At 45.9% G+C, this 141563-nt stretch overlaps 5 protein-coding genes and 1 pseudogene across 7 annotated transcripts in view; 4 read left to right on the forward strand and 2 right to left on the reverse strand.

The window, feature by feature from the left end:
• Positions 1-11552: 11552 nt before the first annotated feature.
• On the reverse strand, positions 11553-32408 carry GCDH (glutaryl-CoA dehydrogenase). 2 transcript variants are annotated; one of them, XM_055003901.1, is made up of 12 exons: positions 32324-32408; positions 29789-29907; positions 28780-28815; positions 27269-27412; positions 25590-25652; positions 20152-20322; positions 18563-18692; positions 18104-18320; positions 16511-16614; positions 14823-14948; positions 13695-13855; positions 11553-12333 (listed from the first exon to the last, which is right to left on the reverse strand). In XM_055003901.1, exons 2-12 carry the CDS (start codon positions 29892-29894, stop codon positions 12260-12262), a joined length of 1332 nt encoding a protein of 443 aa, XP_054859876.1. In that variant the 5' UTR covers positions 29895-29907; positions 32324-32408; the 3' UTR covers positions 11553-12259. The 2 variants fall into 2 exon arrangements, with proteins under 2 accessions (XP_054859876.1, XP_054859875.1); XM_055003900.1 differs by having other exon boundaries at positions 32225-32392.
• Positions 32409-38857: 6449 nt separating this feature from the next.
• Positions 38858-47756, forward strand: KLF1 (KLF transcription factor 1). Its single transcript, XM_055003182.1, has 5 exons — positions 38858-39050; positions 40920-41083; positions 42950-43060; positions 45243-46005; positions 47016-47756. The coding sequence occupies exons 3-5, from the start codon at positions 42974-42976 to the stop codon at positions 47189-47191; spliced, it is 1026 nt and encodes a 341-aa protein (XP_054859157.1). The 5' UTR covers positions 38858-39050; positions 40920-41083; positions 42950-42973; the 3' UTR covers positions 47192-47756.
• Positions 47757-52173: 4417 nt separating this feature from the next.
• Positions 52174-74889, forward strand: LOC129346527 (uncharacterized). The gene is made up of 9 exons (XM_055003869.1): positions 52174-52250; positions 52749-52883; positions 53521-53638; positions 62884-62961; positions 67540-67599; positions 68702-68766; positions 71397-71469; positions 73157-73215; positions 74709-74889. Exons 1-9 carry the CDS (start codon positions 52174-52176, stop codon positions 74887-74889), a joined length of 846 nt encoding a protein of 281 aa, XP_054859844.1.
• A 4109-nt stretch (positions 74890-78998) lies between these two features.
• DNASE2 (deoxyribonuclease 2, lysosomal) lies at positions 78999-92512 on the forward strand. Of its 2 annotated transcripts, none has more exons than XM_055003696.1 (7): positions 78999-79251; positions 79608-79733; positions 83979-84156; positions 85175-85253; positions 88420-88578; positions 89175-89372; positions 89497-92512. In XM_055003696.1, the coding sequence occupies exons 1-7, from the start codon at positions 79232-79234 to the stop codon at positions 89862-89864; spliced, it is 1128 nt and encodes a 375-aa protein (XP_054859671.1). In that variant the 5' UTR covers positions 78999-79231; the 3' UTR covers positions 89865-92512. The 2 variants fall into 2 exon arrangements, with proteins under 2 accessions (XP_054859671.1, XP_054859672.1); XM_055003697.1 differs by having other exon boundaries at positions 78999-79207.
• A 3027-nt stretch (positions 92513-95539) lies between these two features.
• SMARCA4 (SWI/SNF related, matrix associated, actin dependent regulator of chromatin, subfamily a, member 4) overlaps positions 95540-141563 on the reverse strand; it is a 92663-nt gene continuing 46639 nt past the window's right edge. The window contains exons 18-36 of the mRNA XM_055003183.1: positions 141196-141262; positions 139975-140085; positions 132953-133195; positions 131188-131301; positions 127675-127782; positions 123367-123453; positions 120823-120869; positions 120209-120375; positions 116271-116434; positions 113094-113321; positions 112777-112875; positions 112404-112481; positions 109588-109815; positions 101655-101908; positions 100824-100932; positions 98871-98972; positions 98002-98134; positions 97334-97473; positions 95540-96977 (exon numbers count right to left, since the gene is read on the reverse strand). Of these exons, the coding sequence (XP_054859158.1) occupies positions 96945-96977; positions 97334-97473; positions 98002-98134; positions 98871-98972; positions 100824-100932; positions 101655-101908; positions 109588-109815; positions 112404-112481; positions 112777-112875; positions 113094-113321; positions 116271-116434; positions 120209-120375; positions 120823-120869; positions 123367-123453; positions 127675-127782; positions 131188-131301; positions 132953-133195; positions 139975-140085; positions 141196-141262 (2512 nt within the window). The 3' untranslated portion in view covers positions 95540-96944. The remainder of the gene's footprint in view (positions 96978-97333; positions 97474-98001; positions 98135-98870; positions 98973-100823; positions 100933-101654; positions 101909-109587; positions 109816-112403; positions 112482-112776; positions 112876-113093; positions 113322-116270; positions 116435-120208; positions 120376-120822; positions 120870-123366; positions 123454-127674; positions 127783-131187; positions 131302-132952; positions 133196-139974; positions 140086-141195; positions 141263-141563) is intronic.
• LOC129346649 (U6 spliceosomal RNA) lies at positions 130755-130816 on the forward strand (annotated as a pseudogene).

Consider the following 141563-nt stretch of genomic DNA (forward strand, 5'->3'; position numbering starts at 1 on the left):
GTAAGTAATTCAAAAAGGGCAACCATTGCGTAAAGAATGATGACTGATACTGTGGTTTATCGGTAGAATGAAGGTGGTCTGCTATTTTTTCCATAGTAAAAATATCCCATACTTTCCGAACCCACTGTTGTAGCTTCGGAAGCTTGTCTGATTTCCAGTGTGCTGCTAGAAGCATTTTTGCAGCAGCAAGTAACATAAATATTAAATTTTTCCGCACCGTTGGTATCACAGGGTCTTCCCAAAGACCCAGCAAAATTGATTCTGGAGTCATGAGCAGTTCATAATCTGTAATCTCCTTAATTTTCCTTGAAATTAAGTCCCAGAATGATTAGATCTTGGGGCAAGACCACCACAAATGGATATAGTCACCAATTTGACCGCACTTTTTCCAACAGAGCGGTGTTAAATTGGGATTAATTTGGTGTAGCAATTGAGGAGTCATGTACCATCTCGACAACAATTTAAAAAAAGACATTTTGATGTTGATTGCGTTCGAATTTAGGGGCTTGCCAGACCATATTGTGGACCATTGCTCCTCTGTTAAGGGGGTACTGCAGTCCCTATTCCATTTCAATTGGTACCTTAATGAGGATTGATCATTCTGTGAGTTTAAATTAGCATAGATGCTAGCTATGAGGCCTTTACGAAGAGGTTGAATTTTTTTAATAAATGTTCAAAATCTGTTAACTTTCATTTCAAGGAGTCAACAAATAGTTGGCTGCCTATAAGGTGAGATAATTGTAAGTATTGATACCAAGGGACCACAACCTCTGTATCCCCTTCTATTTGCTAAGAGTCAGGAGGTTTTAAAGGAATTTTTAAATTTTAAAATGATCTTGTTTGTATAAACATAACATAATCGAAAAGTTTAACAAATGTGAAAGAACTGGATATGGATTTTGAAGCTGGAACCATTCGTAATGGCTTCCACTTGTCATGGTAATATACTTTCAGTTAGTACCAGGGCTTTTTTTCTGGGGAAAGAGGTGGTGGAACTCAGTGGGTTGCCCTCGGAGAAAATGGTCACATGGCTGGTGGCCCCGCCCCCTGATCTCCAGACAGAGGGGAGTTTAGATTGCCCTCCGCACCGAGGGCAATCTAAACTCCCCTCTGTCTGGAGATCAGGGGGCGGGGCCACCAACCATGTGACCATTTTCAAGAGGTTCCGGAGCTCCGTTTCACCCCGTTCCTGCTGAAAAAAAGCCCTGGTTAGTACAAATGGACAGGATACTTGGAGATGCAAGATTATCCACTTCACTTTTTTCACTTTTAAATTGAAACAGTTAAAGATGCCAGAGGACAATTTGGTCAGTGGGTATGGCAGATAATCAGTATTTTCTTAACAAAAGGATCTATGTCTGTTGCCTTAGAAAAGCTATTGTACAGCCACTGCTTAAAGACAGAACCATCTCTATACCCCAAAGATTTAAGCTACCACCAGCAAATCTCAGATTTGCCTTTCCTAGACACAGTGCTCAACAAAGTGGTGGAATCCCAGCTCCATGCATTTCTTTCATAGAATCATAGAGTTGGAAGGGGCCATACAGACCATCTAGTCCAACCCCCTGCCCAGTGCAGGATCAGCCTAAAGCATCCCTGGCAAAGATTCATCCAGCCTCTTCTTGAAAACTGCCAGGGAAGGGAGCTCACCACCTCCCTAGGCAGCTGATTCCACTTTTGAACTACTCTGACCGTGAAAACGTTCTTCCTAATACCTTTGTGCATGTAGTTTTAGCCCATTGCTTCGGGTCCTACCCTCTGCTGCCAACTGGAACAGCTCCCTGCCCTCCTCCAAATGACAGCCTTTCAAATATTTAAAGAGAGCGATCATGTCCCCCCTCAATCTCCTCTTCTCCAAAGTAAACATTCCCAAGGCCCTCAGCCTTTCCTCGTAGGGCTCAGTCTCCAGACCCCTGATCATCCTCGTTGCTCTCCTCTGCACCCTTTATATCACAGCTCACCTGCAACCTTTTTCAAACTGGTTTCTGACATGAGTATAGGAAAGAAACCGTCTTGTCACTTAAAAGATGATTTCTGCCAGTAACAGGATCGGAGGCTATTGTTCAGCATGCCAGTAACTGGTTGGAGGCTATTGTTCATCATAGCCCCAAACAGTGGGATTTTTTGTATTATCTTATTATGTAATGTTGTGAATTGTGTGCTTTTCTACAGACGTCTGTATTGTTTTCATTGAGTTTACTTTGTTGTACAGATTGTAATATCACTAGTGTACATTTGTGTTTATTTATAATTAATACTTAGCGGATTCATTCACAGATATCTTAATGCAGTGTTACTTTTGTTTCTGCTATTTTTTACACTGCCTTTCCCTCTTTTTTCCCCTAGTAGCTGGATCAGACAGGGCTTTTGTGGTGGTTCTCCTGGATTTCTCAGTTGCTTTCAGTATCATTGATCATGGTACTGAAGGATGAGATTTGGAGGCACAGTTTTACAGTGGTTCAATCCTTCTTGGAAGGAAGCTTTCAGAAGGTGATGGTGGGAGACAATTATTCCACTCCTTACTGCATACTGCAAAGCTCTATCTTGTCTTCCATGCCACTTAACATTTACATGAAACCATTTACTCCAGACAAGATGGAAATGCCATCCATCAGGAGAGGAAAGCAATAAGAACTGAAGGACAGCAAAAAGAATGCTTAAAATATTGCTCCCAATTATTTATTTAATTATTTTTCTATACAATCCTTCTTTTATTGCTTTTTACAATTACCTAAAGTATTTAAAAGTTCTCTCTGGTAAGAATTTAGTAAAAATCCAAGCTCTATCTCTATTCCATGATGATCAGATTTGTTTTTAATTTGTGGACTCACACCATTGTGCCTGTGAACTCATTCACCTGGACAATCTTTTAAAGCTAAATTTATTTGCTATTTGTGCATGAGTAAACATGGTTAAATCAAGATAGAAAGATGTTTTTGTCCCTGGAAATGAGCAGTCTGGTATCTGTTCTGTTCTGCTTTAAGTTCATATTCAGAAATGAGGAAATTTAAAACAATGTTTTTAAATTTTGTTTGTATTCTAGGAAAGAACATCCAAATGCACATGTGCTTAATTCAAATGCAAATACAGCTGGGCCAAAAAGCAAACCCTCAAATTATTTTATAGCTGTGGATTCAAGTATTGAAAGTCTGCAAGAAAGAACCCAGCAATTAATTGACAAGATTAATGAGAACCGGAAGAAGGACCATATGCTGATGAACAGTTTCAGAGAAAACCTTTTGATGAAGGTACAATTATCTGAGGGATTCTAGAATGTAGGAAACAGAATTATTTAGCTCAACCTTACATGTGTTCATTAGTCTACAAAAACCTACTAGCATTTCTGCTGCATTTAACCAAGTACCACAAATTATTAACATCCAATATCCTGGGGGAGGGGGGGAATGCAAGTTAAATAATTGAGCTTATCCCTGTATATCACATCTTCTGTGTGAAGTTTTCTGCTTCCTGTTTTCCACTCTGAAAACCTCCTTCTCTAATCCTATAAGCCGTTTGTTCCCTTCCCTTCCAGTCCTTTCTCTCAGGGCCAAACTACAAGTGACGCCTGACACAGGTTGGACACTTGCCAGCTTCCCTCCAGTTTTGATGGGAAATGTAGGCAGCTTGGCGGAATGTTGGACAAGTGACAGTTGAAAAGTCCATTGGACAGCAGTCGGAGAGCCAAGCTGCAAGACCAGGATGCCTACATTTCCCATCAAAACTTGAGGGAAGCTGACAAGTGTCCAACCTGTGTCAGGTGTCACTTGTAGCTTGGCTCTCACTCACTATGACAAATGACACTTGAACGGCAAGTGATCACTACGTGATCAAGTGGAGCGCAAGTGAACAGGGAGGAATACATGTGAGTCTGTTCACTTGCCGTTCAAGTGTCATTTGTCACTTGTAGCTTGGCTCTATGTCACCCCATTCCCCAAAACTCTCATCATACCTCCACTAAAACTGCTCCAGTACAAGCTGTTATACCCTTTGAAACGCATTGCCTTCAATGGTATGACTCTGCTTACAATTCTACTATGGAGTCAATGGACTTAGAAGGGTGTTATTCTGCTTAAGATTGTGTTGTTCATTTTCTCAAGCCATCAGTATGAACAATATTCCTATGTTTCCCCATCTCTCTAACCCTATGTTTGTGTCTCATTGCACTAGCTCACAACCACCTTGATCTGAATAGGGGTGTGCAATTCGGTATTCTGATTAGGTTAAAAATACCGAATCAGGGCCGTTTCTGGTTTTTTCAGTATTACTGAAACTTTTTCTGAATACCGAAAAATTTCGGTAATACTGAAACAGAGATTGCCGAAACGATTCGGCCATTGTTTTCAATGAGAAAACCTTCTCCCGGCTTTCCGGGAGTCTGGGGGGGGCATTTTCTGTCCAAATCACACCAAACTTGGTGGAGACCTTCTCCTAACTCTCCTCTAACTACCATCCAAGTTTCAGAAAGATTGGACTTTGGAGGGCCATGTTATGCCCTCCCAAACACGGTGCCCCCATCCTCCTACACTCTCCATGGTTCTCTATGGGGAAAAACAAGTCATCTTTCTAGGTGGCTTGGGGTGGCATTTTGCAAGCAAAATGCAACCAACTTTCAGGGGACTTGCTCCCACCTGTCCTCCCACCCTCCACCAAGTTTCAGGCAGATTCCACTTTTGGGGGGGCATTTTATGGCCTCCCAAAGAAGGTGCCACTATCCACCTCCACTCCACTATTCCCTATAGGGGAAATAAGAGAGGCTTGTGTGGCTAGGGGTGTGTGGCTTGGCTAGGGGTGGCATTTTGCATGCAAAATGCCCCCAAACTCAGAGGACCTCCTCCTACCTGTCCTCCCTCCCTCCATCAAGGCTCAAGCAGATCTCACTTTGGGGGGCTATTTCATGCCCCCCCAAAGGTGGTTTTCCTGCCACACCACTTTGTCTTTCTACTGTGAGGAAGACTTCCACAGCGCAGAAACACATGGGATTGGGGCTGCCAACAGCCACAGCCACAGTCCACCTGCACCCAAACTGCCAAATACCACACACACCCTCCCCAAAACCTAACCTCCCCTGTCCTGTGGCCAGCCACTTTCTATTTTATGGCCTCCCAAAGAAGGTGCACCTATCCACCTCTACTCCACTATTCCCTATAGGGGAAATAAGAGAGGCTTGTGTGGCTAGGGGTGGCATTTTGCATGCAAAATGCCCCCAACCTTCAGGAGCTCATCTCCCACCTGTCTTCCCTCCCTCCACCAAGGCCCAAGCTGATCCCACTTTAGGGGGCCATTTTATGGCCTCCCAAAGATGCTGCTCTTAGCCCCCCTTTCTCCATTATTTCCTATAGGGGAAATAAGAGAGGCTTGTCTGGCTAGGGGTGGCATTTTGCATGCAAAATGCCCCCAACCTTTAGGGGCCCATCTACCATTTTATGCCCCCCCAAAGGTGGTTCTCCTGCCACACCACTTTGTCTTTCTACTGTGGGGAAGACTTCCACACCACAGAAACACACAAGATTGGGACTGCCAACGGCCACAGCCACAGTCCACCTGCACCCAAACTGCCAAATACCACACACACCCTCCCCAAAACCTAACCTCCCCTGTCCTGTGGCCAGCCACTTTCTATTGATTCCTGTTATGGGAAAATCTCCCACAGCAGGAACCCACGGAATGTGGCATCTGTGGCCACAGGTACAGCCCCCCTTTTAAATCCACCCCCCCGACAGCCCCACACTGACCCAAAGACACCCTCCCCAACATTCCCACACCGGCCACTACCCCAGGAGCAGGCTGGCCAGCCGTCCCCCATTGTTCCCTGTGATGGGAACTTTTAAAATCTCTTTCTCAGGGCAATTATGCACAGCCCAGGGGTGCCACAATGGTGGGCACACTCCTGAGTGCGAGCTTGTCCCTGTGAAAGAGCACCTGAACCACAGACACCCTCCCCAAAATTCCCCCACCACCTACAGAGATGGCTGGCCGGCCGGACCCATTGTTCCCTATGATGGGAACCAACTGCACAACAAAGAATAAAACACACACACTGAATAAAGTTTTTAAAAAAATATTTTCTCACTTTCAAAGTACAAGTAGGCAAAGCATTGTGACACATTACACCAGCAGTCCCCCACACAGAAAAATAACACAACTCACTTAACATCAGAGAATCACAAAAAACAATTCCTGTCAAAAACACTTTATTTCTTTAACAGCTATAGGTTACACAGCAGGGGGGCACACCAAAGGGCATTCCAGCATTCCCCCCCACAAAAATAACACATTTCACTTCACATTAAAGAATCACAAAGACACAATTCCTGTCAAAAACACTTTATTTCTTTAACTGCTTTAGATTACACAGTAGGAGGGCACAACAGGGCATAAAAGCAGTCTACTACACAAAAATAACACAACTCACTTCACATCAGAGAATCACCCAAACACAATTGCTGAGTTATGTTATTTTTCTGTGTGGGGGACTGCTGGTGTAATGTGTCACAATGCTTTGCCTACTTGTACTTTGAAAGTGAGAAAATATTTTTTAAAAAACTTTATTCAGTGTGTGTTTTATTCTTTGTTGTGCAGTTGGTTCCCATCATAGGGAACAATGGAGCTGGCCGGCCAGCCTTCTCTGTAGGTGGTGGTGGGATTTGGGGGAGGGTGTCTGTGGTTCAGGTGCTCTTTCACAGGGACAAGCACGCACTCAGGAGTGTGCCCACCATTGTAGCACCCCTGAGCTATGCATAATTGCCCTGGGAAAGAGAGTTTAAAAGTTCCCATCACAGGGAACAATGGGGGACGGCTGGCCAGCCTGCTCCTGGGGTAGTGGCCGGTGTGGGAATGTTGGGGAGGGTTTCTTCGGGTCAGTGTGGGGCTGTGGGGGGGGGGAGATTTAAAAAGGGGACTGTTCCTGTGGCCACAGATGCCACATTTCGTGGGTTCCTGTTGTGGGAGATTTTCCCATAACAGGAATCAATAGAAAGTGGCTGGCCACAGGACAGGGGAGGTTAGGTTTTGGGGAGGGTGCGTGTGGTATTTGGCAGTTTGGGTGCAGGTGGACTGTGGCTGTGGCTGTTGGCAGCCCCAATCCCATGTGTTTCTGCGCTGTGGAAGTCTTCCTCACAGTAGAAAGACAAAGTGGTGTGGCAGGAAAACCACCTTGGGGGGGGGCATAAAATAGCCCCCCAAAGTGAGATCTGCTTGAGCCTTGATGGAGGGAGGGAGGACAGGTAGGAGGAGGTCCTCTGAGTTTGGGGGCATTTTGCATGCAAAATGCCACCCCTAGCCACACAAGCCTCTCTTATTTCCCCTATAGGGAATAGTGGAGTGGAGGTGGATAGTGGCACCTTCTTTGGGAGGCCATAAAATGCCCCCCCCCCAAGTGGAATCTGCCTGAAACTTGGTGGAGGGTGGGAGGACAGGTGGGAGCAAGTCCCCTGAAAGTTGGTTGCATATTGCTTGCAAAATGCCACCCCAAGCCACCTAGAAAGATGACTTGTTTTTCCCCATAGAGAACCATGGAGAGTGTAGGAGGATGGGGGCACCGTGTTTGGGAGGGCATAACATGGCCCTCCAAAGTCCAATCTTTCTGAAACTTGGAGGGTAGTTAGAGGAGAGTTAGGAGAAGGTCTCCACCAAGTTTGGTGTGATTTGGACAGAAAATGCCCCCCCTCAGACTCCCGGAAAGCCGGGAGGTTTTCTCATTGAAAACAATGGCCGAATCAAGCCGAAACGCGAATACCGAATAGGCTTGCTGTTTCGGTATTCCCTGAATACCGAAATGGTTTCCTGATTCAGTTAAAACCGAATCAGGTTTAAGGAAACAGGCAGGCCTTGTACACCCCTAGATCTGAACCCATTGTCTTCTCTATCCCTTTTACAGCTCCTTTGTGACTTTTGTCCCTTTTTATCCTGACACTATTGTATTTTACACCACTGTTGCCTTCAACCAGATTGATTCTCTATGCTGCATGTTTCTTACATTTTTCTCCCCTGGACAGTCATTATGGATGTCAACAAGTATGTGTGCTATTTATTTTTAAGGCTTTTAAAAACTGCCTCTCTCCTTGCAGTGTGAGTTTTGCTCTCAACACACACACACTGAATTGCAGTGTTCCATAATTTTTAAAAGATTACTTAACCTTTCCCAAATGAACGACTAGCTCAAATGCTAATGTTGTACCACGGTTGCTCCAGCCATCTTGCTGCCTAATCTTTTCCCATATCACTTCTGAAGCTCCACATTCTGAGAGCTACCTATATCACAAATATAAATTGTGTGACTACCAGAAAAGATTCTTTAGATGGTTTCTTCCTTTTATCCTTACCTTTTAACAGAATTTTCCCCATGACAAACGGCAGTGGTTCTTTATTGGAGGAGTCTTGTGTGTCTTGAGTTATGGCTAATTCAATGATTCAGTTAAACTGTAAGTCTGCTTGCCCTAGTGCCAGCTAGTTTAATATCCTGTACAGAGGGGCAGCAGTAGTAGCAGCACACCAATACAATAGTCAAAAGAGCAGTAAATGCAACACGTTCAACTTCTCTGGCACGCAGTAGCTGTCATTTCTGTTTGCTATATTGAGGCTCGACTACTGTAACTACCTTTCCCTATACACAGCAATGCACCTACCATTTAAACACAGCCAATTAAAGGACAGGGTTGTTTCCACATTGACAGTTTGCTCTTCCTTAGACTCTTCACATCAGCACTGTTTTGGGGGGCAGCCGATGTCTTCACCCTCTATTCATCTTGCTTTGGTGTGATTGGTTTGGTACAATCTTCTTGGAAAGACTTCAGTCAAAGTGGGTTTTTTTTGTGCCAAGTATAGGTGCACATTTTTGCAGGCCCTGCCCATATCTGTACCCCCTGCCTGAAGGGCTTTTCCCAGGCATTTTCCAACAAATCAGTAACTGACAGATTGCTACAGCACAATAACATTATAACACTCTATTACAACAGTGTGCTAGTTCCCAGCTTTCGTGGTTTTTTTCCTAATTTTTGTTGCAGAATTATTAGGGGAAAGGTGCAGGCTACACATTTCTTATAAATCAACAACAAAAGGGCTATGTGCTTAAAAAAATAAAACCTGGGGCAATATATTATTATAGTTATAAAATGGTGATCTAGCAGTTCCCGATTTTTTTCTTAAAGCCATCTGGTGGATGGGAGAGGAATGGTGGCCACAGAGGGATGAGGCAAGGGGAAAACTGCTGTGTAGATGCTCTTTTGCCACTGTGAATGCCTCTGTATTCACAGAAGCAACAAGAGCTACTTGGAGAAATTTTTTCCGCGAGGAAGCAGCCTGTCATTTAATCATTAGCTGTTCGTTGCTAAACAAGCTTGGCACTGTTAGGAAACAAAAGCAGTCTGGGACTTTTGCCTCAGAGCAAACTCACTGGGAAGGAGCTTGTAGGAATCTCGTATCCATTTTAATTCCTGAAGGGTTTCTTTTTCTCCCCCAAAGGTTTCAACTCTGGCAGAGAAATTGGAAGAAAGGGTGTTTCTTGTTTATGATCACAACAACAAGCTCATTCAGGATAAGATTCAAGAGTTTTCTGACATCATGGGAAGGATCAAACAAATCGAAACAGAGCTCAGGCAGATATGTCACACCGTGGAGATGCTGTATAAAGACCTGTGTGTTTAATCTGAATTCTGATCGCATAGAGAGAAAAAATAAAGCAGATGTGAAGGATTTATTGAAGGAGAAAAACCGAATCTGTATTTTGGTAAGCAAATAGAGACATACTTAAAGCAATTTGGGGGGAAATGAAGCTTTACCAGACTGCCCAAGTCTTCTATTGAAACGTAGCCTCTAATAGTATTTTGAAGATGTTGTTCACTGTCTTTTGCTTGTAAATGTCTGAGTTAACTTGTTAAATAAATTTCAATTGTATCTGTGTGAGACTGCATACTTTAGTTTCTATACAGGAGAGCTGCTGCCACTGGTGTAAGTGCCATGACTCCACACAAGCAGCTCAAATATACAAATGATTGGAAAATATATTTACTGGGACTCAGCTAGGTAACTGTCAAAACCTACTTTGTCCCTGGTGTGGGAGTCCAGAGTAAAACACTCAAAATTTGGGTCAGGGCTCTCCCCCTAATAAATAGAGGTTAAACAGGTGGCATATTGTGACTGCCCTAATGGCCTGCGAAGCTGAAACCTGTATAGAGAGGTTTATGGTGGATGGCAGTGTGTAAGCGGGTCACATAAAGTGTTGGATCTGTGGTGGGATACAAACCCCAAAGCAAAGGTGTTCCTGAAGTAAAAGTCTAGGTGAAGTGGAGAACACCTGTAGCTGTGTGTGTCAAGAAATTCAGTGTATGGTTGTTGTGGGTTTTCCGGGCTGTATTGCCGTGGTCTTGGCATTGTAGTTCCTGACGTTTCGCCAGCAGCTGTGGCTGGCATCTTCAGAGGTGTAGCACCAAAAGTCTTTTGGTGCTACACCTCTGAAGATGCCAGCCACAGCTGCTGGCGAAACGTCAGGAACTACAATGCCACGACCACGGCAATACAGCCCGGAAAACCCACAACAACCATCGTTCTCCGGCCGTGAAAGCCTTCGACAATACAAATTCAGTGTATGACTTCTGAGGTAAAAGAATGTATTAAGAGAAAGGAGTGAGTTAAAAAGGGGTTGCCTTCCTGAGGTAAACAGTATGAGGTAACATAAGGACGGTGGTGGTGGTACAGAGTGCCTTCAAGTCATTAGTTGACTTATAGCGACCCCTGGTGAGGATTTCATGGCGAGACTAACAGAGGTGGTTTGTCATTGCCTGGCTCTGCAGCCCTGGTCTTCATTGGAGGTCTCCCATCCAATTACTAACCAAGGCTGCTCCAGCTTAGCTCCTGAGATCTGACGCGATCAGGCTCACCTGGGCTATTCAGGTTAGGGCAATGTAAGGATGAACCCAGAGCACTGAAAAGAAATAGAACAAGTGTGGCAAAAGATTTGATACTCCTGAGGCAAAATCATAAATGTCAAGTGTAGGCAGTTGTCACTAATATGCCACCTAAGAAAATAAAGCCAGCTGCAGAGAAAAAGGGAGGTGCTGAAGCCATGAGCCCTGATGATGAATTAAAGAGAGAATGAGGCACTAAGGAAATGTGCAGAATTAAAGAGAGAATTGAATTAGCCAGACTAGCAGCTCAAAAAGAAGAATTAGAAGAAAGACAAAGAGAATTTGAATTAGCTAAAATGACACCTCAAAGAGAAACGGAGGTACACACAAGGCAACAAGAATTGGAAAAGATTAGACTAGAGAAAGCAGCAGCAATAGAAACGGGGAGCCTAAAACAGAGAGAAATGGAACTGCAGGCAGCATGCAGGGGGTGATAGTGGTGGTAATCCAACCCCTAGGGTTCGAGAAGACAAGTACCTGAGGGTAGACATGAAAATAATTCCCCAATTCCAAAAAGGGGATAACTTAGAGGCTTATTTTGAGAGGTTTGAGACAGCCTGCAAGGATTTTAGCGTCCCTGATGCCCTCTAGTCTGTATGCCGTGATTTTCAACTGGTGTCTCTATAACATAAATACACCTACTATGGAAAATGTCTCAAATTCAATTTATTCTTTTACAAACAAAAGAGGACATGAGATATTCATAAGTGCAAATCGGCCCTCACTGGGACAGTTTAGCACTCTATCAAATGTAGAGATAATTAAACAGCTTCATAAACAAAAAAAGATAATGAGGCACTATTAGAATGGCTTATCCAACGTCCCAAGACGATTGCAGAGCTAGGCAGTGAGTTTTGATCTTCAGCTGCCAGTGTTCAGCAGTGCTTCTGTCTGACCGTGCATACAAGACTCAAAAACCTTTACACAGTAGATGATCCTTATGGAATCTTGCAATGGCTGTGCCATTTGGGAACATTTAATTGCAAAGCATTAAATGGCACCAGTTACTTACCACAAAAATGTGCCTCACAGCGAGTTTTCCAGTTTGGGAACTGGGCGTTCCCTTATCCTGTATGCTGCTTGGCTTGCTATTCATTTCCCCATATTCTTTGACCTCAGTGCAAGGTCTTGCAATTTGCTCTCTGCACCTTTTGGCATGGAACTGAGAATTCTCGGGTGCCTGCCTTGGGCATCAAATTTCAAGTTAATTATCCACACACAAAAATGAGCTGAAGAAATGCTGGTCAGAGGCTGGTCAGCAGCAGCAGCCATACTCAGGTTTAATAAAACACTCTGACATCACAATCTCCACCGATGTTTCCATGTCCGGGCCACAAAGATGCATTAGACAAATGCTTTCATTTTCCAGCAGTGAAAGCCTGAAGTCCTGTGATGGCTCTGCCTAAGATGAGTGCATGGATATCATGGGTACCTGAGAACAAAAAGCAAGAGGAGATTAATTCTTTATTACAAATATATTTCTTTCCTATCTCAGCTGTAGTGAATGGAGCTATAGAAGGAAGTAGCTTGCAAGGGACAGGAGGGCAGGCAGTGAAATTTTCTAAACACAGTCGACATCAAATTCTCCAGTAGTTAAGCAAACAATGCAATCAGATGGTTGTTGTGGGTTTTCCGGGCTGTATTGCCGTGGTCTTGGCATTGTAGTTCCTGACGTTTCGCCAGCAGCTGTGGCTGGCATCTTCAGAGGTGTAGCACCAAAAGACAGAGATCTCTCAGCGTCACAGTGTGGAAAAGATGTTGGCAGGTCATTTATATCTACTCAGGAGGGGTGGGGTTGAGCTGAGTCATCCTGTAAGAGTTTCCCAGGGTGTGGAATGCTAATGGCGGGAGGCTTCACTGTATCCTGAGGAGGTTCTTTTGCATATGGATTGGTGCTTGATGTGCTAATCTTCTCTGCAGGGCTATTGTCGGGTATAGAGTGTTTTGTTAGCCTGGTGTTTTTCAGAACTGGAAACCATGCTCTGTTCATTCTTAAGGTTTCTTCTTTCCTTTCCTATGCTTGTGAATTTCAATGGCTTCCCTGTGCAGTCTGACAAAGTAGTTGGAAGTGTTGTCCAGTATTTTGGTGTCCTGGAATAAGATACTGTGCCCTGTCAGGAACTACAATGCCAAGACCATGGCAATACAGCCTGGAAAACCCACAACAACCATCGTTTTCCGGCCGTGAAAGCCTTCGACAATACAATGTAATCAGGACTCATTTAGAACTGAAGAGAAACTATGTTCAAAACTGGAAAATGGAGGGAAAACTTATCCACAAAGGTAAACAGCCCAAGTTGAAAAAGAAAGAGATGCTTCCTCAAGAGTTTTATCTATAAACTCAAAATCCTAAAGGCTGATAGAGGGCTTCATACTTCCTAATGCAATAGTTATTTTGGGTAACTGACTACGAATACCTTGCCAGCAGATTACAAAGGAAATGAGTATAAAACCTTTAGAAGAAAATAAGATATTCCAAAGTAACTTTCCCTGGAATAGTAAAAGGAACTTTTTGCGCCTTCCAGTGTTACGGATCCTTAGTATATCCAATTATTATCTGTACTGCTAGCCCAACCCTGCCTTTCACACTCCAAACACACCAACTCAAAAACAGGAATTAAACAACAGAGCCGGGAAATTCTGGAAAGGTATAAAAAGAGGTGGGGATGGACTAAATTAATTAGAAATGGTATTATAGTAAAAAAGCAGCACGCCAAGATCTTTTAGACCAGATTTGAAACTTCAGCCACCGAAACAAAACCACTGCCGGAGGAATCCACAAAAGGCTTCTACCTTCGTATGTGTTGACAGCCTCCAGGTTCATAACATGCCTGATGACGTGGTACTCATCAGCGATGCCGTTGCCCCCCAGCATGTCCCGTGCTTGCCGAGCAATCTCCAGCGCCTTCCCACAAGAATTGCGCTTCAGCATGGAAATCATCTCAGGGGTTGCCCTGGGAGCAGAGAACAGACAACAGAGCATAGCTGGATACAGAAAGGGGCACACTGTGAGCACTAATTACAGACAGGATATGTGCCATTTTCTTGTGGCTTGATCTACCCATGTGTGATGACACCACTGCGTGATGATGTCATCACGCAGCAAGCCGGCCCCATTGGCTGGCGGGTGGCTGGGATGGCACGCGGAGGCTTCCCGCGCTCCCAGTCGGGTGTGGCAGGTGGCTGAGGAGGTTCCGCACGCTGTCCCGGATGCCTGCTGTGCCTGGCCCGCAGCTGCTACGCCCGGCAGGGGGCGTGTGTTGGTGGCGGCGGTGGCACGGGGCTGGCCGGCTGTAGCAGCTGCGGGCCAGGCATGCCAACTCCGTGGTGCGCGCCTCCGCCTCTGCCCCCAGCACCCCCTTCGGCGCCTCAGTGCCCGCCTCACTGCCTCAATGGTGGTGCCGGCCCTGCCCATGCAGGAAAATGGGTGGCAGAGAGTGGACTATACAACATCAGGCTGCAAATAGGAAAAGCTTTTGAATGCTTTTCCCTATTAAAAAACACAAACACTTCTCTGCAGCTGAAGAACTAAAGCATGAGACAGGTTCCAGTGAAGTCCGTTCCCTGCAGTGTTTGCTTTAAAACAAAAACTAAGCAGCATTCAAAAATATGATTCCCACTGTAAAGCAATAAATTTAATTCTCCCTCTGCTTCCACTCCCATTTTATTCCCTGTGGAATTACACAGGGAAGGGATTTTGTGCATTCAACACAGGCTTTGAAAGGGAAACCATGAACTAATTACTAGTTCAACAGCCGTTCTCTTTCTCCTCCTCCTCCTCCTCCCAGCTAGGTAGATAACTGATCTAGGATCACAGGTATGCTTAGAAGGACAAAGTTATTTGCTGAGAGTGAAATTCAAAGACTCTGGACTAATACTGCAGCAAGAAGCACTCTTCTACTTTTCCACACACATACATACTTGTCTTCATCTTTCAGACGGCCCAGCTGTAGGCAAGCTTGTAAACCAATGGTGATCTCTGTAAGCATGTCAGCCAATTTCTTCTGGATCAGTTGGTTTCTAGCCAGGGGAGCATTAAACTGGATCCTGGAAGATAGCACTGGTTGGTAAGAAAAGACCACTTTGTCCCTTGTATAATAAAACTGAATTCTATCATGAAATTTGAGTGTGCATGTGAGTTTCTAGACTTGAATTCAGCGGCAACATGAGAGGGGACTGCAGGGCTTTTTTTCAGCAGGAACGCGGTGGAACGGAGTTCTGGAACCTCTTAAAAATGGTCACATGGCTGGTGGCCCCGCCCCCTGATCTCCAGACAGAGGGGAGTTGAGATTGCCCTCCGCGCCGCTCAACAGCACGGAGGGCAATCTACACTCCCCTCTGTCTGGAGATCAGGGGGCGGGGCCACCAGCCATGTGACCATTTTCTCCGAGGGCAACCCACTGAGTTCCACCACCTCTTTTCCCAGAAAAAAAGCCCTGGGGGACTGTCTACTTTTGCAACTGAACCTCAGCCTTTCACTACAGCTGGAGGATCTACACCAGGGGTCAGCAACCTTTTATCATTAAAGAACCAAGCTAGGTCAGAATTCAAAGCGAAAAATTGACAAAGCGTCAGTACAAGAAAGCCCATTGACATCTGGCAACTCGACACTATTAATAATTGACATGTTGAGGAATAATTCATGTTTCTGCAATCTGAAGACAGGTTGTGGTGAGTCCTTTATTAGGAATGGTGCACACCAGGTCTCACAATAACAAAGAAACACAAGCGCACTGTGTGTGATTTAGTGTACTGGCATAAATCTTTGCATGGTTTGCATTTGGCATTTCCCTTTCTATAAAACACCTCGAAGAAGCCCTTTAGACCCCCCAAGTCTTTTCCTGCCTTTTCCTTCACATGCTGATTAGTCTAGCATCCCATTTGCCCCTCCAATATACCTTAACTTGAAAACTTCATTTTCCTTTTAAAGCATTTATATTTGGTTCCATATTGAGCCACAATTGGCTCTAAAGCCACGAACAGCAGAGCCTTGATCTATACAATGCTTTGCCTGTTCCTGACATCTGTGCAGCAAAGCGTAAGGGGGATGCCCTCTTTTCTAGACTTACAGGGAAATCCTAAACAGAGTTACTCCAGTCAAAGCCCATTGAGATTGGTGTAACTCTGTTTAGGATTTCACTGTCAGCAAAAATACCAGACTAAATAAGGGGGCCGTGCTGTCATCCACCTCCCATGTCCTATGGGACGCAGAAGTTTGCTTTGGGCAAGAGCAGAAGAGAAGTCTAGACTCTGCTCTTGGGGATCTAAATGGGACAAGCCCCAGAAGACGCAGGACAAGTCCACTTCAAGCAAGACAGGGCTCCTCTTCATCCTCCTTTTTAACATGTCATGTTTAAGTTTTGCTTCAGAATTGTTTTAGCTCTGTATTAGATGTCTACTTGTTCTCAAAATCTAAACCCTGTAAGATCAATAGCTGGGATGTCCCTGCTATTGATCTTACTGACTTACGCTGTGTAAGTCAGTGAGAAAAGCACACTATAAGTTATGGTATACAGAGAACCAGTATATATAATTATTGTATCCTTGCCCCAACCTCTTTTAAGTAGTTGCCCAGAAACCCGATTTCCCCTCACTTCTCGGGCCATTACCTGTCCAGGGTATACTGCCTGGCTGTCTGCATACAGAACTCAGCAGCCCCCAGCGCTCCCCATGCGATCCCATAGCGAGCGTTGTTCAGGCACCCAAAGGGACCCTGCAGGAAGAAGACGACACCCAAGCTTCAGGAACAAAGTGCACTGTATTGCTCTGCTCCCCTGCCTGAAAACGGGCCCCCTACAACTCACTGTGAAGGTTTCTTCCCAAAGGGCGCTGCTGTCACGTTGGTTTGCTTTTATAATGGAACGCAAGCACGCTCATCCAACCAGAGCAAGTTGCACAGCAGACAACTGACTTGCTTGGTTGCAATCCAGAGGCCGGGAACTGTGTGGTACCCTCCAACAGAAAGGTCCAAATTGGAGGCTGCCTATACAATTTGGTGCACATTTCAAATCCCATCTAAAAACAACAGCATTCACTCCTTAAGTGGGGGAAGAACCACCACCACAGTGAAAAAAACCACGTCACACATTATTATGCCCCAGAAGGTATGTTAATGCCTGTAATATGCAACTCTGTTTTTTTACAGGTAAAGAAGTGTCCGTTATTGACAAATACAGGCCTGAAGATGAGATGCAGGAATATTCTTGTAATATCTAAAACTATTATCACCTAATTATATCCTACAACTCAGTGGGGAGTGTGTGCATGTCTTATCAACCGACACCCTCTTTCCTTCTCTCAGCAGCCCCCTTCCTTCTCTCCAACTCACGCACATATCTTGTCCCCCCCCAAGAGAACAAGATCCTTCTTTCTGCCCCCAATTTTTTCTTATCCCATCCACCATCTTCAGCTTTTTCATTCCCCCTTTTTGCTCCTCCCCCTCCAGCTTTACTAGCCTTCCTCCTCTTTTTTACCTTTTTTTAGCACCCCTCCCACCAATGTTGGTTGGAAGCTGCCCCCAGAAGGCTCCTGAGATCTTACAAGATCTCAGTGGCATTATTTTCTCACAGAAGTAAACATTGCTTCTATGACCTTGTTTTTTAAGCCCTACAATATTTCGGGATTTTTTTACATTTTGTATTTTCTGCAAAGCTGCTATTTCCCCTTGTCTTGTAGAAAAATTTCCCTAGTTTATCCCTGGCTCTAGGGTTGCTAGGTCTAGATTGGAAAATTCCTGGAGATTTGGGGGGGTGGAGCCTGGAAAGAGTGTTTGGGGAGGGGCCTCAATGTGGTATAATGCCATAGAGTCTACCCTCCAAAGCAGTCATTTTCTCTAGGGGAAGTGATCTCTGTGGCCTGGAGATCAGTTGTAAAGCAGGGAGATCTCCAGCCACCACCTGGAGGCTGGCAACCCTACCTGGCTCCATCATATGGATTTTTGACCCACACTCTAGGGCCCAGATCAAAATTAGGTATATAGACTGATGTAAACTTTGTGGGCTAGTCACCCAAGCTCATTTAACACTTGAATTGTTAAGAATAAAGTATAAATTTATCTCTGGGATGCAATTTTTATACTTGACCTCTGGTGAAACAGCAGCAAATGACCTGAGATTGCTGCTTCCCCCAACCCCAACCCCTGCCAGCATCATGTCTGACATCCCTGGGTGGGATCCAGCCATGAGTCATGGGTAGGATCTTACAGCAAGTCCAGAAACGTGGGGCAGCAAGTTCTCTTCAGGAACCTCAACGTCCTCCATCACAATCATGCCTGTGATAGAAGCTCGCAGAGAAAATTTGCCCTCGATCTTTGGCGTGGAGAGCCCTTTCATGCCACGCTCCAAGAGGAAGCCCCGGATTTTGCCATCCTCGCACACGGCCCACACGACACACAAGTCAGCCATTGGAGAATTTGTGATCCTGTGAGAAAATGAAGCAGATGTCAGGGACCGGGTACACCACCCAAAACAGCCCTCACAGAAATGGACCATTCTGGTAAACTAAACCTCACCTCATCAGGCCAAACGGGACCATTTTGGAAACAAAATCCTGTCCAAAGCCAGATGAGGCGCCTTTCCCAGTATCTGTCTATACCAAGATTAGTCTCTTACTGACACCTATGCTTGGTCTCTTGCCCACCCCCTTCTGTAGAAGGATCTCACCAGGTCTTGGTGCCATTGAGGATGTAGGTCTTGCTGGAAGGGTTGTATCGGGCCCGGGTCTCCATGCCACCAGGATCGCTTCCATGGTTGGGTTCTGTGAGCCCAAAACAGCCCAGCAATTCCCCCTTTGCTGTAGGGAGAAAGACGAGAGAATGAGACACAGGTGCTCTCCAAGGCCTCTTCCTCCCAGCCCAGCATCATCCTTACCACACACTCTCCCTCGCTGTCTCTCTCAGATCTTTCCCCCAAGGGCCTCCAGGAGTTTGAGAGCCACACAGACCCACCCTCAAGCAATGGAACATAAATTACTGACCCGAAGTGTTAGGCTGCTATTCAACAGCAACGTGTGTAATCTTATGGGAGTTAAAGAGCAGAAAAAAGCAATAGGAAAAAAAGAAACTGGGGAATAACTTGAAAGAAGAAATAGACTATTGGTGACCTGGGTTTCATAGCATGACAAAGAAGACTGGAAGAAATGAAAAATCAGCATACTATAAAACAAGATGGCTTGACTCAATAAAGAAAGCCACGTCCTCCAGTATGCAAAATCTAAGCAAGTCTGTTAATGATAGGATGTTTTGGAGGTCTTTCATTCATAGGGTCACCATAGGTCGGAGGCAACTTGAAAGCACATAACACACACACACACACACACACATGCAATTTTTAACAATATTTCAGGTGAGTGGCTGTGTTAGTCTGTAGTGGCAGAACAAAATTTGAGTCCAGTAGCACCTTTGAGACCAGCAAAAATTTTCAAAGCTTACTTTCTCAGATACTTTTAACAATGTCGCTGTGCTAACATGGTAGAGTTAGATTTCAAGCTAGTTCCAGTCATCCCGTTACGTAGTATGAAAGATGGTGCAGAAATAAATTTATCCCCCCCTCTCTTTGCACTTACTTCACTACTGAACTAGGTCATGTGCAAATCTGAAAACTAAGGATGCAAACTGGTGCGCGCTTACTTGGGAGTAAGTTCCATTTAAGGAAGTGGAATCTACTTTTCAATAAATCATGCCACAGACAACTTAATGGGAGCTGCTGCTAAGGTTTTTTCGATAAAGCATTAAATGGTGATCGATACTAGCAATTCAGATGTAGAGGATAAGCCCTTAGCCCGCGCGTACACATAAACACAATCTTTTTCAAGTACAACACAGGATTTTTATCTCTCTGATTTTGCAACATGACAAAGTTAAAGCCAGGACACTTTATGAGCTCTTGAATTCAAGAGGACACCAAAGGAACAATTAACAAAGGAGAGACAGTGATGTCTAGTGGTTAGGCTAGTGTCAGGCTAGGATCTGGGAAAACCAGGATCAATTTCCCACTCTGCCATGGAAGCAAGCATGCCAAGTAACCTTTGGCCAATCACCCTGACCTACCTCAGGCTTTTATTCTCTTTGCTGTAAATTATTCTCTTTCCTTGGCTTCTTGTAGCTCCATTATATAAGACCGATCGACAGAAAACCAGAAGCCATTGGAGCAATCAAAAACAAACACTGAGGGCACTACAGATTCAGACCCCAGCCTAGGAAGCAACTAGACCCCCGTCCCTTTGGCCCAGTCCCCAAAGCTTCTTCACTCACCCAAGCGTGGCAAATACTTCTGCTTCTGTTCTTCCGTTCCATAGGCATAAATCGGGTGCATCACCAAAGATGACTGAACACTCATGACAGAACGATAGCTGCTGTCCACCCGCTCAACCTCCCTTGCCAGGAGACCATATGCCACATAGGTGGTTCCAGCACAGCCGTAACCTATCAAGTGTGGAGGCAGAGATTCAGCAAGTGAACACATAATTCAAACCAGCCAGGTCATCTCCTTATTCAACAGAATCCTGCTCACCGCTCCCCAAAACTGTAAGCGGGCAGGTTAATCACTTTGGTCATTCAACCAAAGAACACCAGTTATGAACACATCTCTTACCAATGCACTTTATCATCAGAAAAAGCTGTGTAGTTACATATTTTAAAAACCATACTAACAGTATCAAGCAATTGTTACAGTTTTAACCAATCTTAGAATTAAACGGAAAAATCATTCCAAATGTGAGCCCTATGCTACAAACCCCACACAATCTTGCTGTTTAATATTTGTTGTCCAATAAAAGCCAAAGCAGCTTATAATTCACCACATTGCACAAAATTATGATTTGAGTTCTTACATTTAATCCTGTGCAGCGTGACCTACTGTACCTTTAGGAGTAGAGATGGGCACGAATCAGAAAAAAAATGAACCATGCAGTTCATGGTTTGGCATGTTTCACGAACCACATACTTTTTTTTTTGAATTTTTTTTATTTTTATTATCTACATTAACTAACAATAGAGGGAAGGAAGGGGGGCAGGGAAAGGAAAGAAAAAAAACAGCAACATATAACAAACTACACTACAAATAATGCTTTCCCTTCATACTGCCATTATTAAAAAATTAAAACTTTGTAAGATATTGATGGAGTGGTTGACCTTGCAAAATACAGATTACAATCCAAATTAAGACTTCCTCCCCCCCCTGGGCCTCGGACGCAGTTCTCTCTGAGCAACTGCAGCCGCAGTGCTCATTCCCTCCCCCCCGTTTCAGACTTCAGATCCTTTTCTTCTTGCTTGGTGTCTTGCTGAAATTCTTGATTTTTGTCCTCAAAATCCCTTAGTTGATCTTCTGATGTTATCTTGTAAGCTTGATCTTTATAACTAAACCAGATACCTTCCGGAAATAGCCATTTATACTTTATTCCACGTTCCCTCAGGAGAGCTGCAAACTTTTTATACTGAAATCTTCGTTTCCGAACTAAAAATGGAATGTCCTTCAGTATCTTAACTTTATTACCCAGAAAGTCCAGATCTGCATTGTATGAGTTGTATAGGATAGTGTCTCGGATCCTCTTAGATGAAAAATCGATGATGATCTTGCGAGGCAGCTGACGCTTCGTTGCATATTTTGAAGAAGCCCGACGGACTTCCAAAATGGCGCTTTTTACCTCTTCTTTAGTTGCCCTCGCGGGTGTCGCCAATAGTTCCGAGGCCAGACCCCATAAATCCTCATTTTCCTCCTCTTTCACATTCTGGAGGCGCAAAATTGTCTGTGTTCGTTCCACTTGTAGCCCGATCAGCTGGTTCTCTACCAGCTTTAGCTCTTTGTTCGTTGCCCTCACGAGTGACGCATTTTCCCAAGCAGACTTCTCTGCCCCCCCCCGCTACTTCCTTAATGGTTTTCACTTCGCTCTCAATTAAGCCCACCCTTTGATCTGTTTCATTCAGCTTGTCAACAAAGGGCTTTATGGCTTCGATAACCGACCTCTTCACCAAGTCCTCGAGCAACTCTCCTTTCCCCTGCAGGGCAGCCGAGATTGACTTGCCCCAAGCGGGACTCTGCTTTTTCGCTGCCATTTGGGGGGGGGGGACCGCCAACCAAATTCTGAAACTCAGCGAAGGGGAAGAACGAGCCTTCTTAGCTTCAGATCCCACCACTCCTTCGCGTGCGCTTGTAATAACAGAAGGGATTTGCTTACTTACAGGCTTCCGCCTAGTTCTGCTCTTTGCCGTTTTCCATGGCCCGGCAGCACTCAAGGTGCTGCGCACGTCTGCCGGCCTCCATAGGAACAAACAGGCAATTTACCCCCTGCATCGATTTCAGGGGGCTCTTCCCGCCGCGTTCCGGACCCAACCTCCCTCACTGGGAGTTCTGGGGGCTAATCTTCGCAGATCAGCCGCCCGGTCAGGCTGCTCGGGCGCTTCCTCCCGGACCTGCGGAGAGGAGCGTCCGACATGGCTGAGAAAACGAAACCGAATCCGTACTTTCACGAACCCACACCGGTTCGCAAACCAGTTCATTTGGTTTGTGAAAATGTCACTTCCAGGCCAGCAAATCACCACTTCCAGGTCAGCAGGAGGTCTGCAGAAAGCTCATCCTTTGTTGCCTAGGAAACTGTTTGATTGGCGCCAAGCTGTCTGCAGTGACGAACTGAAAAATGAACCAAACAACCCACCCTAAAGTTCGTGGCGGTTCATCAGAAATGGGCTCTGACGAACTGCTGGTTTGCGAACCACAAACCGGCCTGGTTTGTGACGAACTTTGGTTTGTATTTCGATTCGTGCCCATCTCTATTAAGAGATTTCTGGTTCGTTGCATATGTGAGAGGCTTGTTAATTACTTGTTAATCTTGTTAATTATTACTAAAGTGTGACACTGAATGTATATAATTGCCCTCTGTGTGGGAGAATTTTACTATCACTTTTTTGAAATTTGCAAATTTGTTGAGGCACTTGGAATTGGAAGGTTAGTGTTTTTTGCTATTATATAAGTTTCATTGATGAGGGATTGTTTTTTGGCAGCATGTTTTATTTGTAGATAAGAGGAACTGACTCAATGAAGATTGACTCAAATGAAGATCGACTCGAAGTGAGAATGGAGCTAGCACCCCATCCTGAACTGGATTTGTTTCTATTGAAAGAAGAGTTGTGAACCGGATTTGTTACTGCCGTAAATTCTCTCCCAATAGAAGAAATAGGTGGAATTTCTACACTTGATATGTTGTTATTATTGAGGAGAGGAAGCTGTGTATTTCGTTGGTTTGAAATACATGTTTCTCATTGTTTGTTATTTCACAACAAGTTACTTATACAGATTATTAAATTATTGTTAATTGTACGGCATTTGTACCTACATCCACATACTTTGTACTTTATTTACAAAATTATCAAAACAAACCAGTTGGGTGTAGTGGTTAAGAGTGGCAGGACTCTAATCTGGAGAGCCGGGTCTGATTCCCCGCTCCTCCACTTGAAGCCAGCTGAGTGACCTTGGGTCAGTCACAGCTTAGAATCATAGAATCATAGAGTTGGAAGGGGCCATACAGACCATCTAGTACAACCCCCTGCCCAGTGCAGGATCAGCCTAAAGCATCTCTGAAAAGTATTCATCCAGCCTCTTCTTGAAACTGCCAGTGAGGGGGAGCTCACCACCTCCCTAGGCAGCTGATTCCACTTTTGAACTACTCTGACCGTGAAAAAGTTCTTCCTAATATCCAGTCGGTACCTTTGTGCATGTAATTTTAAGCCCGTTGCTTCGGGTCGTATCCTCTGCTGCCAACTGGAACAACTCCTTGCCCTCCTCCAAATGACAGCCTTTCAAATATTTAAAGAGAGCAATCATGTCCCCCCTCAACCTCCTCTTCTCCAAACTAAACATTCCCAAGGCCCTTAGCCTTTCATCATAGGGCTCAGTCTCCAGACCCCTGATCATTCTTGTCGCTCTCCTCTGCACCCTCTCGATTTTGTCCACACAATACTCCAGGTGTGGCCTGACCAAGGCAGTATAGAGAGGAGCTATGACCTCCTGCGATTTTGTCGTGGGCTCTGAGTCCTCAGATGATGAAGACCTCAGGGAGGATGACAGGGGAGAGAGTATGCCAAGCCCCTCCAGAGTCAGCCGCTTGGAAGACCAGCAGGGAGGGGAACAGCAGGAACCCTTGCCAGAGCAGGCTGAGGAATCCAGGGCAGACTCAGAGACAGAGGCTGTTCCCCTACCTGCACCAGCAGTTGAGACCAGGGCAACATCCCCACCAAGCTCCCCTGAGCCTGAAAGGCAGTGTAGGGTGCGGCAGCATCTTGCTGCACAGGAAAGGAGGCAAAGTGCAAGGCTTCAGGCACTCAAACAGCAGTGTAGTGACCTTGAGTCTTAGCAGGATGCAGCACTGCCCTGGAGGTGATTGCTCTTAAGCCGGGACGCCCTTCCCCTCATTGCAGACGCACCTGCACACAGACCTGCCCGGTTCTACTGCGACCCAGCTCTGCTCTGATTGCTCTCTTGGCTCTGACCTTTGAATTTGGCTCCCTGGACTACGCTCCCTGCTTGCTCCCTGGTCGGCTTGGTTGTACTCAGGACTCTTAGAGAAGCTTGAGGCAGACTCCCCGCCTGCATTTCAACACAGATTTTGACGCTATGGCTCCTTTGATACAACCCAGGATTGAATTAGCCTTTTTTGCCATCACACTGACTGCTCATATTCAGTTTACAGTCCACTCTTACCCCAAGATCCCTTTTACATATACTACTGCCCAGAAGTGTATCCCCCATCCAGTATTTGTGCTTCCCATTTTTGTGGCCTAGATGTAATACTGTGCACTTGTCTTTGTTGAATTGCATCCTATTCACAGCTGCCCACTTCTCCAGAGTATTCAGGTCTTGTTGAATTTTAATTCTATCTTCTTGGGTGTTTGCTACCCCTCCCAATTTGGTATCATCAGCAAATTTAATGAGCAGCCCTTCCACTCCTTCATCCAGATCATTGATAAAAATATTGAAAAGTACCGGGCCCAAAACCGAGCCCTGCGGCACCCCACTGGACACCTCCCTCCAATCTGATGAAACGCCATTGACCACCACTCTTTGAGTGCGGTCCTCCAACCAGTTCCCTATCCACCGAACTGTCCTATAGTCCACTCCACAGTCTTCCAGTTTGCCCATCAGAATGTCATGGGGGACCTTATCAAAAGCTTTACTGAAATCCAGATAAATCACGTCAACAGAGTTCCCCCGAACTTCTCAGAGCTCTCTCAGTCCCACCCACCTCATAGGGTGTTTGTTGTTGTGGGGATAATAATACACTTTGTAAACCGTTCTGAGTGGGTGTTAAGTTGTCCTGAAGAGCGGTATATAAATTGAATAGTATTATTATTATTATTATTATTGTGGTTGTTGTTGTTGTTGTTGTTATTATTATAAACTCCTGAAGTCACAAAAAGAGCAGAGGGGCAAGCTAACACTAACAAAATAACACAGCTGAGTAATGTAAAAAATATTCGTAATTATTATCTCCATAGCACCGTTAACATATTTAATTAACTTATTTATTAACCATGTATCCAGAAAACTACATAGAAACTCACAGAAAAAACTGTGACCCTTCCACCCCAGAATCACGCAAACTCCCCTGAGGGATGCATCCATTTCTTTCTGCCCACAGACCAGTGACATGGCGGGCTCACTCACTGGCATACAGAGGAAGAAGGAGAGCATTTATTACCTTGGATAGTGGAGCCAAGGACTCCCAGGGCACCCATTTCGGACACAATTTCCCGGTGAAAGACTGCAGAGAAATGGAAAAGGGTGAGGGAATGCAGTTGACAAAACCATAGGCAGCGGCTTGGTACCCAAGGAGATGTTTCGTGGTGTGAAAGTAGGGTTGCTAGCTCCAGGTTGTGAAATTCATGGCTGTTTTGAGGGTAGAGGTGGGGTTAAGGAAGTGAGAGACCTCAGCAAAGTATAATGCCCTAGATTCCACTTCAAAAGGAGTCATTTTCTCCAGCAGAACTGAGCTCTGTAGTCTGGAGATCAGTTGTAATTCCAGATCTCCAGCCACCACCTGGAGGTTGGCAACCCTGTGTGGAAATGACTGAGACAAATGGGGTGGGCAATCGTGCAGGTGGGGCCACAGGGGTGGTTTCTACTGAAGCCACAAAGGCAAAGGTGCAACCATGAGATGTGGCTGCTCTTACACAGGCTTCCCAGGCGAGAGAGTCTGGCCTTTCAAAAAACCAGTTCATGGAGATTTGTAGCTATGCGTGACCAGCCCCAAGGCCAACATTTCTCTCGAAACCTGAATGGTGAATGGCAGAGAAACATAATGCACTCAGAACCCGTGACTGAAAATCCACAAGATGCAGACAAGACTGTGGACTCTTTCTCTGCCCCCCAGCATCAGGTCATTAAAATAGTACCTTAGTGTACAGCGTCTAACCACTCTGGCGCATTGAAGGCCTAATCAGAGATGACATTTTACACACCTCCAGCTCACGTGTACCTGGTTAGAACCATCACCGCCACTGAATGTTAGGAGCCAGGAGGACAAAACGTCATTACCTTTACTGAAGTTGTCCTCCTCTACCACCCCTTCACTCTCTCCCAGTTTGGTGTAGTGGCTAAGAGCAGCAAGACTCTAATCTGGAGAACCGGGTTTGATTCCCCACTCCTCCGCTTGAAGCCAGCTGGGTGACCTTGGGTCAGTCACAGCTCTCTCAGAGCTCTCTCAGCCCCGCCCACCTCGCAAGGTGATTGTCGTGAGGATAATAATAACACACTTTGTAAACTGCTTTGAGTGGGTGTTAAGTGTCAGACTATGGCATCCCATATGGCTCGAGTCTGTGGGTCAGTCACAGCTCTCTCAGAGCTCTCTCAGCCCCACCCACCTCACAGGGTGATTGTCGTGAAGATAATAACAACACACTTTGTAAACCGCTCTGAGCGGGAGTTAAGTTGTCTTGAAGGGCAGTAAATAAATCAAATATTATTATTGTTATTTATTCTATTCATACTATGAGGGGGTCTTGGAGGTCTGAGTTGTTCTCATGCCCAAGAGGCAGCAGTCCCCCCATGCCAGCATTAGAGACTGAGGGGAGAGCTGGCCAGTGGTATATCTGGGATGCTGTCCATGCACTGTGGTGAAGAAAGCAGGCAATGAGAGAAGCACTTCGCTCTCTCAGCTCCATGGTGGCCAGCCTGGATCCAAACAGATGAGCACAACTCTTACAACTGTTGTAAATAAGTGGGCACGTGTGCAACGTCACAGCCAGTTAGGGCTTCGACAAGCCTCAACAGAGAAAACGGGACATCCGCACATCTAAGGAGGTACAAGAATTCTGCAAAAATCTTTATGGCACAACGTACCCTGTTAAAGGTCTTAACAAGTAATTAAAAACAACATACCTTCATTTCGATTGGCCATGAGAATTCTGGGCATCAGCTTTTCCTGACAGTAAGTGCGAAACGAGTCCCGGATCATTATTTCTTCCCGGGTCAGCAGCCTCTCTAGCAGTAGGGCATCTTGCCAATCGAACTTGGCACTTGGTACTGAGAAAAAGTCAAAACCAGTCTGAAGTACGAAGTATTTGGCACAGACTTTCACTAGGGGAGGCTCAAGTAAAACACAAGCCTCCAAGTAACACAGAACTCTTAACCCAGCACAATGGAAAGGTAGCAAACGGTCAATATGTACAAAGAGGAGGATTACGAGCCTCTTAATACTTCATATTACATATAAGGATATGCTGACAAGCAGGGAACTCATTAACCTGTTGTCTATGTACTCTGTTAAATGACAAATTCAATTCCTAGTCACAGCTTTTCAAGGTATGAGAAAACTGCTCATTTTAAGAGGCAGATACGACTTTCAAAGAGGGAACAGACATACCAGGGAAAAATATGTTCTCTCACAGGCGCAATGTTTTGCACAGGATATCAGGCTTGGAGCCTTGTTCAGCAAAAGCTTGGTCCTCCGGGCTGGGACTAGCTACCTCTAACTGTCACCTCTCGAGTATATTTCACCTCAATTGTCACGAAGAATTTATTTATTTGGAATCTTTACATGCTTGTCCTTTCTCCTGAGCATCACAGAAAACTGCCACCCAATTGTCACAACGGTCATACTTGCATTCCACCGGGCCTGCAAGACGGAGATGTTCCGCTAAGCCTTTGTAACGTGCGCTGTGTAATGTGCGCTGCTGAGGGTAAATTTGTAAATTGTATCTGTTTTTACGCTACTGGTTTTATCTGTTTTATTTGATGTCTTTTAAACTGATGTAATCCACTCTGCGCCTGCTTGCAGGGAGAGCGGACTATAAATTTAATAAATAAGTAAGCTCACACCTTTCAAAGCAGCAGACGATCACAGACAGATGCCTGGGATCGACAACAGATTTAAAAAAGGGCTAGCAGCTGTCTGCATTGCTTCCCTCAGCTCCCATGGAGACAAAAAAAGCTATCTGTTCCATCATGTCCCTGTGGAACATGTTACGACCACCGTAGGGGTATCAACTTCAAATATGAAACGAACAAGGTGTTGGTTGTTGTGGGTTTTCCGGGCTGTATTGCCGTGGTCTTGGCATTGTAGTTCCTGACGTTTCGCCAGCAGCTGTGGCTGGCATCTTCAGATGCTGGCGAAACGTCAGGAACTACAATGCCAAGACCACGGCAATACAGCCCGGAAAACCCACAACAACCATCGTTCTCCGGCCGTGAAAGCCTTCGACAATACATCGAACAAGGTGTTGTTTCTTTAGAGGAGACGTGCTCTGCCCAAGGGGGCACACACTGTCTTCTAAATACTTTTTTTAAAAGGGGAAAAAGCACTAACTGCAGGTAAGACAACAGCTGGGAGCACAAATATGGAGTGCTAAGCCAAAGTCATCCCATTATGGTAACCTCAGAAACCTGCCTACCTTTGGCTGTTTTCCCAGAGGTCTTGGCTTCTTTTGCTGTAAAGGAAGTAAGAAAATAACAGTTTGTCAATCTTTTTTTTTAAATAAAAAAGGATTAAATAAAGGGAAGAAAAGTGAGAAAGGGAAAAAGAGATAAAAAAGAAAACAAGCAACGTTGAATCAAACTGTTAATGGAGGACTTTTCAAATTTATCTTGCACAATATAAAACACAGAGAGGAAATTTTGAATGGCATATGGGAGGGGTTTTTCCCCCCAAGCATTTTTGTATATACTATGAATCTAACCTCTTTTCCATAACTCGAGGAAGGGTTTAGATAAGTGTTGGTATTGGGTACTGTTCCAATTAGTATATGAAATGAAGTCTTGTCCTGTTTCATAAAAATATGACATTACCTTTGACAACTCTAAGTTGATGTGTCAATTTTTCTGCCATCGCTCTTTGCCATAACTCAAAGTACAAGTGATGTAATGACTGTAGATTTCCAGCACTTTGCTATTAACTTACGCGCTGCCATCAACAGGTCAATGTTTTTTGATCATTTGGCTGCTCAATCACTCCCATTCTCATAGTGCAAGCCACTAACTTTTGAATATCACATGTCCCCTCGCCCACTTCATGACCCCCCCCCCCGCCAAGAGCAGAGGGTACAGGCCCTGACACAGTGGGAGAACATCTGCTTTGCATACAATGTCCAGGTTCAACCTCCAGTCAAAAAAAGAATAGATGACGTGAAAGTCTTTGGAAAGCGGCTGCCAGCCAGAGCAGACCAACTTGACCGAAGAGTCTTACACTATAGAAGGTAGCTTCATGAGTTCAAAGCAGCTGCAGCCAACAGGGTGTCTCTCTGCACCCCAAAACTCCTTTATCAGTTCTCCTGAGACAGTTTCCAAAAAGTGAGGATATGTTCTCTCTCTTGTTCTGCTCCCCACACACCCCCAGCCCACTCCCTTACAGAGACTATATAACCCTTCGCCCTAGGACACTGATAGCAAAAGTTGTCCACAGACCCTTTGGGGCAGCTGCACTGGAACTCTGTGCTCGGGCATTCTGGGGGGCTGGCGCAAAAGTGCGGCTCAGCAGCAGGAGCCTTCTGGCGGGGGCTCTCAACGCCATCGGAAGGGGAAACCTGCAAGGCAAGAGGTCATAGAGAGAAAGCCATTCACAAGGCCCGTCGGATGTCTGCTGCCCACCAGCTTTGCTTAATAACGAGTGCATCTTTTGGTCTGGGGCAGAACGAGCACTCAAGCGTGTAGGTGAGACTTCTGAACAGTCTGAGACGTTCAAAAAGGAAAAGATCTTTATTTGCTAGAATACACTCAGTGCACTGAAGCACAAAGCACTGGGCAGTGATCTCAAAACACTAGCAGATATTAAAGAACTCAATCGCTGCAGAGAAGAAAGAGCATCTGATACAGAAGCGCAGGATTTGAGTCCAGGGGCACCTTAGAGACCCACAAGATTTTCAGAGTTAGAGCTGCCTTTTTCATATGCCTGAAAATCTCGTGGGTCAGATTTCATTTACTGGATTTTCAACCTGCCCTCTCTGCAAGCGGGCTCAGGGCAGGTCACGACATCAAATCCATACTCAGTAAAAAACATACTGTAAATATACAGTAAAATATAATCGAGTACAATACAGATATGGTTAAAAAACAAAATTATTCCAAGAACTGGCCCTTAATACATTGCTCAATCAATAGACTGGGCAATATATTGATTGAGCAATATATTGCTCAATCAATAGAATAGGATGCAATTCAACAAAGACAAGTGCACAGTATTACATCTGGGCCACAAGAATGGGAAGCACAAATACTGGATGGGGGATACACTTCTGGGCAGTAGTATATGTGAAAGGGATCTTGGGGTAAGAGTGGACTGTAAACTGAATATGAGCAGTCAGTGTGATGCGGTGGCAAAAAAGGCTAATTCAATCCTGGGTTGTATCAAAGGGGCCATAGCATCGAAATCGCAAGAGGTCATAGCCCCTCTCTATACTGCCTTGGTCAGGCCACACCTGGAGTATTGTGTGCAGTTCTGGAGGCCTCACTTCAAAAAGGATGTGGCCAAAATCGAGAGGGTGCAGAGGAGAGCGACAAGAATGATCAGGGGTCTGGAGACTGAGCCCTACGAGGAAAGGCTGAGGGCCTTGGGAATGTTTAGTTTGGGGAAGAGGAGGTTGAGGGGGGACATGATTGCTCTCTTTAAATATTTGAAAGGCTGTCATTTGGAGGAGGGCAAGGAGCTGTTCCAGTTGGCAGCAGGGGGTAGGACGCGAAGCAACGGGCTAAAACTACATGCACAAAGGTACCGACTGGATATTAGGAAAAACTTTTTCACGGTCAGAGTAGTTCAAAAGTGGAATCAGCTGCCTAGCGAGGTGGTGAGCTCCCCCTCACTGGCAGTTTTCAAGAAGAGGCTGGATGAATATTTGTCAGAGATGCTTTAGGCTGATCCTGCACTGGGCAGGGGGTTGGACTAGATGGTCTGTATGGCCCCTTCCAACTCTATGATTCTATGATTCTATGACTCAGGCTGTCTCAAAATCTTGTATACTCTTGAAAAATCTTGGTCTCTAAGGTGCCACTGGACTCCAGTCCTGCTCTTCTACTGCAGACCAACAACTAAAAACATCTGAAAGGGTCAGCCAAGTGGGGTGCATACACCCCTTGCCTAGACTCTCACCCACTCCATGGCAGGGCCTGGCCTTAATTTGATGCCCTGTTCTTAGATGGGGGGGGGAGACCCTCTCAGCTTTAGGGCTGATTAAAGAAGGTTTTGTCAGTTGTCCCCAAGTAAGACTGACACTCATCCCATCTTGGGCCCTGCCAGCCTGGGAGAAAGCCCAGTTCTTTGGACCAGGCTGGTGATGATGTTGGCCTGGGAGCAACCTGAGGGTTGCCAGCCTCCAGGCGGCAGCTGGAGATCTCCCAGAATTACAACTGATTGCCAGGCCACAGAGATCAGTTCCCCTGGAGAGAATGGCTGCTTTGGAGGGTGGACTCTGGCATTATACACCCCTGAGGCCCCTTCCCAAACTCCGCCCCCTCCAGGATCCACCCCCTCCCCCAATATCCAGGAATTTCCCAGCCGGGACCTGGCAACCATTGGGCTGCCCCGGGCAACTCCCCTGGAGAGAACAGCTGCTTTGGAGGGTGAATTTGATGGCATTATACCCCACTGAGGCCCTCCCTCCCCGACCCAAACCTAGCTTGGCCTGCTAGGGTTGCCATCTCCAAGTTGGGAAATTCCTGGAGATTTGGGGGGTGAAGCCAGGAGATGGCAGGATTTGGGGAGGAAAAGGACTTCAGCATGGTATAATTTCATAGAGCCCCCCCCCTCCAAAGCAGCCATTTTCTCCAGGTGAACTGATCTCTGTGGGCTGGAGATCAGTTGTAATTCCGGGAGAACTCCTGCCGCCACCTGGAGGCTGGCAACCCTACCTGCGACCCGGCCCTGCCCGGCTCCTCGTCCAGCTGCAGCAAGCGCGGCGAGGGCTCTGCGCTCCCGGGGGCCCAGCCAAGCGCACACGCGCCGCGTACCCGGGCAGGCAAGCTCAGGTGCTCCAGGCCAGGCTCGCTGGGCCTGCCAAGCTGCTGGGCCCTTCCGGGCCGGGCAGAGGGCGTGCTTTCCCCGCATTGGTCGGCGGAGGAGGCGCGGCGCTGGGCACGGGGAGGGACGGCGAGGCGCGCGTCGCAGGAGGCGCGGCTGGGCGTTTCCAGCGAGGGGCAAGAATCGCGTTGCCAACTGCGGGTCGCAGGCTGGCAAACCCAGCGGAGAGGGGCATCCTCGGGCGCTTGGCCTTGGGTTGAGGCCGGGCAGGCTGAGAAGGGGTTGCATGTCGCGGAGCTGCACAAATTCTCGGCGAACGGGCGACCCTCCGGGACGGTGGCGCAGCGTTAACGCCCAGCGTGGGGCGCCCCTGGAAGCGACGACCCGGAGGGAGTTTGGGTTTTTTCCCCCCTTCTCCCCTGCAACTGGCAAGCTCTCGGCCTTTTAAAAAGTAGCATTTTACAAAGCTAGGAAGGAGAAGAGCATGGCAATGAGTATGGATGCCATCCTCCAGGTGGTGGCTGGAGATCAACCAGAATGACAGCTGATCTCCAAGATGGGTAGCCGTGGTAGGCTGTCGGCAGCAGTAGAAAAGAGCAAGAGTCCAGTAGCACCTATAAGACTAACAAAATTTGGTATCTGGAGAAGTGAGCTGTGACTCAAAAAAGCTTACACCCAACCACCAATTTTGTTAGTCTTATAGGTGCTACTGGACTCTTGCTCTTTTCTACAACTGATCTTCAGGACACAGAGATCGGTTCTACTGGAGAAAAGGGCAGCTTTGGACGGTGGATGCCCAGTTGAAGTCCTGCCTTTCCCCAAACCCTGCTTTCTCTAGGCACCCCACCGCAAATCTCCAGGAATTTCCCAACCTGGAGCTGGCAACCCTAATTGTGAGGTTTTAAAAATATTTTAAATTAAATACAAAATGTAAAAAAACCCCACAAACCAAATGGTTATGCATACAATTTAAGGTAGTTGCTTTGGTCTACAGGATTTGAATCCAGGGGCACCTTAGAGACCAACAAGATTTTCAGCGTATCTGGAAAAAAGAGCTTTGACTCTTGGAAAGTTTATCCACTGAAAATATTGTTGGTCGCTAAGGCGCCACTGGACTCAAAACCTACTGACATACAGTTTAAGTATCAAAAATAGAAATATCGTAGTTTTTGTTTGAGTTATATATATTAATTTAGTGATCAGTATAATTAATATAATCAGTTTTACAAATATTTCATGATATATCTTGCATAATTAGTTTTGGATGTAGGATTAGCTTATACATTTTTGAAATATCCTTAAAATGCATCGCTTGCCTTTTATGATTGTAGTAACTTCAGGATATAGATAGGTAAATTTTTTAAAATTATTCAAGAAGTAATACACTGTTATGTTAACTTCAGATACTCAATATCTGGTCATTAATGCTCAATAATTTTTTTATTTCGAGCCAACTTGCTTCTATCGTTTATTAAATGGCTGCTGATCTAATAGTAAGTTTCATTAGAATTGAGAAAGAAAACATTTTTGAGTATTATGAATATGCTGTATAGCTGAAATTCATATTTTAAATGTTACATGCTTACCACATTTTGGATAGACCTTGGCATTTTAAGTTCTTTTTCTAAATTTTTGCCCCTTTCTCCTTTTTTCCCTTTCTGTATCCTTATTTTGTTTAAAAAATAAAAAATGCAAAAATCAAAGTTAATATCTTAAAACTCAGCATATTGACTCAGCTATCTTTATACACAACGGTCTTTCCAATTTAGTATTCTCTTGGTTTTACCCAGGGCTTTTTTTCTGGGAAAAGAGGTGGTGGAACTCAGCGGGTTGCCCTTGGAGAAAATGGTCACATCTCAACTCCCCTCTGTCTGGAGATCAGGGGGCGGGGCCACCGGCCATGTGACCATTTTCAAGAGGTTCCGGAACTCCGTTCCACCGCGTTCCCGCTGAAAAAAAGCCCTGGTTTTACCCATATACAATAAAAGGTCTTTGAATAAAGGCCATTCGAATGACCATTCTCAACTTGTCTCTTACAATGTAATCTTGTTCTGTCAGGCTATGGATGACAGGATACAGCAGACAGATCCCTGGACCATTGCAGCAAGACACGGGCTCTTGGTTAAATGGTTTTTATTCAGAAATCAGATCATTTCCATGTATATGTCCATAGGACTACTCAGAAGCAAGGTAAGCATCTAAGCAGCAAGAGTAAAAGTTGACGGGAATGACATCATGTGAGAGAGACCTCTCTTTTAACATTCAAGTCTGCTCCTTCCCCGCCCCCCAATCATAAACAAGGTTTTGGCGCTCTCCTTGCGTGAGAACGTTCCACATATTTGTAATATCAAGTTGAGTCACTAAGAAGCAAGACGCAGCAGAATCTGAGAGGGAGTACAAGGTCAAAAACACTGGAAACTGTTACAGTCCATCAGATAAACACCTGTGGAAGCCTGTGAAAGAAATAGTTATGACGCTGGTAAAATGACATTGAGTTACAGCAGAATACATTGGTTCAGCAGAGAAGGATCATTAACATTGGCATGGATGGGGCTCAGACATGACATGTTCAGCAGCGCGATGAACCAGCAATTCTTGACCCAACTTTCAAATAACCATGTTTCATTCTGAAAAAATTTCTATCGGACCAAATATTTTATTTATTTATTTATTTATATTTCTACTTCGCTCGCCCCAGGCTAGAAATTTGTTGTACTCCGCTTAGAGTGGAGTACAACAAATATAAAGCAGCATAACAATTTAGCTTAAAACCATCTAAAAATAGCAATAAAAACAGATTTATAAACAGTGATTTCTAAAAGATAGCAGCAGCGGCACACATATTGCACAATCCAGCAATAACAACAAACCATGGGGCCGGGTGACTAATTGCTAGATGTATGTTAGCAAAACGGGGGCGGTAACGCCCCCCCCCCCAGCAGGAGGCCAGTTCCACAGCCCGCCCACTTCAACCACCGTATGCCTGGTGGAACATCTCCATCTTACAGGTCCAGCAGAAGGATGAGGATGCCTGCTGGGCCTGGGTCTTCATAGACAGTGAATTCTACCAGGTGGGGGCCAGGGCCGAGAAGGCCCTGGTCCTAGTTGAGGCAAGGCGAGCCTTTTTAGGGTCAGGGACCACCAGATGTTTATCCGCTGAACAGAGCGTCCTCCAGGAAACATAGGGTGACGTGAAAATACATGATACCTTATATGTCAAAACTTGGCTAATAGTCCTACATACATCATCATCATCATCATCATCATCATCATCATCATCATCATCACCACATTCGATTTATATACCGCCCTTCAGGACAACTTAATGCCCACTCAGAGTGGTTTACAAAGTATGTCATTATTATACCCACAACAAACACCCTGTGAGGTGGGTGGGGCTGAGAGAGCTCTGAGAGAGCTGTGACTGACCCAAGGTCACCCAGCTGGCTTCAAGTGGAGGAGTGGAGATTCAAACCCAGCTCTCCAGATTAGAGTCCTGCCGCTCTTAACCGCTACAGCAAACTGGCTCTCATGCTAATACTTGTTGCTATGTAGGGGCAGGCAGTGGCAAACAATCTCTGCTCATTTCTTGCCTTGAAAACCCCATGAGGAGTTGTGATAAGTTGGTTGTGACTTGATTACACGCCATCATCGTCATTGTCGTTGCGGGGTAATTCCACCAAATATGCAGGAGTGAACTGTTCCCCTGAAAACAATGCTAACATGAATCTGGGCTGACTTTTAAAAACGGTCTGATGTATCCATTGTAATTTGTAAAGCAGCCTTGAGCCACGAGAAAAGGCAGGGTAATAATAATAACAGTAATAATAATAACAACAACAGCATTCGATTTATATACCGCCCTTCAGGATGACTTAACACCCACTCAGAGCGGTTTACAAAGTATGTCATTATTATCCCCACAACATACACCCTGTGATGTGGGTGGGGCTGAGAGAGCTCTGAGAGAGCTGTGACTGACCCAAGGTCACCCAGCTGGCTTCAAGTGGAGAAGTGGGGAATCAAACCTGGTTCTCCAGATCAGAGCCCTGCGCTCTTAACCACTGCACCAAACTGGGTAGAAAGACTTTAATAAAGAAATTCTAACTGTACAAATTGGAGCGCCCGCACAGATAGTCCAAGGTAGGAAACTAGGCAGAGTTTTGGGCATATGTTTTGGTAACGAAAATGTGACTAGAAAATGCCAAAGACACGCTACTTAGATTTCAGTCTAGAAATGGGCAAGCCACCCAGGGAAGCATGGAGCTTGCCTACTGGAAGTATCTTCCCCCAGGAAAGACTGTTGGGGTAGGGGAAAGAGGATGTCCCAGATTTCTCCAACTGCACAGGCCCGGAACTGCAGCCCAAGAGCTTTGAGAGAGTCGCTGGATGTTGGCTTCTGCAATAAAGCAGCCACCTGCGGCAGAGATGTGTCATGAACCAGCTCTTTTCCTTCTTGCTTGGCCCGTGGAATGGACTGGGGAGATGCCCTCTGCTCCCTCTCTGAACTCCTCCCCACGCCATGTTTGTGATGTGCCCTAAGGAGATAAAACTGCTAAGAGTCTTGTAGCGCCTTGAAGGTTAATGGATCTCTTGTGGCCTGAATTGTGGACTTGCTTGGAATAGGAGCTGTATCTCCAAGGGCTATTACTTACACTGGCCTGCCAACCTCTCTTCACGAAGCTAGAACAAGACCTACAGTTTTCAACCTACATCAAGGAAGAGGCCATGTGAGCTCTGAGAAGGATGGTTTGGGAACTTCTCTGGCTGCCTGGCAAAAGGAAAAAAAGGGCCTGGCTCAGTTGGCAAATAGAAGGTCTCAGGTTAAGAGGACTGGAAAGCAGGTGATGTGAAAGACCTATGCCTGAATCCCTAGAGAACAGTTGGCGGTCCGAGTAGACAACAATGCCAGCCTTGATGGGCAAAGGATCTCATTCAAGGTAAGGCAATTTCATGTGTTCTTAGCACACCCATGGAATGCCAGAGTTACACTTCCTCACTTACTGAAGGAGAAAAGCTTTTAGCAACACAAAGATAGGCCGAAATTCAACAGGTGCTGTTTCTTTCATGGCAGAGCTGCAGCAACAGGGAAAGCCACCACCTACTGAATTTCTGCAGGCTGGAATTTGAATTTCTGCAGCAGAGAGCACCTGTCTCCATCCTTACACTCAAGTTTTTGGCAACGGGCGATTTGGGTTCCATTACATTAACATCGGTGGGATCCTAACAAGATTGCCTTCTCCTGCCAGAGAGAAATGTTTCTCGGGAATGCTGGAAAAGAGAATACCTCCTGCCCTGCCTTACAGTTCCTGCCCTGTCAGCTGAGCTTCAGAAGTTCTCAGTGCAGAAAGTCTGTCATTCGGAGTTTATCTCAGAAGAAAATTATCCCTTCGGTCCATCACAGTATCACATCAGGAACCAGCTGCCAGCCGTCTCTGAGGTTTCTTGATAGAAACCTTGGAGCAAGCTGGTAATCTGCAGCCAGGCCTTTCTCTGAAAACAAGGCAGCCGCGCTCTGAGGAGGAAAAGCTGCGCAGTATCCCTTCCACCACAGGGCGACCATAACGTATCGGGTGCAGACCCTTCCATGGGGAGAAGACAGCAGGGGAAGCCCTTCCTTGGTGCTGCTACAGGAGTCCTGGAGCCCAATTCCTTCTCATTCAACTATTGCATCCAGTTCATTTTCTAAATCCAGCGTGGCCCAACAGTTAGCAGAGACACAAAGTTGAGAAGCGTCTTTGTCTGCCTTCGTGCTTAGTCTCACAGACTCGCTTGTTTGGCTTGCTTGAGGCTATGCACCCCCTTCCCTGTCTGTATAGGAAAGATTACAAACAATCCTCAATCCACCTCCATCCCCCACCCGCCCAGGCTGTTTTTTGGAGCAGGAAAAAAGGCCATCCAAACTCAGTAGAAAATTTCATGTTTCAAGAAAGTGATAAAAGGTTACAAATGTTGTTAAAGTACGGGAAAGAAAAATTATCCGAAGTGCTTGTTGTAAGCAAAGGAGATGACAGAGAGCTAGTTCTCTAAACCATGCAAGTATATTCTTGTTTTCTCTAGACATTTTCTTTTTTTTTAACTTAGCATTTTGTTGTCTTTTTATTGTTATATTTTTATTTTAATTATACTTCCTAAACAGTTACATATATAGAGATAATTTTTGCACAATATTGATAATATTATTAATACAACTATAAATATAACAAATACGTTTACTATATACTAGGAAACTCAACTGCCATGTTACAATCAGATTTTAACTAAGAACAAATATCTATACATTTTAAAAGGTTTTTACTGTTTGTTATCTAAAAGATTTGGCACTATTTGTTTAGAAATCTTCGTGTAAGTTTCCTGTTGGGCTTAAAAATTTAAAATAGTTTGATATATTGGATTTGGGGTTTGTATATCATTTTTGGTGATACATTCAATAAAGGGCATCCGTTTTTCATACAATCCTTTTTGGAAATTCTGTTGCTTGTTGAAGTCCATCTGTGGGTTTTTTTTTCTATAATTAGGTGGTCCCAGATTTTTGTAAGCCATTGATTAACTGTTGTTGTTTGTGCATTCCGTTTTAAAGTTATCATGGTTTTTTTGTGGATAGACATTTTCAATATTTGAGTTTCCTGTGCAGATTACCACTGTATACCACGACTTCCTTCAAGAGCTCAGGCCAGCATTCATCGGGCTCTCTCATTTGATCTTCCCAAGAACCCTGTGAGGAATCCTAGGCTGAGAACCAGGAATAATGATGAGTCCAAGGCCAAGCACTAAGGGCCAAGCTACAAGCGACACCTGAAACAGGTTGGACACTAGTCAGCTTCCCTCAAGTTTTGATGGGAAATGTAGGCATCTTGGTTTTACAGCTTGGCTCTCCAACTGCTGTCCAATGGACTTTTCAACTGTCACTTGTCCAACATTCCACCCAGCTGCCTACATTTCCCATCAAAACTTGAGGGAAGCTGACAAGTGTCCAACCTGTGTCATTCGTCACTTGTAGTTTGGCCCTAAGATCCACGGCTGAATAGAGGTTTCGACTCCAATCTCCCCGGTCTGTGCATTGTACCAAACTGAACGAGACAGGATGGGACCAGACACAAGAAAAAACACACATTTAAAACGGATTCCGTGTCTATCAGTTTACCCAACTAGAAGGTGACAGGGGACTGCTTCTCAGTTCTGTGGCATTTATGCTGTTGGGGATCTACAGGCTTCCATCTTGTCACCCTTGCTGTTGAATATCTACATGATGCCGCAGGGTTTTGGTGAGCAGGTGACACCCAGCTCTATTTCTCCTTCACAACTGAGTCAAGTGAGTCTGTGCAGGTGCCTGGGGTAGTGTTGCCAACCTCCAGGTGGGGACTGGAGATCTCCCAGTATCACAAGTTATCTCCGTTCTACAGTGGTCACTTCCCCTGAAGGGAATCTCTGCTGTGGAGGACGGTCTCTACAACATTATATCCCACAGAGGTCTTTCACGTCCACACACTGTACCTTCCCCAGGTTCCACCCCCACATCTGTAGGAATTTCTCCAGGGGACTGCTCTGTAGTCTGCAGATCAGTTGTAATTCTGGGAGATCTCCAGGCCCCGCCTGGAGGGTGGCAACCCTACTTAGATGAAAGGAGAGCGAGAGAGTGCACTGGGTGTCATCTGGATACTGATGAAAATTCACTGCTGGCAATTTCATGCTGATGTTTAACAGCATGGGAGTCAAAATGGAACCTCATAAGCCATTGGCCAGGGGTCAGAAGTCCCTCAGAGAGTCACCCCCTGAAACCCAGAAGAGCAAAGCCATTCCAACACAACACCATCAAGAAGTCTCATTCGCTTGAAGTGGTCCAGAAAGATTCTAAGGGAGGTAGTAGCAAAAGCCACCAAAATGCCCAGAAGAACCAACAGAGACGTCCCTCTGCCTGTGTAGTTTGTGATGAATCAGAGATCTCTCCACACGAGACATCTTACACGGGGATGCTCAAGTGTAGGGAGATGCAATGTTAGCCGGGAAGTGTAGTTTAAATTTCACCTTTCTACACAGAGCCAGCGGAGATAGCTCCTCAGAGGGTTTGTTAATTTCATCTTCGCCTCCAGGAAGGCTCTGTCAATTTCACCTTCCCAAAGGGGAAGATGATAATTAACAAACCCACTGAGAAGCAATCTCCACAATTCTGTTTTTTAAACTACACTTCCCGGGTAACATTGCATCTCCCTACACTTGAGCATCCCCATGTAAGATGTCTTATGTAGAGAGACTTGCAGTGCAATCCTATGGAAAGTTACTCCAGTCTAAGGCCATTGACTTCAATGGGCTTAGACTGGAGTAACTCTCCATAGGATTGCACTGTTAGAGTAACCAATGTTTATTCTGTATTATAGTCTGTGGCTTCCAGCTAATCCCTCAGTTCTGAAGCTACACAGCAGATTAAAATTCCCCTTATTATTGGTATCTACATCTCTCCTATCTTGAAAGTTCCATTGAAGAGCCATACCTGGTTTACTGATTCTTTTCAAAATGACAGGAAATCTATTTACTTATTTTTATTTATACAGCAACATCAATCTAAAAGACATCTTGTCCATACCATAGGCAAAAACAGACAGGTCAAATGGGGAAGAAGAGAGAGATGAACTGGGAACATGCAGGTCCTTAAAACTTGGTTACGGTTAGAAGTGAAGATTAAGAGGTTATGCCAAAAGTCTACTCCAAGGTTCTCAAAATACATTTTGAATGCAAAGGATTTCTTCTTCAGGGTAAGCAAATAGTGTGGGCTTCTTTCTCCTGTTCTGGGCAGGTTCCTTTTTTTTTTCTTTACCTATTCTGAAGAAGTCCTTTGAATCTGAAACACATTGAGATCTTTAGATTGAATACATTTGCAGACAGGCATAAAAGACTGCTGCAATGTTGTATATTAGAGCATTTCCCCCTTATTGCTGGATTCACCCTTGCTCGGATAGCCCAGGCTAGCCCAGTCTTATCAGATCTCAGAAGCTAACCAAGATTGGCCCTGGAAAGCCACCAACAAAGTCTAGGGGCAGACAATGGCAAACTGCCTCTGAAGATCTCTTGCCTTGAAAACTCTGTGCAGTCACCACAAGTTGGCTACGACTTTCATGGGGATTTACTCCAGGTGGTGGCAGGAGAGCTCCCAGAATTACAACTGATCTCCAGACTACAGAGATCAGTTCCCCTGAAGGAAATGACTGCACTGGAGGGGGGCTCTATGGCATTATACACCCCTGAGGTCCCTCCCTCCCCAAACCCTGCTCATTCCAGGTTCCACCTCCCAAATCTTCAGGAATTTCCCAAGTTGAGTTGGCAACCCTAATTTGCATTCTGGCTCACAGCCTTCAGATATCTGAAACACCTGGCAAGATCTCTCAGAGTCGTGTGATAAAGTCCACCAAATGCCCCAGTGAATTTACTTGTCCATAGAGCTCTGGATTTGCTATTTCATATGGGTTTTGCTGCTTCTGTACTAGCGGGGCTGCCAGGTTGGGAAATTCCTGGAGACTTGGGGGCGGAGTCTGGGAAAGGTGGGGTTTGGGGAAGGGTCGGAGCTCTGGTGCCACAGAGTCCACCCTCCAAAGCAGCCATTTTCTCCAGGGGAACTGATCTCTGTGGCCTCTGTGGCCAGTTGTCATTCTGAGAGATCTCCAGCCACCACCTGGAGGCTGGCAACCCTAAGGGGTAGATCCCCATGGAAGTCAGTAAGCTCTACTTGTAAGTAAACAGATTTAGGGTGGTGGGTCAATCGAAGAGTCAGCAAATCCAACAATTATTTTAGCTGTCAAGTCATAGCCAATATATGGCGCCTACATAGAGTTTTCAAGGCAAGAGCTCTTTAGAGGCTGTTTGCCATTGCCCACCTCAGCTTAGCAACCCTAGATCTCACTGGGAGGTTGGCAACTCTACATGCAGGACATACAAAAACCAATTGGGGTGTGTACAGGTCGGAACAGTTATCCTGTGTTCTGGTTTAAGGGAGAATGGTCTAGAAGGCCTGTGAGTGGGGCTGAAAATGAGCACACACGGTTATGCGGCTGCTCTTCTTGAATGTGGAAGCATTCCAGGTTCCATGCAGGAAAAATCCCCATGTGGCACCAGCTTTTGATTGGTTCCTGTTAATTTGCAGATGGGACCATAACCCTGTTAACCCTGGTCTACATTAAATTAAACTATCTTAAACCCAAGTATTTTCATTTTACAGGGATGTGGATCCAGCCAAATTCCTGAACATACTTATTTAGAAATAAATTCAATTGAAAACAATACTTCTTTCTGAGTAAACATGGTTAGGGCCAGGTTGTAAGTTATCTTCTTTATTCAGATGCTTGAAGAAAATGACTGGTGGCTCTCCAAAACTAATTCCTCCTCAACTCCACCTCCTTCCTAGAGCACCACAGCCACACCCACCTACTGCTTCTAGCTGGGCAGATGGCTTCATTTAGTCTCTCCTAGTTCCAACCTGAGAGATGTGGGGGGGACTTGCTAATAGCAAATGCTAAAACCCATTTTAAAAAAACCTGGGGAGTTTTTGCAGGGGGGTGCGTTGCCAAGATCAAGCAGAGTTTGTTGCAGGCTATTGCAATTTAGTTGTTGTTGTTTTTTTATGTTAGTGACTTTGCGCCCTGTGGTTTGTCATGGCATCAGTGGAGGCTGTCCTACCTGCAGCTGGCATGATGGGTGGATTCAGCTACTGTCAGGATATGCAATCTGAAATTTTCCAGGTGAGTGGGGGCCGAGGGTGGAAGCTGCCAAGTATGTTGGGAATCAAGCTAATATTTTGTAAGGAGGTCCCTGTCCGTGGCAGTAGAAAAGAGCAAGAGTCTAGTAGCACTTATAAGACTAGCAAAATTTGTGGTAGGGTGTGAGCTTTTGGGAATCACAGGTCACTTCTTCAGATACCATTTGTACCTCTGCAAGTTTATTCAAGGTTGACATATTTCCATTCTGTACAGCTAAATGTGGAGATAGATCAAGATAGGTAGCCGTGTTAGTCTGTCTGTAGCAGTAGAAAGGAGCAAGAGTCTAGTAGCACCTATAAGACTAACAAAATTTGTGGCAGGGTATGAGCTTTTGTGAGCCACAGCTCACTTCTTCAGATACCCTGCCCAGGAGCAATGGCAAACCACCCCTGTTAGTCTTCTGCCTTGAAAACCCCACCGGGGGATGCTATAAATCAGCTATGACTTGAGGGCACTCACCACCACCTCCCTGCCCATGGGCCCTGTTCTTGGTAGCATTTAGAAACTTTGGGTTGTTTTTTTCCTGCCATGACTCCCTTTCTTCATACGGCAACCTGGGTTTTCTCAGATGTGGTGGCAAGAAGGTTGGGGTGCTTTTCTCAAATGTTGGGGAGGGATCTCAATAAGGTCAAACTGTCTGTGGTTATATTCTAGATTGGTGGTTGAGAGTGCTATCAAGTCATAGCTGACTTACGGCAACCCTTGGTGGGGTTTTCATGGCAAGAGATTAGCAGAGGAGGCTTGCCGTTGCCTGCGTCTGCAACCCTGGTCTTCATTGGAGGTCTCCTATCCAATTACTAACCAAGGCTGACCCTGCTTAGCTTCTGAGATCTGACGAGATCAGGCTCACCTGGGCTATCCCTGGCCAATAAATAGAGAAATAATGTATTCTTAAAAATACTTGCGTTCCCTCCTCATAACAACCGTATTCTGCTTTCCTAAAGTTACCAGCTGACCTGGGGGGAAAATGTTGTGTTCCTTTAATAGTTTTAATTAGTGGATGTGGGTAGGTCAAGCTTTTCAAGACATGAAATTAAGTAAAATCACCTGTAACTTCTTGCAGATCAAATGGATATTAAAGGGATAGCTGGAGGGGCCGGTTTAAAAGCTGGCAACTTCCTAGATGCACTACGTCTCCACCCTCCTCCCCTACTTTTTTATTGGTGTTTTGTTCGTTTAAGTGAAAGGCCTTGTGCTTTTGACATGCTCTGCACGTAGGCTTATTTGCCCTATTGTCCTGTATAGGACCAGAAGTAGATCAAGATGGGTAGCTGTGTTAGTCTGTCTGTAGCAGTAGAAAAGAGCAAGAGTCCAGTAGCACCTATAAGACTTAACAAAATTTGAGGTACGGTAGGAGCTTTCGTGAGCTGCAGCTCACTTCTTCAGATAACCTACCACAGTTTTTCTAGGATCAGAAGTGGCGGTGTCCCCTCCAAGTGATCGTTTCCACAGCATTTCTTCTGGTTCAAATTCCCCCCTCAACTATGGCCTACTTTACAGGGGTGTTGTAAGGATTAATGACACCATGTTGGTGAATCCCTTGAAAGACTTAAGTTTTGTAGGTGCCTCTGACATCTCTGCCTTGGCTTGTAATTATCAGTTGTTTCTAAAGCGATCTCAAGGATGTGTTTGGAAAAGAAGGGCAAAGAATGATCCTTTTGAAGGGGGGAGCTAAAGCTGGCCTTTTGGGATCCGCTTCTTTCTGCTTTCCTATCCGTCTTGACTCTTTCCCCGTTCCACTCACAGCCCCCCACCCAGCATGCTGTAGCATCTAACCCTAGAAGTTGTGTGGGGTGGCCCTGGAAGATGCAGCCAAGTGTAAGAAAAGCTGTCCCTGGATGGGTTGCCATACGGGAGTCTGTTGGTAAACGCTTGGCTTTCTGTTGTGAGAGCTCCTTCTTGCCAGTGCAGAATAGCGGCTGGTGTGGGCTCCTGATAACAGATGCTTTATCTGACCTTCGTGGCAGGCAGGCAGTGTGTTAATCTGGTCCTGTCCAGACCTTCCCCTTCTCTGGGGCTTGTCAGTTTGCAAGCCTTTTGTAACTCACTTTCATGCTTAATAGTAATGAAACCAAAGCTGTAACGGCCAGGGTGGGCTTTCCCGTTCCTGGCTGGGATCTGATTTGCTGCTTGGATTAGTTCTCGATGTTTACTTGCTTTCTAGTGGCAGAAAACGGACAGTTCAGCAAGACATTCATCTCCAGGGTGCTTCGGTGAGCCCCACCCACAGGTGAAGCAAGAGTACGATGAAGCCTGCTGGGACCTCGACTTCCTCCTGAGCAACGTTTCTGCCTCGGAGCCTGTCCTTGGTGTCCCTTGCACAGGCCAAGAGCCCTCTGTGTCCGCTACCTACCAGCCAGGAGACCTCTTTGGAAGCCACAGGACTCCCGATGGCTTTGGTCCCCCAGCCTTGGAGGCCAACTTCCTCTCAGCGGAGAACTCTGCAAACTGTGTACCTGCACTTCACTACTATGCCCAAGCGGCACCAGAGCCCAGTAGAGACCGGGGGCCTTTCCATCACTCGATGCAGCAGTTCCCTGCTCAGACAGTTGGTGGGGGGGCTTCTCCTTTAGTGGGGCAGCACCCCAGGGAGCCAAAAGCAATAGCGCAGAAGTGGCATTGCCAGCTGACCTATGAAGGTTATTTGCACCCAGTAGATTTGCTGAGCAACTGCTATCCGGCGTACCATGGCCAGTCCCAAGCCGGACAGATCCACGTCTATCGGGCAGATCTGGCTCGGGCTGCTGCTCCTTTTCACGGCCTCCTGTCTCCTCCTTTGCCTTCTGAGGAATTGGCAACCAAGCCAAAGAGGGCCTACAAGTCCGGGCCACGCAAGCGGCCTGCCAGTCATATCTGCAGTCACCCCAGCTGCGGGAAGACTTACACCAAGAGTTCCCATCTCAAGGCCCATCTTCGCACCCACACAGGTAAAGAAAAAACGCCGCTTGAAAAAAGGGACCTCGCCTTCCTTCTGGGCTGCTTTTCATTGGGGTCCTTGCTACGGGGAATTGGTTCCTTACGAGCATGAAATTGTAATTATTTTATTTATTTATTTTTATTTATGTCATTTATAGTCTGCCTTTCTCACTGAGACTCAAGGCGAATTACACAGTACAGTCAATATCAGGAACATTTTCATAAACAAGGCCACAGGGTAAATAGATTCAAGTTTACAAAGACATAGCATTAGCAGGAATCCAGTGCAACATAGTGGTAACGTCTATGGTTCCTAACTCATTCGCGGATCATCTGAGACCCCCTCCTAGCTGAGTAAAAAGCCTTTTTGAATCATTCGGTTTTGCATCATTTGTAAAAAGCCAGGAGAGTGGGGGCTCTCCTGACCTCCTCAGGCAGGCTGTTCCACAGGGTAGGGGGCACCACAGAGAAAACCCGTGTACAGGCTGTTGTTGATTTTGCCCATGTGCAGGCTGGTGCCTGCAGGAGGCCTTGTTTGGAAGAGCAAAGCTGCCATGGAGGGACATAGGGAGGGAGGCGGTCCTGTAGGTATGCCAGACCAAGGCCATGAAGAGCTTTGTAAGTGATAACCAATACCTTGAACTGAGCACAGTAACTAATGTGCAGCCAGTAGAGTGACTGCAGGATGGGAGTGATGTTCATGCTCCTGCTCGCTCCTGATAACAGTCGAGCTGCAGCGTTTTGCACCCATTGAAGTCTCCTAGTTAGTTTCGATGGGAGACCTATGTATAGGACATGAGATCTCTTGGTGCGAGTTTCCATTGCATCTGGTTGCATATAACCTACTTCCCATCCTAGCCCCCCCCCCACCTCTAAAGGTGGGTGGTTGCATTGTGCAGTGACCCAACCTGTTCCTAAAGGTGGGCAGGGAAAATCCTATATTGTCCTGTAGTCTCCTGTTTTAGATTTTTCATGTGTGGCTTCAACCACCGATCTATCGATGCTTGCTTTTCTCTTGCAGGCGAGAAGCCGTATCACTGCACCTGGGAAGGGTGTGGCTGGAAATTCGCCCGCTCCGATGAGCTGACTCGCCACTATCGCAAGCACACGGGCCAGCGTCCGTTCAAGTGCCGCCTCTGCCAGAGCGCTTTCTCCCGCTCAGACCATCTCGCCCTGCACTTGAAGAGACATGTGTAGCTGAGGCTGGAGTTGTGCAGGAATTGTAGGGCAAAGGGTAGCTGAGGTTCTCGTCTGAGAAGTATCTCTCTGTTCCATATGTACTTATCTCCTGGAAAGGTGATCGGCCAATCCAGTACCAAGGAAGTGGCTTCTAGCTAACATCGAGGGTTTGCTAGAAGCCTCATCTCCTCCTTTCCTTCCCTGATTGAAGGTATTCAGGTTTAAAATTTTGCCACATTTTCTTCCTTCCTCTTGTCCCATATTTTCACCGAAATCCTACCTGTAGGACAAAAGCTTCGGGGGTGGGGGTGGGGGGCGGTCGTTCTGTCTGTCAACGGCACTGGCTGCTGTGAAACAGAATTGTCTTCTTGAATTAGTTCTTTTGATTCTCCTGTTACCCAAATGGAGAATTTTCTAATAAGTATGGCCTATTGAAGGCTTAAGACCCCGGGGATGGAGGCAGGGTGACTAATGGGAGGGAAGGAGTATAAGGCAAGTCTTTTAAGTGTCTTCTGCATGCATAGAAAGAGGAGTAACTGTTCCCTCTAGGGCCAGGGGCTGCTGTTTTCTATATTAAACTGGAGTTACTAAAGAGATGTTGTCTCTTGTGTTTCATTGGTGATAAAACTGGTGGTGTTTGTTTTATAGTTTGCTGGTCTGAGTAATGCCCAGTGGGTCCTGGGGGTGGGTGGAGAGACCTTTCCCTCTTTAGCAGGTGGAGGAGTTGTGTGAAACCAGGGTTAGCTGATCTTCCTCGGAATGCTGGCAGGAAAATAAGGATTTTTTCCTAGGAAGAGGAACCCAAAGGCTCTGCCTCCATCTGCTTTCAAAAATGGAAAGGAGGGAGGGAGGGAGGCACTCCAAACTGAGCTCTGTCACTGCTCAGATAAATCCTGTTTGTGTAGAAAAGAGCAAGAGTCCAGTAGCACCTATAAGAACAACAAAATTTGTGATAGCTTTCGTGAGCCACAGCTCACTTTTTTTCCGGTTTGTGTGTTGATCGTGTTTGTGTTGGGCTCCAGTAAACAATGCTTAAGCCATTTGCCTAGCAGGCCTGTGTGTGGCGATCATAATATTGGTTACAATCAGGGCTTTTTTCTGGGGAAAGAGGTGGTGGAACTCAGTGGGTTGCCCTTGGAGAAAATGGTCACATGGCTGGTGGCCCCGCCCCCCTGATCTCCAGACAGAGGGGAGTTGAGATTGCCCTCCGCGCTGCTTGGCGGCGCGGAGGGCAATCTGAACTCCCCTCTCTGGAGATCAGGGGGCGGGGCCACCAGCCATGTGACCATTTTCAAGAGGTTCCGGAACTCTGTCCCACCGCGTTCCAGCTGAAAAAAAGCCCTGGTTACAATAGCTGCGGTGAGCAGGTTCTCTGGATACATGGTTGCCAACCTCCAGGTGGGGCTTGGAAATCTCTAGGAATTTCAGCTGATCTCCAGCTGACAGGGATCACTTTCCTTGGTGGAAATGGTAGCTTTGGAGGGGGGGGGGCGCTATGGCATTGTATCCCACTGAAGTCCCTCCTCTCTTCAAACCCAAGCTCCCCAAGGCTCCACTCCCCAAATCTCCTGGAATTTCCTAAGCCAGAGTTGGCAATCCTATCTGGAGAGAAGATGCAGAAATCTTCTAAATAAATAATACCATGTGAAGGAGTGGCAGTGACTTCAGGAAGGACTCTTGCTTTGTAAAGAGGTTTATAACGTCACTGCTGAGTTCAGGCAAGCTAGAAGCTAGTGCAGTTGTGGGATGACTGTTCTCCCAGCACCTATATTGTCTCTACAAGCAGGTAACTTGAAAAGTGTCATGTTCCTTTCCTTTTCTTTCAAGCTGCTTTGATCCAGTGATCTTGAGCAGCAGATAAGAAGTCTTTATTTCTTTAAGGAAAATATGGTGGAGAGATACTTGGCCAAAGCCAGGGTAGTCCTTGGATCTCTCTGTCCACCAGCAGGCAGGGGACTATATTATAAAGTTAGTTGTTGTAGATTTTCCGGGCTGTACGGCTGTGGTTAGAGATGGGCACGAACAGAAAAAAAACCTGAACATAATGTTCCTTATCATCCACGAACAGGGACTCACGAACAACCATGAACATGGCTCTGTTCATGAACATGTTCGTGGTTGGCTGCTCGTGGGGGCCAGCATGCTCTCCTCCAGCCATCATCAAAAGTTTGATCAAGCTCTCTACTGCACTACTCCCATAAACCTGAGCAGGCAACAGGAAAGGTACTAATAATAAATAATAGCTTGGCCCAGAGCCTGGCAGCAGCCCTGGAACTTGAAGGGGTAGATCCCTATCCCACCACACACAAAGAAAATTCAAGCTCCAGTGCACTCTCTCTATCAAAATGCCAACAGCAACTCTCTCCCTCTCCACTGTCTGCAAACTAAGCCAGAGCTGGGAACCCCCCTTCCTCCTGCTCTTTGCTCCCTTGTAACAAATTTAGAGCTCCACACTTGAAAAGAAGACCTGCCTATCAAGCTAAATTGGGCTTAGATTGGGGTTTCCAGGGCAGCAGCAGGAGTTCAGACAGAGTTCAGACAATCCCTGCCTACGTTGCCAAAAGAATTGATTGCAGGTGCCGGACTGTCTGGCTTGACGAACAGCAACAAACAGCAACGAACGAGGCTTGCAACGACCACCTGTTTGTTTAGAATGGGGCCTCACGAACAGCTTGTTCGCGAACAGCAGATTGGGCTATTCATGGCTGTTTTTTGTTTGTATTGCTGTCCGTGCCCATCTCTAGCCGTGGTCTTGGTATTGTAGTTCCTGATGTTTCACCAACAGCTGTGACTGGCGTCTTCAGAGGTGTAGCACCGAAAGACAGAATTCTCTGTGTCACTACACTGCTACACCTCTGAAGATGCCAGTCACAGCTGCTGGCGAAACGTCAGGAACTACAATGCCAAGACCACGGCCATACAGCCCGGAAAATCTACAACAACTGACATTCTCTGGGCGTGAAAGCCTTCAACAATATATATTATAAAGCATGGTGTTCCTCTGGGTTTCTCCTGTTCAACTGAATTTCCTTTCATGGTAACCTTGGCTGGCCATAGATCAAGGTGAGTAGCCATGTTTTTCTGTAGCAGTAGGAAAGAGCAAGAGTCCAGTAGCACCTACAAGACTAACAAAATTGGAGGTAGGGTTTAAAAGTAAGATTTACACCTGGAAACAGCTGGGCAGCTAGCATAGATCTTTTCGCAGAGAAGTGATATGATGACTGGCTGCAGTATTTTGGCTCAACTGACATTTCTGGACAGTTTTCAAAGGCATCGTTGTATAAATCTGACCAGGGTGTGATCACTGTGGCCAGATTGGTGAGCTCAAGCTGGTAAAAGATGCCACGTGCCACAGAGGAGACCTGAGCCTCTGCAACTGTAGGCCAGTATCCAGCACCCTGAGGACCTTAGCTTGAATATCTCTTAGACATGTAGTCTCTTTTTCCCCATGCATTTTATTAAAGGTTTTAAACAGCATAAAAAAACTAAAATAAGAAAAAGAAAAAAAGAACATAGTTAGAAAGGAATAAGCTCTGATTTTCTCTGTGACAGAAACATATACATTACATACTGTACACTCATTCTGTGATTACCTGTCCTTTTCTTTTTTACCTCTTCATCTTCGAGAACACAAATCATCAGTTCATGTTTTTCCATTTTGCGCAAAAAGTCGATAAGGGGTTTCCAAGTAGCCATGAATTTAGATAATCTTTTTCCCTAATCAAAGAAGTAAGTTTAGTTATCTCTGCCAAATTCCATCCTCTTCACCAACCATTCCTCTGTTGCAGGAAATGTAGAATTATTCCATTTTTGAGCATATAACCATCTCGCTGCTATTGTCATATACAAAAATAAAGTTCCATGAGTAATTTCTAACTGTCTGTTAGTCCCAGAAAAAAAAAGCCTCCGGTTTCATGTGTATATTAATCTCTAAAATCTTCTGAATAAAAGAATGTATTTGTATCCAAAAATTTTGGCTTTGTTACATATCCACCATAAATGATAAAATGCCCCCTCTAATGTTCACGTTAGATCTGTATTTTCCAAGGAACTCTGAGTGGCAACAAAAGTTTCCCTCTCCAATTTTAGGTTATACCGAGCAAGATCAGCTGCAGTTGTAGAGTGCACGTGCTATGTGCCATCAAGTCGCTTCGTTTGAAATGTGCTGGCAGAGCGTATTATGGATACCATGGATGGCCAAAAAGACAAATAAGTGGATTCTATTTTTTAAAAAATTAGGAGTTTTATACAATAAAAAGCAAAAAACATAAAGAAACAATTATACGACAACTGAGAAAGAAAAATAACAGAAAAGGTAAAGAAAAACTACATATACTAAAAGGTAGCTTCCAATTTTCTCCTCAACAAGTATTAGTATTTTCAAATGTTCTATTACTCTTATGTTAAAAATAAAAGTTCTATTTTTTTCTAATGTCCACAGTCCATAAATCTAGAAGTCATCAAATAAGTGGGTTCTAGATCAAATCAAGTCTGATTTCTCCCTAGAAGCTAAAATGACAAAACTGAGGCTATTGAACTTTAGTCCCATAATGAAAAGATAAGACTCTCTGGTCAAGACAATAATGCTAGGATAGGTGGAAGGCAGTAAGAAAAGAGAAAGACCCAAAATGACTTGGTAAAGGAAGCCGCAGCCTCCACCTTGCAAGATCTCAGCAAGGCTGTTAATGAGAGGACATTTTGGAGGTTGTTAATACATAATACCTCCAGGTGGTGACTGGCAATCTCCCAGAGATATAACTGATCTCCAGGCCACAGAGATCCGTCCTCCTGGAGAAAATGGCTGCTTAGGTGGGTGGAATCTATCGCATTATACCCTACTGAGGTCCCTCCCCTCCCCAAACCCCACCTTTTCTAGGCTCCACCCCTCAAATCTCCAGGAATTTCCCAACCTGGAGCTGGCAACCCTACAGGGAAGGAGATGCCTGCAAGGCCAGAGCAGTGGGACTAAGGTGGTTGCTAAGTAACCAGTGGCCTAGGCGATGATTCTCTTACAAGACTGCCACTTGGTGGCAGCAGATCCATGTCTCCAGGTGACCTCCCAGTTGACAGAAATCTGGTAAATGCTCCGTTAATTCCTCCTTCAGTCCAGACTCCTAGTGACAGACATGTACAATTTGTCAAGTGTCTTTCCCCAAAGCCTGCATGTGGTGTTTGGGTCATGTGGCTTTTGTGGCACATGTCCATTCTGGGGTATGCCAGACATACCCCTTTCCCTTCTCCCAGCCGCGCCCTCCTCAAACGAGTCACTCTCCCAACAGCTTTCCGGATGTCTCTAAAGCTATGCTGGCACATCTGTTGATTTGCTGCAGAGGAGGGTGAAGGTTGATTCGAGCACCATGGAGGGGGTACAATGCAGGTAACCCCCCCCCTTATTGCAGGGCTAATAGCAGACTGGGTTTTTATTGTGAAGATAGTGCAAAGGGTTAGATACACCTCTCTCACTTGGATTCCCCAACCCCAATTTTGGGTTTAGAAAGCAAGTCAGGAGGTCTGAGGACAGCCCCCCCCCATCCATCAGCTCTCTTTTGGCTCCCCCCTCCTTATCTAACCCTAGGAGCCCTGAGAATGGAAATGGTTGGCTGCAGGAGTGGATCCACGAAGAACTTGCCAAGGGGGAAGTCTGGCACACGCGTTACGAGATGTTGCTGGAAGAACAAACTCAGCTCTGCTCCTTGCAGCAGGCCAAGAGGTGAGGGACTCCGGCGCTGAAAGAGCAGGGGTACAATGGGGAGACCCCACCTGTTCTCCGTGGCAGAGTTCCTTTGGAGGACAGGAGAGAAAGGCACAATGGGAAAATGCTCTAGCAAGATTCCCCCCTGCTTGGTATCTGCTTACGCTCAGCCAACAGGAAGGAGCACCCGTAAAACCCTTGGTTGATACCGCCAGCTTCTTAGTAGAGAGGGTCTATGCAATTTTCCCTTAGTGTTTTCAACAACTAAACATCTACAATAGGATTATCAGCCTCCAGGTGAGGTCTGGAGTTCTCCTGGATTTACTTCCAGACAGCTGGTATCAGTTCCCTAGAGGATACGGTAGCTTTGGACAGTGGCCTCAGTGGTATACCATAGAGTCTGGGAGAAATGAAAGTCCTAGAGTGACCGCATTCTACTCTTCCCTCCTCTTGCAAACTGCAGCATTGCAAGGGATCCTGGGGCATGCTTTCTGGATTACGGGGCGCATCGGTGAGGGTGGCAGAATCATCTTGGTCGGCTCTGCAGGGTACGCACCAAGTGGAGGGTCAGACGCATCTGGCAGGAAGGGAGGGGCTTGTCCTTGGGTGACTGGCACAGCAGGCCCTGGAGACAAAGGCTGCTGACTCTCTGCAGTCTCAAACCCTTGGAGAAGAAGATCCAGGCACTGCAAAAGGAGCTGGAGGAAGTGCAGGAGTCCCTGCAGGAGTGCTGGAGCCGGAGCTGCAAGTACCGACTGTGCATCCACAAGCAAGTAAGAGCCCTGGAAGGAAGGGGATATTAAGAACCCCCTCGTTCCCCCCCACAGGCCCCTCCACGAGGTCGGTTCCCCATCACTGCGCTATTTCTTCACATAAAGGAACTCCTGTGCATTTTGCTGCTCAGAGCCAAGCTACAAGTGACTTTTTCACGCGTAGAACACTTGACCGTTTTTGCAAGTTTTCCTGGGAACTGAAGTCCAAGTGTCCTCCCCCTCTCTGTCGCTGCCTGAAGAGCCAGAGAAAGCCGGCGGCGGCAGCAGCTTTTGCAAATCCAGAGCAGCTCCCCGGGAGCAAGACGCCCAGGGAGGAGAAAGCTGCAGCTGCCCGCCCCCAAAGAGAGGAGGCTTGTGACTGGAGGAACGATTTGCAAAAGCTGCTGCTGCCGCCGGCTTTCTCTGGCTCTTCAGGCAGCGATTCTAACAGAGAGGGGAAGGACACTTGGACTTCAGTTCCCAGGAAAACCTGCGAAAATGATCAAGTGTTCTACGCATGAAAAAAAGTCACTTGTAGCTTGACTCTCGGTGTGTGTCGGGGGGGAAGCTAGTTCTGGCCTTGCCACTTTGGAAGGATAGGACAGACAGCTTCCCACCAGCCACTGGGATTTCAGTGTCTATGGAGAGTGTCCATGGAAAGATTCTCAGAGTCTCTCTACACATTATTAAGTACCTAGGGATGCTCAAGTGCAGGATTGTATGTGTGGTCCTTAATTCATGTTCAGGTTGTTCTTGCTCAATGCACAGGAATGCCGATTTCACAGGAGCTCCCTTTGTGCGATCGCATCCGCAAGTGATTCTGGAGGGCAGAGCTCCAGTTCCGCTCTGTTTTTGCTATGAGAACAAGTACTGTAGGCTCTTTTGAATGTTGCATTTCTTTAAGGTGTGAGAAAGTGTCAAGATCTGCATTTCAATTAATGGAGGAGGTGAAATGGGGAAACTGGGATAGTTTTAGCAGCTGAGGAGGAACTGATATCGAACGCATGACGCGGAGCAAATTGAAGTGTGACTGTGCAATCGAGTGCATGGAAAGTTGGAGGGGGGACACGTAAAATGAGGATCACTTGAGCATCCCTAGGGACTTAGTAGTGTGTAGAGAGACTCGAGTGAGTCTCCCCTCCCTTGGCCTTCTTGGTGGGTAGGGCAGCGATGGACGTGGTTCCACCTCAGTGCCCTAGCACCATCTACTGGCCTTGTGATTCTTCAGCACTACCTCACATGGGAAACAGGGGCCAGTGCAAGAGAAAAACCAATATCCTGATGAGGGTTTTTTTCACACAGGACTCTGGGCCAGATAGGTCTTGTTCTGACCCAGAAATTCTTTGTCTCCCCCCTCCCACTTTTCCATATCCTAACAGCAGGGCTTTTTTTCTGGGAAAAGAGGTGGTGGAACTCAGTGGGTTGCCCTCAGAGAAAATGGTCACATGGTTGGTGGCCCCGCCCCCTGATCTCCAGACAGAGGGGAGTTGAGACTGCCCTCTGCACCACTCCAGTGGCGCGGAGGGCAATCTAAACTCGCCTCTGCCTGGAGATCAGGGGGCGGGGCCACCAGCCATGTGACCATTTTCAAGAAGTTCTGGAACTCTGTTCCACTGTGTTCCAGCTGAAAAAAAGCCCTGCCTAACAGTCACCCCAAAAACAATCCCACAAAACTTGCAGCAGCGCAATCGCTCTCCTCTTCCATGTGGTGCGTCAGTATCTGGGGGCTGTGCTTGGGAAGAAAAAAGATAAACTGGCCTGATTGTCTTTGAGTGGACTATAAAATGTCCTGAAGAACAACATTTTAAAATGAGGTCCTGCCCACCACAATGCCCAGGGCTTTTTATTAGCTGGACCGCGGGGAAACGGAGTTCCGGAACCTCTTGAAAATGGTCACATGGCTGGTGGCCCCGCCCCTGATCTCCAGACAGAGGGGAGTTTAGATTGCCCTTTGCACTGCTGAGTGGCGCTGAGGGCAATCTAAACTCCCCCCTGTCTGGAGATCAGGGGGCAGGGCCACTGGCCATGTGACCATTTTCGCCAAGGGTCATTTAAACTTTAAAAAACTAACCCCTTGTTCCAGATGACCCAAAGTGATGTCATTGTGCGGTCCTGGGAGTGTGCACGCACTTTGTGCATGCACATATGGTACCAGGGACACCACCTCCTGCCAGGAGTGGCCCCCTGTGCTGGCAACCCATTGAGTTCCACCACCTCTTTTCCCAGAAAAACAAGCCCTGTCAACGTCATTTTCCTTGCTCCAGCGCCCATGGCTGCCATTTCCTCTCTCAATGGAGGGCTATTTTCAAGCTTTTTTTAAAAAAAAATCAGTAATAAGCAAATCACATTTTAACCATCTATTGCAATAATATTCTAATTCCCAGATTTCACTTTTTAAAAGCAAGTCTCTAGCTCTTTTCCTTGCAGGAAAAAGGAAAGGAAAAAGGAAAAAATGCAGTCTCTACCTTTTCCCTTATAACTCCGCAGTGAGTCATCTCTGTGTGAAAGCAGATCAGGTTTGGGAAAGACTGCAGTAAAGCAGAGGGAAACATGGAAGCTGGACAATTAGAGGATAACATCATGTGAATGCTCCCCCAAATGGTGCTACTTTAAGGAAACAATGCAAAGCATAACGTGTCCTGAAAGAGCCATTCTGTGAAACCATGGTTTGTTTCCACTATGGCTGGAGAAAGCAGATTCAGCCTACAGGAAGAGAGAGTCTCTACACAAGACATCTTACACAAGTAGGATCAAGTGAAAGATTGCATTGCTAGGGAGACAGAGTACGCTTGAATATAAGACCACTTAGAGTCTCTGTACATGAGACATCTGGCACGTGAAGAGCACGTGTCGGGAGCTGCAGTGGTAGCCGGGAAGGGCAGTTTATAAAAGACAGAGCCGGTGGCAGGGCAAAGGCTTTGCTATACACTGGAGCTGTGTGGAAGGGCTGTGAAATGCCAGAAGGGAAACATCAACCCATCAGGACCTCTCCCGGTCCAGGTTTGGCTCTGGAAGGCAGCTCCAGCCCATTTCCATTCCTTGCTGCTCTCCGGTTGCGATCTGGACTGGAGAGGTGAAATTGACGGAGCCTTGAGTGAGGCAAAGAAGAAATTAACAAACCCTCTAAGGAATGATCTCTGCCAGCTCTGTCTTTTAAAACGATGCTTTCCAGATAGCATTGTGCCTCCCTACTTTTTTTTTTTTTTTTGAAAAATTTTTATTGGGTTAGAATCCATTATTTCCACATTTACATTCAATTTTCCCCAATTTTTTCATCTCTAACCCCCTCCCTTTCCCCCCCCTTTTTGTTGACTTCCAACAGCTTTCCAACCCTTTGTCCCCTTTCCCTTACTTTTATTAGCTTCCTCTATCTAAAACAAATATATATTCTCCATTATTCTAAGCAGTACATCCTTAACTATTTTTAACATTATATGCCCAAACTGTAAGTCTTTGTTTCCATCTTAGATAAACAATTTATCCCAATTTTTCAATTTCAGGTATTTCTATATATCATAAACCATATAGATCATACATTCGTTTATATCAAACAATTTGACTTATTCTCTATATATATTACTCACTCTATCTTTTTATAATAGTTCTATATATCTCTCCTCACGTAGTCAATCAATTTGACCCATCTATATCTTCAGACATTCAGTTTGGTACAAAACTTGTCAGAAAAAAAAAGAAAATATTGTTAGTTAATCGCTCCTTATATTTAGTCCTTATAATTAATTATTTTCTCTATGTTCTGTTTGTTAACCTATATATATCTATATATATGTCAATCTATTAATCTGACTGCTTATTAATTCACATTTATCTCTTCTCCCCCCGGTAAAGTCTCCCCCCTCTACTTCAATACTTCAGTAGTTCTCAAACTGCCACAGTTTTCCTCCCACCTCCCATTTCTTCTCCAGGTATTGTTTCAGCTTCTCCCAGTCTGTGTTGAACTGCCCTGAGTCCAGATCTCTCAATTTTCTTGTCATCTTGTCCATTTCAGCCATATACAGCAATTTGTAAGTCCAATCTTCAATAGTTGGCACTTCTTGTACTTTCCATTTTTGCGCATACAAAAGTCTAGCTGCTGCTGTCATATAAAATATCAACGTCCTGTGTTGGGCTGGAATTCCCTCCATTCCCAAGTTCAGTAGCAGGAGTTCTGGGTTCTTATTAATTTGAAATTGTAAAATTTCACTCATTTCTCTTATTATTTCACCCCAGTACTGCCTGGCTACCTCACACGACCACCACATATGATAGAGGGAGCCCTCATGCTTCTTACATTTCCAGCATTTATTAGAAGTATTCAAATTCCCTAGCGCAATCTTCTTTGGTGTCATGTACCAACGATAGATCATTTTATAAATGTTCTCTTTGATATTAATACATGTCGTTGTCTTCATTGTAGTTTTCCACAAGTATTCCCATGCCTCCATTGTTATTTCTTTATTAAAGTTTATAGCCCATTTCACCATTTGTGTTTTAACTATCTCATCCTCGGTATACCACTTCAACAGTACTTGGTATACCTTGGATATTCTTTTCTTATCTTCTTTAAGAAGGGTCTGCTCTAGTTCCGAATTCTCTATTCGTATACCTCCCTTTACAGAGTCCGAATTATATAAGTCTCTGATCTGTCTATACTGGAACCAATCGTAGTTAGGTGATAGTTCCTCTTGTGTCTTTATTCTAAGTTTGGATGCTTCAGTTTTAGTTATTTCTTTATACGTTAAACATTGTTGTTCATTATCAACAGCTCTCGGGTCTATCACCTCATATGGAACCACCCACAAAGGGGTTCCTTCTTGTAGATAAATTCTGTACTTCTTCCAGATTATGTATAAACTTCTCCGAACAAAGTGATGCAGGAACATCGAGTTGACCTTTACTTTGTCATGCCATAAATATGCGTGCCATCCAAATATTTTTTTATATCCCTCTAGGGCTAATAGTTTCTTGTTCTTTAATGTCATCCATTCTTTCAACCAAACTAGGCAGATTGCATCATGATAAAGTCTCAGATTGGGCAGTTGCATTCCGCCTCTTTCCTTTGCATCTTGTAAAACTTTCACTTTCACTCGAGGCTTCTTGCCTGCCCAAACAAAATCTGATATTTTCCTCTGCCATTTTTCAAATTGTTTGGAGTCTCTGATGATTGGTATTGTCTGTAGCAAAAACATTACTCTTGGTAACACATTCATCTTAACTGCTGCAATCCTGCCTCCCTACTTTTGACATGCCGAGGCATCTCGGGTAGAGAGACTCACCGAATGTAAGTCACGTGAGCATCCCCATGTAAGACGTCTTGTGTAGATAGACTCAGGTAGTTATCCTGGTTTGCTTTGACAAATGCTGATTTCATTGTCTTTGCTCTGCAGCTGAGAAGGGCGGAGCAAACAACAAACTGAACCCATATCCACACATTACATGAAACCATAGTTGAGACTCTGTGTGTGCATGTGTGCATGCGTGCCGTCAAGTCACAACCGACTTATGGCAACCCCAGCAAAGGACTTCCAAGGCAAGTGAGGAACAAAGGGTTTTTTCCACTGCCTTCCTCTGTAGATTTCTTCCTCTCCAAGTACTGAATCCTGTTTAGCTTCCAAGATCTGACGAGATCATGCTGTACCTCCCAATTTGTGGTTCATAAAACATCTTGAAACTATGGCTTGAGATCCTGCTCTGACAGACCCTAACTAACCGTAGTCAGTGAAATGGCCCACATTCAAACAACCACACTCGCCATAGCTCATTTAATTAAACCCTGGTTTAATTAATCGTCTGAACTGATCCAGTATGTGCTGCTATACTTATGGCAGTGAGTACTGCTTAATTTTGATAAGTAAATAACTTCTTTTTAAAATTGCTTTCTTTATTTTGATAGGATGTAGTGTAATGGCTAAGAGACTGGGTTATGGTGAAGAAGTCCTTGGTTCAAATCTCATACCCCCTAAAACGAATAGTGGTGGCTTTAGGCATGCAAATGTTTTTTCAGCTGCAGCTCCCAAATTGCAATATGGGAGTAATAATACCTACCTTACAGGGCTGTTGTTTGCTCCATATTGCTCCATGTTGTACGCAGAATGCTTTCTAGGCAAGAAAGGGAAATATGTGTTGATTTCTTTGTATCTGACGAGAGGAAATTAATAACCATAGCACCAAACCAGAAAAATCAGTGTTTAGGACGCAAGATGAGAACTCTTCCTTCTCTTAATTCAATTCTAGGAAAAGAAAAAACAGAGAATGGCCGAAAGTGTAAAAGAATTGGAAAATAAGGTGAGTGCTGCTGCTACTGTCCCCAGTGGCTTTGGTCCCCAGTGCTGGAGTTGAAAGTCCAGTTTACAGATGAAGCGGAACAGATCAAGATTTTTCCAGGCTCTTTCAGGCTGCAAACAGGGTGCCCTGCTAGTCATATTAGTCTGGCACAGGTAACATTTGTATGTTCCATTTTAATGGAAAATCCAGACGGTCTTGTCAGTCCAATGCACGGCAGTGTGTTTTCTGTGTTGTCTTCTCATCTTTCTTTGGAACCTGATTTATAGTAATATTTTTCACTGAAAAGACAGCGGCAGCACAAGCCACCCATGTGTGGCTGTCAAAAGGCATGACTTCTAGGGGTGTTTTGGTTCTGAGGGATTCCAGAATAGTTCCATTTCGTTACTGTTTATCCCAATTGGGGTGGTGCCAGCTCAGATCTAATCCGTTGCCAGCCAGCACAGCACAATGAAATAAAAAAAATCCTGCTTTAATGACAAAGCTAATCAATTATTACTTTTGAGTCCTGCTGTAATTGTGGCTGGCAAACAGATTTGAGTGGGGGAACCCGAGATGAGCCCGTAGTTGCCTTCAAACCATTTCCCACGGAGAATTTTCTCCATCCCAGATTTCTGAGCATTCTTTCCAAGTGGGTGGCCCTACTGAAGAGTTACAAAGAAAAGCCGAAGAATTGTTTCTTTGAGCTTCAGTGGACAACGTGTGCTACTGTCGAAAATGATGCCATGGAAGACAAACTAAAAATTAAACTTTACTCAACACTCTGCACTCTTACTACACAAACTGGTCTAAGGATTTTCAATTTTTTAAAAATAATTTTATTAGTGCAAGACAGGAAAAAAAGCAAACAGAGGGGCAAAAAACAGTGCTGGCTAAAAAAAAACACTATTAGCAAATCTATACATAGGTACCTGTAAAAGATTTCCAAATATCTAAAAATAAGTCCATACATTCAAATGTAGATAAGTTTATAAGAGCTTCAATCCAGTGATTTATAGGAAGTAGGTTTTTGTCTTTCCAGTCTTGAAGTAGAAGTCTTTTTAAGCAACTCTTAAGGGCACAGAGGGTCCATTTCTTTTGACCATCAGTTAGATCCCAAGAGACAGGCCAGGAATTTAACTATACACTAACAGACTAATAAATAAATAAATTTTCTAACACAAAATTAATATGACTAATAACTTCCTTCCAACAGGACTGAATGACTAAATGCGACCAAAGCATGTTTAAGAGTTGCAGCTTGTGAATTATGCCGCCAACACTTAGACACTGTGCTTAAATCTTTAGTAAAAAGGTGCTGTGGTGTCCAATATATGCTAAAGATATGTTGCAACTTAAGATCCATAGTAGCAGCATGTATGTGGCTTAAAGCCTTATCCCACTGCTTTAGCAAAACTGGACACTTCAGATCATTATTCCATTAATTTTTAAGGCTCTGTGTGTCATATTTCGTAACTAACCTCAAATATTTATATACAATATAAATAGTATATAAATATTTCGCTTTGGACACTAACAAATGTTGCAATTGTAAATATTGCCATTCAGGAGAAGTTGGCAAAGCATATTTTGACCTCAGTTGGAAAAATGACAAGAACTCATCATCGTTACCTATCAATTGATCTAAAGTAAAAATTCCCTTATCTGACCAAGCCTTTCATAAGAAAGATTTCTTCCCAAGTTTTAAATCTGGATCTAACTATAATGTTAGTTTAGCATGTGAGAAGGGTCAGATTGATATTGTTGTGATATTATGTGCCATACTACGCTAGCTGCAAAAATTGTTGAATTGTTTGAAAGCAATTTTCCCCAGGCCAGTTTGGCTATGGATCCTGATGGTGTTTTGCCATCTTCTCGGCATGGAGCAGGGGTCACTGGGGGTGTGGGGAGGGGAGGTAGCTGTGAATTTCCTGCATTGTTCAGGGGTTGGACTAGATGACCCTAGAGATCCCTTCCAACCCTATGATTCTATGATTCTAGGAATAAACCCCATTTTAACATAAGTAAACCCTAATGCATTCCACTTAAAAACTTGTTCCAAAAAAGAGGCCTCCAAGAGAGCCCAAGATGGATATTCCACTTGAGAGGAGCGAGCCCAATAATTTGTACACGTTAACAAATATGCCTGATGATAAGCACTAAAGTCCGGCAGACCAAATCCTCTTTCATTAACTGAAAGTTGCATCCTCTTTAAAGAAATATTGGGTGGTGTTGATCGCCACTTAAATTTCTGAAACAAAGCATTAATTTTATGAATATATCTACAAGGTATATAAAAAAGGATTGCGTGCGTAACATATATAATTGGAGGTTTAATATTCACAACTGGTTTAAGGATGGTTTGCCAGCCCACATTAGGAGAGGCTTGGAGTTCTCCCCAAAATTACGACTGATCTTCCGACCACAGAGATCAGTTCCCTTGGAGGAAATAGATCCAGAGGAGTTAGCTGTGTTAGTCTGTAGTAGCCAAATAGTAAAGAATCCAGTAGCACCTTTAAGATTACCCAACCTTACTGAACCATAAGCTTTGAAGAACCACAGCTCTCTTCATCAGATGCAGCTGATGAAGAGAGTTGTGGTTCTTGAAAGCTTATGCTTCAGTAAAGTTGGTTAGTTTTAAAGGTGCTACTGGACTCTTTACTACTTGGTGGAAATGGCAGACTCGATGCTTTACATTCCTGCTGCTAGGATTTCCCCCCAACCTCTGCCCTTCCCAGTCTCTGCCCCCAAATCTTACAACCTTACAATATTTCAGCGCTGTACAGGTGTATGCGTTCTTCCCTGGCACCAGGAGCCCGATTAGACTTTAAACCAGGCCAGGAGCAGCCTGAGCCAAGCAGTCAGAACTGAAGCACTTCGTTTTCTGACCTGGCCAAAAGTGACCTGTCATGTCAAGCGAGGCTCAGAGCTGCTGGCCTCTGAAGTCCCAGGAAGTGAAGAGGCCTTGCTGGAACACAGCTGCTTCTTGCTGTACTTTCACACAGGTTGTCAAGCGACAGCTGGAGGAGAAATCGGGCAACGACCGTCTGAAGAAGATGAGAACGGAAGACTGCAAACTGAAGGTAATTCCGGATGTTTTGCCTGGCTGTGGGCAAGCAGAAACTGATCAGAATTAAATTGCAAGTTTCTCATCAGGCCGCCGGGGTGGGGGGCGGGGGGGGGGAAGGCTGTGCTCCCTCTTCTTGTGACAGTCCAACCTGGAGTGAGAACAGAAAAAGATATCAATTTAAGTTACACTCTTGGGAATTATTAGACCGTGTGTCATGGACGTTTGCTGTCATTTTAAACATCTTCATTCTGGCGTCTCTGCAAAAGAAGAAAAAAGCACCTTAATTGGAAGGGGAACCTTTATTGGACTCTTAAGAATAGATTAAATGTATTTGCACTGTGGCCAGAATACGTAACCATTGGTTGTATTCTGTGTATTTAAGACTGTGTGTTTATTGACTCATTTATTACCTCTACTATTATTGAACGATCTTAGCAACATTGTTGGGTCCGTAGTGATTGACATGAGTTTTGTAAAAAGATTGACGATTGTATGATGATTATGTATGCACTTGACACTTTGTAAATTATATATGAGAGTTTCACTTTAAGACATTGCAGTTGATTGTTGTTGCTCCTGTTGGGTGGGCTTATGCCCTTTTCTAGTTTAGGATTGTGGGCAAGGGCAGATTGGGCGAGCCAAAAAAGGCAAAACTGCACGTGGGGCCGGGACAGGACAAAGGGCTCCTTCAGGAAGGCTGTGCAAAGGGCACGTGTTCGTGGCCTACTCATATACACCAGCTGTAATCTGGAGGGGCCTCACATTTCTTTGGGGAGATCCTGGAGATGTCTTTCATACGCATGGTGTCAGTGTGAGTTGATAGAGCCAGTAGTCATCATTTCTCCCTTAGAGTCTTTAGAAATGAAATATCTGAAGGGGGCAGGGGGAGAAATGTACTGCATCTAGTATAGGTAAAAGTCACGGTGCGCTGGAGGGCCTGGCACTTCACATGCTGCCGAGTCAGCTGTGTCCATTGGAGTTGGAGGACACTTGGGAGGTGATTCATGCCACCATGCCCACAGTTCCTTAGGGCTGCCAACCACCAGGAGGGACCTGGAGTTCTCCCAGGATTAATGTTGATTTCCAGGCAGCAGCAGTCAAAGGGAATGGCTGCTTTGGAAGGTGGACTCCATGGCATCGCATCCCTGCTGAGTTTCACCCACTCCTGAAACTCCAGTTTCATAGAATCATAGGATTGGAAGGGACCTCTAGGGCCATCTAGTCCAAGCCCCTGCACAATGCAGGAAATTCTCAACTACTCCCTCAACTGCTGCAGTGACCCCTCCTCCATGCCCCAAAGATGGCGAAACACCTCTAGGATCCCTAGCAAAACTGGCCTGCAGAAAATTGCTACCTGACTCCAAGGTGGCAATCAGCTTTACTCTGGGCATGTAAGAAGAGGCCGCGAGAACTAAGCACTGATGCAACCCCTTCTGCCCTTCCTCTCACGACCTGCCCAGGTTCACAGAATCAGCACTGCTGTCAGGTGGCCATCTAGCCACTGCTTAAAAACCTCCAAAGAAGGAGAGCCCACCACCTCCCAAGGAAGCCTGTTCCACTGAGGGACTGCTGTAACTGTCAGGAAGTTCTTCCTAATGTTTAGCTGAAAGCTCTTTTGATTTAATTTCAAGTCGTTGGTTCTGGTCTGAGCTTCTGGGGCAGCGGAACACAACTCCACGCCATCTTCTATATGGCAGCCCTTCAAGTATTTGAAGGGTGTGCGCTTCGGGTTTCCGATTCGGGTAAATTACCCGAATCGGACCTGATCTGTAAAGATTAGGGATATCCGATTCGAAAATTCCTAATCAAAGCTTTCCAAAGCATTCGGAATGCTTCGGAAAGCTTCGGGGCTGAGTTTAAAGGGCCCCGCCGCTGCTTGCAGAGAGGGGAGCAGAGCAGTAGACTGCACTGGGGAAGGCAGGATTCATTTGAGTGTCTGAGAATCCCCCTCACAGAGGTGCTGTGACATTAGTGGACTGGATCAGATCCAATACAGTATTTCTAGTATATTTTTGACATTGTGTGCAGGTAGAGCTTTGCAGAGCCCACGGACGCAGCGTGCAGTGGGTTGAGAAGCGTCTTCTGCTGTGATGGAAGTGATCATTTTGGGATCCTGCCCTGGTGTGGGAAGAGAGCCCTTGTTTTCATTTGTGAGATATTGCTCTTCCTGGGTCTGGAGAAGTCTCTCACTTCCTGCATCAATGAAATGAGGGTTCCAGGGCAGAATCCCATCTCTGGGGTCAGAAACAGAGTTTAAGGGACTAGAAGGCCACTCATTGGGGCCTTTTCCTACTGACAAAGGCACCAGCTGAAGTTATAGGCTTCTCTGCCACTCCCAAGAGGCACCTGTTAAGAGTCTCTCTACAAGAGACATCTTACACGAGGATGCTCAAGTGGAGATGCAGTGTTAGCTGGGAAGCATAGTTTAAAAAGACAGATCAGAAGGCTCTGTCAATTTCACCTCTCTACACCAGAGCCTGCAGAGATCACTCCTCAGAGGGTTTGTTAATTTCATCAGAGCCTTGGAGGAGGCAAAGATGAAATTAACAAACCCTCTGAGGAGCCATCTCTGCTGGCTCTGGTGTAGAGAGGTGAAATTGACAGAGCCTTCGGCTCTTTTTAAACTAGGCTTCCTGGCTCATATTGCGTCTCCCTTCACTTGAGCATCCTCATGTAAGATGTCTCTGCAGAGGAAGGCACTGGCCAACCCCCTCTGCTTCGCACTGGCCTTGAAAGCCCTTTGCTGGAGTTGCCGTAAGTTGGTTGCAATGTAGGTACTACGTACGGACAGTGTTTTGGGGTGGCAGGGAGGGATGCAGCACCACAAGGTCGGAGGGCTCCAAGGGCGTTTGAGTGAACAGGAGACAGACTCCTTCCTTTAGACAATGGTTTCTTCCTCATAGGGGCTCTTCCTCAATTGCTCTCATCGCCACTGCAAATGCCAATCCCTACTTTGGGGGCCAGGAAGCAATTTCCCCCAGGCCGGTTTGGCATGCAGTAAGGGTCACTGGGTGTGTATGGAGGGAGGTAACTGAGCATTTCCTGCATTGTGCAGGGGTTGGACTAGATGACCCTGTAGGTCACAACCCTACGATTCTATGAAATGCAAAGCCTCTGCCCGTGGATTTCTATTGTGCCTTCCCCTTGTGCCTCCCATCCCCCTGCCCCAGCCTTTGGGAGGCGTTTGCTGTTTTTTAAAATAGCAATGTTAGGACTCTATAAGGATACATCAACTATCAGTTAACAAGAACAAAACCTGCCACCAATGGGAAGAGGGGAATGGAGGAAAACGGGGGGAGGAAATGGGTTGGGTGTGGTGGGGAGGTGTGAAAATGCACACCTTCCTGTTGAAGTCTCCCCAATCCTGCTTTGAATACGATCTTCAAGGAATGATCATACCAGAGCAATTGCCTCCAAACATGGTTCTTATAGCACTGTTGTTGAGCTATAGCAATCCTTTGCAAGTGAACTGCTCTGTATGGATAAAGGCAAGACAGTCCAGTTGTAAAGGACCGCTATAGCACAATATCCAATGATGTCTGGATGCAGACCAGATTCTGGAGACTGCGCAGCAGAGCCGGAGGAACCCCAAAGGTGGGTGACTGCATGTGCAGAAGCCCGAAAGAAAACCACTGCAGTTTGGGGTAGTGGTGGTGGCAGAGCAAGAGCTCCATGCGAAAGCAACCTGTGGAGAAAGTCAGAACGTAACAGCAAGATTTAGGTCTAGTAGCACATGAAAGACCAACAAGATTTCCAGGGTTTAAGTTTTCAAGATTTAAGGCTTCTTTAGTCAGACGCCTGTCAGAGAGTCTCTCTACATGTTACTAAGTACCTAGGGAAGCTCAAGTGCAGGATGGTATGTCTAGTCCTCAATTCACGTGCAGGCTTTTCATGCTCAATGCACGTGTTGATTTCACAGGAGCTCTGTTTGTATGACTGCATCTACAAGTGATTCTGGAAGGCAAAGCACCAATGCAGCTAGGTTTTTGTTGTGAGAACAAGTACTGTAGGCTCTTTTGGATTGCCAGTTTGCATTTCTTTAAGGTGAGAGAAAATGTCAAGATCTGCATTTCAATGAATGGAGGTGGGGGAAACTGGGATACTTTTAGCAATTGAGGAGGAATTGATATGAAACACCTGAATGTATTCAAAGGGAGCAAATTGAAGTGTGACTGTGCTGTTGAGTGCACGGAAAGTTGGAAGGGGGACAAGTGAAATGAGGTTCACTTGAACATCCCTAGGTGTAGAGTAGAGTAACATGTAGAGAGACTTGGAGTGTAATAGCTTTTGTCCCCTTTTCTGACCGCCATGCCCCTTTTTTGCAACCGCCCTGGATTTATTTGTGGATTTATATAACCGCCCATGGTTTATAGTGATCTTGCAGGAGCCTGATTTGTTTAGAGGCACCTGGATTCTTTTATGTTATTAGGTTCATGTTGATATGATGCCTTTCTTGTATATTTTAATTGCATATCTTTGTTGGAAGCCGCCCTGAGCCGGGGTATAAGTTGAATAAAATAAATAAATACATAAAAAGCTGCCAGTGGAACAAGAGCACAAGAGTAATATTCTGTCGGGGTGGGGTTTTCAGACGCAGCTCCTGCTGGAGAATCTGAGTGCCCCCGTCCAAGAACTGTCTCTGATGAGTCAGGTATGTCTCCTTCGCCCATATTTCGGGCCATATTTTGTTTCGAGGGAGCCAGGCAGAAACAAGGGAGAGGTAGCCACCTCACATGGGGCACTTTGAGTGCCATTAAAGGGGGCATACAGACCTACAAACATGTGGACCCCCTCTATTTTTTCTCTTGCAGTTTGAGCCCAAATCCCCCCTCCCTTGCAACTCATTTGACAGATGTGCTGGTCAGCAAAATCCATTTCACTGAGAAAGCAGTGAATCTTGCCCTCCGGGGGAGGGGGGGGAAAGCTTTTTAATGCTTTTTTTAAGAAGTAGAAAAGAAGTGGTGGCTTTCTGCTGCAAACAGGAAGTCTGGATTTCCCCTGAGCCTGATCTGTGGAGAAGTTTGTAGGTGTGGTCAAAATGTGGCAAGCCCACTTCCTCAGCGGGGTGGGCCACTAACATTCTAGGCACATCCAAAGGCCAGCAGGATAGGAGACAAAAAGACCAGGTCTGTAGGGCACAGTCCAATGGGAAGTTCTTCTGCAGAAGAAATGAACAAGAATGGTATCAGCGCACATTGGGAGAGCAGCACGGTTTAAATTTTCTGCCTTGGGCCTCAGAACGCTAACTCTGGAATTGCTGCGGCTCTCCCATGAATTTTGAATGATTCTTTCCATTCTTACCTAGGAATGTATGATACCAGGGACCCAGTTGCCGGTCAGTGATAATAACTCTCTATGCTGGCTCAAAATTCTCTGACAGACATTCCCCTTGCAATTCCTAGAGGAACGCACTGTCTTTCAGGTTTGTTTCAGCAGTCGGAATTAGGCATTGAGGCACAGATGTCAAATACGTCATTGCTAAAGATAATGGAGAAATAAACTAGAGTATGAACCACATGGCTACTAAATTGTTTCTGCTGCTCCGAGAGCCATCTTGCTACCTTCTCTCGGCAGGGTCTGTTACTCCTGGGTATCACATTATGATTGCCAAAGTAGGTTCCTAAGAACCTATTATGGCTTTCCCGCCTCCCTCACTTAATGGTTTCTGGACAGCCCACAGTACGATTGGAAAAGGGGGTCTCTGAAGGCCCCGTGACTAATGGAGTGATTTCCCCCCACTCTGTGTTTCTAAGGAGCTGCAAAGATACATCACCCTCTTGGAAGACGACGTGATGAAAGCTCAGCTGGAAGCAGATCTGTAAGGATAACCCAATCAACCATCTTGGTTAAGGCCATGCTAGACGAGACAGTGTCTTCATAACTGCCACGAGGACGTCACCACCATTTTAAAGTCATTTAAAAATGCTGTGGCCTAATCCTGATCATACCAGCAGTGTGGCAGACTAAGGCAGTCTTCTCTCCCCCTGCCATCTCTTACCAAGTGTTGAAATGGTTACCCCCTCTGTGGCTGTGTTGGCACTTGAAAAGGTGGGGGGGGGGAGGGACAAGAGCTGTGGGCCCAATCAGGATCAGTCCATCCCTGCATTTTTAAATGACTTTAAAATGGTGGTGGCCATGACACCATCCAATCTAGCACGGTCCTTAGTCGTACTGAGATGGACATGCAAATCTGTGAGTATCTTGAAAACAGTATGGTGATGGGTGGCCTGGGCATTATTATGGTGTCAGGCAGCTTTTGGGGGGAGGTGTTTTGTGACTCTAGCCTGATTGCATTGCTGATAGGATGTCTCATGTCGCCTGATAGAATTTTGAAAATACATTTTGCGATCTGCCTTGAGTCTCAGGGAGAAAGAGGGATTATGAATAGAAATGGGCACGAACCGGGAAAATGGTGGTTTGTTGCGGTTCGTGGTTTGTCGTATTTCATGAACCATGAACCGGCATGAAATTGCAGAGTTCACAAACTGGTTCGTTTGTGAAAATGTCACTTCTGGGGCAGGAGGAGGTCTGCAGAAAGCCCATCCCCCTGTTGCCTAGGAAACTGATTGATCGGCGCCAGGCTGCAGTGACGAACTGAAAAATGAACCAAACGAACCAGGCTAAAAATCTTAGCAGTTTGTCGTGGGCCATCAGAAATGCCCTCCGATAAACCACTGGTTTGCGAACTGAAAAACGGCTCAGTTCATGATGAGCTTTGGTTCGCATTTCGGTTCGTGAACATCGCTAGTTATGAACTAAGTAAATAAAAATGCTCTTCTGCTCAGCAATGTTTAAAGCCTTTTCCAGAGGAGGAAACATTCAGGTGGAGCTGCTTAGTCTTCATATATTGCTGAGTGGCATGGTAGGACACAGTCTATTATACTTTTAGGTTGAGATAGTGTTGGCCACAGGCATAGACAGCTTTAAAAAGGGGTTAGACAGCAGGGCCAGATCTACGGTTGCCGGCGCTCAGGGCAACTGAAGACCAGCCACTAATGTGCGTGCGCACTCCTGGCGCTGCGTGATGACGTCACTTCTGTGATGTCATCATGCAGGGTGGTGCGTGGCGCCCCATGGCGAGCTGGCTGTCCCGGTGCGCCATGGAACTTGCAGCGGCAGCGTGAGTGGCTGGGAGGCCGCCCATGCCATTCACCTGCCCTGCAGGACAGGGGGCGCACGGCAAGCCAGCTGCCCCCTGTCCTGCGGGGCAGGCGAAAGGCAGCGCGGGTGACTGGGCGGCCAGCTTGCCACATGCCCCCTGTCCTGCAGGGCAGGCAAATGGTGCAGGTGGCTTCCCAGCCACCCGTGCTGCCTTTCGCCTGTCCTGCCACCCGCGCACTGCCAGGGCTGGCAGCTGCGCCCGGTGCCCTCTCTTTGGCAGCGCCGGGGCAGACTACCCCCCCTGCCCCCTCGTCGATCCAGCCCTGTTAGACAGTTTCATGTAGGAGAGGTTTCGGAGGCAGTAAACCTGTGGATCCCAGTTGCTCGGAGGCAGCATCAGGGGAACGCTTTGCCCTCTATGCCCTCTTGTTGGGTCTCCAGAGGAACTGGCCACGGTATGAGGCAGGCTGCAGAACTAGCTGGGCCCTTGACCTGATCCAGCTCTTCTTATGTCTGTGAAGGCAGAAGGAAGAAAGTGACATTAAAAGGCCCCCCGGTCACTTTGTGAAAGGAGATTTAATTTAGAGTACACCCAGAATCAAGACCCCAAAATAAGTGGTCTATAAAGAAATATGGGGTTTGTTGTTTACAGAATAAGCCCATGACACATACCACCATTTTAAGAAGATGGGCACGAACCGAAATGCGAACCAAAGCTCATCACGAACCGGGCTGTTTTTCGGTTCGCAAACTGGTGGTGCTGAAGGGTATATAAAGCCCACCAGTAACGTTGGAGGGCTTTATATACCCTTCAGCACTGATTGCGTACAGGATAATTGCTATTTGTGTACAGTATAAAAGATCAAAGGTTAGGATAAGACCCTGTCCGGATGATGCAAAATGAGCGTTCCCCAGAATACAAGATCTCTGACAAGCTTGAGTGACAAATGAATTCTACAAACATTTGAAAAGCTGGAGCCATATATCTGATATATTCCTCGGGAAGGAATGCATGCAAAGTTAAAGCCTTACTTATCTTAATTATAATAACCAAAACAAGAAAATGTTTATACTTTGCTCAGTGACCCTTCTTGCCTACCGGAGACCTGTCTGACAAGCAAGATATCTCAGAGGAAGCATTTTGACACCGGAGCAAGGCTTTCTTACGCGTTTTGTGTGCTGTCAGCTTTGAATGTCTGCTCAGAACAAGATTTTATGCAAAGGGGTCTAAAAATCATTTAACATTTTGCCTTGTTCTTCCGTCACGCTGCCATCTTGCTTTCTACGGTCTCTATCACAATGGGGCAGATGCTCCTTTTAGGGTTTTGATGCTCTGTTCTCTTTCAGCTTCCAGAAAGAAGTCTTCTTTGAACCAGCAAGGACCTCGTTTCTTTGGGACAAACGAGCGCCAGACTGGATGGTATGCGAGACAGGCAGGATTTGGACAAGACGGAATAGTGGGAGGAGGGGGCATGTTGGGGGAGGCAGGTAACTGGGATAAGTCTGTTCAAGCAGGTTCAGCACAAGGAATGTGTTAGGATTAGTTAGCAGAGAGCAGAATTTGCATAATGGACATAACAAATACACACTCCCGTGACTAGCTCTAAAAATTAGTTTACTACATAATAGGATTAAAAAGGTTACATTGGTAGAAAACAAAGAATAGCTCTCTAGCTACATCTTGCTGGTTAAATAGTAAAGAGTCCAGTAGTACCTTTAAGACTAATAATAATAATAACATTCGATTTATATACCGCCCTTCAGGACAACTTAATGCCCACTCAGAGCGGTTTACAAAGTATGTCATTATTATCCCCACAACAAAACACACTGTGAGGTGGGTGGGGCTGAGAGAGTTTCAGAGAGCTGTGACTAGCCCAAGGTCACCCAGCTGGCTTCAAGTGGAGGAGTGGGGAATCAAACCCGGCTCTCCAGATGAGAGTCCCACGCTCTTAACCACTACACCAAACTGGCTCTCACCAACTTTATTGTAGCATAAGCTTTCAAGAACCACAACTCTCTTTATCAGATGCATTGCTGTGATTCTCGAAAGCTTATGCTACAATAAAGTTGGTTAGTCTTAAAGGTGCTACTGAACTCTTTACTATTTTGCTACAGACTAACACGGCTAACTCCTCTGGATTTTGCTGGTTAGAGTTGCATCTTAGACTGGCTTGTGAACTGAACAGAGAGCAATAAACTTCAGTATATGTTTCTAGCTAATTGCCCCCCAATAAACTGGTCGCCCAATCCCACATCGCCTTCATTAAGCATAAAGACTCCCCTTACTATGGCGGGAAACCTAACTCGACAGCTAAATGGTCCTATGCAAATAAGTTTACTAACCAAGTAACAGAATAACAATTTAACTCTTTCATGACTGAACGAAGAACACTTGCTAATTTCCAACAGTGTGTGGTGGCAGAGGCCCTGGATGCCCGCAGTTGGGACAGCTGGAACTTGTGCTGACTTCAGCAAGGGAGAAGGGGGCAATCTATCAAGATAATTCTAATGGTTTACAAGTATTGTACACTAATTTGGTAGCATTTGCTGCCAAGTCCCATAGATATATGACTCATAAGGAAGTGGACAGTTTTCTCCAGGAAACTACCCCGCACCTCTACTTCTTGTGAAATGGAAGGGGGCTGCGCAATACCCTTGCCAAAGCCAGTTTGGTGTAGTGGTTAAGAGTGCGGGACTCAAATCTGGAGAGCCGGGTTTGATTCCCCACTCCTCTGCTTGAAGCCAGCTGGGTGGCCTTGGGTCAGTCACAGCTCTCTCAGAGCTCTCTCAGCCCCACCCACCTCACAGGGTGTTTGTTGTGGGGATAGTAATAACATAATAACATAACTCCTTCATTTGAAGCCAGCTGGGTGACCTTGGGTCAGTCACAGCTTCTAGGAGCTCTCTCAGCCCCACCCAACAACACACAAGGTGTTTTGTTGTGGGGATAATAATGGCATACTTTGTAAACCACTCTGAGTGGGCATTAAGTTGCCCTGAAGGGCGGTATATAAATAAAACTATTATTATTATTATTATTATTATTATTATTATTATTAAAATGCATTGGGTGGGCCTTACATTGGTTTCTTCTGTCCTCCCAGAAAAGATTTCTGTACCAGGAACCAGAAAGAATCAACACCATGAAACAGCTCCTTTCCAGGTAAATGGCTAAATGAAGGAATGGAAAGAGACAACATAAAGGAGTTAGTGGTAAAGGGAGAAGGGGAAGTCCAGGCATGGTATGCTTGTGGTGAGATGGTCAAGTGTCTTCCAGGCAACAGGATCACAAGACCTTGTTCACAAGATCAGGGGTTGCACCATAAGATCAGTGATGCAGGATAAACTTCGCTGCCAGTTTGATTGTCCTCCATTGCCTGTTGGTTTCTTGGGCACATTCTCAGCTCATGGGGTGAGGGTTAGAGTTAAGCTACAAGAGACAAATTACAGGAGGAGGAGCACGTGAAGGGAGTCGCAATGTTAACTGGGAAGCTGAGTTTTAAAAGAGATCGGAAGGCTTTGTCAATTTCCCCTCTCTCCAGAGCCAGGGAGATCCCTGCTCAGAGGGTTTGTGTCAGGTTCTGGCAGTTAGATCCCCATGGTATTCCACTGCACACACTCCAATGTATGAGTTAACAACAACAACAACAACAACAACAGATTTATATACCGCCCTTCAGGACAACTTAATGCCCACTCAGAGTGGTTTACAAAGTATGTCATTCTTATCCCCACAACAAAACACCCTGTGAGGTGGGTGGGGCTGAGAGAGCTCTGAGAGAGCTGTGACTGGCCCAAGGTCACCCAGCTGGCTTCAAGTGGAGGAGTGGGGAATCAAACCTGGCTCTCCAGATTAGAGTCCTGCCATTCTTAACCACTACACCAAACTGGCTGTTACTTTATTAGAAATCCATTAGCATCAGTATCCACAGACAAGGGTATTGGCAGAAGTGATGTGTAAAAGTTTGGAGGGGTTAGTTATAGGGAAAGTTCCCGCCTTTAGGATATGGACAGTTAGGATTCTGGTGCAAAGGATCCAGGAAGGGGAGGGGGGTTGAGACAGGAGGAGAGAAGAACTGGAGGAGAGAAGCAAAAATGGGGTCATTTTCAGTTCCCAGGCTCAAGCCAGTACTCAAGGACTCATTCTTGAGCAGCAAGTAGACACTACAGTAGGCACCTGTAAGATAAGCAACTCCCAGCCAAATAGGCCACTGATATGCAGCTTCACATACTCTCAGAGGATCAGTACAGAGGGCAGAATACAGAAAATACTCATGGCAGATATATAGACAGAAGTATATGACAGTTTGTTTATTTCCAATTCACCTCTTATAAGGGGAAGTGAAACTGACAGAGCCTTTGGGAGGCAAAGAGGAAATTAACGAACCCTCTCAGCAGCATCTCCCTGGCTCTGGAGAGAGAGGGAATATTGACAAAGCCTTCCGATCCCATTGCGACTCCCTTCATGTGCTCCTCCTCATGTAATTCGTCTCTTGTAGCTTGGCTCTTAGTTTCCAGAGCCCCAGCCAGCACCCGATGTGAACCGAGTGTGCCTCTCAGAGCACACCTGGGGAACCTCTGCAACGCCCACAAGTTTTGCAGCAGACAAAATCACATGGAAAGAAGGGTTTGAAAAAGCATCTTCCTCTCTTGCAGATGTGTCCCATGCACAGCTCTGTGGACTGCATGGCGTCTGCTCTGGGCATTGACCAAAGCCCTGCCTTTGCTCCTGCTGCTGGTGGTGGTCTCCCACTTCCTCTACCACTTCTTCTTCTCCTGCCAGCCCTGTTCTTGCTGCTGCTCGGCTCCCTTCCTCGACATCAAACCCAAGATTTGACCTCTTCCTGTATATTAATGAAATTTTGATGCTTCTGTGATCAAATGTCCTTTAATAAAGTTGAATGATGAGGAAAGGAACTTGTGTCTGTACCTAAAAGCCAAGCTCAAGCGTGGGGCTGGGAGCCTTCTATTTGCTGCCATTGATTTCTTTTGTTCTGAAAATAGGAATCATACTTAAGAGCCAAGCTACAAGTGACGAATGACACTTGAACAGCAAGTGAACAGACTCACGTGTATTCTTCCCTGTTCATGTGCGCTCACTACGTGATCACTACGTGATCAAGTGGAGCGCAAGTGAACAGGGAGGAATACACGTGAGTCTGTTCACTTGCCGTTCAAGTGTCATTCGTCACTTGTAGCTTGGCCCTTAGTCATACTTTGTCTGGGTCTGTGCAAAGTTTTATCTACACTTGTAGTAAGTCCTGATCTAAATACTAGATGTTAGTCAGCATACACTGGCTTTTTGGTTAGCATTGCACTATTACGTTTTTAGCGGTGATTGGTCCTGGTTCTTTTAATTTTGTAAGTTAGTGTTTGTTTTAAGGTATCAGTATCAGCATCTAGATTTGTGATATTTTATATGTTATATTCTGGTCACTTTTTATCTCATTTTTTCTGGTCATTGACTGTAATAAAGAATTGAATTGATCATCATCATAACAACAGCATGTTTACACACTGCTCTTCTAGACAATTTAGTGCCCCATTCAGAGCAGTGAATAAAGTCACTGTTGTTGTTATCACCTGCAGGGTGGGGGTGAGACAGTTGTGAATTTCCTGCATTGCGCAGGGGGTTGGACTAGATGACCCTGGAGATCCCTTCCCACCCTCTGATTCTGATTCTATGAATCCAGCTGGGGAGCTGGGGCTGAGAGGAGTGGCTTATCCAAGGCCACCTGCAGAGCTCATGGCAGTCGTGGGCTGATCAGCCATTGACTTTTGGTTGGGTGGCTCCCATTTTTTATTTTTGTTCCCAGCATGCTGCAGGGGCATCCTGATACTAGCTGAGCCTGTGTCCATTTCAAATGAATGAGCCATTGAGTGATGAGAAGAAAGGCAGGATGCAAAGATTTTAATTGCTAAATAAATGTTCAGCAAAGTACTGATGAGCCGGCCACAAGACCATGGCTGGAAAGTTCTTTTATATTCCCCATCTCTCTCCAAAGACCCAAGCTAGATGAAAAATTTGGAGAACTCAAAAGCCTGCAGCCTGTATTGTGTTATTTTGGTTTGGGATCTTTGCTTCCTCTGCCTTTTGCTTCCGTTTCTGAGTGCGCTCAGAGAGCTCAGCCTCGGAGCTTCAAGAGAAGGAACATTTCCGACCCACTTTTGAAAGAGCTGATTCACCACTCTCTTCTGAAGGGGGGAAGGAAAGGTGGCAAAACACATTTTAAAGGAGCTGTTCTTGGAAGCTGTCCCAACTCCCAACCCAAACAGGGCTTCAGGCTCCCTGGAAACCAGCTCCAGATCTTCTGCATGCATGTTACCGGACTTCTGTCTGCCCCACTGATAATGAGCACATGTCACTTCTTGGTGCATACATGGGACAGACGTAGTAAAAGATGGAGTTGCCACATTGGGCTCTACAGTTTGGTGTAGTGGTTAAGAGCGTGGGACTCTAATCGGGAAAGCCAGGTTTGATTCCCCACTCCTCCGCTTGAAGCCAGCTGGGTGACCTTGGGTCAGTCACAGCTCTCTTAGAGCTCTCTCAGCCCCACCCACCTCACAGGGTGATTGTTGTGGGGATAATAATAACATACTTTGTAAACTGTTCTGAGTGGGCATTAAGTTGTCCTCGAATGTTGTTATTGTTATTGTTAGTATTTGCACACCTGCAGATGGTGCCAGAGAGTCTGATCTCTGTGCCTAGCCTGGCATTCCGTGAACCCCAAACCATCCTGCAATGAATGCCAAGGTGCTCCTGTAGTGCCATGTGGGACTGGAAGGGCCCCTCAACCATTGCTTCTCATCCCCAGATGTGCCACCTGGAAAGATGAACGAGGGCTTGTGAGGCAGGGCAGCCGCCTGCTCAAGCAGGCAGAAGGCAAGAGGACCAGAGCATCTCTGAGACTTGATGGGGGGGGGAGCACAGTTGCATTAATATTAGGACTTTCACACACCACCAGCTACATGCTACAGGATAGCTGGGCCTGGTCCCACTTATGTGCCTTCAAAGCACTGGTCAGTTCAGTCAGGCTGCTTTGACACGGAGATGACTCAATGAGTGATTCCGCGCATGTTGGATAATGCACTTTCAATGCACTTTATCAATCGTTTGAGGTGGATTTTTTGTTCCGCACACGAAAAAATCCGTTCCAAATGATCTATAAAGAAGATGGGAAGTGCATAATCCGACATGTGCGGAATCACTCTCTGTCTAGCTGCCATGAGCACAGCTGCATTTGCAGTGGAGAGAGGATTAATATATAACAACGCCGTATTGCCAAGATCTAGTAATTCCCAGATTCGCTCCTCTTTCATTCCAGAATTATAAGGGGAAAGGTTCCGTCCCCACCTTTCCCCTTATAACTCCACAACAAAATGGGCCGGATTGCAAACTTTGACCGAATATTTAAGGACTTGACTTTAGTCCTCCTTGGGGCCTGTGAAGCAGGGCTGGTTCAAGGAAGTTTGTCACCCTAAGCAAGATACACCCACCCCCTTGCTGGGCCTGTGTTCCTGATAGCAGGATGGTGCGGGCCTAGGAGCAGTTACCAGTCACCTCTTGTGCTGCTGATACTGAGCATCTACGCTCCTTTCATTTGTACTGGCCCAGGCAGCACACCACCTGCTGAGGGAGGGGAGGGACACTGGGGGACAAAATGTCAGGGGAGGGGGCAGGATTGGTTACCTTGGGGTACATTGTGCTGGACCTGACTTGTTTTCATACAAGTTCTGGTGAAGCCACCGGCAGTCCAGGTACTGTGTACACTTGATTGTTTTTAATACATACCTTGAGTAATTCTCACGTTGCATTCAACACATATACAGCTGGACACAGGGTTGAAACCACACTTGCAACATGAATGCGCCTTGGGGTCTTTCTTTGGCATGCACATGAGGGATGCATGTACATCCAGCAGATATGTGCATTCAGAAAAGAGCAGGAGTCCAGTAGCCCCTATAAGACTAACAACATTTGTGGCAGGGTGTGAGCTTTCGTGGATCACAGCTCACTTGGACTTCCATTCTAGCTGTATCTGAAGACAGACTAACACGGTTACCCATCTTGCTCTATCTCTATGGAAGGAGCACATTTAGCTGTGCAGAATGGAAATCTATGGACTTTGTGAAGAAACTTGCTGAGGTAAAAAAGGTATCTGAAGAAGTGAGCTGTGACTCATGAAAGCTCACACCCTACCACCAATTTTGTTAGTCTTATAGGTGTTACTGGACTCTTGCTTGGTATCTGAAGAAGTGAGCTGTGGCTCATGAAAGCTTATGCTCGATCACAAATTTTGTTAGTCTTATAGGTGTTACTGGACTCTTGCTCTTTTCCACTGCTACAGACAGACTAACACAACTACCCATCTTGATCTGAAGAAGTGAGCTGGGACTTCTGAAAGCTCACACCCTACCACAAATTTTGGAAAAAAGCAAGAGTCCAGTAGCACCTATAAGACTTACAAAATTTGGGGTAGGGTCTGAGCTTTTGTGAATCACAGCTCCCTTCAAGTACAGCTAGCATGCGAGACCATCTGAAGTGAGCTGCGACTCGCGAAAACTGATCCCCCTGCCACCAATATTGTCAGTCTTATCGGTGCTCCTGGACTCTTGCTTTTCCCCACTGCTGCAGACAGACTAACACGGTTGTCCGTCTCGATACGCGCGTTCAGGGCAACGTGTGAACAGGGCTCCCGTGTTTGGGTGGTGGCGGGCGGAGGAGGCAACTGCGGGGCTCCGCAGCCCCGCTTGGGTTTGGGGGCCGGAGAACCAACCCCGTGGCTGGCTCCAAGGTCCCGGGGCGGCTTCCTGCGCGCCCCCGGACCTTCCTGGCTCTCCAGGCGAGAGCGCGCAAAGGCGGACCCGCAGCCCAGCCGGCCCCGCCCCTGTGCCAGCCCCGCGCAGGGCGGGGAGCGGAGCATGTGACTCTGCCGGCGGCGGGGCTCAGGTGTCGGTCGGCGGCCGGGCCGGCCCTTCGCTCCGAGAGCCCCGGAAGGCGCGCCGCGCTGCGCCGCTTGGAGCTGTCCGGGGCGCGCGGCTGTGGCTGGGCTCCCGGCGGGGCCGCCGCTTCCTTGCACGACGCGCCCCGAACTCCCCCGTCGTCGTTCTCCGTTTCGCTTGGCGGGGAGCCGATTGGCGCAAAGGCATTCTGCGTATGGTCAGAGGCACGCGTTCCTATGAGGGTTGCCAACTCCAGGTTGGGAAGTTCCCCGAGTATTTGAGAGTTTGGGGAGGAGTGGAACCTCAGCAGGGTATAATGTCCCTAGACATGCCCCCCGCCCCAAGCTGCCATTTTTATCCAGGTGAAGAACTGATCTGTCATGTGGAGATCAGTATAAATTCCGGGAGATCTCCAGGCCACGCCTGGAGGATGGCAACGCTATGGTTCGGGGAGCCCGCCCGCTCAACATCCTGGGTGCAGCTTCCCCTCTGGCACCCCTTGGGTTGGAGGCAGAGGGAGGTGGGAGCTGAGAAGCCGCAGCAAGGGGCCCGTTGGGCGGGCGCCTTCCTGGCCAGGCCACCAAGCGGCCGCTCCTTCTGTGTTCCTTGCAGGGATTCTGCCATGGCTCGGCCCCCCGGCTCCGTGCTGCACCTTCTGCTCCTGTCTGTGGCCCTGGCCTGCAGCCCTGCCCAGGGAGGCATTTCCTGCTACGACGACTCCGGGCAGCCTGTGGACTGGTGCGTGGCACTCATACCCAATTCCCCTTCTCCTTTCCTCTTTTGCTGAAACAGGTGGACTCTGCATTTGGTGCCGTCGGCTTTCTTCTTGCGACGATGAAGGCTAGAAAGCTGCTTTTAATGAAGTTGAGATTTCATAGAATGACTGGGTTGGAAGGGTCCCTACAGACCATCTAGGCCTGCCCAATTCAGGAGCAGCCTAAAGCATCCCCAACAGTGGCTCCTTGAAGACTGCCAATGATGGGGAACCCACCAGATCCCTAGGCAGCCGATTCCACTGCTGAATCAAGTCACTGAGAAAGACAGGTAGGGACTGCCGAGAAAATATAAAATATAAAAGAAATATAATTATTTATTGCACAGTGCATAAAAAGAAGTAAAACCATGGAACAAGTCAAGTTTATTATTACAGTCTGTGACCAGTACATATAAAACCATTTGCAAATCAGTTTAAAAACAGTTGAGACTGGATACAGGGGAAGAACAATGAATAAATATAAGAGTAAAAAAATAAGATCATCGTAAATTAGTTGTTTAAAAGGTTAAAATACATTCAGTCTGCCTTATGAGATTTGCGTTGCTTGTAGACCTGGGCACAGAATCTTGCTACTTGACGTGTTGTCTTGCGATTCCGTACCATGGAACAAAGTTTAAAATCTTGAGATCTAGTATCATCAGTTAGAGTCACGAAATTGTTAGCACATATACAATTCAGAGTAACTAGCATAGAAACACACCCTTAGAATGCAACTCTGGCTTGGAACAGAATTGCTAGTTCAGCACCACTTCTGTGGAGTGAGGCTACCCAAGTAGATATTAACAACCAGTTACTTATCTCGGGGGCTATAAATGTTCCATATTTATACTAGCTGGCCTGAACCAGCAACATTTTATGTGTGTCTGTAATAACACATGTGACCACTGAGGAAGGCCCAGAGGGCCGAAATGTGTTTGGTCTCAGTAGATGTGCAATCAATTTTGTGACTTTGTTTTTGTATATGTGCCAACAATTTTGTGACTCTGTGTAACTGATGTTACTAGGTCTTAAGGTTTTTAACTTTGTTCCCTGGTTTTTAATCGTTTTTGCACTGTGCAATAAATAATTATGTTTCTTTTATATTTTATATTTTCTTGGCCGCTCAACCTTGTTGGTTCCTGTAACACCTGCAGAATACATTTTTAAAACTGTAGGTTCCGCATGACCCTTCTGTATTTCTGAAGGAGTCCTTTGTTCATTCTGGTGCAAACAAATGGGAGCGGTGGTTTCATGCAGTGCTTAACACAGTGTTGTATTTTCTGTAAAAGTTTGTGTGTCTCCCCTCCCCGAGCTGATAACTTACAATTAATGCAGGAGTTAAGCTGGAAAGAGAAGGAAGGAAAATGTAAGAACTTAAAGAAGAGCCCTGCTGATCAGATCGGTGGTCTGTTTCAGCTAGCATCCTGGCATCCTGTCTCACACACCAACCTGTTCCTCTGGCGGCCCAACAACACAGGCTGAGCCCCGCCCTCCAATATGGCCCCCAGTGCCTCTGAATGTGGACATTCCCTTTACTCACAATGGCTAACAGCCAAAGACAGACCCCTCCTCCATAAATCTGTTTAATCCCCTTTTAAAACTGTCTGTTCCTGGGGTCACCACTACATCCTCTGGCAACTCATTCCACATTTTAATCGCTTGTTATATAAAGCGGTATTTCCTCTTGTCCAGGGCTTTTTTTCAGTTGGAACACAGTGGAACGGAGTTCCGGAACCTCTTGAAAATGGTCACTGTCTGGAGATCAGGGGGCGGGGCCACCATCCATGTGACCATTTTCTCCAAGGGCAACCCACTGAGTTCCACCACCTCTTTCCCAGAAAAAAAGCCCTGCTCTTGTCCATCCTGAATCTACTGCCCATCAGCTCCATTGGGACAGCAGACTTGAGAAATCTGACTAGTATTTTGTCTGTCAACACTGTTATTTAAAGAAAAAAAATTTAAATGCCACACATCTGTTCTCAAGAAGACAGAGAAAGCAGCACAAAACCACTGGCGAGTCGTTCGTTTGTTCGTTCATTTAGATGACTTCTTTGCCGTCTCTCCACAAAGTAAAACATGATAAAAAAAAACATAGAACTCTGTAATAGTTAAAGAGTCCAGTAGCACTGTTAAGACTAACCAACTTTATTGAGGCATAAGCTTTTGAGAACCACAGCTCTCTTCATCAGATACATCTGCTGAAGAGAGCTGTGGTTCTCGAAAGCTTATGCTACAATAAAGTTGGTTAGTCTTAAAGGTGCTACTGAACTCTTAACTATTTTGTGACTGCAGACTAACATAGTTAACTCCTCTGGATCTATAGAACTCCATGAAAGCAGTAACTATTAATAAACTGTTTAACTACTTAAAACTACAGTTCAATGGTGTCATCTGAACTAGCAAGGAATTTCCTTTTGTTACACTCTAAATGCCTTCAACTTCTGAGCCAATGTGTCTCCTTAGTGATCTCAGAAGATGTCTGGACCCCGGCCGAGTTGGGAGGCCAACTTCCACTCCTTTCTGGAGTGCGGCAAGATGCATTTCTATTCTTTCTGTGGCTTTTCAAAAATATAATCCAAGAACATGTTTACTAGCTCTTCAGTGTTCTGATGGGAAGCTGTTAGCCGTCTGTACTGGCTGTGAGCAGAGCGTGAGTATCAATGTTCTGCCCACAGCCACCCCGCAGTTTCTCCTTGGAGCTGGAATGAGTGAGGTTTTTAATTTCTCTGGCTCTTGGGGGGGAAAATAGGGGAGCCACATGAGTTGTACCAGGATTGGGCACAACTATGTGTGGGTACTTCCAAAAGCAGCATGGCTGGGGGAACTTGCTACTGGGACTTTATCAGGAGCCTGGCTCCAATGCCTGCTTTGGAAATCAAGCCATCCCGTAAGAGTGAATGAAACTCACGTGAGATGGCAGCGTTGTGCGTATTTCGTTTTCTCTGCTGCCTTCAGGTGCCGGGGGAGGGGGGGGGGGCTTTTCGCTTAAGACCCTCCCCTACTTTGTCTCAGGGTTATCAGCTGCTTGGCAAATGTCTTCTGGAATGGAGGTGGCATAAGGCTTAGCCGTCTTTGCCTAGAGAGACACCCCCCTCCCTCTGTGCTTGAGGCAGCTGGGGAAAATGCACATGCCCTCGTGCGTAGGATTTACTCTCCCGTTGAATGCTGTGGAATTTAAATGCCCCCACTGTGTCTGCATTACGTCCTGGGGATATGCTGTCCAGGAGACGCAGAGGTCTGGCTGCCCAAAAGGGCTTTGCTGGCCATGCCCATAGAAGGGCAAGGGACCACGGGCTGCAAACTCCCCCCCCCCCCCATCAGCCCTACATCCTTTGAGCTCTGGGAAACTGGCCCACTTCTGCCCTCTGCTCCCTCAAGGTACTCCAGTGTTTTGAGACCTTCAGTAGTTCAGACTTCCCCCCCGCCCCTGATCTCCCACCTGCATTGGGTAATGTTTAAAAAGTTTTTTATTTTTATTTGAGAGAGAAAATACAAACCAGAACAGGTTCAACAGTTAAATAACATACGTTACTGTGTTACATATATTTACTATGTATAATTTCTGAAGAGTTGGCAAGCAGTATCCTAGTTTTACTGGTATACTAGGATCTCATACAGTTGGTACCTTTTACAGTTTGTCTGATTTTATAAGTTAGCAGCCATTTTGTCTAAAAAAGGGTGCCATTTTTCCAACAAATTCATTTGAAGTCCATGGTTTCCTGAGCAAGCGATGCTATCTGATATTTTATCTAAAATAAGATATTCCCGTGTTTTTTACATACTGTTGGCTTACTATTGGAGGTTGGCGTCTTTCCATTTGACAGCAATCAAGGTTTTTTACAGCTGTTAAAAGCACTGTGATTAATTCTTTCTATTTGGTGTATTTGAGTTGTGCCAATAATTAAACAATAGTGTCTTGGGTTGTTCTAGGACTTTGTAACCCATGAGAATTTTGATTAGGTATAGAATTTGTCGTCAAAATTCCTTAATGATAGTGCAGGACCACCAACAATGGAGAAAAGAGCCTTGCTCGCCACAAGATTTCCAGCATAGGGGTGAAAAAGAAGGGTTCATTTGCATTTGGTAATGTCGATGCTGCAGCGTTCTTTTGCCCTGTCCGAATGGGAAAATAACCGTGTTATGGTGGCTGCTTCCTCATTCCCGACAGGTTCTCATCTTCTCTTGGACCCTGGCCCTCTTGCCTGCTGATGGCATTCTCTCTTCAACAGGTTTATTGTCTACAAACTGCCCAAGCCCCATCACAGCTCCCCGACAGGAGGCATGCGCTACATGTACCAAGATGGGCGCACGCAGGGATGGGTGCAAGGGAAGAGTCTGATGAACAGCACAGAGGGAGCCGTGGGTCAGACCCTGCAGCAGTTGTACTCCGAAGCCATGAGGAGGCGGGTGAGTCTGGGAAAAGGATTAACAAGGCAAACTCATAATCGCTTGGCAAGTGCCAACGGTTGGCAGCCTTGATTTTGAAGGGACCAAAGCAATCATCTCCTTTGGAGGTCTAAAGCTGGGGTTTCTCAAAGGGTGTTTAAAGAGGCACCAGTGTTTGCGGTTATAATCTATATTATGGTCTGTGGGGGAAGTGACAGTATTCCTCCCCACATGTGTGTGCATGGAGGTGGGATGTGTGTGACAAACCAAGGAATATTGTGATTCTCAAGTTTCGCTACACAATCCAAGACATTAAGCCAGAGGATCGCTTAACAGAATTTCTGAAACTGCTGGAGCACATCTGGCTCAACTGCTTCCTTGGTGTTCTTTATATCAGCTTCCCACATAACTGCGGAAAGCCGGAGTGTCTCTCTGCATGTTACTAAGCTCCTAGGGACACTCAAGTGCAGGATGGTATGCGCAGTCTTCAATTCACAGGCAGGCTGTTCTTGCTCGGTGCACATGAATGTTGCTTTTACTGGAGCTCTCTTTGTGTGATCGCATCTGCAAGTGATTCCAGAGAGCAGAGCACCAATTCAGCTCTGCTTTCAGTGCTAGAACAAGTACTGCAGGCTCCTTTGACTTGCCAGTTTGCATTTCTTTAAGGTGTGATAAAGTGTCACGATCTGCATTTCAGTGAATGGATGTGGGGGAAACTGGGATACCTTTAGCATTTGATACCAACCCTGTGAATTAATTCACATGGAGCAAACTGAAGTGTGCAAGTGAGTGCACGGAAAGTTGGAGGGGGGGCACATGAAATGAGGTACACTTGAGCATCCCTAGGTACTTTGTAACGCGTATAGAGACTGAGAGTGGTAGATCATGTATTGGAGAAGAAATGCTGGGTTGACAAGGAACTGTGGGGAAGGCAAGCATTACAAACCTGTGGCAGGGACCATGCTGGGTGTGGCGGAAGCAGGACTGAGGCTGACCTAGACTAGTTCTCTAACCGGCCCTCTGTTCTGTCACCTACCAGGAGGAAGAAACGGCTTATGTCCTATATAATGATGAGCCTCCAAGAAATTATTCTTCCAGCTTCAAAGGGCACACGAAAGGTAAGGTTCCTTTTCTAAAGACACACGAAGGAGCCCTGCAGCCCTGCCTTACAGTGAAGGTTAGAGTCATGCTTCGGGGCCAGTTGATGTGCTGTATTTGTTAGTGTGCTCACTGTGGACAGACCAGCTACCTGGGACCCTGGAATTGCACTCCTAGGGTACCCAGAACACGTGGATGAAAAGTTCACGCAGAGCAGAATACATACAACAGGAAGTCAGGTAGGCATGCACTTCCCTTCCCTGGAGGAAAGTGTGAATTGGGGAATACAGATTGGATGATGCAGCATCTTTTGTCGGGCCACGTTTATTTTTGTCGTGGTATTATAGTGTGGTAGTTGAGAGACAGACTGGCGAGCCAGGGAGTCTCTTAAGTTAAATATGATTTCTGCCCAGATAACCCCCCCTTCACCCCATTTCAGTGCTCTATCCCTGGCTGTTGTGTGGGGATAATAACTCTGACCTGCCTCACAGGTTGCTAGAGTTACAATCATATGATGTGGATTAAATAGGCACTTGAAAATACAGTATAAATAGGACTTTCATATTGTGCTTAGGAAACACGGTCACCTTACCAAAGCAGATATTCGCTGAAGTAGCTGGATGACTTCTTACTGTTTTATTTTAAAAAGAACTTCACTCTTTGGACCAGGAGTGAGAGCCAAGCTACAAGTAATGCCTGACATGAGTTGGACGTGTCTCAATTTCCCTCAAGTTTTGATGGGAAGTGTAGGTGTCCTGGTCTTGCAGCTTGGCTCTCCGTGTAAAAGCTCATTTAATTGAAGTTTGCAGAGTGGTCAGTCTTGTCAGGGCTTGTCGCTGCCACCGCTGGGCGGGGCCCCAGCTGGGCCAGCCCTGACATCAGAGGGGCACCAGGGATACTGCAGGACCCTGCTCTGTGGAAGGAGGGGCGGTATACATCACCCAGGCTCCCTCTCAGTCCACTCGCCAGCCTGCTCAACCTGGCCTGCTTACCGTCTACGTCCTCCATCGTCTCCTCCTTCCAGAACTCTCCTCCAAGCCTCCACTCTCACACTGCTCTGCTCTCACTCCACACCATCACTCCTTACCCACACCCACCACCTCAGAGCTCTTCCTAGCCACCCTTTATAGGGCTTCCTTTCCCCGCCCCGCCCTCCTTCTAGGCTTGTTCCCTCTCCTGACTGGGACCAGCTGTGCCTTCCCTCAGGTGTTTCCCTCCTACCACTAATCCCTTCTTGGCTTCCTTGCCTTGCTGGCAGGGTGGGGTTGAATGTGAGCCATCCCCAGCTGAGGTCTCCTTGGCCTTGCTCATGAGGAGCTGCCCCAGCCGGCTTCTGTGCTGCTGAGCATGCCTGGCCTTGCTTGCGAGGAGCTGCCCTGGCCAGCTTCTGTGCTGCCTGCTCAATGATGCTGGGCGGGGCTACCCATCTCCTCCCCCAGAATGCCTGTAGCAGCTCCACCTGGAGGGGCTTGGCTCCTAGCAACTCCTGAGCCAGGCTGCTGTCCTCTCGCCGGGGCGTGGCTCTGGGCTGTAGTGGCTGCTTCTCGTCCTTGGCAGGTAAGGGCTCTGTTTGGGCTGTTGCTGGGTCCCTGTTCCCCCTGCCTTGGCCCTTTGCCTCTGTCCTGCTTAGCCCCCTCTCTTCCCCCTGGAGGGTGGGCCTGGCTGGTCTCCCCCTGCTCCCCCCAGCCCTCTGAGGCTTGGGCCTTTCGCCTCTTCCCCCTGGAGTGGACAGGTTCTGGACCTGGTTGCTGGCTGGAGTGGTAGGGCCACTGCCTCCCGGTTGCCTCCCACTGCTCCCTCCTGGCAAGTCTTGGGGCTGGGACCCAGACCCCGGACAAGTCTAACACTCTAATGTGGACCAATTGGAACGGGAGGGAGAACATGCGGTCGGGAGCGGTCGGGAGGGGAGTGCAGGGGTCAGGCTCTCACCGGGCGCTCCCCTTCCCCTCTGCTGGGTGTGTGTGGGGGGGTTTCAGGACCCTCTCCTGCCCCCCTGAACCAGGGCAGCATTCCCGGTGCTGCTGATGGCTGTGTGTGTGTGTGTGTGTGTGTGAGCGCTTCCCCTTCCCAGCTGCCTGGCTGAGCATGCATGCCTGGCTGTTCCAGGGCAGCGCAGCAGCTGGCCAGAGCGGTCGCCCCTTGCTCCCCCTCCCTCCCTGCACCACAGCTACGGGCCCAGTTTGGCCTGGCCGAGCAGGTGCGCCTGGCTGCTCTGGGCCGTGCTGCAGTGGACAGGGTGGGCTGGAGCATCGACACCTCTCTGGCCTGGCCCCCGCAGAGCAACACGGCTTCAAGCCGTGGCCCAGCAGCACTCCCGGCATCTCTCGGCCCAGCAGGATGAGGTGGCCACCGAGCCACGGCCCAAAGCCACGCCATGCCGCGGAGACCAGGTGAGGCCCATGCACACAGCTGCCAGGCCGGGCTGTGGCCCAGAGCTGTATCGCCCAGCGGGGGCCAGGCAAGCAGGTGGGGGTGTGTGGAAGAGGCAGCAATGCTCTGACCAGGCCGAGCTGGGCCTGCAGCCATGGTTTGGACAGGGAGTGGGGAGCAAGGGGTGAATGCTCTGGCCAGCTGCCGCCTGCCCTGGTTGGGGGGGGCAGGAATGGGGCACTGACCCCCCCACACACCCAGCAGAGGGGAAGGGGGCACCTGGCAAGAGCCCAATGCCTGCATCCCCTCCTGACCGCATGTTCTCCCTCGAATTCCAATTCGACTGACTGCTCTGCAAACTTTAATTAAATGGGCTTTTACACAGAGAGCCAAGCTGCAAGACCATCAAAACTTGAGAGAAACTGACACGTGTCCAACTCGTGTCAGGCGTCACTCATAGCTTGGCTCTGAGTGACATGAGTCAGGGATTGTATTCAGCCGTTGTCATTTATACACAGCAAAGTTATGAAATGACTTTTCTCAGTAAGGGAGTGGGGTCCAGTGGAGGGGAGAGTCCATCCTGGGACAGAAGGGGCTAGAGCAGAGGGCTGGAGTCTCTTATTTTAGCTCTCATGCACGAGTTTGGTTCCTTTTCTGATGAAGAGAGCTTTGACTCTTGAAAGCTCCTATCTTGGAAATCTAGTTGGTCTCCAGGGTGCTACTGGACCTGAATCTTGCTCTTCTACTACAGACCAACGCGGCTGCCCACCTGAAATATTCTGCTCCTCTGATCCTTCTTCTCCCCACCTGCTTTAGGAGTCATCCTTCTAGATAGTACCCAGGGATTCTGGATGCTCCACAGCACCCCCCATTTCCCAGATCTCCAGACGAACTATAGCTGGCCCAGAAGTGCACTGCCCAATGGGCAGACGTTCCTGTGTGTGACCTTCCCTTACAGCCGGTTCAAAGAGATCGGTAGGTGGACTGTGTGGGATCTTCACGTGGGTGGAACATTCATTGTGGAATCCAAAACTCTGGTTCTTTTTTAGGCTCTTAGAAGGAAGGGGCCAGAATCCTGCCCCCAAATAGGGTTTCCCCCAACTGCATGTTCTTGCATGGATACAAATAAGACTTTATTATTGTGGCTTTTTATGTAATGTGCTGAGTAACGTAAGTAAAGCAGTCAGGGCCCTTCCCTGTGTTACCTAGCTTTTTGCTGTGCTTTGGGAATAGGTTCGAGGTGGGAGAAATGGGAGTGAGAATTCCAAGAATGCGGTTCCGTCTCTGGCTGCTCTTTCTGCATAGGCCCAGGGTGGGGTGCAATCCTTCTCTGGCGACCAGGGCCCTTCTGTCATTCACAAGGGCTGGGGTCCTCCCAAAGACTATTATTTTAGAGTTCCTATAGCCTGGCTTTGAAGGCCATTCTGTCACTTTTGCAAACTATCTTCCACTCAGGCCGCCTGCTGCGTTAGCAGTGAAAATCCCACAACCTGCCACTCCTGTGCCTTGCCAAAAGACTGCCGCCTGCCAGCAAACAAAATGTTTAATGCGATGTCTTTCTTCTATCCCAGGGAGACAGCTGCTCTTCACAGAGCCTTTAGTTTATGAATACCAGGTGGAAGGGAACTTTGCTGAAGATCTGCCTGCCTTGCTGAATGCTTCCAAGGGGTGCCATGTCGAGCAAGAGCCCTGGAACTCCAGCGTGGCCCTGACGTCACTTGAGGGCAAGGAATTTATCAGCTTTGCCAAGTTTGGCCTCTTTGGTGATGGTAAGCGAGGAGATTTGACAGCTGCAAGGGAGGTGGCTTAATAGCATGCCCTCACATCCTATTAGCTCTTTGCAACTGTGCGCATTGTGTTAGCTCCATTCTCCTGGAATTATTTCCCTTCCAGATCTGTACTCGGGCTGGTTGGCCGAGGCTCTTGCAAGCAATCTCTACGTCGAGTTCTGGCACAGATCCAGAGGGATCCTGCCTTCCAACTGTTCTGGGCCCTTCCGAGTCTACAATGTCAAGTCAGTGGCCTTCCAGAAACCAGGGCCCACCTTCTCGACTATGGTGGACCACTCCAAGTGGTGTGTGGCGCTTGAGAGCGATCCTGGCTGGGCCTGTGTTGGGGACATGAACCGCAATCTTGCAGAGGAACGGCGAGGGGGAGGCACCCTGTGTTGCCGTGACCCAGCCATCTGGAAGTCCTTCTACTCCTTGGTAGAGGAATATGCAGATTGTAAAAGGGCAGGGGGCCTTCCACTCAAGGGGTAGCGGATAATACAGCGGCCTCCGTGTGCAGACCTCTTTTTCTGCTTTGTTACCTCAACCTCTAGGTACCGAGGAAATGTAAACATGGTGCTTCTTCTCTCTTCCACAAACCTTGCTCCCTTCCCTTTTATGCTGGACTGGAATAAGCTAGTTAATGTTGGGTGTATTAACAATTTGAATGATGGGTAAGTTTTGGCTCTACCTCAGTAATGGCATTATAGGAATGAACTCCATGGGGCACCAATGTCCCTGTCACTGTTTCTTAAGATACTCTGGCTTCTGGACACGTACCAAGCTGCCTTAATACTGAGTCAGCCCATTGGTCTACCAAGATCAACACTGTCTTCTCCGCCCAGCAGTGGCTCTTCAGGTCTCGCGTGCAGATTGTCACCATCAGCTGTTTCCTGATCCTTTTAACCAGAGACGCTGGGGATTGAACCTGGTACCTCCTTCCTGCCAACCAGATGCACTACTACTGAGACGTGGCCCTTTTTGTCTTTCCTGCTGGACTCAATTGCTGCTTTGAGAATAGTAAATATTTGTATTTGTATGACCTGGATAGCTCAGGTGAGCCTGATCTCATCAGATCTCAGAAGCTAAGCAGGTTTGGCCTTGGGTAGTAATTGGATGGGAGACCTCCAATGAGGACCAGGACTGCAGAGGCAGGCAATGGCAAACCACCTCTGCTAGTCTCTTGCCATGAAAACCCCACCAGGGGTCGCCATAAGTCAGCTGTGACTTGAGGGCACTCCACACCACCATTTGCACTGAAGACAGTCATAACTGTGTTCTAATCCTATGCAACACATTGAAGCGCTGTAGCATTTGAAGCAGTACAGGCTACGCAGAAGGACAGGCGCAAAGATGAATTGAGCTCTCTGGCAGCAAGGGAAAGACTAGCAAACTGGGGGAAGAGAAGAAACTAAAGCATTTGGAAAGCCCATCTGGATGCATAGAACATGCAAGTCTCTGTTGACCGAGACCAGTTCATTCCGTGATAAATATCAAGGACATGCCAACCTGTGCCTTTTCATTAAGCAAGATACACCAGTATGCTTTGAAGCAATATAGGACAGGAGGTCAGTGGGGAAGGGCAGCCTATCTGTGGGGCTAAGCTACAGAATAGAGAAAAACAAGTATAAATTGAAGACTACAGGCCACACTAGACATTTGCTTTTTTTTTTTTCTAAAGAGAGCAGGCTCCAGGGAATCCTGCAGCCATATACAGCAGGATGCAAGAAATGGCTATTAAAAAACGAGAGCCCAAATGAACTAGGAATGCTGCTGTGGCTTCTCCCCCCCCCCCCCCATCCATCTTCCCTTGCTTAAACAGTACTCAGGGGAAAGGAGTTGTTTCCCTCGTTTTCTGTGCATGCAATGCAGCAAAACCAGGACCGCCCCCCCCCCAGCGGCATTCTGAGCCCCTTTGGACTCTCCTTTATTTTTTAATAGCCATCAAAAGTTGGGGTGTTGCTAAATGTCAAAAACTCTTTTGAGCCGGCAGCGTACTTGGCCTCTGTGGAAGCAAATAGTCTTAGAAAGGTGTTTGCCCTAGCTAGGTGCTCCGCTCTCCCATCTGTGATTATTGAAGGCAGGTATAATAAAATCCCCTACCTGGAAAGGACGTGCTCATCTCCCCTAGGAGAGGTCAAGTCTATAGAGCATATGTTCTTTAGCTGTCCGTTACCCCACTACTTGATACGATCCCTAGTCATTATGACCACCAATAAAGCAAGGCTTCACTGGTTATCTGATATAAATGTTACAATTACATGTCAAGTTGCTAAATTCTGTGCACTGATTCTCAAACTACAGGACTTGCATCTTAAAAATTTGTAATTCTCTTTTTAATTGTATCTTCTCTTTGCTTAATTTGCATGCTGGTCTTAGGACTGTAATAAAACTGATGATAATGAACAGCCATTTCCTGCAGCTGCTGTGTGGCTGCATGGAACCTGGATCCAACTCTTTAAAAAACGGAACTATAGCTTGGCCTTAAATAAGTTCCTAACTTGACGCTGATGGAATCTAGAACCCAAACTCTGACCAAGGGGTCCCCTAATCTTGTTGAACCTGTGTGGATTTTTGGAATTATTGGAACTGGTACTGGGCACCACAATAAAATGGCTGCCACAGACCAATTACTAAAACTTGTGAGGTTGCAAGCCAAACATCTCCCACTCTTACAATGGAGTCAGCTGTTTCCGAAGATACAAGGGCTTCTTCTGAAACATCCCTTGCTCCAGTAAGATGGGGGAAAGCCAGGACTGGCTGTTAGTTTTGAGAAAGAAACAAGCGTGTCATGTCTGTTGCCCACTGTCCCTCTATATTGTTATTTAGATTATGGTATGTTGCAGTAGCCTCTTGCACCTGCTCCCTGTTGCTTTCCAGATTCCGAGACGAGCGAGCCCTGATCTCGGATGGCTCGCCACAGCGGCCTTGCGACAGCTCCTTCCATCCCACTACTGATTGTGTTCGGCCAGGAGAGCCGGAGGGGTGGGGGGAACATGCGAAAGGGTTGATATAATGTGACTTGTGCTCACTGCGTCATTCTTAACAAGAGACCTGTGTACAGCCAGACGCCTTTAATTGCTTCTGTGTAACCTATGGACCTGTGTATCGAGAAGCTTGTGATATCTCAATAAAGACCTATTTACTCAAGAGAGCTTGGATTTCTTGCTGCAAGGGCCGGGAGTCGCCTTCAACGTATCCTGTCTTCCATAGCCTGACAAAGTGGACAGCAGGAAATCTATCAGCACAGTGGTTGTTGGGGGTTTTCCGGGCTGTATTGCCGTGGTCTTGGCATTGTAGTTCCTGACGTTTCGCCAGCAGCTGTGGCTGGCATCTTCAGAGGTGTAGCACCAAAAGACAGAGATCTCTCAGTGTCACAGTGTGGAAAAGATGTAGGTCATTTGTATCTACTCAGGAGGGGTGGGGTTGAGCTGAGTCATTCTGTAAGAGTTTCCCAGGGTTTCTTACAGAATGACTCAGCTCAACCCCACCCCTCCTGAGTAGATACAAATGACCTACATCTTTTCCACACTGTGACACTGAGAGATCTCTGTCTTTTGGTGCTACACCTCTGAAGATGCCAGCCACAGCTGCTGGCGAAACGTCAGGAACTACAATGCCAAGACCACGGCAATACAGCCCGGAAAACCCCCAACAACCATCGTTCTCCGGCCGTGAAAGCCTTCGACAATATATCAGCACAGTGTTTAGGGAACAACTGCTCTGCCAGGTCCTAGCTTGCCCCAACTTTAGAGGCTCAGCAAAGACTGTATAAAAAGGCCATGAAGTCACAGAGAGTGGAACAAGGGAAAAGCCCTGGCTGACCCATGGGAAGGTTAAGTCTACATTATAGTAAGAGTTGCTGGTATGATTAGCTGATTATAATTAACTGGTAGTAAGGGTAAGGATGTAACAAGAATGCCCCATGCTGTGAGAAATAAAAGAACATGTGGTACTCTCTCCATCCCGTTTGTTCTCAAATGATCTCTCCTGGTAAAAGATCCCCCAAAGCTGTGAAAAAGCTGGGCCCAGTTTAAAATCTGTAGAATGCTGCAGGTAGAGGATATGGGCTCGAGGGGAAAGTCGCCATGCATCACTTTGGGGCCTGCACTTGTTGGTTTCTGCCCAGGGTAATTACTCTACCCCTAATGCAAAGGAAGGAGCACCAACATACTGCTGCAGGGCAGATGCCAACAATTCAAGGAGCAGTGAATGGACATCAGAGATGTATCACATGGGTCTAGCATTCAAGCTGCTCCCGAGTTGGTAAAGTGCACCCAGTCTGTACCACTTAAAAAGTATGTGTGGCGGCGGCGGGGTGTGTGTGTTCCAGCCAATGCTTTCCCATGCACTCACCCTTGCTTTTGAACAGGCTGGTGGAGGTTTGGTCTGAAGAAAGAACGAGTTGGTCTAATTAAACAAGAATGCAAGCAGCCAGGGCCTCTTCTGGTACAAAAAATTAGTTAACCAAGCTTCAAAAGACCATCGAACAGAGGGCTGTCCCTCCACATGGTTGCCTTGTGGTGGGGGACTTGTCTTTTTCCTATCCCGCTAAGAGCAAAGAGACAGCAGCTTAGGGCACTTGGGTCTTGGAGCCCTGTTGGAGCGAGTGGGACAGGAGCGCCACTATCCCTGAGGGACCCGCTGCTGAGTTTTGGTCCTTCAAGGGGGAGGACTAACCCATTCAATGTTCTGACTCTCTTGACCTCCACCAGGAGAAAGGAAGCACCTTCAGTTTCCACAGTGATGAAATGGGGGGGTGGGGGTGGCCACAGCCTTTTCTCTCCAAGGGCGGAGAAACTTGTCTAGTGAGGCAGAACAGATAGGCTGATCTGTGCACTCTCTGGCATCTCCCTGCCTTGGCATGGAAGCCATGAGGTTGAAAAAATGACCACTGTGATCTTTTGAACAACATGACTGGGACTACTGGAAGCTCAGTCTGAGGGTGGGAGTAGAGAAACACAAAGAGACCTCCTTTTCTCTAGTCTCTGCCCCCCTGCTAAGATCCTCTTTCGCAATTTCACTGGAGTCTGTCTAATCTAGGCACACTGATCAAGGTGGAGAGAAGCCCCATCCAAGGTAACAGATGGGGATCTGCAAGAAGGCAGGCTTGGGGCTAAGCCCCTCCCACTCCCTGGAGAACAGCCCTTTTCAATGAGCTGGATCAGGCTGGGGGACCAGAGCTTGTAATGCTGCTGCACAGCCCCTAACCCAGCAGAGCTTCTCTGGCATGTGCAACTCCAAGACAGGCGGGAGGCTAGCAGGCGGCCTTCAGGGTGAAGGAGCTCTCTTCTGGAGAGGGGGTGCTTAGGGATGGAGAGAAGGAACAGTCTCACCCATCAAAACGGAGGCTTACGCAACAGGAAGTGGAGAACAATCCCTCATCCAGAAGACTGGACACTGCACCAAAGACGCCTGTAGGCTCCCTGCCACCCAACTATTGAAGAAAACTGGAGTGAGACATGAGTATCACTGCACACGCACACACAGAGGTGAGTAAAACCTGCGTTGTGTCCACAGGTTGGGAAGTGAACTTGGTTGAGAATATATTTTAAATACACAAAACCAATTATGTATGCATTTCCAGCTAGACTTCTGTTCGGCTGGCCATGAAATCCACTGTGAAGTAGGGGGAGAACGTCTATCATGGACAGACTTGTTAAGGTCTTGCAAACTGGAGGCTGCAGCTTCCTTTACTGTGTCAGTCCATCTCATGTTGGGTCTTCCTTTTTCCTACTGCCTTCCACTTTTCCTAGCTTTACCGTATTTTCCAGTCGTCTTCTCATAAAGTATGATAGTCTCGATTTTGTCATTTTAGCTTCTCGGGAAAATTCAGGCTTGATGTGCTCTAGAACCCACTTACTTGTCTTTTTGGCCATCCATGGTATCTGCAAAGCTCTCCACCAGCACCACATTTCAAATGAATTCAAATGAAATTTAAAGGGGGAGAATGTCCAAAGAGACCATCACCTTCCCCCCCCTTCCCCACCCATGTACATGATGGCTACTGTTTCCTTGTACCATTTATTTGTTTCACTGAGGCTGGCGAAAAAGCTCTTTCTGGTGAATAAGTAACAAACAGACACATCACCCCCCCCCACCCAACTGCATGGCCCAGGAGACAACTGACGGGTGCGAAAGATGCCGCTCAGTGACTCTCCAAGGCCACACTCAGCTTTTAGGGAGTACCCTTTAGAATGCCAGGCCTCCCAGGTACAGCCAAGTGTACTCCTATGGGGCAATTCCACAACATCCTCTTTGAGCATCAACACATCAAATGACGTTGGCAAGTGATCAAGTCCAACCAGCACAACGAGAGCATAAGCTCTGAGCCAGTGTGGTATAATGGTTAAAATGCTGGACGAGGAACTGAGAGGCCCAGGTTCAAATCCCCGCTCTGCCCTGGAAGCTTGCTGGGTGACCTTGGGCAAGCTGCATACCTCAGCCTAACCTACCTGGCAGGGTTGTTGTACGGATAAAATGGAGGAGAGGAGAATAATGTAAATGGCTTTAGATTCCCGTTGGGGAGAATGGCGTGGTAGGGACAAAGTAGATAGTAATACATACGTGGCCCTCAGCGACTTGGAAGGATTTCACCCCTTGCCTATGGAACTAAGCAGAGGAAAAACAGCACTGCAAAGCAGAGGGGCAGGTAAAGACTGGGCTACAAACTGGGCTTTGCAGGAGGAACACAGCCAACCAGTCCTATTTGAGGAGAGCAGGAGCTCAAATCTCTGCCTCCATACCATCTCTGGGCAGCAACTTCTACACACGGAGTGGAGGAACTTGTGTATATGTAGCAGAATTCTGAATAGGCTGCATTCTTCTGAGCTATCCTTAGTTCATGACCACTGCAATAGATGAACATGGCTAACCCTCTGGAGCTAATAAAATCGGTGTGGAAGCTGGACGACAACCAGCTGATTGGATGCTGGAAGGCTTGGCAGAGGCAAGCTGGGGATGAGAAGCAGTGACTAGTGGGGACGTGTAAGGATTGGCTACCGAGCCCTCATTCAGTCGAAGGAACAGGAGGCAAGATGACAGCACAGTTAGGGGGAGGGGGGGGGGGAAGACAGCTTCCAAAAGCAAGGTGTTGGGTTTTGTGGGTTTTTTTGCTTAATTTATTACTGTTTGAAATCCAGTGACACGGACACAGTTGCCGCTGCCCCCTTCTCCTCACCTGGCGGGCAGGTGGCCATTCAACCTGTTCCATAAAATACAGTACTAGGAGTGGACTGCTACACACATGCACCCACAGGTTAAAACTACAGTGATTCAATACTGCAACTGAAAATAGTACTGCCATAAAAAGAAAATATATATATATATATATATATATATATATATCAAGTGTTCCCCAATTCATAATTTTTTTTTAAAACAGTTAATGCTGTTACAAATGCTACTGATGTAAGGACAAGGCAAGACACAAACGTCCTACATCTTCACTGCAGTATAAATATGGAAGAGTTTTATACAATTTTACCCACATCTGACACTACGTTTCTTGCTACCCGTTGCAGCTAAAGGGGCGCAGACCAAGGCGTCAGGTCTGCGCGCTGGGAATGTTGCTTAATCGTCTTCGGTGCCGCTTCCTGAGCGATCCTGAGAAAAAAACCCAGATTATTTTGTTACTGCGTTTCTTAACTTGCCCTTTTCCCAGAAGAAAGGGGAGCGTGCGTGTAACGTGACTCCTCCCCAACTTCCACTATAATCCTAACCACCACCCTACAAGTCAAGTTGTGCTGAGAAAGGGTGACTGGCCTGTGGTGATCCCAGGCTGCTTCATGGATGAGCAGAGATTGGAAAACGGGTGCCAGGGGCCCTACCCCACGGCCTGCCCCCACCCCTCCGCTCTTCAGTGGGCCTTTTCTGATTACAACACAAACCCGCCCTGTTCTCCAGGCCCTGGAGTCGGTTAGAAGCACACAGCTTGCCCAGGAATGAAATCCTGCATTCACCTCCTCTTGTTCCTCTTCGCTGTCATCATCGCTGACGACCGGCTTGGCCCGGGAGCCACGGCTCGTGCGCCTGCGGCCCTTCATCCGGTCTTGTGCTTTCTCCTTCCTGCCCAGTTTGATCTTCACTTTAACAGAACGAGCTGGAGGAAAATGCGAAAACTGAACGTGAGCACGTGCACTGGAGGGTGACCTCTCAATTCTTTCTCCTTGTGCAGCAGAACCCCGGTGGAGCAGGACCAGGGCTTTCACCTTCAGACACATGGAAGAGGAGAGCACAATGCCACCGCTCTGCACGTTGGTCAAAAAGCCTTGCTCTCCTTTGCTCTACATCGTCAAAGGGCTTCCTCATATAGCACCCACCTCCCCAACTTTCAGGAGCCCAAGTTAAGGATCTGCCTCTCCGCCCTAAATGCCCTATTCTTGATTTTCCTTAAGGAAAATAATCTTTTTCCCTCCCAATCAAGAACTGTGGAAGCGGAAGCAGGGTGAGGTTCCCCCACCTGCTTTGTCCAGACAGCACATGCTTAACGTCAGCTTGGAAAATGCCCTAGTTCCCTCTTTCAGACATTTTGCAAAGGCAATTGCTCATCTTGCTCACACACGCACACACACACACATCTGCTTCACATCAAAAGTTTAGGAGAGGCTGCAGGCAGAAGGCGACTCACACTCGGATTCAGATCCTTCCTCTTCTCCTTCCTCCTCCTCTTCGCTCTCCTCACCTTCGCTGTCTTCCTCTTTTTCGATTTTCTGCCTTACACTGGTGAAGACAGATTGCAACACGATCGAGTCCTCATAAATCTGGAGGGAACCACACAAGGAAACAAGACACAAACAACATTCAGGCACAAAGGACAAATGTTGCAAATTGGTTCCCAAGCCGTTATGGTTCTTTTGACTCCCTTTAAAGAGACATCTATTCATGTTTGATTACACCCATTTATTTATTTTGTCTTCATTTATACCGTGTTTTTTCTCTCCAAGGAGGACCCAAAGCAGATTACATCCTCCTCCTCTCCTCCATTACATCCCCATAACAACCCTGTGAGGTAGGCTGGGATGAGAGTGTGTGACTGGCCTAAGGGCACCCAGTAAGCTTCTAGGACAAAGTGAGGATTTTAATCCGCCGATCCTAGTATAACGCTCTAACCACGACACCACACTGGCATTTATACAGAGAGTATTTTGGAATGTTCAAAACTCTTCCTCTACATTCTAAGACTGCAGTTCTTGCAACAAGAGGTGAGTGGGGGCTGTTACTGACAACAGCCTGTCGGTCTGTCTATCCTGCCCGCCTGCCCGCCTAACAACTCTGCCCATGCACACTAGAATTGTAAGAACTAACACTAGAACAATCTGGAACCTCAGTTTTCAATGGAATCCACAGGACCAGTTGCCGCTGCCCCCTTCCAGCAGAAAGAGCCCAGGATGAAGATGCAACCATGGAGACTGAGAGACGCCTACAGGCCTTTTACAGGAGGGAGGAAAGCCAGTCCCAAGCTTTGTTTCTGGCACTACTGGGAGGCAAGTATCTTACCAAAGAGCCCTCAAGGTTGAACGTTTGTGCGTTTTGACACAGGAGCATGACATCCTTCTCTAGATCATTCAGGCTACGGTACTTGTGGTTCCGGATACGTTCCTGTAAAAAGGAAAAGAGGGGGGGGGCAAAAGGGTAAGATTCTGCTCTGTGCGGTGACTGGCCAACACCATTTCTAGATGCTCGGCTTTTATCTCCTCTGATCCTGGCTGTCCACACCCTGATGGATAGCCACCACTCCACCACTTGGCAAGTGAGAACGAGGTGAAAAGCTTAAAAGTCACAGTGGATGAAAAAAGGATCTCTAAAACAGAACTGTAAAAGAGGAGTGGAAATGCAGAAACAAAGCAGGGCCAACCCCACCTTGTTCTTAGCTCCAGTAAAACTGAGCCACGAGAATGTTTCCTGAGGGAGGCAGTCCTTGAGAATGAGTCTACAAAAGAGTTGCCAGCCCAAAAGATTTCTACCAGGCCACCTTTCCATATATGCCTGTGCCAATTACATGTGGCATGTTGAAACCCTGAATGAAAGCAACAGACGCGTTCCAAATGACAAATACTTTCCCTGCAGGTAATTCTCTTGCCACCACTGGTGGGTGACTAACAAAATAAAGGGCCTAAGCTTTAAGCCATGAAAAAAAAAATCTGCCTCTGCTCTTTTTGAAAAAGATTTAGAACAGCAGCTGCATTTTTATTATATTGCAATCATTTTTAAAATATTAATGTACGCTCCCTTGACTGAGGAATTGCACAATTTTACAGCTGATGATGAGGAACCAGAAATTGTGAAAGATTTTCTATTTTTTTGGCTCAATCATCAACAAATGGGAGACGGCAACCATGAAACTGGAAGGAGACTGAGACGTGGAAGGACAACCATGAAGGAACTAGAAAAGATCCTTAAGAATAAGGATGCATCAAGATCAAGATAATTCATCCTTTGGGATTCCCCATTATGGACGTGGATGTGAAAGTTGGACAATGAGGAAAGGTGACAGGAGGAAAATGGATTCATTTGAAATGTGGTGCTGGAGGAGAATTTTGCAGATACTATGGATGGCCAAAAAGACAAATAAGCGGGTTCTAGAAGAAATCAAGCCTGAATTCTCCCTAGAAGCTAAAATGACAAAACTGAGGCGATCATACTTTGGTCACGTAATGACTGGAAAAGACAATAATGCTAGGAAAAGTTGAAGGCAGTCGAAAAAGAGGAAGACCCAACATGAGATGGACTGAAGCTGCGGCCTCCGGTTTGTAAGACCTTAGCGAGTCTGTTAGTGATAGAACAATTTGAAGATCATTAATTCACAGGGTCGCCATAAGTCGAAAGTGATTTGATGGCACATAACACACATGCTTCCTTGAACTTTGGATAAGGCAAGATATAAATCTTTAAAATTAAATTAGTTAGTTAATCAAAATATTAAAAGAAGCTCCCATTCATTACTTCACAGCCCCTCTCGAGTATTATCATCACACACTGCAGGAGAGAAAAGAAGTTTAAAGAATAACAGCTTGCCTAAGACTACTTAGCATGGTAAGAGGGAGAGAATCTGAACCCAGGGCTTCTAAATTCACACCCCTAGTCTCCTAGCATTATGTTATACTTGGCATTCAAGAGCGAGATTCTTCAAAGTGCTGGGTCTATTCCAGGTTCAAAGGGTCAGGACAAGAATCTAGAATAGCACAGCAATGATGACACGGGAGGAGGACAGGAGCAGTTTGCCACAAAGCTTCTCACCTAGGAGAATCTGTTAGTAGTCCCAGGTGAGCCGTCAACTGCATGACTGCTGTAACAAGATGAACCTGGGTGCCAACCCTGGGGACGAACAACAAGACCTGCAGTCGCCTGCTTCACCGCTGACTGTGACTGAATTATGGAAAGATCAGGAGGGCAAAGTAGCCAGAAGCCAGGTTGCTGTAAGCATTTTTCATCGGTTATAAAAAGAGTTACCTTTATTTTCTTGAAATCCACTGGCTTGCGAATGAGCTCATAGTACTCCGGAAGCTCCTTACGAGAAGGAAGTTGGATGAAGACTTCGCTAAGCTGCCGTCCACTGCTGCTACAAGACAAGAGAAGGGAAGAGGGTGAAAAAACAAGAAGCCGCTCTCTGAACACAGAGAACACTTGGACTGTGCTGATCTGTTTGCTCCAGTGATCCAACAGCTAAATGTGATGGGAGACACCACTTACAAATAGGAAACTGTTCTGCACTTAATATTAAGACCCCTTAAGAAGAGACCGTACAGTATCTGGCCAACCCAACAGACCGGCTGAATAACTTGGTGTTAGCTGATGCATGTCAATGGGAACAAGAGACTGCTGCATTCAGTGATTCAGAAATGGCTCTGCCTACCCCCACCAGAAGGAAAGTCGGTGCCTGTGGGTCAAGTGTGAGGAACAGGTTTTGTTATTGCCCGGTTTCAACACGTGGGGGGAAAACCTCAAGGTAAAGATAAGCAGGGAAGAGAGGAACAGAAGACACATATGGCAAGTAGCCTGCAGCGACTACAGCCAGCAAACAGAGGAGAATCACAACAGCCCAGACAAGTCGTACCACATGAAGGCAAATATACTTAATAATTGATACTGACTGTACTTAATCAGTATGTTTTGTATTTTATTTTCCTGACTGCTCAGATCCTGATGATTACATGGCACTATAATGGACTAATGAATAAGCCTCTTTGCTCGCTGTACCCAGCCTAGCCACCGTAATTGGAAAGCGACCTGCCCCTTTCCTTGAAGGGCACTGTGCCAGCAGTGATTCTCTGGTTTCATTACCTGTCCTTGTATTTAATCACAGCATCCACGATCTTCTTCATTTTCTTGGTGAGGTTGGGTGGGTTGGGCGAGAGCTTCTCAGCGGGAGGCCTGCCTCGCTTCTTCTGCTTTTTGCTGTCGTCGTCTTTGTCTCGGCTGCGAGTGCTGGTAGTGGGGGTGGAGGAGCCGACATCCACGTCGCGCTTACGCTTGCGGGAGGATTTCTTCTGGCGCACCTCCTCCTCTATCTCCTCCAGGGTCCCCTCCTCAATGGCCTACAGACAAGAGCAGCACAGTCAGCCAGGTAAAATGAACAGCAGGCATGAAGAGACCACGCTGCGGGATACGTACCACGAACATTCACACAAGCTCGCACAATCTGCTGCTGCTGCAAGGAATGGGGGATGCCTGGACGAAGTGCTCCCCGAGGACATGATTTCCCAGATTAACCGGTTAAGGAACACGGAAGGTTGCAGCTCTTTGGATGGGAAAGGAAAGCTGGTTCTCTTACCTAAGAGCTTTCTTCTTGTGTTAAACAGGGCCAGCAGGCAGGGACTCTGTAGAAATAGTGCAGAGCTGGGTGTAGGGATGCCCCCTCCTGCCGGCTCAGTTGCAAATTCTTCCAAAGCTGCAAAGAGATCTGTGGCCACTAAGCACCAGCAAACGGTAAATATTAATGCTTCAGATTAAACAACAGGGGGAGGAATAGAGGCAAGTGAACTTCAGGCCATGTATAACAGAAGAAGGAAACCTCACAAGTAAAACTGCCCAACTTTCCTTTTTCTTTAATCATACATGGCTACAGGCTCTCACTTACTCAGTCTACAGGTTGCTATTCTGGCACCATTAGCAAATTAGAAAGGGGTTCATAGACCACCAGACAACAGGCGTCTAATCAATCCTGTTCACACTTTGTCCATTCTGTGCCATCAATGTGCCATCTCTACCTATGACCACAAAAAGCTTACAAAAGGTAGTGATGCCAACACAGGAAAGGCAAACGGGGGAGGAGGGGGGAGGAGACAAGGGTGGTCTGATCTGAGAATGGTTAGGGACCCAAGACACAGAGGTCCAATCCCCTTCTCTTCCCAGAGCCCAAGGCACATGAGTGCTGCCCCCATGTATTAACCTAAACCCCAGGAGTTTGTGAGTGTGAGTTGAAAAAACCTGTGCGAGTGTGTGATAACTAACTTGCGTGCAGGATTGGAAGCATGACTTCTGATTCCCAGGTGGCCATTTCAAAATTTTAGTCACCCCAAGTTGTATAGCACTCTGATTTCTTAGTGCCAACATTACATTTCTACAACCTTGGTCACCCCAGATATTTGCAATATTCCGAGTCCTGCTTCTGTGTGTCACATCCTGACCTTCAAAGCATTTCAGACATCACAGACTGTTTTGTCTTCTCTCTCTAGTATGGCTGAGACTAGGGCAAGATGGACAAATAATTAGTGTCCTTTATAAAAAGCTGTGCATTCAGTTAAATGAGGAAAGACTACTCCTCTGCTTTTGAAAAATGCAGAGCTTTACTATAGTGCATTTGGTGCTCTGTATCTTCTTTAGGGTACAAAAAGAGTGACGTACAAGTCTAATCTGTTCCAAAATGTCTCCAACATGAACTTTCTGAATTGAATTTTAGACCTGTTGGATACATCTGTGTATAATTGGAGGGAACAAATAAAATCAATTTATCTTTTGATGAGACGATGAACTTTTGGTAGACTTACTACTGTTGTGGCCATGATTTCTTAGGCTTTCTAGGCCTCGGAAGATTTCCAGATTGACCACTGCTTATGACAGATTTCCTTCGCCTTCCATGTTCTACAGCCTAGTAAACTTTGGATTTCTGAAGAACAGATATCTGTGTAGCCTCTGAGGTCAACATGCCTGTTAGTGAGAGACAACCTTGCTCCAGCTATGTTCTACCACAAAATGTAAATCATGGAATGTTTTGAGAACATTTACTGATTCCTGATTACAAAAGAATGAACTAGAGTTCTGAGAGGCAGACAGCCTAAACTGATGCCAAAGGGACTGCTCTGACTTAACCATGCTTGTTCATGCTGTTCCATAGCCTGTTATTTTACTTTATTTTGTTTTTATAATAAGATCATGAAAAAAGATGCACTGTTTTAAGGTCTCATTATTTTCCAGGAGGAGAATAATCTTTCAAAAGATTCTCCCCCTTTTGATGGTGGATACAAGCTGGCTAGTCCAGGTAGCTGGGTGGCTAATCTGTTTTGCCAACTGTCCTAATACCAGACATGCCAGGTCTTCCCAAAAGGAGGTCCGGGACATCTGCGTACCAACATCAGTGAAGGCTATCATATGCCCCTTCAAAGCTTCCAATTTTAAATGCTGGAAAGTGAGCTACACTAGGAAATTCAGAACGACATCAGTTGGGTAGACTTCATATTCAATTAATTCTTATGCAGTTTTGAAAATTAGGAGATTGCACTCTGATGGTGGGACTGTGATGCTAACCCGATCCCAGGCTAGCTAAACAGGCTCAGCTATGGTTACTACTTGGAGGAGACACCACAAAGAAGCCCAAGGTTGCTACACAGAGACTGGAAATGGCAAATCACCTCTGCTCACCTCAACCCCATGAGAGGTCACCATAAGTTGGTTACAACTTGATGGCACCTTACACACAGTGGGGCTGTGATCACAGTATGGTGCCTAGAGAAGCTCTGCCGACTTGCCCTACATTTGAACTCTGCAATGAAGATGCTTATGTGGTCCTGCTGGTAAAGGACCGCCACCTACTCATCTCTGGTTAATCCAGTGGAGAGCTTCATGTTGTGAGAAGCAATCTTGGGGGCTGTAGGCGGCAGCAAAGTATTCTGGGGTCTAGACATCTGCCAGAGAATGCGGATTCCTAAAGCCAGCACAAGACTGAGCGAATTCAGATGTGAACAAATTGCCATTTGTCCAAGAGATGAGAACACCTCTGAAATCCTTGGGCTCACGTGCTCCCTTTCCTGCTCACATCACCTCCTCATGCACAAAGCTAAAGACTTCCTGAATTGCGAAGGCTTCAGTCTAAGAGAAACTTTTGTGATTGTCCGAATTCAATTGTCTAGTAGAACCACCAGCGGACAGAGCAGCTTCTGGATTATTACCCATCAAACAAACAGCAGGGAAATTCAGAGAGAGAGAGTTGCTGAGAAGTGGTCCAGTCACTGGAATGCTACACCACAAACAGCACTGAAATTCAACGTTCAAGACAAAGCTACAGACATGGAGACATCTGTTGCCATAACTACTCTTTGAACAAAGCTTCTGCGCTATTCCCATTAAACTGCGGGTTGCCTTTGATAGAGAGAGGGGCTATAACAAATACCCGTTTCTCTGCACACCAGTAGATTGAATACAGATGCTTCACAGCATGCTGAAATACACGCCTTGACCTAATAGTCCCCTCCTGGACACAGGCTATGAAACGAGCAGAACACCTTTTGAACAAACCAGTTGTGAGCAGGTGTACAGCTTCAGTGACCAGCAAACAGTCCACCTATGTGAATAAATCTTTCTATTTATGATTAGGGCAGAATGTAGAAAGAACATTTTCCCTGTGGAAACAGGTACTTAGCGTGGGGGATAAAAGGATGAGCCAGCAAGGAGCATTCCATGTGATGATAAAAAGGCTGAAGGACTGGTATCCTAAATCTAAGGTTGTGCCCGGATCAGTGGTTCCCAACCTTTTGGACAGGGTGACCTGCCAGTTAAAATGTATTTGGTACAGTCACCCAATCAGGGACAGCCCGAAGTTTTATAGTGGCATAGGTGAAGTATAGTCCTGACCTGGATAGCCCAGGTGAGCCTGATTTCATCAGATCTCAGAAGCTAAGCAGGGTCAGCCTTAGTAATTGGATGGGAGACCTCCAATGACGACCAGAGTTGCAGAGGCAGGAAATGGCAAATGACTTCTGTTAGTCTCGTGCCATGAAAACCTCACCAGGGGTCGCCATAAGTCAGTTATGACTTGAGGGTACTCTCCACCACCACAGGTGAAGTATGACTTTGGCGTCCATCTAGTCCAGCACTGTATTTTCTACAGTGTTTTTGAGAAACCAATGAACACCACATCCTACTATGAACCCCAGGGAAGTGTCATCCCAAAGTACAAAGTTGCATATGAGGGTTATATCCCAGCCTATTCCTCTTCTCCATTACCCCCTCTACTCCCCTTTAAGATGCTAAGAAACCTTTAGTAACCATCTGGACACATTTTACTTGATTCTTTATCAATGAACATGCATATGCAGTGAAGAAAAAAATACCAATTAACTTATGATATGGAAGATAATGTGTCCAGGGGTCAGGTCTTAGTTTCTAAAATATAGGTCAAACCCTTGCCACAAATTAAGCACTGGTTCTTACAGGAAAATACCTGTGTATACCTGTACAGCTGCCAGATGGCATCCCACCTCCTCTGTTCACTGCTCCAAAAGGTGGGGAAAGTGAGAATGCAAGAAGCTGGCATGGAGGAGGAGAGAAAGAGAGCAATGCAAAGGGCAGGGGTGGCCATTTGAGGGGCTGGCCTGTGACCCACTTTCAGAGGCTTTGTGACCCACTTCTGAGTCCCAACCCATAGGTTGGGAAACACTGGCTGAGACAGCTTCTGGGTTGATGTAAAAGTGTTGCCTGTGTAGATCATTATGCCAAAGAGTGTTCTCAGCAAACTGGTACAGAGTCTCACATCATCTTGATTTACCCCCACCACATGTGGGGCACCCAGCTTTGTGGGGCTGGTCATGATGTTGATGAAATGCGAATGCATGCTCCTCCACGTGTTTGCTCCAATGCAGGGTGAGGCCAGGCTCTTTCCCAATAGGCATGGGCCGCCCAGCCCTCACCTTCCCTTTGCTCACTTCCTTCCCTTATCCTTACTTAGCCTTTCCTAGCATGTGGATCGCTTGCTATTGTTCAATGGGAAATACCAGAAACTGGACTTGAGCCTCAGGGCATGCTCTGCTGAGCCACAACCCCCTTTCCAAAGTGCCTATTTCAAGATATACCGTCACTGCCGATTGGAACTTGAGCCTAGAGCTGCAAGAGAGGCAACTGTGCATGTCTCCATCGCACTGGTGCCGTTCTAAGGAAGTGCTGCATTGTGCTGAGTCAGCATCTTCCCAGCATCTGATGCAAGGCTTTTGATAGCATTGGCCTTCTCTGATGGGCTCAAGGAAACATCATAGAAACACAGAGCTGGAAGAGATCCCAAGGGTCATCTAGTCCAGCCCCCTGCACAATGCAGAAAATTCACAGTTCCCCCCCCTGCCCCCCACCCAGTGACTCCTGCTCTACACGCAAAGGAAGGCAAAAAACCCTCCAAGGATCCCTGGCCAATCTGGCTGGGAGGAAAATTTTTTCCTAAACTCATCCTTTCACGTACTCCCTCTCTTTATCTGTGTACATTCATATTAAGTAGGAGAATCATCATAGCTGTCAGATGACCATCTAGCCTCTTCTTAAATACCTCCACCACCTCCTGAGGAAGCCTGTTCCACTGAGGAACTGCTCTAACTTATCAAGTTCTTTCTAATGTTTAGCCAAAAACTCTTTTGATTTAATTTTAACCCATTGTTTCTGGTCCAATCTGCTGGGTAAAAGTAAACAACTCTAGTCCATCCTCTATGGGACAGCCCGTCAAATACTTGAAGAGGGCTATCATATCACCTCTCAGTCGCCAACTTTCCAAGCTAAACACGCCCAGCTCCTTCAACCTTTCTTCACAAGACTTGGTCTCCAGACCCCTCACCATCTTTGTTGCCTTGCCTTCCCTGGTCACGCTCCAGCTTATCAACATCCTTCTTAGACTGTAGTGCTCTAAACTGTACACAATAGTCCCAAGTGAGGTCTAACCAGAGCAGAGTAAAGCAGCATCATTACTTCGTGTGATCTGGACACTATTTCTGTTGATATTGCCTAAAATCACAGTTGCCTTTTCAGTTACAGCATCACACTGCTGACTCTCGTTGAGCGTACGGTTTACTAAGACCCCTAGATCCTTTTCACTTGTACTACTGCCAAGACGGGTCTCTCCCATCCTAAAACTATGCCTTTGATTTTTCCTACCTAAATGCAGAACTTTAAATTTATCTCCGCCGATACTCATTTGTTGGTTTTAGCCCAACTTTCCAGCCTGTCAAGATCACCTTGAATCTTGATCCTGTTTCTACTGTATTTGCTGCCCCTCCCAATTTAGTACCAACCGCAAATTTAATGAGCATCCCCTCTGTTACTTCATCCAAGTCATTTATAAAGATGTTGAACAACACAGGGCTCAGGACAGATCCCTGAGGTATTCTACTTGTCACTCCTCTCCATTACGTGGATTTTTTGAGGTCTATGGAGATCAAGAACTCTCTTGGAGATGGGACAGCAAAGGATCTTGAAGCATCTTCTTTGAGAAAGCAGTTGTCCGTTATGAGTTCTCCACTCTTCTTTGGAACCAGGAAAAGAGAAGTTCACTCAAAAAATACGGCATGTCTCTGGCATATTGAACTGCTATGAGCTTGGACAATGGAACAAACAGGCAAAGATTATTTCCTACCTTGCTCTTCCAGAATCTCAATGGCTGCATTTGCCTGGTTTCCCAAGAACAAAAAGGGAGTGAATCTGAAGCTTCTTCCTGAGGGGACAGCAGGGAATCCTGCCAAGAGGGTAGGCTCTTCTTCTTATCACCAACAAGTTGCTTTGACATTTCACACTGAAACCTGGGACACTGCTCCCTATTATGAAGGTCTTTGTCTGAAGCTGGACTGGGGCCTTGCAACCAGAGAAGTAGTTGCAACAGATTCTGAACCAAACAAGAAATTATTTACAGAGTATGAGATCAGCGCAAAAAAGTTTGGATGGATGTGACAGCACTCCTGGACAATTCTGACATCCTCAAGGCAACAAGGGCTTCTCTAATGGTAGAAATGGAAGCAGAAGCCACCTTAGCAGCTACAGATTCGATGGATAAAAAGTACATCCATCTTTCTGTCCCTGAGGTCCAGAGGCCACATGCCCCCCCTCAAGCAGGTAGCAAGTCCAAAAATAAACAGAGGAGGCTCCATATTCTTCAGGTAACACGAACAACCGAGTGGAACAAACTCATCTTGTCCTGCTCTGAGGGAAACAGAATGGGAAGGAGGACCTCTGATTCATGGCGAGATCATCCAGCTCTTGGCCTTCATTCATAGTCTTCACTACTAGCTCCAAAAGGCTGATCTTAAGCTCTGCTGCTGAATTCTTGGGCTCGGGTCATCACCCGTTCCTTTCGAACCAAAAAGAGCCTCACTCTTAGCCTGGTTGCTGCTACACAGGAAAGGCATTCCCATCTTGTTAAGGCAAAAGACCAGAGCGAACCAATCCTGCACTCTATTCTACTGCACCACAGAGGTGGCAGACCAAGAAGGAAGGGTGGGGCTTCCTAGCTCAGGACGCGCCCTCCCCTCCCTAAATCTGCCTCCTACTGGTCAGAGAGAGAGAGAGAGAGAGAGAGCTCCCAGTGTCCAGACCCTGCCCGGCAACAAGCAGGACGAAGTGTTTTTTGGGACAGACAAGTCATGGGTAGGCTCAGCTGCACAGCAAGCAGGCTTTCTGCATCTGAAAAGGTTTGGTATCTGTCAAGGAGATCAACTGTTATTTAATTTTAGTAATCTAGTACAACACAGCTGCATTTACCAATACCCAACAGAAGTTTTGTATGGTGGAGTGGATTAGGAAAGCCCACTTATTTTACATGTGCAAAACAATGATCTAGGTTTAATAAACTCATTTTAGTTCTAGTGAAGGGTTTAAAAGAAAGTGCTGTTACCAAACTGGAGGCTCGCGCGCTCCGTCTCAGTGGACCATCAAAACTTCTGAAACTGGGTATTTTCTGACATTCAGACACACAGACGACACAGACACAGGTAGAAGTAAAATTTTAGAAAATCATTGGAGAACGATGCTGTACCATGTATACCTTGAGCCACTGCTTCTCAGTAAGCGAGTCACTATAGTCCACTTCCTTTCGGTGACGAGAGCCTCGCCCAAACATTTTCTCTTCCTCTTCCTCGCACGTGAGCCTCTCCACTTCAGCATCATCTTTAATGATCCAGGAGGGCAATTCATCCTCCTCCATCAGACGAGGCTTTCGCTTTGGATTGCGGGCTTCTTCTCGCCTGCGATCCAGGTCCATGCGCTGAAAAGGGAAGAGCCTGGGGTGAAGGCTTCAAGCAACATGATGCTGGACACACCGAAGCATTTCCGAGGCCTGAAGTGACTTCACTTTATCAAAACATCTAAGTCTTCTGCAGCTGCACATCAGCACTAAGAAACACAGAAGTCACCAGGGCACGGGAGACAAAAGCTGGGGCAAAGGAAGGGCACAATCATAGATAACAAAAGGAAGTTTGGAACTGCAAGCTCTAACAGCTAGTTGGAAGACTGGCAAGTTCCAAAAGCATGGAGCGTGGAGGGGAGATCTTCAGACCACTGCCATAGAATCATAAAGTTGGAAGGGGCCATACAGACCATCTAGTCCAACCCCCTGCCCAGTGCAGGATCAGCCTAAAGCATCTCTGACTCAGCCTAAAGCATCTCTGACTCAGCCTAAAGCATCTCTGCCATGACACACTGTAGACCTTTAGGGGGTAACTGCACAAAGAAGGAGCTTTGTATACAAAAGAAGGCTTCTGAGACAGTCGTCTACGGGATGGAGGTTGGCTGCAATCCTGAATATGGATGAAATTAATTCGCAATGAAATGAACAAGATTTACTTCCAAGTTAATCAGCTTACGAAGATGAGTGCAATGTAAACATTTGTACAGAAACATACGGAAAGTATGTCAGCCGTCCTTCCACAGCTCTGAGGTCAACCAGAGCAGAGACAAACATGCAGGCATCCACATACCAGCACCATCTTGGAGTCATTAGCTTGATCTAAATATCCAGGTACACGCACCTATACTGAACATGGGGAACAGTTTCTGTTAACGCTGCCAGGTCCAGCTACCATGTCTGCTTTCCTCCAGAGACAGAAGCAAGAGAAGGCTGGGGAATGAAAAAGTCTACCTCCCTTTCACTGTCATAATTTCCTCTTTTCTAATAGCCCCCAGTAATGATGGCTTGTGGCTACTGGAGTTGTCCGTGGACTAAAGGCGAAGGGACTCATTTCTGCCTACCTCCAAAAGCCTGCAGAAAGGAGCTCATGGTTATGTAGAAGAGACCGCTCCTTTCTTTGTGCATCTTTTCTGTTGGCATCAAAAAAGATGCAGGAGAAAGATGTCTGGCAACTAGCCAGGCAGTAGCACTGAGGAACTGGTTCTAGTTGCAAATTCAAACTGGATTTTTGAATTGGACAAGATATTAAATAAATAAAAGCAGACAAAGAGTCTGCTGGTAAACTGAGCTTTCTAGTCTTAGGAGGGTGGCCACATTGGTCTGCAGTGGGACAGTATGATTTAAGTCCCATCTCATCTTAAAAGAGCAACAAGATTTTCAAGGTATATGCTTTTTGATATCTGAAGAAGGGAGCTTTGACTTTTGAAAGCTGACACCTGAAAATCGTGCTTGTCTTCAAGGTGTCAATGGACTCGAATCCCGCTTTCTAGTCTTGTTGCTCTTCTAGTTTACGCTCAGAGCGTCTCATTCAAAAAACACCCCTCGTCACCAAGTCAGGCCCCAGCTACTGGCCTCCATGTCTCCCTTATATGCACTCCAGGACATCACAGAACTCCACGCAAACCTTTCTTAATAGCACTATGTCAATTGCGCAAAAGAACCTAGCGTGTTTATACTGAGGCGGTGACATTGCTCCCATGGGGGTGGGGGCTCTTACAGCACTCTAACAAGCTAGCTGAACGAATCCGAAAGTCTTGCTGATAAAAGCAAGGGGCAAAGCGACTGGGCAACCCTTTAGCCTGCGCACACTCACTTCCTCTCTCCCCCTCCCACTTTCTGGGAATATCCCTCTTGCTCCGACCCTGAATCATACCACACCTTTATTTAACCCCTCTTGAGATTAGGATGCTCTCTCTTGGCTGTACACCTTAACATGGGGGTTGAGTGAATCAGTGGAGCTGAGAGCAATGCCACTCAAGGCGGAATGGTCAAAGCTGAGACACCAGACTAAGAGGCACCCACCCTCTTCAGGAATCAAGTCACATCAGCAGCAGAGAAGTGACGGTTCTCACGGTGACGGGGGCATAGGAAAAGTAGCTACTGGGCAGCAGCAGCAGTGGAAGGTGACACCAGCAGAGGATCTTTCAAAGACAACAGCCATGACACTACAGCTAACACTGGTCATCTGATCACCTCATGCCTCAAAAAAAGTATGATGAGACAACTCAAAATAAAAGAATATATAGTGCTGCAAGACAGGCGACCCAGGTTGGAAGGCACTCTATTAGCTTTGATAGGACATTTTGGAGGTCATTAATTCATAGAGTCACCCTGACCTGGATAGCCCAGGTGAGCCTGATCTCGTCAGATCTCAGAAGCTAAGCAGGGTCAGCCTTGGTTAGTAATTGGACGGGAGACCTCCAAGGAAGACCAGGGTTGCAGAGGCAGGCAATGGCAAACCACCTCTGTTAGTCTCTTGCCATGAAAACCCCGCCAGGGGTCGCCAGAAGTCAGCTATGACTTGAGGGTACTCTCCACCGCCACCAATTCATAGAGTCACCTTAAGTTGGAAGTGACTTGATGGCATATAGTACCCACACAACAGTAGGCTGAACAATGGTAAAGAGAGCCAGTCTGCTGGAAAAGTAGTAGGAAGTCAGCCTCACCATAAAAAGATCAAACTCCTCCTCGTGTCTGGCAATCATCTGGTTTACTGTCTCATCATCAGGAACTTCATCTTCTTCCTGAAAGATTTCATAACCCCCTCCTTTAGTTTTTATCCATTTATCTCTATATTTATATACACCCATATTTAGATATGATCTGGTGTCTGAGGTGCTTGGAGCTTTACACTGGATGCAGTTTACAGTTTTGTGACTGGTTTGGCTACTCGTGTGAAAATAAGCTGGGTGGTCTCAGTCCATTCTCTAGTGGACAGGTCCTCCACGTGGCAGAAGTTCACCATCCGGGCTGAAAGGCTTACACAGAGAGGCTAAGGACTGGACTGGACGGGCACAGCGACTGAATTACCCCTCTCACCTTTAAAGGTGGCTCCTCCGAGTCGGAGTTGAGGCACAGGGTTGAGGCAGTATGGGAAAAGCTTGCGCTGCCACTGCCGCTGCCCGTGCTGTATCTGGTCTGTGGATAGATAGAGGACTTCAGTCTCCAGGGCTGCCAAACCAGCACCTTTCACTGACACTCAAATTTACTCCCTCGGATGTTGACAAGGATTCATGCCATTTCCTTCCAGCCCACAGTCCCTTGGCCTCAGGGGGGTCACATAGAGCCGAAAAAATAGGCAACATATTCATCAGCCATGCGCTAGAGTAAAAAAGTAAGACCTCTGCCTCTCTCACCTCATCTTGCTCCTCGTGCTCCAAAATAGCCTGGAGGAAAGCTCTTCTCTCGTGACTGGAGGATTTCTGGTCAAACATGCCCGCCTGGATAACCTTCTGGTCTACATTCAGCTTGTACTTGGCCGCAGCCAGAATCTTCTCCTCCACACTGTTCACAGTACAGAGGCGCAGCACACGCACTTCGTTCTGCTGCCCAATGCGATGTGCTCGGTCCTGTGCCTGCAAGTCCTGGAAAGAGAATGCTCTCACCGTTCACAGAAAGATCTAGAGTCCCTCAGACACTTGTCTTTTGCTTTTGAGCATGGTGTACCGCAGGGGTCCATTTTGAGCCTATGGGCATATCTGGAAATCTAGCACAGTAGTGGTGGGTGCAGCAATAAAATGGCTGCCACAGGAGGCCGAGCCAGCCACAAAACGGCCGCTACGGCTTACCTTCGGTCACACAGTGAAGATCCTTGTGCCGTGGAAGCAGCTTCTACCAAAGCAATGTTTTAAAAACGTTACACAGTTAATCAGATCTCCCATGGCCAATCCGAAGCCATGCTTGGCAAAAGCCCCACCCACTTTCTAAAAACTCTTGGTGGACACCAGGAAAGATGCTGGCGGGCACCACGTGGGGGGACCCCTGACATATCGAAAGAATTCAACCCACAATATTTCGGTGCATTGATACACCTATACCCTCCTCTCTGTTTGAGTTAGATTATTTCAAAACGGCAAGGTGTTTATTGGTGTGGAGCTTTGATATGGCGATCCATTCCATTCCCCTGAACTTCAGGGGATCTGAAGGAAGGGAAAGGGGGGCAGAGATTTGTTTCAAACCTTATGCCCTGCAACCTATCTACCTCAATGCCATGGGGGCAGGGGGGAGACACCTTTTATCTCTCTGTTATAACTGCCATTACATCGACTGTATGTTAATAAGCCTTAGAAAACAGTTTCAACTCTACTTTTAAAGATTAAAAACTGTACTTCTCCCTCAATGGTAAAATGGGGGAATTTTGAACTATATTTTTTTCTTTTGGAATGAGTTAAATGCTTTTAAGACAAGCTTTGGTTCACTTATTTATTTGTGTCATTTACAGTCCGCTTTTCTCATGGAGACTCAAGGCGGATTACACAGTGTGAGATTACTGCAGTCGGTATCAAGGACATTTCCATAAACAATGCCATAGGGTTAATAAATACACGTTTACAAAGACAGAGCATTAGCAAAAATTCAATTCAGAGTTGAAGAAAATCTGAAACAGAACATAAGCAATTCTAGGGCTGACATTAGACAACATGAAGTACAGGCAGGAGCACATATTTAAAGCAACAAATAGTATGTAAGGCAAAATAGTAAAAAGTCCAGTAGCACCTTTAAGACTAACCAACTGTACTGAGGCATAAGCTTTCGAGAACCACAGTTCTCTTCATCAGTTGCTGATGCAAGGCAACATAGTGTTGAAGTCTATGGTCCCTAACTCATTAGCGAAGCATCTGAGAAAGTATAGCATGAAAATGTATATGTTAGATAATTCTGATGTATACTGTACACGCAACACAACTTGTTTTCAAAAAATGTTTATTATATACACATGAATTAATTTAGCAATACTTAATGATGTGTTTGATGATAATGAATTATTAAAGAGTCTAGTGTTTTAATTTCAATATTATGAAGTTTAATTTGATATACTAATATGCTGGTAGACATACCTAGAGTGTGTTTCTGTCTACATAATACACCATTTTTTCTTTTAAAAAATTTATAGCAAGTTCATCTTTTATTTTTTCCTTCTACTTAGATGGCAAAAATTAGGATATATATGCTAAGGTGGCACAGTGTATAGCAAGTTACAGCTCTCCCTCTCAAGTACCGGGTACATTTGATATTGGGCTCTATTTTTAAATCCCTTATGTATGCCAATTAGTAAACTTTTATATGCTTACTAATTATAATCGATGCATTTTAGCAAGTTGGTAATGGAACAAATTAAGTTTATGTTTGTTTGGAAAAAAGATATTGCAAATGTGTCCATTATCCCGATTTTCTGTTTTTCCCTGACAGGTTTTTTTTTTTTTTAAAATAGCCTCAACATTTCTGGAAATTTTACATCTCCAGTGTCTGATACCAATAACAAGGACACAGAGGCACATGGGTAAACAAAGAGTGGGCACCCACCACGGTTTAGTGCTACAATTAAAAAGAAAACTCAATTTAAGGAAATCAGAATTTACATGAGATTAAAGGATAAAATACAGTAAACTGAAAATGGCAAAAAACCCGCAAAATATAAGTTTTCTGCTGTCTCAAGTTCTTAGGGGCAAGAAGATGCAAACTTCCCTAGATCAGAGGAATACAAAATACGTTTTTAAAAGCAAATGGAAGAAAAGATTGCAAACTAGTAAATTACATGAAGGTATGCAATCCAGGTTTTAAAATCTGGTACAGATGTAGAAACTGGTGATGACTGAGAATATGTATTTTACGGACTATACAGCAGCACAGGCTGCTAGTGAGGCAGCGATGGAGGGTGCACTGGGGCTTTTGAAAAGAGGCAGGCTTTGGACCAATACTGCCTTTCCCACTGGCTATGTTATATTTGTACCATATGACTATACAGAATGTCCCCTTTGAATCATGCTTTTAAAAAAATATTCACAGTCTAGTTTCAAATGCCATCTTTCGGTTTCAGTACACAGCAGGACTTCAGTCTCAGTTATCAATTTAATATCAGCAACATACTGTGAAAAGCTGACCAGAACTATCAGAGGCAATTTATGTTTTGCCAAATGACTTTAGGGGATGAGGGGATTATTTGGATTATTTTCCATCTCAAGGGCCAACACCATGGAAGGCACAAATCAATGAGCAAGCAGAAGGTGCCCAATGTAAGACGAAAGGAAGAAGAAGTCCTATTAGTGGGTCATCAATTCCCATTTTAGATTCTGATCGTGGCATGCCAAAATTCTAGATGCTGTAACTCCAACCAGCCCATTTACAAGTTTCATAATTCAGGACTCTGTCTGCCACTGGCTAAATTAGAACAATACGCAGAGGAACTTTTCTTGTATTAATTCAACAGGTAAGTCAATTGCACTAGGGTATTTTAGCAGTACCCCCCCCCCATTCCAAGTGCACTTATGTGCTTCAAAATTCTTCTCTCTCAATCCCAGTTATGCATTTATTACCTGGTGAGGATTCCAGTCACTGTCAAAAATGATCACAGTATCCGCCGACTGCAGATTGAGTCCCAGCCCTCCAGCTCGGGTGCTCAGCAAAAAAATAAAATATTCAGAACCTGGCTCATTGAAGGTTTTCAGCAGCATGCCGCGATCTTCAGCTTTAGTGGTCCCTTTAAGAATCCAGAGGAGAGAGGATTTTTCTCTCTGCTACAAAATATTTCATTTGAATGCACTCATCAGTCCAGAGCTCTGGAAAAGCACAGGACCCTTCCACAAGGGGCAAAAAGTCAAACGGAGTAGAGATGCAGCCACACTCCAAAATCATGACATCTGCAGATCAACTGAGGTATATTTGCTCTTAATGACATTAAAAGAGACATTAATTTACAAATCTAGGAACAGTGAGATGGTTTAGATTAACAGGTATCTGAAGGTATTTTCAGTAAAACAAAAAGATTTGAGTCCAGTAGCACTTTGAAGACCACTAAGATTTTCAGGATATGAGCTTTCAAGAGTCAAAGCTGAAGAAGGGAGCTCTAACGCTTGAAGCTTATAACCCTGGAAATCTTGTTCAACTTTTAAGGTGCTACTGGACTTCAATCAAGTGGCCTGAAAGTAAAAGAGAGAGGTGTTGATATCGCTGCTCTCTCCCAAACCTGACTCCCTTGCCTTCCAAACTCCAAGTCCAGGGATAAAAAGGAAATGAGGTGGCACTAGAAGCGACAGCAAAAACCCACTGTCCTGTTTCTCTCAGCTGTCACTCTTTAACCAAGCTGCTGAGACACGCTCTTGTTCTCTCTGTTGTGGTGTGGTTGTTGCTTCTCTGTTACTGAGGCGCCATAACAGCAAGGTCTACAAATTGCAACCCCTTGGGAAGGTGGACTGTGTAACAGGCTCCCGCTTCAACATCACTGACCATGTAGGAGAGCAGCACTGCTGTAGGAGCTGGTTGTGTGATCTCAAGCTTGCAACCTGAACCTATTACGACAGTACGTATAAATCATTCCTAAGCAAATGGCATAAAGGAAGTTTCTTCCTCACACAGCGTACCACGAACATCTTTAGGGGGAGCTGGCCCATACTGTGTCTAGCAGCAGAGAAATGTGTCTGGCCAACAATGAAGATCACATTCAGCAGATTCTGGTTGTATGGTTCTTGGATGACTATACCACTTCAGTCAACTGATGGGGGCTATTTGTTTTAACAGTGCTCTTCAGTGATGCGGGGCAGGAAGTTTTCTAGTGCTTTATTTTTCCATGGAAAATTCCCCATTTCTACAGATCCATGGTTTCCAAAAGCCGGACATCCATGAAAGAATGCCACGGCCAATACAATATTAGCCAAGAAAAGGCTGCAACAATGTTAAGGCTCGGGAAGAAAAAAAGAAGCAAGGTGCAATGGACCAATTGTTTAATTTTAATTACAGATCCCAATGCAGTTCACTTAGTCAGGGAAGCCGTAAGCTAGCAAGCTCTCCAAATTCCCAGATGCCCTGCTAAAGCTACAAGCAAAACGCATTTGGATTTATAATTATAAATGAAATAATTCTCCCATTTCCCCTTGCTTCTTTTTCTCTTCCTGGACAACTGCAATATTACGCAAATCTGGTAGTTTCAAAGTTATAATGAATGTTTTTTCAGAAATCGTTTGATAGGATTCATGCATATTTTTATTCATTTGTAAACGGGAGGAGGGGGAATAAAATCTCAAATTCAAATAAAAGTTATGAATTCAGTTATTTGGCTGTGCTGGTCAAACCAAACCCAACATTAAAATTCCAAGTTATATGTCTCCTCTACATGCTGGAAGGGAAATCATAAGCACCAATCTGATACTGAACTAGCAAGCTAAAATTCTGTTCAGACAACCATGTTCACAGCACGTCATGAATAGTTCTTTGGGTGTGCTGGAATTAGTTTATTTAATGCAGAAATGTAAGAGAAATAAATGTTACAGCAAGGGTCCCCAACTTGCTTGAGTCTGTGGGCACATTTGGAACTCTGACACAGGTTGATAACTACAAACACAAAATGGCTGCTATAGGAGGTGAAGCCAACCATAAAATATCAGGGAGTGATGTTATGTTTCATCTAGATAGCGGCACTTCACATTGCAGACAGGAGTTCCGTTTAAAGGGATGCCTTTTAAATTAATATATTGTTTACAATATTTTCCTGCATATACACAAAGTAAGTATACATATTGAACTAGCTAAGAAATCCTTATCTGGCAGTATCAGTCTAGAGTTTGCAAAAATCTAATGCATTTATGCAAAAGAAAAGAGGAAAAATGCTTCTCCTGTGTGTCCCCCCCCCCATACTTTATACAAGCCCAGCCATTTTCAACCTGTATTATTTCTTGTAACATCAACAGTTGGTGCTGAAGGGCTGGTGAGAGCTCATTGCACAGGTAAGAGAGTAAGAGAGGCTAAGTAAGAGGCAGAGACTCTCTCTTGGTAAGAGATTCTGGCCAGATGTTGATAAGAACATAAATGACTTTTGAAGAGTGAACCACAATTTGATGTAGTAATGTTATTATCTACTTCCGCTTGAAAAATATATTCAAATTGTAAAGTTCTGATGACTTCAATAAAAGTTTGAGTTAGATGCATTAAGCACGTCAGATTCATGTAGGGGGTACTCACTAGGCAATAACGGGGGGGGGAGGTGCAAACGGCAGAATGAAAGGGCCAAGAAACACAAATTGTACAGAGTGAGATATAATTATGTAAACTTCCAGTGCAGTCAAGTGAAGTATACAGACCACAATAGCAGCAACTGGTGATAACAAGCTCTCCCTAGTTACACCTATGAATTACTCAGAAATCTCTGGTCTCTGTTAAACTCATTTGGAGATGGTATCAAACGTTGATGAATTCTAATTCAGGAGCCTCGTGCTGAATCATGATAACGGCTAATTTTCTATTGCCCGGTTTGCTATTTTGAAATTTTAAAGTGAAATTACAAGGCAGGCGCTTTGTGCAGTCTTCAGTGAGAAGCAGCGTGCGTTTTATGCTCCCATGGCTGAGTGCTTTGGCATCACCCAGCACCATGCTTAAAATTAGGCCACAGACCAGCAGAAGCGCTTCACTGTCTCATGTGGATCCAAGGCAGACTGTTCATCTCCCTACAAACATCTGCAACCTTACAGTCACCTGGGCCTGAGCATCTACTTCTATCCCTACTTTCTGTAGAAGACCAGAGGCCTGAGGGAGACTGAGAGTCTTTCTACACTAGACGCCTCGGCACATGTTCGTCAAGTGTAGGGAGACACAATGTCAGCTGGGAAGCATAGTTTAAAAAGGCAGAGTCGGCAGAGATAGTTCCTCAGAGGGTTTGTTAATTGCATCTTTACCTCCCGGAAGGCTCTGTCAATTTCACTTCTCCAGTCTAAAACTGTGGGGGATCGCAACCGGAGGGCAGCGAGGAATGGAAATCGGCTAGAGTTGCCTTCCAGAGCATGGCTTGGACCGGGAGAGGTTATTATGGGCTGAAGTTTCCCTTCTGGCATTTCATACCCCCTTCACACAGTGTATAGTAAAGTCTTTGCCCTGCCACTGGCTCTGTCTTTTTAAACTATCCTTCCCTTCTAACATTGCATCTCCCAACATGTGTTCTTCATGTGTCAGATGTCTCATGTAGAGAGACTCTTCATATGAATGCTTACCGAGGAGGAGAATGGCCTTGCCAGGACGGCAGACACTGAGCACGCAGCAGGCCCAGTCAGGGTGAAAGCTCCTATAGGGTAGCTCTGCATGCACACAGTGCCGAGACCACTTCTGACTCAACCAGAGCAAACTAGCACTTTCTGTGTCTCGCCCTCCTCATATGGTTCCCCACACAGCACAATTGTATTGAGAGAGATTTGATGGGCTGACTTTGAAGAAGCACCTCCCCCACGTCTGAGCAGCTACCATATTATACCAGCGTCAGCGGAAAACTCACCATCTAGCCTGAGGTATTTGAAGCCGCGGTAAGCAAAATAGTCCTCCATTATGGTCATGAGAGAGGTCATCTGACAGAACAGCAGCACCTTGTGGTTGGTGGCTCGTAATTTGGGCAAAATCCGGTCCAGGAGCTCAAATTTGCCAGAAGCACGATACAAGTCAAGCCTGGGTTGCGCACAAAGAGGAAAAACAGAAGAAAACTGCATTCCTCTAGCACAGGTTTTAAAACTTTTTCTATTCATCTGACCTGCTGAATAAAGGTATGCCTACGCTGTGCATGGGAGGGTTGTGGCACTTAGCCTCTACCCTGCAGCCAGCTTTGACGGGTCTCTATGTCTGAGAGTGAACCCCTGAAGCAGAGCACATACCCGAGAGAGGTCTGCAGCAACAGGCAGGCTCTCTCTCAGGGAAGCTTGTCTGCCATTACTGACGGTTGCCCACGTTCTGTTTCCAGCACCGATGCTGTTGGAACCTCGCAAACGAGGCACGGCAGCCCCAGCCCTCCAGTCACCCCAGTCTGGTTCTCGGAGAGGACATGTTACGGATCCAGACTACTGAATACACTCTGGGAATGCAGGCCAAGCTTGCCGAGACTTTGGAGTGGTCACTTACCCTTGCACGATCCCACCAGTGAAGCCTAAGTGCTCAGAAAAGGATTCCTGCAACAAAAGGCGAGAAAACCAGCATGAGGAGGCAGAGCACAGGTGCAGGGAGGGCTTTCTCTAAGAGAAAGTGTACAACACTTGGAATGATGGATAACAGTGAACGTTTGAACAGGAGGGAGTCCTCTCTACACAGCTCTGGGCAATTAATGTGGTGGCTATTTTACCCCTTTAAAATTAAAAATGTGTTAACAAAGTTAAATGTTCTGGACGGGTGTTTGTGCAAGGGACGAATATTCGCAGGCAAACAAGAGGAAAAAGCCTCAATCGATTCCATCGGTGCAAATTTCTGAAATCTCATGAATGACAGGTCCACAGGATTCCATCATTTATTGTATCCCATCTTAAGTGCACTATATGCATATAAATATGGTCAATCTTTGGGTTCTTAGGTGTGCAAATCACCTACAGGCCAGTTGTGAGTGGAGGGATTCTGGGACTCTTCTTGCTACACTTGGAGATGCTCCCCACTTCACAAACAGGAACTCCACAAGACAAGTTTTGTTCTTCCCCACAAGGTATATTGTTAGTATCTGCCAGGGCTTTTTTTCAGCGGGAATGTGGTGGGACGGAGTTCCAGCACCTCTTGAAAAAGGTCACATGGCTGGTGGCCCCGCCCCCTGATCTCCAGACAGAGGGGAGTTTAGATTGCCCTCCGTGCCGCTGGCGGTGTGGAAGGCAATCTAAACTCCCCTCTGTCTGGAGATCAGGGGGCGGGGCCACCAGCCATGTGACCATTTTTACCAAGGGCGATTTAAACTTTAAAAAACTTTTTAAAAAACTTTAAAAAACTCCTCCCTTGTGACGTCATTGTGAGGTCCTGAGTTCCACCACCTCTTTTCCCAGAAAAAAAGCCCTAGTATCCGCCTTGTCTAAGGTACAAGGTGCAATAATCTAGGCCTGGACTTTTCCAGTGGCTTCCTCATGCCAGTAGAACCACCTCCTGGCGTTCAGGTAAGGCTGTAAGACATAGTTATTCCAGAAAGCTTTTGGGGAAGTTGGTACCCAGGCAAAGGGGGAATATTCTGCTCGTGGGGTATAGGATGTTTTTGTTTGATTTTATCTCTGTTTTAATGTTTATTGTTTTATCAAATTGTTTTTATATTGTTACTCACCTTGGGTACAGAGATGCTCTGGAGGAAGGTGGGTATATAGTTATTTTATAATAAAAACAAGCAAGCAGCTTGGCAAAGGACCTGTCTGGTGTTTGCAGGGTATTATTGACAAGCAAGGTTTTGAGAGATGGAGGTTATACCAAAATAACCTTTAATATATGTTTGCCACAAGTTATTCATTTTCAATAGCAGCAAAACAGAAAGGAATTGTACATATTTTACAGAGCACAACTAGTGACCCAAACCAAAACGTTGAGTTCTCAGTTCTCAGATGGCTCCCACCTTTGCAGCCATCGGCGGAGGTTAGAAGATGCTTCTCGACTTGAGCAAGTAGGTGCTCCCAGCTGGGAGGATGGCTGCCAAGGTACGAACCTTTTCGGCTCTGCAGCCATCCACAGAAAGCTCCGCTTGGTTTAGCACCCAAGGATGGACGCAAAGATGGGACCAGTCCCCGAAGCTGCTCTGAGCCCTGACAAGGGCTGCAAAAGGAGAGCATCCCTGCTTCCTGTCCCCTTCTCCCAGCTTTGTTCCCTTTCATACCCCTGCGCTCTTTCCGCCCCCCGTATCACCGGCCCTCTGGATTTCCCCTCTGCCCAGTCCCCTGAAATAAATTAATGACCAATTATTCCTCTACGCCATACTTCCTGCTCAAGTCCCCTTGCTCAGCTGGTTGCCTCCTTGCTGCTCTCCACCATTGGTTCCTTTCCCTGCCCCCGCAATCTCTATTCCCCACGTCCCGCCATTGCTGGGAGCCATTCTGAAGTGCTAAAGCAACCTAGAACGCCACCCCAAGTCCCCCATCTCATATGTGGTTTCTTTTCTGGAAGATAATTTCCCAATATTTTTGAAAAGCTTTTAGACTTTTCCTGCAAATCTGGGGGTTCCTCCAGGTTTCTAGAAACAGTTTCCCTAGCACTGGAATGGCCCCATTGTGTGGATTTGATCTGTGCAGCACGGTCTCCTATGGGCATCAGATATATTTATTTACATTATTTACAGTCCACCTTTCTCATCAAGACTCAAGGTGGATTGCCCAGCCCAAGTCAAAACAATCAAAAGGACGGGACATCCAATCGTGCAGTGGGGTTTGGATTGGAGAAACTGGAAAGGAAGCAGAATGGTAACGGTAGCTATGCGGGGTCAGATCAGTGGTTGAGGCGAGTATCTTGGCTCAAACAGCGGCCAACCAGATGCCCCCCAGAAGGCTGACAAGTGAGAAACTGATACTTAGCGCCCACAAGCTGTCCCGTGCCGGAAATATCTGGCAGAACATTCGTCCAGGCAAACATTCTTTTGCCCATCACCTCCTCTTTCAGTTGCCCTCCTTTACGAACTGTATAGCAACGGCTGGAAAAGTCTAGCTACAAGCGCTTCATTACCTCTATGTGCTGAAACATATAAGGATGGTTGCAAATCTTCCTCAGCTGCATAATAGTGTTCATGAGTGTTTTTGTACCGCCTTTACCCTGCAAGAAGAGGACAGCGTTATTCACAAACTTCTCCCCAAACAAGTTGTGATTCATTTATCACTGGGCTCAAAATATTGAAAGGGGTGAGTTGTTTGTGAAAAGTTATGTCACAGATTCAGAAAATGACGGTCATATTAAATCTGGAAATCAAGCCATGCTGCAAAGCGAGACTTTTAAAAGGGAGCCAAGCAGACCAAGGCAATACTTAAATGTCCTAATTTGCATTTCCCAGTTGTTTGTTGTAGTTTTAGATCAGTTTAACTAGGTAGAAGGAGATATCAGAGCTTGATGGAGGCGTGCAGAACTTATAAATCTTCACAAAGTATTTCAACACGGAATCATTTTTCGGTTCAGACTGCACTCAGCACTTTCAAACACTTGACGTAAGTCTGAACGTCCAAAAATGCTTGGAATTAGACTGTAAAAACTATAGGCACACCGTGGCCTTTGCTGTGGCTATCCCTCATTTGCTAAGAAAGCCACGGTCAATTCTATTTTCAATACACCGAGAGAGCACTCAGTGTGCTAGTTAGGATGGGAATACACCTTCCACACTAGGAACTTAGAATGAAACTGATCAGCATTCTTAGTTGAAATGGTGTATCTCTTTGGGGAAAAATGGAACAAGAAGGAAGAAAAGGACAGAAGACTGGCTACAGAGTAGAGCAGGAGACAGAGGGATGCTGCCAACTGCACCAGGTGTAAAAGCAGCACATACAACCAAGTATAGATGCCGTGGAGACAGATGGCTTATCCTGTGATGGCCCGGGGCACAGTACTCAAGCATCCAGCCAGTTGCCATAACAACTGCCAACGCTATGCACATGGCAAAACTGCTCACTATACTGCTTGTGTTGAATTGTGGAAAGCTCAAGGTAACGAAAATGCTCAACTTGACAAAATGGAGAGGTTTCGGAAAAAAGGAAAATTTAAACGTTGATGACTTTTTTGGAAAAGGGTATAGCACCCCTGTTTCTCAAATGTTGCATCATGCCTCTCCAAGCAGGTTCCTCACCAAGTACCTCAAAAGTCGAGGGGAGCATCTCACTACGATATTACTAGCCTCAAGATGTGAAGCATTAGGGAATTAAAACACGGTTGAAGCCTAAGAAGTGATTATAATTAGAGGCTATTGCATGAAGTGAGCCAACGGGATTCTGACAAGGATCTAAACGCCCTCTTCCTGAAAGCCCAACACGCTCACCTCGCCCCCCCCCCGCCTATGGAGACACCTATGTACGGGACACCGACTTTCCTGTTCACGCCACGGATGTTCCTCCTGCTGAATCCTTTCCAAAGATGAGATCACAACTGTTTTCCTGCAATGGCCATTCGTGTGGAGCTGCGCTCCTCTGCTCTTCCCATCTGCTTCTCCTCCCTGCCTTTGCTTGCTATGAACGAGAAAGCTCTGGCGGCGGCACCATGCTTTCCCATGCCCCCTCCTCCTCTGCACGCCTCCTTCCCACTCTGGATGGGAAAGGGACACTTTTTCTTTGCTGGCATACAGCATGCGCTTTGGCACGTTTGGCACGTTATACTCATTTGGGTTGATGTCCCCCCCCCCTCTACCTCTAGTTCAGCCAGAGGGAATTACAGCCACTGAAACTGGATCCCATGAGTCTTTGAAGAATAAGGGCCAAACTAGCCCAGTCTGCAGAAGATCTATGATCACAGTTCTGCCTTCCCTTAAAATTAACTTGGGCCTCAGGCAAGAGTTTTGGGTTTCTTTTAAATAACTATTTCCCCCTACACTGGAATTGCTACAGGCCTCTTCCAGGGAAGACAAAGAGGTCCCTGAGGGGAAAATGACAAAGGAGGAGGGCGAGTGCTTTGAGCGAACAGCAGAGGAAAGATTTTGCCAGCATTGCACATCTGCTCCGAAAAACTGCTTCCTTTGATAAGTAAAACGGGGGATTTTTTTTGCACAAGTTTCACATTTTACTTTGATTTATGCATATTGAAAAGGCTGCTTCTGAATTTGATAAAGGCATACTCTTAGGGAGCAGTCCTAAGCAGGTCTACTTGGAAGTATGTCCTGTTTTATTCACTAGGACTTGAACTCTGGAAAGAGTTATCATTGCATCAGCGAAAATACACATTTTAAGGCACCAACCCTATTTATTTCACTTTTTTATTACATTTACTTCCACTACACCGTTCTTTAAGTACTTTCTCTAAGTACTCTCCAAATCCAACCTTTTTTGCCTTGTTATTTTTGCAGAGACCTAAATGGATCCTGCAGCTTTTTACCCAGCCACCCCCACATCAGATCATACTGACCACAGGCTGCATCCTACAAATCACAAATCCAGCTCTGCATAATGCTTCTGTGGGACAACAACAAGGATCTGAAGAAAAGATTGTCATGGTTTTGACATGTACTCCTCCAAAATCCACTGTCAATTTAAAGAACACATTACCCTATGAAAAAACAAGCTCAGATTTGGAGCTTCGTGGTGCAAAGACACGGGTCGCAGACATAGATCCTCATGGATCTTAATTTTGACAGGAAATCCCACAAAATACACTGCTAGATTGCATCCATGCCCACAGATGGCACCATAAAATACTGCATGCTTACGGAATCACCATGTGTAACTGGTAACAACTCATTAATTATTACTACTACTATAAAATCACTATATATACAGGTTACAATACATTCAAGGTGTGCATTCGAGCATCACAAAAGATGTTGGAACAGAAGGAAGTATGTATGAAGTATGAAAGTGAGATAAAGACAAAAGACTGAAATTTAGGGAGATTCCGTATGATGTGATAATAAATGGACTATAATCCCTAGGAGATCATGAGTGAGGCGAGAATAAAGAGCATGAGAGACAAATAGAGTCGAAAGAAGAGGCAACTGATCCAACGTGCCAAATTCGTAAAATGGCTTAAAGCAGACATGTCTATCAAGTTATGCCTATAGACATGATGAGTAGAGCTGAAGGGGTGAGCCTAGTTAAGCTGGTTGAATCCAGTTGAACAAGGCAAACAAGGACATTGGAGGATTCTACCTGGAGTACCTGACATGATAGGTGCCTCAATTACCTCTCGTGTCTGCTGGTCCAGCTAGACACCCAGGGTCTATTTCTCTTGGGCATTCTCTGTTCCCCACACAGCATTTTCTTGTAAATCACATGATTGTCTTCCAATTGAATTCCATCAAATTACAAGATTTTCTTCAGATCAATTTTCTTCTGAGTCTATGAGGCAACAGGCTACCTTTTCCCAGGAACTTGTATAGAGGTTTGGCCAACCCCAGCATAAATAGGTGAATGTGATTGTTTGAGTTGTGTATGGATGAGTGTCCTTATGTTATTCTCATATGCCAATTATCCCATAGCGGACATTACATGCATGGTGAAGTGAACTAAAATGCACATGGTCCTCTCACTCATTTCTTACTTAAAAGATCCTTAAAAATTTATGACAGATGCCTCAAAAAATGTGTAAAAAACCCCAACCAACCACGAACCCTTGATAAACATTCCAAAATGAAATGCCAAATCACAGATGGACATTGTTGTGATATGTGGTCTTATGGTAGAGTAAACCCTAGGATTCCTGTTTCTAAATGCATTTTTTTATCCTATGGCACAGCCACAATCACTGGATGTGTCTTATTTCAGCTATAGTCCACGGATATGGCTGTGATGTGCGATTTGATAGGGAATGTTGGGGGGATCCATGTAAAAAAAAAGCCATGATTTTTATGAGGCTGCACATAGACAAAGATATGAACTGCAAAACAATGGTGTTTGTGTTGTTTCAGTTCCTATTTATATTCCTTTATGAGGATTCATTTGAATTCACCTAGATTTGACGCCTGCGATAGATGTAATTTTTGTACAAACCACCATTTTGCGACTGGCTCTACCCAAGCCACTATTTTGTGACTGATAGCGTCAAGGCTCCTGGAAAAATAAATTAAGTAGCTCTCAGAGGCATAAAGCCTGCCCTCCCCTAGAGCAGAGCAATGGAAAGGACCTAATTCCTATGATGGATCTCCTCCTGAAGGCATGGGTGCATGTCTGCTTTACACAAAACTCTTGCAAAAGGTGCAGAGCTGCCATAAAACAGCTACATTCGCCCCGTCCTCCAAATACTGTAAGCACTGGCAATGATACCTTTATGAAAACCAAAAAACTCTCAGAGCCCTCCATTAAGAGACCCACCGCCATCGCGTGCAAGTAGGAAGTCTAACGTCCAAACCTTTTTATCCTTCTCTGACCCATCTGTAAGCAGCACTCCCTTGGCTTGCATATGCCTATAAAGTACCCTTTGCAATGCAGACATATCACATTTGATCACATATTCCACCTGTTGTGAGAAAAGAAGAGAGGTTACTTCTTGAACATAATCCATGCATTAAAAGAGCGTTGTGGTCCCAGAATGTTGAAGATTTCATTGCTTTCAAGTGCTTCAGAGCTGCAGAGTCAAGCAGCACCCTGAAAGGTCCTGCCTTCTTTTCATTTTATTTCCGTTTCAACAGGGGCGGAGGGGGGGGGGGTCTTTTACTTGTATGGAAAATGCTCCAGACTACTTGTAAAGTTACAATAAAAAAATCACATTAGGCAATTAAATGTGATTTACTGGTGCTTTGAAAAAGAAGAAGTTTTGCGCCAAGGCAAAACGAAGAAGGAACAGCAAGTGGTGCAAAAGGAAGAATTCTTTAATAGTAAGTAACCCCTACACATTTCAAATCAGCTCCGTCAGGGGGATCTTTAGAATTCCTTTTAATGTCTATTCCATATGTGCTCTTATAAGAATAGATGATAAAAGGAATTCTGTAGATCCCCCGACAAAGCGGATGCGAAGCGCGTAGGGATTACTTACTATGAAATAATCCTTCTTTTTGCACCATTTACTGGGGTTTGCAAACAGTCTTCAAAATAGTACAGTTGTTCTTGGGTAAAGAGCAGGTGCTTACTGCATTACCTCCCCAATGGTAGAAAAGCATCCTTGAAGAAACTTGCCAAATTCTGTCCCTTCTGGCCTTCAAAAGGCCTGATTGGTATGATTTTTTCCATAGGCCTTCTGCTTTGGACCCTGTTTGTAAATGCTGATTTTGCCCCCAGGCCTGGTCTCTAAACCCAGTAAGTCCAGCCTAACTATCCTGACATTTTTTTTAGTCTGGCCTGTTATAGGAACCAGTTATGATGGACAAGGAGAGTCTTATTCAAACCGAAGGAGCCTAACCATATGATCTCAGGAGCACAGAGGAGCGGGGAAGGCCATACGAGGACTATAATTCAGCAGTCTGGCTGATGAGCGGCTAGAGGTGGCATACTGTCATTATCTGCCGATATAAATATAATGGAAAACAGTAAAAACTGCAGTGCTGATTTTATAATGAACCAAAGCAGTCCCGCAACACAGCTGTGTGGTGATTAAGATGGAACAGGCAATTAATGAGACGCTTTGATCAGAACGTGATTGGCAAAGAAGGGAGTTTTCTTGGAAGATACTAGTCATGTTTACTCTGCCCACCACCAAGAAAATATCTTAGATAATATCTAAGATAAGTCTAAGATAATATCTTAGATAAGTTTTGATAATTAGATAAACAGGAAACTTTTTATCAGTTCTCTGAATATTGGAGAGATGGATCAATGAAAAGGTGTATAAAAGACCAAAGAAGAACAGACAATATGCAGCCTTTCCTCGCTTAAGTCCTTAGAACTTTCAACCATCTTCCTCCAAATCCGCATCTCCCCTCCCCGCTTTCCTTTCTCACTGCTTGCATTCTCTTATCGCTCTGCTTCTTTCTTTAATTTTCTTTTTTAGTCTGGTTGCATTTTTTCTTTTCTCCTTGATATTCCTTTTAGGGATATTTTTGGAGACCCATTTTCTGGAAAGATTCAATCTAAGAACTCCAGAGGAAGATAAAGTAAGTGCACAAATGCTTTAAAGTAACTTACAGTGAAATCCTAAACTGAGTTACTCCAGTCTAAGCCCAGTGATTTCACTAGTCTTAGACTGTTCGTAGGATTGCTGTTAGAGGGTTATGCTTAACTTTCAACTAGTTCGTCTGGAGGCCATGAAAAGAGGTACATTTTACTGTTTTGGAACCCTTTGCTATCTATCTTTTTTTTTAAAAAAAAAAAACTGTCCATGTATGCATACCTAGTTATTTATATGATATGCATTTTTTATCGTTAGCTGCTCTAAGCTTCTCAAAGAGCAGGGCAAATGGTTTTAAATACGTGTAATGTAATAGTTGCTTTCTTAAATGAGGAATTTGATGATTGATCGAGCACTTACACAAAGTGTAGTTAGAAGACCGGTGAATGTGCTAGATCCAGAGGCTGAGTAAGCAAATGGCATTTGAGCCAGTTTTTGTCACTTTGACTACCACCACTTTTGAGCTGTCCCAGCAGCTACTGCTTCCAGGTGGTGACTTTATTCAGATTAGATTGGCTTCCAATATGGCCACCGTTAACTTTAGTGGATAATCCATCCTATGGATTAACAGTTGCAGATGTATCAGTTTCCAGGGAGCAGGACACTATTGGCTGCAGTGGCTGATCAGCTCCGGGGATAATAGACTCCATTTGATTTGGTAGCTTCTGCTGACAGTTACTATGAATTTTTTTTTTATCCTGATGACTTTTATATTCGGTATTCATTTCGAACTACTGTCGGAGGCAACCCTTCCACCCACCAGGCTGGCCTTCCATGCATTTGTGAGGATCCCATGACCCAGACATGACATGGCTATTTGTGCTGATGACAGCTATTCCAACAACGATATAGACATGCTGACATCAAGGCTATAAAAGGCTGTATGGGGCTTCCTCTGGACAATTTGACTTAAATCATCAGCTCATTACTATGAGTCACTTTGACGTTCATGTTCAACTGGACTCAGCATGGTTCCTTCAGGCAAAATTCCCTGAATCAGGTACCAGGAAGTATGTTAGATGGCTTTTGCCCAAGCAACACAAGAATGAGAAGGCTGCAGAGTGACTGTGCTCACTGACTGTACAATATTCAAACCTTCCTCTGCAATCATGAGGGCTAGAAACAATTTCTGCATTAAAATATAAGCCAGTAAAGTATTCTCTGAAGCCACAATTTAGAGAAGAACCTAGATTTTTGTCTTTGGGGAGTTAAGAGTTTCACAAGCCTGTTTCTATGGTTAGGAAAGAAGCCAACACATAATTGCTACAGAAGTTGAGACTATATGGCATTTGAAATAATGGAAGGTATCATTATTCTACAGGAGGCGACATCCCTTCCTCCGCGAAGGAAGCGGCAGTATCATATCGTTCCAACCAACACGTATGAATGTGCTTGCTTTGGGCAGCACATATACTAAAACTGGAACGAAACAGAGAAGATTAGCATAGCCAACCAATACATATGAAGCTGTCTTACATCAAGTCAGCCCGTTCGACCACTTAGTCTTGTCTACTTTGACTGGCAGCTTCTCTCTATAATGTCAAGAAGAGGTTCTTTCCTAGCTCAGCTACCCAAGGGCCTTTAAAAAAAATCTGAAGACATCAGGATTAAATCAGAGGACTTTTAGTTTGTAACACATGTGTGTTACCAGGCAGCCATGACCCCTACCCACAATCATATCCTGAATTTCTAAATACAGCCCCTTCAAAATATATGAGCTGATCACATTCTGAACATGTAGAAGCCAAATGCTATTTTTTTCCATTTCAACAAGAGGAAGTCCAGTAAGAAATGGAATACAAGTTTCCGTGTACGAGTTACCTTTTCAGGCAGCTGTGCTTCCACTTCCTTCTTTAACCTTCTTAGCAAGAAGGGACGCAACACTTTGTGCAAACGGCGAATGATTAGAATAGTTTCCTCTTCATTCAAATCCACCTGTTTTTACCCAAAGGATTCAGAGAAACGTCACTTATTAAAATGTCTACTGACACCAGGAAAATACCTGATCACTCAAACAAAAGAATTAATCACAAACACCAGCATAACACAGTTTCATAGAGAAGTACTGCCTGTCAATTCATATTTAAATTTACAAAGCCACCGAGTACAGAGCTAGGCCACTGCCCCCCGCCCCCCCCCCCCCGAGCTCCACATGTACTACTCTGACAGGCAGAGTCTTGCTAGGGTGTCAGCCAAGGAAAGGCCATTCCCACTTTCTTAGCAGGAGATGCCAGGGACTGAACCCAGGAGCAAGCATGTACTCTGCCCGCTGTGCCAGCTGCTGGCACACCCAGCCTTCTCCCACCCAAGGGGCATTTTGCCCCTAGGCAACTGAAGAGAAAGTAGCCCACTCACAAGGGGAAAGGCAGAGCAGCTGATGCAAAGTTTTAAAAAGCCTACAGGGACACTCCCTTTGAAGTGGCACAATTCAAAGATAATATACCCTTTTTCAAAATGCTGGGGTTATGAGGTGTGTGCGTTTGCTAGCTCCCAGAGATGAAAAAGCATTACACAATACGCAGGGTCCTATGCTGCACAGGTACATTTCATAGCACCACAAAGAGCAGTGAATACAGCGCTCTGGAAGAAAGAAATGACCCACATTTTCCCCACTCCTTGCTCTGAGTGCTGGAACAAAGCAGCATCTTCAGGATGGACATAGTCTCTTAAAAGAAAACATTTTCTGTTACTGTGGATTTTTAGCCGCCCCTTCAGTAATTGCTGCACCGAACATTACACAATGGAAGAGGGCTTTGGTTTGAAAATGAATTGACCACTACATTTATCATAACAGCGCCCTGCTTTGGCATATATATATTTTCACACCAAAATAATCTATTTTGCTAAAACCGAAAAGTACACTTTTTTCTACACCAACTTTAGCATGTGCAGGTACCACCCTGCACAAGAGTGAAATCAACAGCAGCCTGCACACAGGCTTTCTTTGTGGTGGCCCCTACCCTGTGGAAGGGCCTGCCTGAGGAGGTCAGGAGAGCCCCCCCCTCCTGATTTTCCACAAACAATACAAAACCAACTTATTCAAAAAGGCTTTTTACTCAGATAGGAGGGCTGTATTGTAGGGAGGGGTCTCAGATGCTTCACTAATGAGTTAGGGACCTCAAACTTCACCACTATATTGCTTTACATACTATCTGTTGCTTTAAATACATGCTCCTATGAACTACCTGTGCTCCATGTTGTCTAATGTTAGTCCTAGAATTGCTTATGTTCTGTTCCAGCATTTCTTCAGCTCTGTATTGGATTCTTGCTAATGCTATGACTATGTACACTTGTATTTATTTACCTTATGGCACTGTTTATGGAAAATGTCCTTGATGTTGGCTATACTAATCTCACACTTGTGTGAGCTGCCTTGACCGTCAGTGAGAAAGGCGGACTATAAATGGCATTAACAACAATAACAACGACAACAATAGCCTAACCCTGGAGTTCGCAACAGAATGTTCCAGCCGCTGGGAGTGCAGTGCCGGCAACAATGAACTACAATTCGCCCGTTTAGAACTCTGCACAGAAATGCAGGACTCTTGGGAATAAAGTTGTCTGGTGCTTCTCCTCCCACACCTACCTTTTCTCCAGTCATGGCAAACGGAGCGTTAAACCACTGTTCGAATGTGCTGCAGCTCTTGAAGATAGTTGGAAGAAGGAAGTTGAGTAAAGCCCATAGCTCGGGCAGCTTATTCTGTAGTGGTGTCCCCGTCAAAAGCAAGCGACGGGGAGCTACGTAGTGCGTGTTCAGAACCTGGGTTAGCTTGCAGTGGTGATTCTTCATTCGGTGACCCTCATCAACAATCATGTATTTCCAACGGATCTGAAGATTCAGGACAGCGAGAAAATCTGAGTCACAATATGAATGAATTGTACCTCTCAAAGAAAAGTTTTAGTGTAGGTCTCCCTCTCATGCACGGGTATTAAGTTTTCAACTCAAAATCAGAACATGGGCTTAACAGGAAGGTGACATGTGACTGTAGGCAAGTTTCTATTAACTTCTTTACATCAATTGTAGCCAGTTTGGTGTAGTGGTTAAGAGCGAGGGACTCTAATCTGAAGAGCCGGGTTTGATTCCCCGCTCCTCCACTTGAAGCCAGCTGGGTGCCCTTGGGTCAGTCACAGCTTTTAGGAGCTCTCTTAGCTCCACCCACCTCACAGGGGGATTGTTGTGGGGATAATAATAACATACTTTGTAAATTGCTCTGAGTGGGTGTTGTCCTGAAGGGTGGTATATAAATCAAATACTATTATTATTATAATTATACCTGGGAAGAATAGACTGCTTCCCTGTTACATAAATTCAAGTGGCCATCTGCAAAGTCACAGCTATGGGATCCCGTCCCTGTGCAGAGAACCCTTCAGCATCTTTCTGGCATCAATTCTGCCCACTTTTGAGGAGGGAAACGGTACTGCAAAAACCTCAAAGAGGAGAAGCAGTGCCTTCTCTCTCAGTTGTTCCTTAGATGATGCGTCAGGATAAAAAGTACCTGTTACGGGGAAGGAGTGGAAGTGGTATGACTGCACAGGTGGCCACTAGAAAATCAGGTGCTGGAAAGCAACTGTTCTTTGTGGTTTCTGTGCAGATGCACCTATAGAAAAGATCAGCAAAGTGACCTATTTGGAGGTGAGAACAGCTGGGAATAAAGAACTGAGCACTGCTCGGACCAAAGCAGAATACACCCAAAGCTTCCTATTTCCAGGATGGTTGAGACGAGGTGCCCACTTGCAGGTACGGCCATGGAAGAAGCAACTGTGCTGTAACGTTAGCCAGAAGCAGCTGACGTACCAGCTCTTGGCATAACAAGATCAATGACAGGATCCAGAGGTTGAAGCGCTGAGGAGATGCTCAATATCCTCTGCTATCCTAACACAGTAAACGGGCTGGTTCCTTCCTAAGGTGGCTGTTATGTACTGTTTTTCCCCTCAACTGCTGAGGAAGTCTGTTAGTGCATTGCTGCTGCCTGCTGCATGAATGGCAACTGGGGTAATTTGGTACAGTAAGTATCTTTCCCTAGCTGACAGGCTAGACAAGAATCAGGATTGCGGTGGAGATGCCATGACCCCCTGCTTATTGGATAGCTATCATGACTTCTCTGAATTGCAGAGGAAAATTCCTGCAGATCTTTGCGAACCACTAAAAGTTCTACCATACTGATATGTTTTCAACTCTACTTATCGGCTGATACAGTCATCTCTGCAGAGTGCTCTCCAACCTCATATAGAGGCATCTGTCATGAGACTGGCTGGGAGAGCCAGTTTAGTGTAGCCGTTAAGAGCGGCAGGACTCTAATCTGGAGAACCGGGTTTGATTCCTCACTCCTCCACTTGAAGCCAGCTGGGTGACATTAGGTCAGTCACAGCTTCTTGGAGCTCTCTCAACCCCCCACCTCACAGGGTGTTTGTTGTAGGGATAATAATGACACACTTTGTAAACCGCCCTGAGTGGATGTTAAGCTGTCCTGAAGGGCAGCATATAAATTGAATGTTGTTGTTATTATTACTGTCTCATGGAAACAGGGGAATAAAGCTGACTCCTTGAAACAAGTTGTTAGGCTATGTCCACAATTATTGTTATGTAAGGGAAGATGGCAATTAACTGATAAGATAGATATACAGCCTTGTACTGATAATGTGCAGTCTCTATTGCAAAGTAAAGGAATGTGATCTGCAGTAAAAATAGATCCTTTAAATCTGTGGAAGCAAAGCAGGTTCCCTTGGTTAGGAGGACTGAGGACAGGGGCACCATGTAGATTTTCTTTTCTTTTTTTTGTGCAGATAAGGGTGATGATATTCCAAAGGTCTAAAACTAGATGTAGGACCTCATCCATTTTCAGTACAGCAGAGCAGAACACACACACACACAACCAGTCTCTGGGAGGGGCAAAAAGTACTATAGCATCCTTCTGTTGCAAAACCACTATTTCACCAGAAAGTTGGGATTTGGACAAGAAAGTCTGAAGATTCCATGTGGGATAAGCACTGTGAGCTCTACTGCATAGATTATAACGGCAATAGTCAGCACTCGGGTGTCACTGGTGATGTGCCCCCATGAAGAAAGGTGTCTTTGGGACTGCAGGTTTTATGCATAACAGAGAGGACAGAAGGGGAAGTCAAAGACTGCACTTGGAGGCACCAGAGGTCACCGTGAGTTGGACTGTGCTCTGAATGAATATTTCAAGAAAGTGGAGAAGCAAGATCTGTGGGCGAGGGACTGGTTGTTGCGGGGGCAGAAGGTATTTTGAAAGCACCATGCTTTTGGAAATGAGAAACTCCAACGGAATAAACCAGAGACCTCAGCTTTTGGATGCACTTTTCACCTGTTCGGGTGCCGAACAGACATTCAACCACGGCCAAGTGAGAGAAAACATTTCCTGATGTACCTCATACACATTCTCTCATCTTCTTGCAATAGGAATTCTTCTCATGAGTTCTAGACTATTTGTAAGGCAAAAAATACGAGAAGTGCTACTGGGATATGGTAACTCTGAACCAGTCAGCTGGAAAACAGGATTTGTAAGAGTTGGAGCTTTTTAAAAAAAAAAAATATCAAGGCCTAAAGAGATGGCAGTTGTGCTGTTCTAACTTCTCTATAAGCAATGATGGAAGGATTGTTTCTGATCAGATCGGGATGAAATTTCAGGTTTCATCAAAAGCAGAGTCACGCCTGCATCTTCCTTCAAAGATGAAGAACAAGTATGTGATGGGAATTAGATAGCGTTGAGTCCTATGAGATCTGCAAGATGGACAGTGACAGTGATGGCCAATGGGAAGTGCAGGATGGTACTGACGGTATGGCTGTTGCAAAACACCAGCTGGAACTGGGGGTGGGGGGTTATCGGCACAGAGGAAACAGTAGGCCCGAGAACAGGACCTTCAGTAGTACTTGACAGTCGTGGAGCTGAATAGGAGCTCTGAACAACTAAGTTAACTGTATCCACTGGATTTAAGACAAGAATCAGAGAGTCAAACTAGATGAGACGCCTGACACGTGGAGGAGTTTCCACAGGAAGTATAGCAAGAAAGAACCTCTATCAGGGAGCAGAGAGAGAAAATCCCTCTTCTACCTAGAAGAGGTTCTTTCTCTAGGTGTCTCATCTAGTCCGCTCAGCTCCCTCTCGCCACCACTGGCATGCTCAGCTTCTCTGGCTGTGGAGTGTATTTAGGGGAACATGCTCCCTCTCACGGCTGCCAGCACGCTTGGTTTCCTCTCGCTGTTGCTGGTGCGCTCGGCTCCCTCTGACAGCTGACAGCGCGTTCCCCTAAATGCGCTCCACAGCTAGAGGGAGCCGAGCATGCCCCAAAAAGACATATGGGGTGTTCCTAGTGACACTAACTTGTGGAGTTCACATGGCAGATGAAACCAGAAATGTGAAATCTGGAGCACTCCATCTTGTGCGCCTGGTCCAAGCCATCACTTCTTGACCTCTTAGCTTGGATCGTGCTAGAAAGTTGCAAATTAGCACCTGTTAATAACTCATTTTTTATGGAATTTCCTGGAGCACTGCTGAGCTACGACAAGATGACACCAGCCACTATAAACTGCTGTTGAAGTTACTGATATGTGAGTGGGGAAAAGATTTCTATTTGCGTGTCTTTTGCACTGGCTCAATTAGATTTTCGTATGCACACTCGCACGCTGCCTTGGGGATCAAGTATGTGAAGGCAACATCTAATTACTTTTAAAGATGGAAGAGACTGCAGAAGAGCTCTGGACCATTCCAATACTTGCGGCAGCTTAAAGACCACACGTTTATTGTAGTATCGGATGTCCTGACCCACAGCCTACTTTGCCAGAGGCATCAAGATTCAGCTGACGGAAAGAGATTTAAAGTCAGAATTACAAAACAGCAGCGAGGCGAACTGTTATAAAGAGAAGGCCACTTCCCATGGCAAGGGGTGTTGTGTAACATAATGCAGCCAAAGGAGTAAACCATTCATTCGGAGTGGGTGTGGATCATTGCCAACTTTAATTACCTCTTTAATTATGGCTGTAGCAGACTAAAATGGCTACCCTTCTGGAATCTGTCTCAAAGGAAAGTCACTGCAGGAAGAGACAGGTCCTTTTTGCTATATTAGAGAGTGCTGTCAAATAATAGCTCACTTATGGCAACCCCTGGTGGGGTTTTCAGGACAAGAGGTTAAAAACAGTGTTTCTTACCAGTAACTGTTGTTCGTCGAGTGTCTTCTGTGCAGACACACATTGGGACTGTGTGTGCGCAGGCCGGCCGCGGAAAGATTTGACTAGCTATAGAATGCTGAAAAGGGGGACGCTCGCCCGTTCCGCGCGTGCGCGGTTCCGTTCCCGCCAAAACCGGCATACTTAAAGCGAGCGTCCCCCACATTCCCTCAGTTTCCCTGAGCCGCCGGAGGCCAATTATTATCAAACAGCACTCACAGCGGGGCAGGAGGGAGGGAATGTGTGTCTGCACAGAAGACACTCGACGAACAACAGTTACTGGTAAGAAACACTGTTTTTCGTCGTCGTCCTTCTGTGCAGCCCCACATTGGGAGTATAGCGAGCTACTCACCAATGGGGGCGGGTGTGAGTGTCACTGGAACAACGAATGCAGGACAGCAGTCCCAACAGCCGAGTCATGTCGTGCATTTACGTCCACAGAGTAGTGCTTGATGAACGCGACGGAGACGACCAGGTGGCAGCTTGACAGACGTCTCGAAGCGGAACCCCTCGTAGGAATGCCGCAGAAGCAGCTTGTGCCAGGGTAGAGTGGGCAATCACGGACAGAGGACACTGCACACCAGCTTTAGCATAACAAAGTTTAACGGCAGACACCAACCAACGGGAAATGGACTGCGGGGAAGCAGGAAGACCCTTCCGGGGTCCCGAATAGCAAATGAACAATGCAGGGGACTTTCTACAAGCTGCTGTTGCATGCAAATAAAACAATAAAGCACGTTTTAAATCGAGAGTGTGCAAGGCTCTTTCCCCTGGGGAAGAGGGGTTAGGAAAAAAGGTGGGGAGGATAACCTTCTGCTGTAGATGAAATTTTGTTACCACCTTTGGGAGAAATTCCAGACTAGGGTGCAGGACAACCTTATCCGGGAAAAAGTGAAGAAAGGGGGAATCAGCCCGAAAGGCAGAGATCTCCCCAACCCTTCTGGAAGAGGTAATAGCCACCAGAAACACTACTTTCAATGTCACCAATGCCAGCGGACAGGTAGCCAGCGGTTCAAAGGGCGGAAGCATTAATTGGGCCAGAACCAAAGGCAAACTCCATTGTGGAACCGGGGGAGCTCTGGGAGGGAAGGTTTTGAAAAGCCCTTTAAGAAACTGCTTGGACAGGTGATGGCTGAACACAGTTCTCCCATCAATCCGCTCATGAAAGGCGGAGATTGCAGCCAGGTGGACCTTAATACTGGTCACAGCCAGACCATCCGAGTGCAACCCCACAAGGTAATCAAAAATTAAAGGTAGAGGGCATACCCAAGGGGAAATCCCTTTGGGAGCTAACCAACGGGAAAAACGGGACCACTTGTGTTGGTAAGACAGCCTAGTGGAGAGCTTCCGTGAGTTCAAAAGGATCCGCAAGACCTCAGCAGAGAAGGTCACGCTGGGGCCAGCAGGAGCCAGGCTGCTAGAAGAACCGATTCCGACGGCGGCGAAAAAGGAACTGAGGGAATGTGGGGGACGCTCGCTTTAAGTATGCCGGTTTTGGCGGGAACGGAACCGCGCACGCGCGGAACGGGCGAGCGTCCCCCTTTTCAGCATTCTATAGCTAGTCAAATCTTTCCGCGGCCGGCCTGCGCACGCGCAGTCCCAATGTGGGGCTGCACAGAAGGACGACGACGAACAGAGGTGGTTTGCTGTTGCCTGCCTCTGCAGCCCTGGTCTTCCTTGGAGGTCTCCCATCCATTTACTAACAAAGGCTGACCTTGCTTAGCGTCTGAGATCTGATGAGACAAGGCTCACCTGGGCTCCCCAGGTCAAGGCATATTACTACATTTAAAAGGACCAACAAAAGGAGAAACCTTCTCGTTATTTAGGAAACAAAGAAATGCCACAAATGAACACACGAAGCTTCTTTCTATTAAGTCCAAGCATTGGCCTGTCAAGGTTGGCCTTGTCTCCTTTGACTGGAAGCAGCTCTCCAGGGTCTCAGGTTGAGGACTTTCACTTCCTACTCGATCCTTGCAACTGGAGAAGCTGGAGACTGAATTTGGACCTGCTGCAAGCAAAGCAGATGCTCAGCCACTGAGACATGGCCCCCATAACCCCAAATGCTTGATTTAAATGCCTCTCTCATACCTACAGAATAGTAAAGAGTTCAGTGGCACCTTTAATCCACTTTATTGTAGCATAAGCTTTTGAGAACCACATCTGACAGAGATGCATCTGACAAAGAGAGCTGTGGTTCTTGAAAACTTATGCTGCAATAAAGTGGATTAGTCTTAAAGGTGCTATTGGACTTTTTATATTTTGCAGCTACAGACTAACACGGCTAACTCCTCTGGATCTAATACTTATAAATGCCTGATACAACTTGTCGACCCTAGGGACCGCTGCCGATTTCAACATTTCTTCCGGGATTTCTTTCAACAACATGAAAAAATTAAAAAGCAGCAAACGCAGAAAAACCTCACCTTTGCAAGAATGTGCTTATCTTTGATGATATATTCATACGTAGTGAGCAAAACGTTAAATTTTCCACTTCGGAGCTGAGGTACAAATGCCCGTCTGGCAGCTGGAGAGCCCTAACAAACAAGAAACGTGAGAAATTAAGCATAAATCTTAGTAATATATGGTATACATATTACTATATTATTAATAATATATGGTATATATATTACTAATATATATTACCATATATTATATGGTATATATATTAAATATATGGTATGGGGCAGCAAATCCTCTGACACCCAATTCGCTCAACTGATTCATGAATGAAACAAAACTGTTTGTAAACCAACTTCTGTGAGGGAAGGGGAACAGATCAGCTAGGCTGGGATTAAAATCCTTCACAGGAGAGACTGGAATAACTTGCTAGACATACCACACAAGTCAAAGTGTTCTCCATCTTATTGTTTAAGTCTGCAATGCTTGATAACATATGGCTACATTCGCTAGTTTCAAGTTACTGCTACAAGCACAAGAAACGAGAGGAACCAACTTGTATGCCATAGGAAGCTAAGAAAAAGAAGGGAAGACTTTCCAAAAACAGCTACAGTTAATACGGTCTAATCTTCATCTTTACAGAAGGAAGGCATGATGGAAACCTGAAAGATGGGTTTTACATCTGCCGTGACCTTGTCCAAGCACCCCAAGACAGCCCCCTCACTCCCTGCATCCCTCCCCAGCCACATAAGCTCCAATATCCTGATGCTCCTTAAAAAAGGTGTCTTCTAGGACAGCTCTCCCCGGGATGAGAAACACAGTACTGTTACGACACGTATTCTTTAAAGGCTCCAGTTTAGCATCACTTCCTTCCTGGCAAGGAGGGAAAATATCTTGAGCTTGAGAAAATAACAGTTCTCTAATGGGAAGAGCCTTAATTGCACTTTTTTACAGCCCCTAAGCCAAATATGGGAGGAAAGCTTTGCTTTATGGCATGAACTATCGAAGGATTCTGCTCTAAGGTTACTGGGGCAAGAGCAGTTCAGGCACTAGGAGACTGATCCCTCCCCTTTGATGATGTCAAAGTTGTTCCTGAATGATATCCAATGGGAAAATACCAAGATTTGCCTTCTACTAGTATCTGAGAAGTCTCCATTTTTTACTCGGATTCTTAACTGCCTCTTTACCATGTACTGACAAAATGTTACATTAAAATGTGAAATAGAAGTTTGAACCACAATACTTGCCTTGTATGAGACCTTCACCACAGAAGGTGCCCATTTATCAAATTCATATGCCCAATTTGAGAGAGTTCTAGAATAGAAGATGGAAAAAAAGTGAAAACTCCACTTTGTATTCTGCCAAAAACGTATCACCCAAGCTGTTTTAAAAACAGATAACCACAATATGCACACACACAGAACAACAACTCTGTGCACTGGCCAGCTTTCCACCACGATGTATTTCAGAAGAACACTGCAAATTTACATCTAGGTAAGCTGGCAGTGATTTGAGCAGAGGTGGATATCGTAAAAGTGTCACTAATCTAGAAACTGATTTCGGCAAGCCAGCCTATTGATTTTTCAAGCAGCCATTTGCTTTTAGCAAAACTCAT

Source organism: Eublepharis macularius, chromosome 19 (genome assembly GCF_028583425.1).
Source record: "Eublepharis macularius isolate TG4126 chromosome 19, MPM_Emac_v1.0, whole genome shotgun sequence".
In the NCBI taxonomy this organism is placed as follows: Eukaryota; Metazoa; Chordata; class Lepidosauria; order Squamata; family Eublepharidae; genus Eublepharis; species Eublepharis macularius.

What these genes read in the sequence shown, in the direction of transcription:
- GCDH (XM_055003901.1), bottom strand. Translation starts at nt 29,894, where the DNA reads ATGGCGTTGAGAGCCCCCGCCAGAAGGCTCCTGCTGCTGAGCCGCACT. An exon ending in CTCAATGGCACCAAGACCTG is followed by an intron (nt 18,321 to 18,562) that starts GTGAGATCCTTC and finishes ATTTTCTCACAG; the next exon opens with GATCACAAATTCTCCAATGG. An exon ending in AGGCAGTATACCCTGGACAG is followed by an intron (nt 14,949 to 16,510) that starts GTAATGGCCCGA and finishes GCTATCTTCCAG; the next exon opens with GATCCAGTTTAATGCTCCCC.
- KLF1 (XM_055003182.1), top strand. Translation starts at nt 42,974, where the DNA reads ATGGCATCAGTGGAGGCTGTCCTACCTGCAGCTGGCATGATGGGTGGA. An exon ending in TGCAATCTGAAATTTTCCAG is followed by an intron (nt 43,061 to 45,242) that starts GTGAGTGGGGGC and finishes CTTGCTTTCTAG; the next exon opens with TGGCAGAAAACGGACAGTTC. An exon ending in CCATCTTCGCACCCACACAG is followed by an intron (nt 46,006 to 47,015) that starts GTAAAGAAAAAA and finishes TTTCTCTTGCAG; the next exon opens with GCGAGAAGCCGTATCACTGC.
- LOC129346527 (XM_055003869.1), top strand. Translation starts at nt 52,174, where the DNA reads ATGATTCTCTTACAAGACTGCCACTTGGTGGCAGCAGATCCATGTCTC. An exon ending in AACTGTCTCTGATGAGTCAG is followed by an intron (nt 67,600 to 68,701) that starts GTATGTCTCCTT and finishes TGTGTTTCTAAG; the next exon opens with GAGCTGCAAAGATACATCAC. An exon ending in GCTCAGCTGGAAGCAGATCT is followed by an intron (nt 68,767 to 71,396) that starts GTAAGGATAACC and finishes GTTCTCTTTCAG; the next exon opens with CTTCCAGAAAGAAGTCTTCT.
- DNASE2 (XM_055003696.1), top strand. Translation starts at nt 79,232, where the DNA reads ATGAGGGTTGCCAACTCCAG. An exon ending in TCCGGGCAGCCTGTGGACTG is followed by an intron (nt 79,734 to 83,978) that starts GTGCGTGGCACT and finishes TCTCTTCAACAG; the next exon opens with GTTTATTGTCTACAAACTGC. An exon ending in CAGCCGGTTCAAAGAGATCG is followed by an intron (nt 88,579 to 89,174) that starts GTAGGTGGACTG and finishes CTTCTATCCCAG; the next exon opens with GGAGACAGCTGCTCTTCACA.